This window comes from Staurois parvus, unplaced genomic scaffold, assembly GCF_062004578.1.
Source record: "Staurois parvus isolate SC_StPar_1 unplaced genomic scaffold, SC_StPar_1.0 ptg000165l, whole genome shotgun sequence".
Lineage (NCBI taxonomy): Eukaryota > Metazoa > Chordata > Amphibia > Anura > Ranidae > Staurois > Staurois parvus.
In genome coordinates, this window is record NW_028317961.1 from 13,220,822 (window position 1) to 13,365,000 (window position 144,179).

Consider the following 144,179-nt stretch of genomic DNA (forward strand, 5'->3'; position numbering starts at 1 on the left):
TTAAACAAAGCGGGAAAAGTAATTTAACCAATAGGTCCACATAAGAGTTTTACCAATAACAAAAATATATTATTAAACTTTAGTAACACTTTTACAGGGAAAACAAAAATCCTTGGGTGTGAACCTTGTAATGAACCAATTTGAAACTTCAGCCTAAAATGATTAAATGTCTTTAAATTTTTGCATACAACAGTCAAAACTAGTATTCTTTGGCCTACCTTTTGGATATATATCGACACTTGCAAAATGGGCCACTTAGAAAATAAAAATTGTCAGGAGGTAGAGCTTTTGGCAGAAGAAACTTTGCATGACTGGAAAAAAATACACTCTCCTAGCAATTTTTTGTTGTGTGTTCACTACCTGTGATACATGCGTAGTGCACACCCCTAATTCTCAGCATCTATTAGCTAGTGCGACTCCAGCGTGCAGGCTATGAAGAGGTATCATGATTGGCCTCCCAAAGAGTGAAGAGAGAAGATGCTAGACCCAGAAGATGTATTAGAGAAGATGCAGAGGTGGCAAGGGGAATGTGTTGACAGTGATCATGGACCAGCCAGCTATAAAGAAAAGTAGACTAGTATGTACATCTTCCATAATGTGCAAGTATGCTGTACATAACTGCACATCAAGGCAAGAGCCACTGTATAGTGGCTGGTAGTACTGTTCTGTTTTAAAAAGCTAATTCACAATAATGTGTTTTATTTAAGTGTCATTACTTTTGTGGCTTATTGTTTTATACAGAGGTATTGAAAACTAATATAACTCACAGACAAAAAATGTGTCCATCATCACTGTTAAGTAGCAAGGTTTCTCTAACAATTAGTGTGTTTATCTCCTATACCCAAACTGCAACATTCATCTCCAATAAATATCTGCTTAGATATCATTTGCATATCTCCTGTCACTCATCCCTCAGTAAATTGATGTTTAGCTATATCATACAGTACATGTTATTAATATTGCTTTGCAATGGAGAGCACAGTGCTTTTAGCTACATCATAAACAGATTGTATAGCTATCTTTGCTGTTACCTTTGTATCTACATATGGTTTCTACTGTCACAACTGGCAGTGGGGTGAGTTTTAAATAAGAGGATATTTATATGACTTATTGGTTGTTTATTGTAACTTTGAGAATGGTGGGTTGCACCGAAATGGTTTTAAAAAAAACACAAATGATATATATATATATATTTTTTTTTTTAGCCAGCAAAAATCTGCAAGTTCCTCATTTATTTTGTCTGTTTCACATATTTACAGTAATATACATATTGATACATATACAGTATGTACACACACATGCCGATACAGAAAATCTCCTATTTGTCAGATGTTAAGATAATGGCTGATCTTTAACTGTATCTTTTTCTTTTGTTTCTGGCTTTATAACAGTTTACTACAGAAACCCAAAATATCATTAGAAGGTGCTTCATTTTAAACAAAACTCATAGTGGCTCATTATATAAACCAGTGAAAAAGTGCAATAATGTCTACCTTTGCAATTACATCTGGTATAGGCTATAAAGTATATACCTGTGTGGTTCTAGCTCTTTGGACAAGAATGAAATGTCACCAGCAAATTGTATATTCCCATAAAAAAGTAACAATTCAGAACCACGCAGGGACACACCACAGGAGTAACAGCACATCACCGAAAAAATCAATGATCTGCATTGTAAATGTAAAAAGCAATGTGGTTATTGATACTGTGGGATGTTTTCCCACAGTAGTGGATAACACCACCTCCCAAAACTCCTTTAGTCCTGTGAGATGGAAAGAAATGAACACTCATTTGTACTTGACTAGTGTTTAATGACGCATATAGGAGATGGCACCAGTATAGCAGGTGGCCTACACTCTTTCAGCACTGTTGACTTAGGGTTACAACTATCTATGCAATGTATGCTAGGAAGCTAACTTTAAACTGTATGTTTGTGGCCATGTTTTTTCCCCTACTCAAAAAAAAAAAAAAAAGTAAAAAAACTGCCTTGAAATCATGAACATAAACTATACACATTGTAGTTTATTACACATTTTTATTTTTTTATATGTTGTATGATATAGGATTATTATCCTTTTACATCATGATATTTGGCTGTTTTTAGTATAATATTATTAATTTATTTTTGGTCCTTGATTATGAGGGCCCTTACGGTGTTTACAACGCAGCATACACTTTCTAGCCCATGGTGACCTGGGTTTAATTTTACTTCCTATTTGGGGTGGTGGTTCCTGTTAGTGGAGCGCATCCCAATGAAAGGAAGTGTCCTGTCTGAGCCCTATTTTAAAGTATGCGATGTGTTGCGCTGGCCACACCCCTGACAATGTCTTTTTGTTCACGAAACATGCAGGGTGGAGTCACAACGTCATCGCGCTCCGGAAGAACAACGGCCATCTTACGGTTTGAAACAACCCATTTTGACATGCTGTTTTTAATGATACTTGTGTAAGTGCAGTGAAATTTCTTGGTTGCGCTTTTTTACAATACGAGTTGGCATTTTTTCTCTATATGTTTTATCACCAAATGGGAGGCTTGCTGCTGGAGAAGTGTCTGTTATAACACCAGTCCTTTGGACGGTCAAATTTTCTTGTAAGAGGCTATCTTTTTGGGTGAAAGGTGACAGTCTTCTCTTTGGATCAGGCTTTTTCTTTCAAGCACCAGCTTCTGTCTGTTTATGTGGATCCCATATGGACTTTGTTGCCACCTGTGTGCGTTTTTGTATTGCTTTTTGTGATATAATTACGATTTATGTACTGATAGCGCTGCTAATTTTGTGTTATTATACACATTGTAGCCCAATCTCAATTAATTTATCCTTATATGACATTCCACAGAAACATTTAAGAAGCTTATTGTGTTATCTGCAATATGCCTACAATGCAAACGTTTCTTCAACACAATAAGTGCAATGATATCATCCTAAATGTAAGGAGAGATGTATATTACCCAAGAGTTTTTTTTTTTTTCAATAAGTATTCCTGCTTGGTCCTCTCAAATCCTGTAATGCTTTAGAGGCAACAGAAGAGCTAAAAGTCTTTTCATACAATAATTTACTCTCTTCAGTAACTACACTGATATTGGTTCACACTGGCAAGGGTCAACTGATTTGAATTCAGAACATTTGCCTAAATATGTCACAATACAGACAGCTGATAGAAGGAAGTGCTTCGAAATGCTAATGTATATATTAACAATTTCAGATTAATTCTTTTGGAAAATGTGGCTTGTCATATCCAAAGGAATTAGTTAATGGCCTAGGTGGTTCTGGTGCATGTTCAGAGATTTTCTGATCTTTCTCTGACAGAGCAGTGTCTCTAAAATCATTACCACTCGTGCCACTGTCTGTATGGAAATAACTGCTGTTGTTGGACTGTTCATCTCCTCTTTCGTATGTTTTCTCTTCATTTTCAGTGAGCGAACTTTGGTATCCAGGGTCAGTACTTTCTTTGGAAACAGAATCAGTTGATACATCAGTGTCTATCTTGACCTTTTCCTCCATGTAAGGTATTTCTTCAACAGTTGGTTCAATGGGAGAAGTGGAGACATTGTCATATCTGGATGTTTTCTGCATCTGAGCATATGCAACTATGTTGCTGACAACAGAACTCTAAAAAATTAACAAAAAAAACATATAATGGTGTAAGATTGCTTATATTGTGCTTTACAAAGATGCAAGCTTTAGAATTATGATCAATGTTTCTGCAAATTAAAATTTTTGGTAGTGTTATTACTTTAGATGTGTCTTGTCAGTTGTGTTTGGTGGGAGCAAATGTCTGTATTAGTTGGCCCTATTCAGCCAACTGTAGCAGTAAGTAATACAAAAATAAATAAATAAAATTACTGGAGCTAAAAATTTGTAAAGGTTGTCTGCTGTTGAGTATACAATACCATTTCTCATAACATACCAATGACTGTGGCATCAAACTCCTGGCTTTTGTCCATCTTACAATAATAAAGAGAAAAATGGCAAGAATGGCAAGCAAACCAACAGTAACTCCAATTATGATTGCAGTAGTCTGGATAGATATTTCTAAAAGAAAAAAAAAGAAAAGAAAGCATAATCAAATCAAATTTTACAGCTATTTTTTTGAAAACTAAACATTATCTGCTTTTGTAGTTTGCAAAAATACAGACTTGTAGGCAAGAAATATTTGTCACTTTGTGTCTGAGCCTACAGCGTTTACTTGTTCCTACTAGTAATGTTTACTGTGGTTTCAACCATAATAAACTGTGTTCATTAGGCTATCAACCGTAGAACCTGATGAACTTAAGTCATATTCCAGACTTTAAGTTATGTGCCAGACCCTCACACAATAAATATTTTACAGCTGGTGGATGTTACCCCATAACTGTAAGTGCTGAATAAGGACTTTCAAAAGAGGATCACCAGGCATTACATTAACTGCTTTCCTGCCGCCCTATAGCAGAAGTGCTGCTACAGGGCAGCATGAATTGGGCATAAAATGTGCTCTGAAAGTCATCTAAGTCACAATAGAAGAACACAGTCTGCTGAACATAATACTACACAAACATTAGATGTTGCCATGCAGATCAGACCTGCACAACGATCTGGAGTAATTTTGGACCACTCCTCTTCACAAAACTGTTTCAGTGTAGCAATATTCTTGGGATGTCTGGTGTGAATCGCTCTCTTAAGGTCATGCCACAGCATTTCAATCGGGTTGAGGTCAGGACTCTGACTAGGCCACTCCAGAAGGCGTATTCTGTGCTGTTGCAGCCATTGTTTTGTTGAATTACTTGTATGCTTTGGGTCATTGTCCTGTTGCATCACCCATCCTCTGCGGAGCTTCAGTTGGCGGACAGATGGTCGTACGTTTTCCTGCAAAATGTCTTGATAAACTCTGGAATTCATTTTCCCATCAATGACAACAATCCGTCCAGGCCCTGAGGCAGCAAAGCAGCCCCAAACCATGATGCTCCCTCCGCCATGTTTTACAGTGGGGATGAGGTTTTGATGTTGGTGTGCTGTGCCTTTTTTTCTCCACACATAGTGTTGTGTGTTCTTCACAAACAACTCAATCTTGGTTTCATCTGTCCACAGTATATTTTGCCAGTAGTGCTGTGGAACATCCAGGTGCTCTTTTGCAAACTTCAAACGTGCTGCAATATTCTTTTTGGACAGCAATGGCTTCCTCCGTGGTGTCCTCCCATGTACTCCATTCTTGTTTAATGTTTTCCTTATTGTAGATGTGTCAACAAAAATGTTAGCATGTGCCAGAGATTTCTGTAGGTCTTTAGCTGACACTCTGGGATTCTTCTTTACCTCGTGCAGCATTCTGCACTGTGCTCTTGCAGTGATTTTTACAGGATGACCACGCCTAGGGAGAGTAGCAACAGTGCTAAACTTTCTCCATTTGTAGACAGTCTGTCTTACCGTGGACACATGAACATCAAGGCTTTTGGAGATACTTTTGCAACCCTTTCCAGCTTCATGCAAGTCAATAATTCTTGATTGTAGGTCTTCTGAGAGCTCTTTTCTGCGAGGCAAGGTTCACATCAGACAGTGCTTCTTGAAACCAGTAAACCCAAAACAGGTCTGTGTTTTTTAAGGGCAGGACAGCTGTCAGCAAAACATCCAATATCATCACACTGATTGGAGTCAAGGTTGGCTCACTCCTGGCTCCAATTAGCTCTGGGAGAAGTCATTAAGCTAGGGCCTCACATACTTTTTCCTCCCTGCACTGTGAATGTTTACATGTTATGTGCAATTAAACCATGGCAACATCTAATGTTTGTGTAGTATTATGTTCAGCAGACTGTGTTCTTCTATTGTTGTGACTTAGATGCATTCGGCAATTGCTGGGTAAAGTTGACAGGGGAGAGACCTGTGTGTAAACATCACAGGTCTCTCCCCTGTCAGCATGGACATGCGGTTTTGTATCTCTCTGCACAGCAGAGAGGTACAAAACAGTATGCCTCCCTAGTAAAGCACAGCACACTGTTAATCTTTTGATGGCCCAAAAGTTAACCCCTTCCTGCCCAGTGTCATCAGTACAGTGTCAGGGCTTTTTATTAGCACTGATCACTGTATTAATGTCACTGGGGATGTCAGGGGCAGTTTGTCAGTTCCCACTCAGAATGCCTACCGCAATCCTGCAGTATCAGTATTAGTCGCTGATTACCGCCATTACTAGTATAAATTAAGAAAAAATTCCAGTATATATACCGCCATTTGTAGACTCTATAACTTTTACGTAAACTAATTAATTTACACATATTGGGATTTTTTGCTTTAGCAAATACATGCAGCAGAATACATTGAACCCATAGACAACTGAGACATTAAAAAGCAATAGAACTGAAGGGTGGGCAATACAGCAAATAAATGCCAACAGACCCACAGAAGATAGAGGAGAACCTAAACTTAAACAGTAGCAGCTTGAAGGCCTGTACATGTAGAATGCAGCAAACAAATGAACAAAAAACCAGGTGACGGCCTTACAAATCTGAGAAACAGACACTTGATGCTGAAAGACCAAAAAGACACCAATGGACCTAGTGGAGTGCGACTTAACAGGAAATGGATGCATCATGTCCTTCAAGAAAAAGGCGTAGCAATGAACTGCCTTATCCACCTAGCAATGGAAGAATGAGAGGATCGTAGCTCCTTGCGAGAGCCTCCCAGAAGGACAAAAAGGCAAACAGATTGCTTCAGTGAGGCCATACCTAAAAGAAAAACCCACAGAACAGGAACCACACCCAGACAGTGGAAAAACACATCCATGGGAAGTTTTGGAGCACGGAAGAAGGAGGGTAGGATGATGTCCTGTTAAGGTGAAAGGCGAAAGACCTTGGAGAAAAAGGAGGCAGGGGTTTCAAGATGACCTAAAATAATAACATAATAGCCCCCCTCTGATGATGTGTACTCACACGATACGCGTTAGGGAAGTGCCAAGCTATTTATATCCTGTGTACATGTACCTCTGGTCTGGCCGTTTATGAGCAGCTGAACCGTTGTTAGTAAGTTCTTTTCTGATTATTTACCTACTTTAATAAACGATATCACACTATTTGAGACCTTTTTCCACGGGCTCTTTATTTCTGGGGAGCCTGTAACTCTGTAGGTCCTGGGGCTGTGCTGAGCAAAGGACACATCTGCAAGTGACATCCCTGGATCCATGACACAGCTCCTCCTGGAACGGATGACATCTAGTGGTCGCCCTATAGATGACATCCGCCTGATCCTCTAATACAGTGGCTGGACTCAGCTTCCATCCGGATAGATGACATCTAGTGGTCACCCTATAGATGACATCTCCTGGCTCCAGTGATACAGTGGCTGAGCACCAGGGGCAGGTCTTAAATGCTCCATGCGCTTTAATATGCGCTATCTGGTTAGTGCATTATTTGGCTATTATCATTTCTGAAAGTCACTACTTTTGGTTTTTTACATACTGGAGACTGTATGCATTTTCAGCACATCTGATGAACTTACACTGACATTTTACTGATCCACTATCATATGTGGTCTATCATATGTTTAATCGCTATTTGGGTTAGCGCTGCACTCTCATTCTTTATCAATTACTTTGGAGGTTCCCGAGGTGCCTTTTTGTGCAAGCAGCTACCGTACTTACACCTATACACTGCGCTCGATTTTATATATAGATTTTATATATAAGTTTATTTTATTCGTTAAAATAATAACAGGCAACACTCCAAACAGTTAACTTTAGAAATGTTAGGTATTTATGAAAGAAAGCATCCTGTAAAAAATAAATTGTGGTACATGGGCTAGATCTCCCCACAGTTCCCCAATCTAAACAAAAGTAGATGCTCAGCTACTAGCACCATATACATTTTTATTAAAACCGGGAGGAGATCCAGGCAGAAATAGTACAGCAACAAACACACAACAATATTGACAACACAACCTTATTATTCAGTACCAGAAAGGGTTTCTTGCACAACAAGGCCATCAACTCTGAAACATACCTGACGGAGGTAATAATGACAAAGAAGACAACCTTGCAAGTAAGAACCTCAAAAGGAATGTCCCTAATAGGTTTGAAGGCAGACCTTCGAAGGGACAACAAGACCAGATTAAAATCCCACAGCGATATTGAAGGGTATCTGGAAGAGGGAGTGAGAGGCCAGAGCTTACTGAAAGAACAGCCTAGGTCGAAAAACGCCCCTTAAGGGTGCTCAAGGCAAATCGCTGATCCAGACCAGACTAAAGAAAAGCCAGAATATGTCTCATGCTTCCTCTGCTCAAACCATGCAAAACCGGCCTTCCAAGTGCTATGATAGACTTTGCAATAAGTTGACTTACTACCATACAGAAGCAAGGGATCATCAAGTTCAACAAACCTCTGTCTCTCAGCACCTGCGCATCAACAGCAGGCTGTCAAAGCCAGCACCTGAGAAGCAGGATGGTGGACCAGCCTCTGTGAAAAAATATCCTGATAGTTCAGAAGGCCCTGCAAGCCTGCCAGAAGTTAGAACAGGTCTTCATACTATGTTCTTCTGGGTCAGTTTGAGGCAGTGGAGGTGGACATAGATCAGGTGGAACTGATGCCACAAAATCACCAGGGCATCCACTGCAAAGGTCTGAGGATCTCTGGACCTGGCAATGAACTTGCCCACTTGAAAAAAAAGAGGGATCCCCGTCTTTTAACAATTCCAAAGTGCAATTGTGCATAGAATATCAAACCATATTATTATAGAGAAAATAGATAATGTGAGCTCAATATATGCAATAATCTAAATAAATATAAGGATAACATCACAAATGAGGTAGTGCCAAAACACCATACTCAACAAAAAAAAAATATAAATAAATAAATAAACCTAGAAGAGTATATATCTGTACAGATGGACAAATGTGTGTATGGATAATAATAAGCTGGATATGTCAAAAACACAAACTTATGTGTATGTGATATCACCCAGTACTCCACTCTCAAAATAGAAAAAACATTATAAAAGTGTATATGTGTACAGATGGACAAATGTACATATGGACAAAAGTTAAATAAACAAGCACAGATATTGCAAACAAAGTTGAAGATGAATAAAGCAACCAAATGTGCAAAATGTCTGTACAGATGAATAAATATCAACAGTCCAAAATCAAGATGGAAAATTCCAAAGGAAAAAAAGACACACTTCAAAGTGTAAGATGGAGAGCATTCAGTGCTGCAGGAACAGAGGGTGCCAGGAAATCACACCACCCACATGTAAGGTGAACTCCTTACCAGAGACACTGATCCCACATAGAGATCATGAAGCGCCTTGCTGTCCCACAGCACAAAATATTCAGACACATCACTCCATCTGGATACGATCTTCTATAAGTGTGCTCAGCAAAGAGGAGTTAAAAAACAAGAAGGGACCACCATAGTGCAGTAGGTTAAAACCAAGGGCTTTTAATATGGTAATGTACTTACAATAAAAGGACAATCACAAGCATATAACAAATGATGAGCAAGCCATATTCCGCCAGCATTCATAATAGCGTCACGTGTTTGGCCCTGCCCTAACGCATTTCACTGAAAACAGCATCTGAGGAGGATGGAGGCATAACACAGGACATCCACTGCGCTCTTAAATATAGTCCAGGAAGGGGAAACTGCAGGCTAACCAATCAAAAAATATCTAAAAAAATATATCTGCAAAAAAAAAAAAAAACACCCAAAACTTAAAAAGATCACCTAAAAAAAGTGATTATGAGGATTAAGAGCAAAACAAATTTCACTAAATTAACAAAAGAAGATAGACATCCATAGATATCAATGACAGCCCAAAAAAAGGGTGACATCTTGTGGTCAAAAACAAATTATACATCCTCACATCCTCATATTACCATGTGCCCCAGGATCTCCAAACTGAGACTGCATTTATTTTCACACACTAATTCTGAACATAAAACCAGTCCAAATCTTTAAAAATACCAATAAAACAGTCAATAGAATAAATAAAATAAACGTAAGAGATAGGAAAAGGGAAAAAAATAAGAATTTTAAAGTGGAAGGATCTTTTATTATATTATATTTATTATATTTTATCTGGCATACTGCTTAGACGGACTATGTCCAGTAAAGCCTTTTTCGATATTTGCCAGATGTTCCCCAGTTCTAACACCCAGTGCCCACGTGGTCTGTCCCACATATTGCATACTGCATGAGCACTGGAGCAAATAAACAACAAACCTAGTAGAACAAGTAATAAAAACTTTACTTTGATATGATCTCTGAATGACAGTAGAGCTAAAACTCTGCGCTGAGAAATACAACTCCTACATACCGTACATTACATGTTCTACATGGAAAAAAAACCTACTAAAATTTCCAAACACGGTTATCTTAGGGGGTCTGTCAACCATATTGGGGGAGATCTTACCTCGCAAAGTCAGGGCTTTTCTAAAAATCATATTCGGTCTCTCAGGTATCACTTGCTTTAGCACCCTGTCATTTCTTAGTATCCCCAAGTGTTTCTGTAGTAGCTTTTTTAACATGTTGTGTTGAGTAGAAAAAGTGGTGAAAAAGGACCACTCAAATTTACTGTTCTCATGAGTATTTTTAGTTTTGGATACTAAAAGGGAAATTCGATCTATATCAAACTTTTTGGATTTCTTCTTCCTAGGCTATATCTGAATAACCTTTATGGATAAACCTATCTTTTAATAAGGCAGCTTGTGAGAGATAGTCATCCCCATAGGAACAGTTCCTCTGCATCCTCTGTAACTGTCTCTTGGGGATAGCACCCAGCCATGATGGATGATGGCAATTATCAATCGAAATATAACCATTTTGATTAGTTTGTTTGAAATAGGTCTTAGTAAATAACTTACCACCTTCTTTAATATCTCAAGATCAAGAAAATGAATACAATTTGAACTATATTCATAAGTAAATTTAATACCCCAATCATTAGAATTAGGATGTTCGATGAACGACTGTAAGGAGTATTCGTCCCCTTGCCAGAGAAAAAAGGCATCATCTATATAGCAACGCCAGAACTTGCCCACCTTGTTGTTGAATCTAGATGCCAGGAGGTTCATTTCCAGCAAATCCCACCTGAGGTCCAGAACCACTTTAGGGTGGAGGGACCAGTCTCCTAGATTCAGTTGCTGATAACTGAGAAGATCTGCCTTTCTTTAGTTGCTGATCACTGAAAAACGCCTGTCTCTAACTCTATCGTGCACAGCCATCCAAAGCAGTGTGCACGAGCTGACAGGGAGGAGTACTGATGAATCCTCAGCAATAATCGGGTGTCGGCAAGTAATCACTGGACGGACCCGGTGATTGACAGCCGCGGCCAAGAATGGCTGCGCGGGAAGGGCGTGTGCGCACCCCCTACCCGCAATGCAAACTCACGTATATATATATATATATATATATGTGTGTGATTCTGCGCACCCCTGTGCCGCCCTGTAGCAGTGTTTCTGCTATAGGGCGGTTGGGAAGCGGTTAATAATGCATTTCAGAATGCTATAGTAAATAAAACAAAAGTCAGTTGACCACAGGGATCTCATCAATACAACACAAACATAACCTACCTTTTTCTTCCTGAATACAAATCTCCTTGGATTTCTCCATTATCATCCCAAGAAAGTAATCGGATGTACCTTGTGCAGAAAAACAGTAAGTCTTTTGATCCGAAATAGAAAATGTAACTTTACATGCTGACATGTCACAATCTGTTGCCTTCTGCAAAAAAGAAAAATGTATAATGAGAAACACTTACTGAGTATGCAGCTTTGCCATCTTTAAATCCATGCCTATATTCCTGTTTAAGCTGGTGCTATCAATGCTGTCCCAGGTTTTGTGAAGTATGGAGCCACACTTACATGCAGGGGCTAGAACTGTGTCTCCCTATGCTGTTTGCATCAATAAAACCACACAGCCCCATAAGCCTTGGAAGACCGTCCCCTTCTCCTACCCCCAAGACTGACTTGACTGCACTGTCCACTATTAACTCTTCTCTGTGAAGATCAAAAGTTCAGGGATGCAGCACTGAGAAGGCAAGAGCCAGTAGTATTGAAAATTGTAGACTACAAGTGCTGTGGTAGAAATTGTAACAAACAGTTGGGAATACTGGGGAATGTTTATTTTATTTTGCCCAGTGTGCTAACCTAAAAATGTTGAGGGCTTATTACTACTTTAAAACAAAACTTCTGCAGTACGCAATGTTTTTTCACATTTACTCTAATGTATATAAAATGAAATCATGGATACCTGCCATAGATTAAAAAATATACAATTTCTTAGTAATTTATACTGTTAGTAAATTGTTAAAAGCATGGTCAGAAAAAGCTTTAAAGACATTACTTGTCCTCACATTGTACTTCTTTGTCTGAATCACAAAACAACCTCAAAGCTCTATTGTAGTTATTATATTATTATATTGTAGGCTGATAACCAGACGTTTTAGTGAAAATATCCTCTTCCTGAATGTCTTTGTTCTACATGATTTTTCTTCAGGTGGACAGCAGGGGCAATCTGTACCTGCTGCAAGGAAAGGTATAGCACCGAAGGCTAAGTAAGCTGCATAAGGACAACATTTTCATAACAAGCATTACAGATCAGTTTTACATTTCCTATGCATCTTTTATACCTAACAATTACAACTTTCTTTTTGTTTAAGCTTACATCTACTACAAAGCTTTGGTCAACTTAGAAACATGGCTAAATATAGCTACCAGGATTACTGCTGTTACTTTTTTTCAATACAAAATAGTTGAAATTAGTAATAGGTTTGTTCAAGTTATTCTCAGAAATAAAGCATTTTGTGTATGTATCATAAAATACAAACTACAACATAAAATATGTAACATGATTTATTATGATTGTTAAAAATATTGGCCTACCACCAACCAATCCTTTTCCTCCTAAATTACACTTTATATTTACTCAGCCAAGGCTTTTCCCAATTCTCTAATTGCTAGATAATAGACTGACTGCCATCCATCCAACATGTATTATTTAATGCTCAACCCTAGACCCAGTACTGCTAGTCTAACCTCAAACTATAATAAAATTAAAAGTGTGCATGTGAGCAGTGCCAGGAGACATGTTCTGACTGCATTACGCACATCCTTGACCTTTCTAAGCTACAATTAGCCATTTGGGGTGCAGGAGGAAGCCCAGTAAAGGTGCTCGCAGTTGGGGGAGGTCAGGATGCACCGGAGGACAATGAGAGCGGCTAAAAAGAAGCCTCCACAGCTGCCACAGCAGACTCCTTCCCATCCACAGCAATCTCCAGCAGCCAAGATGGCGCCAGTTCAGAAGCCTACTGCATGAGGCAGCCCGCCAGCACAATCACATAAGCTCTCCCCAGAGCCGACAACCCCAAAGGAGAACACAATGTGGGACCTCTTCTCTTCACAGTCCCAGGACGAGCAACAGCTGCCATCCCCAGCTGAGACCCAACAATTCTCTCCTTCCCCTGCATCCCTTGGTGGGGAAATTGACTGTGCAATATCTTCTTCTGCTTCCTCCGTGGGCAAAAACATGGCTGAACCAGCCTAGAGTCAGGCCAGCTCTGTTGCAGACCAAGCACCTATACTTCCTGTTGCTTACTCTGGAGATGCAGTATTTATTGCAAGATTTCCTGCTCTCCTACAACAAAAACTATATAACGCCTGTGCCGTTATTACAACAGACCTCAAGAATGACTTTCAAATCATAAGTGAACGCTTAGATTCTATTGAGTCCAAGGTGGATGGAACAGTGAAAGGGGTAAACTAAAATACCAACATGATCTTCTCCCTGCAGGAGCAGCTTGACCAAGCAAATGCAAAAAATGAAGATTTAGAGAATAGGCCCAGTCACTAAAATTTTAAAATTCAGGGTCTGCCTGAGACTATCACGGACCTGGAACCAGCTATACATACATTAATACAACCAACTTCCAAGATGGAGAAGAAGTGATGCTGGGACTTGGTTTGATATCTTGAAGTTCCCCTTCCAGAAAGACCTTGGCCTTACCACCTAGACTGGTTCACCACTATGGAACCAACCTAAGCAATCAGCTACAAGAAAACCTCTTGGTTGCGAGACCAACCTTGTAGCCTTTGGCACCCTTACCCTTTTTTGAATCGAACACTTGAATGCGTACTACCAACCCTTTTTTTTTACTTTATTTTTTACACTTGGCTAATGAGCCCTGGCCGTTTTCTTGAAGGGACATCTCCTACTTTCTTCCCCTCCCCCCCTCCCACTTCTTCCCTTCCCCTAACTCCCCCCATCACTATAGGTTTGCAGATTGCATTAGCCGACTATGGTCTCGGATACTCTGGGCTGTAGGATGCATACAGTGCCTTGAAAAACTATTCATACCCCTTGAAATTTTCCACATTTTGTCATGTTACAACCAAAAATGTAAATGTATTTTATTGGGATTTTATGTGATAGACCAACACGAAGTGGCACATAATTATGAAATGGAAGGAAAATGATAAATGGTTTTGCGTGCTGTGCATTTGTATTCAGCCTCCCTGTATCAATACTATGCAAAACAACCTTTCGCTGCAATTACAGCTGCAGGTCTTTTTGGTTATATCTATCAGCTTTGCACATCTAGAGAGTGAAATTTTTGCCCATTTTTCTTTGCAAAATAGCTCAAGCTTTGTCAGATTGGATGAAGAGTGCCTGTGAACAGCAATTTTCAAGTCTGGACTATGACTGGGCCATTTTAACACATGAATATGCTTTGATGTAAACCATTCCACTGTAGCTCTGGCTGTATGTTTAGGGTCTTTGTCCTGCTGGAAGGTGAACCTCCACCCCAGTCTCAAGTCTTTTGCAGACTCTTAACAGGTTTTCTTCTAAGATCGCTCTGTATTAGGCTCCATCCATCTTCCCATTAACTCTGATAGCTTCCCTGTCTCTACTGAAGAAAATCATCCTCAACATGATGCTGCCACCACCATGTTTTACGGTGGGGATGGTGTGTTCAGGGTAATGTGCAGTTTTAGTTTTCTGCCACACATAGCGTTTTGCTTTTATGTCAAAAAGTTAAATATTGGACTCATCTGACCAGAGCACCTTCTTCCACGTTTGCTTTGTCCCCCACATGGCTTCTCGCAAACTGCAAACGGGACTTCTTATGGCTTTCTTTCAACAATGGCTTTCTACTTCCCACTCTTTCATATAGGCCAGATTTGTGTAGTGCATGACTAATAAATGTCCTGTGGACAGATTCTCCCACCTGAGCTGTGGATTTCTGCACTCCTCCAGAGTTATCATAGGCCTCTTTGCTGCTTCTCTGATTAATGCTCTCCTTGCCCGGTCTGTCAGTTTAGGTGGACAGCCATGTCTTGGTAGGTTTGCAGTTGTGCCATACTCTTTCCATTTTTGGATGCTGGATTGAATAGTGAGATGTTCAAAGCTTGGAATATTTTTAATACCCTAACCCTGCTTTAAACATCTCCACAACTTTATCCCTGATCTGTCTGGTGTGCGCCTTAGCCTTCATGATGCTGTTTGTTCACTAATGTTCTCTAACAAACTTCTGAGGGCTTCACAGAACAGTTGTATTTATCCTGAGATTACACACAGGTGGACTCTATTTAATATTTAGGTGACTTCTGAAGGCAATCGATTCCACTAGATTTTAGTTAGGGGTATCAGAGTAAAGGGGTCTGACTAGAAATGCACGCCACACTTTTCAGATATTTATTTGTAAAAAATTTTGAAAAACATTTATCACTTTCTTTCCACTTCACAATTATGTGCCACTTTGTGTTGGTCTATCATATAAAATCCTGATAAAATACATTTACGTTTTTGGTTGTAACTTGACAAAATGTGGAAAATTTCAAGGGGTATGAATACTTTTTCAAGGCACTGTAACTACTACACTGCATATTGCCTAAAATTGTAGATAAATTGTGCGATATGAGTTTTTTTTGGGGGGTTCATGGGGCTAACCCCCCTCATCCCAACCTTTTTTAGTTGGACCCTCTCATAAAAGGAAGGTTCTGGGTGAACCACATTCTATTCTAGGTGTTCTTGCCTCACTTTCGTGGGAGGGTGGCCCCAACCGATTACAGTTTTTTTAAAAATTGTTATGCACCGTTATACTTCCATTTGTTGCGCCTGTGCACAAGTGGGCATTAACTACAATGATGTTCTCTTACTCCAAAAGACACATTTCTCGCAGGCTCCCCCCCAGATATCTCAATGCTAAATATCCCACTTTCTACTTGTCAAACAGTCCTGACAAAAAGAGAGGTGTGACCATATGCTTAGCTAAAAGAGTACTGTTTACTCCCATTATGGTTATACGGGAAAAGGAAGGGAGGTACATTATGGTGAGAGGGAAATTAATGAACATGTGGTTACTTTCATCTCTTATTATGCTCCCAATACTAGTCAGTTTGACTTTTTTCAAGATATGCTTGCAGTCTTGATGCCTCATCTAGCGGGTAATGTCATCATAGGAGGAGATGGCAACATTCCCCTGAACCAAATTTTGGGTAAATATAATTCCCTTAATACAATACTAAAATATACTCCCAGGGAAAGCACTAAATTAGTTCACTTATTACATACCTATGACTTGGTTGATGTCTGGAGAGATACTCACGCCACAACCAGGGAATATACCTTTTGTCCACATGTCCACAAAAGCTATTCCAGAATTCACCATCTATTCATTTTGTACCCATTACTCCCATTTGTCATGTCCTCACAAACATTGACTACTTCTTCGTAGTCAATTGATCATTCTCTAGTTCAAATTACCGTAGATGATTTGTGGACTAAGCCTAGACCCACTACATGGCGCCTTAATGCCTCCTTACTTAAAGATCCCACTGTCTTTCATGGAGTCGAAACCACACCTCACCAATATTTTAGTGAAAATGTATCCACTGATACTTCCCCGTCCACAAATTGGGTAGCTCACACAGCTACCATTTGTGGCAAACTAATCCAAATTGCACCCTGAACCAAGTGGAATCGTGAGCTAACCATTAGTAAACAAGAGGCTAATCTTAACCCTTTGGCGTCAGCTCCTCCCGGCCATTTAAGGGTTTCGGAAACCAGGAGGCGGGGCGGGGTTTTAGGGTCATGTGACCACCATGATTTGCCGTCAAAATCCTCAGCTAATTTTTTTTGCTTTTATTCGAAACTTTATGCTTCCCCAACGCAACAGCCTACTTCTCAGACAAACGGCTTTTTTCATGATCTTCCCCTTCCACAAGTAACTCAAGACCATATGGAACTAATGGAAGAGGAATTCGCTGAGGCTGAAGTGACTAAAGCGATAAAATCTCTCAACCTTCAAAGGTCCCAGGTCTAGACGGTTTTTCAGGCCACTATTATTGGAAATTTGCGGAGATCCCGAACCCCCACTTACGTTCGTTTTTTAACAGGGTAATCCCCTACCTAGATTTGAAAACGATGCCTTCATACATGTAATACCCAAACCAGGCAAAGATCACAGTGATTGAGCAAATTATCACATGAATGCGCTTAAAAAAGTAGATCTCAAAATACTGACTAAAATATTGGAGAAGCGGTTGAACACTTTTCTATTTCAATACATCCACCCTGACCAGGTAGGATTTATTCCCAATAGGCAGGCTCCGGACCAGACAAGATTCCTTATAGATATCATTCAGCCTTGCAATCTAATTAGGACAATAAAAGGTATGCTATTATCCCTTGATTTGTATAAGGTTTTTGACTCCTTATCATGGGAATATCTTTTTAAAGTTTTACAATACTACGGTTTTAACCTTAAAGAACTCCACACCTTATACAGTGAACCTCTGGCTCATCTGTCAGTCAAGGGATATCGTTCAGAATACATCGCTATGCGCAGGAGAACCCGACAGGGATGTCACCTATTGCCTATTCTGTTTATATTAGCTCTTGAACCACTAGCCATTAAGCTCCTAAATAATCCTAATATTTAGGGCATCCCCTGTGGAGACAGGATACATACGGTAAATACGCTTTATTTGCGGACAACCTCTTACTGTTACTCACTTAGCCCATTAAATTAATCCTCCATTTGTACGTGGATTTGCAGACCCTCATCTTAATTTCAGGCCTTAAAGTCATTTATGCAAAGTCATCAGCACTCAACCTAACCCTTGATGCCCGCACTTTGGATACTTTACAACAGACCTTTGCTTTCAAATGGCAATCTGACACTCTCCCCTACTTGGGCATTGTACTGACACTCTGCCCTACTTGGGCATTGTATTGACCCCCTCATTACACACCCTGTACAAGAAAAATTATCCCCCTCTGTATAGAAAATTAACAGGAGACCTTGATAGATGTGCATTCAACCCCCTCTTTTGGTTTGACAGATTGCATTCCATTAAAATTAATAATTTACCCAGGATTCAGTACCTGTTTAGAGCCCTACCTATTGCGATTAACCTGTCTGACCTCACTCTTTTTAACCTCCTCCGCGGTATGATTTTTTTCCGATTTTTTGTGCTGAAAGCAGTACCATTTTTTTGCGTGGAAATATGTAGTTTTTTATTGTAGGCTGTAATTTTTAGGAATAACTCACTGAAATCTGTCTGAACAAGAGTCTAGTAAACATTCCGGATATGATAAAACTTGACACACGAAATCATAAATTATAATTTAATAAATAATCATAAAAAATAATAATATAATAATAATAAATTTAATTCAATAATATAATCAAACACTGAAATATGAAATACAGAGGCAAATTCACACATCGCTGAGCAAAGTCGCAAAATCGTTTTCAGTGTCTGATGACGAATTTCCCCACAAATCATTATCACTCAATTCTGCAAGTGGTTCTGATTTACTATCGCTGTTCTAAAACCGCTTTTGACGTAAAAAGGCGCTTTTTGGACGCCATGGACTTTTCTAAGTTTCGAGGCAGAAAGAACAGTCAAAATGCAGGCAGGGCACAGGACAAAGCAGTAGGGACAAAATATATGTGAAATGCATTGAAACAGCAATGAGAGCAAAAATGACATTTTTAAAAAATGACGTCACAGGGACCGGAACATGGAAGCCGGATGCCGGCATCAGGCGGAGGAGATGGCCGGGGACGCTGCAGGGGACACATCGTGGGAGCGAAGGACAAGGTAAGTGCTGCAGGGACCCCCTGAGCAACGCCGCATGGTAAGCCCGAGTGTAGCTCGGGGTTACCGCTCTTGGTATTGAAATTTTACCCCGAGCTACACTCGGGAAAACCGCTAAGGAGATTAAAAGGAAATTGCTGAAGTTTGTGTGGGAAGACAAAAAAAATGAGGGTAAATAAACGCACACTATATACTCCTAAAATCAAAGGTGGTTTGGGAATGCCAGACCTGGCTAAATATTTTTATGCAGCCCAAGTGGCACAACTTATCCACCATCACTCACGGCTATCCCATCCATAACTGATGAAGCTGGAGGCCTCTCTTCTCCCCACGAAGCAGACTGGCCACCTGATGTGGTTGAGAAAAGGGACAGACCAGCTATACTATGTCCGACGTTGTCATTTACTCTCAGCCTCTGGGATAGACTGACAATCCAACATGGTTTTAAATCTCCTCACACACCTATGGCACATTTGCTGGGAAATCCCTCGTTCGCCCAGGGACGCAACTTGCACAATGGTGGACCAAGGGCTTCCTCCAAATTGCAGATTTATGTGACCATAAAGGGGCAGTGTAGAAGCAATTTTATTAGGCCAACATCAGCTCCCATCAACAGAAATATATCAATATACTTAAATAGCACACTTCTTGGCGACCTTTAAGCGAGCGTAGGTTTGACCACTTCCACCCCAATGGAACACTTATGCAAGAACTACGAAAAGCATAATAGATTATTTCTAAAATCTATACCCTGCTACACTCTGATTCTTCCAAATTGCCTTGGGAACAAGACCTAGGTGAGCCAATGAACATTACAGAATGGGGAAAAGTAGCTCAATATGCCTCTAAGTCTTTTATCAATACCTCATTAATAGAGGCAAACTATAAAAGTGTTTTTAGATGGTATATGGTACCTGTGAAAATGGCGTTCTATGTTCCAGATACCTCTCCCCTTTGCTTTAGGGGCTGTGGTCAAGAAGGAACAGTGCTTCAAATCTGGTGGACATGCCCAAAAGTGAGGCAGTTCTGGGTTTGCACATAAAACTTTGTTCATTCCCTCACCCAGGTGAATCTCACTAAAAATCTGCAACAGGCTCTATTTGGAAGTTCATCGGAGGGGGCACCGAGACACATAAGGCGGTTGATAACCTTTATATTTACAGCAGCTAGAATCTCAATTGCGAGATCTTGAAATGGGACCGTAGGAAACTTCTATCTTCTGAAGGCCAAGTTGACATGGATCATGACAACGCCTGTCAGCGATCCTAGATGACAAAATGGCCCTCTTTGAGAAAACGTGGGGCCCATGGATCAGATACCTCACGGACTCCTAGCGACCCAGAGAGTTCCCTTATTCCTGACCTTGGATGAGAGTGAACCTTTTTTCTTCTCTCTTCTCCTCCTCCTCTCCTTTCTCTTTTCATTTTCTTCAGTTCTTTTTTTTTTTGGTTTAATTTAGTTTTTCCCCTTTTCTTTTCTCTACACCATCTGCTGTATTAGGCACACTATTATGTGGCTCCATGGTGAGCAACAGGCGATATAGTAGCGGTGTCCAGGAGGAAGACCTGTTGCATGTCATCAGAACTGTGGGGAGGAACTAGAACAAACTAGCCTTTCCTTGGGCATGGCAGAGAAGCACCGAGTTTGTTTGTTTATTCTCCTCATATACTCAATTTGTTTTATTAAGCATGATGGAGATATGCTCCAATATATTGGATTTGTTTGTAATACTCAGGAATTTTATGGTTGTGTTTTTCTGTCTATTGCAGTGCAATGTTGGAATTATGTTTTCTTAATTTTATTTATTACAGGTACTTATGTGGCGCCGTCAATTTACGCAGCATTTTACATATACATTGTACATTCACATTCAGTCCCTGCCCTCAAGGGGTGTACAATCTAAAGTGCCTTACATTCATACATACACATACTAGGGCCAATTTAGACAGGATCCAATTAACCTGCCAGCATGCTTTGGAGTGTGGGAGGAAACCGAGGTACCTGGAGGAAACCAACACAGGCAAAACATGCAAACTCCAGGCAGGAGGTGCCATGGTTGAGATTCGAACCAGTACTGCCAGGGGGAAGTGCTAACCATTTAGCCACTGTTCTGCCCCATATGTTCTCAGGATATTTTTGTACTTTCTTGGAAAACAATAAAAACCACTGGAAATTAAAATGAATACTGTAATTTTTGCATTGTTCTGTTGGCCAAATGTTGCAGCCATCCTTCTTGCCAATAGCAATCTCACATAAAAAAAAATTAAAATCAAAATGATAGCCTACCTTAGTATCATTTCCATAGTATACTATGTAATTAAGCTCTCCAAGTTCTATTTCATACACAGAGGGCACTTCTGGGTGAAAAATATCAATCACAATGATCTTCTCTTCAGTGTGCACTTTTAACTCTGGAGGACCAATAGTTCCTAAAAAAAGACAAATATTATGGTTACCTTATTTAAAGAAGAGATCATATGTTGTATATATGGGGTTCCTACCAACTAAAAGCAGCATGTGCACCTTAACCACATTGCACAAGTTATACTAAAGTCATGCTGTTACCTTTGATCATTTCCATAGCTGAAAGCAATAACCCATGTAGCCCTATTTTTACAGCCTCTGCAGTCTATTGGTGTATTTTGTTGCCACCTTTGTGGTATTAAGCAGCAGAGGCTTCACTTTATCTGTGAGAATATGACAGAATCTCTAGTAGGTGCTTCCACTTAATTAGGTCTTATAAACAAGTGCAGTCTCAATAGAGAAAATCCGTCAATTAAAATAGACAATAATTCACAAAGTTATTTTATTTGAAAGTCCATATATTGAAAAGTAGAAACATATAACCTCTAGTGAACCATCAAACTTTACGTATTCACCAGACAGAAACATTAATACATTGAATAGTCCTCATAACATATCTCAGTGAGAGGATGCTGCATTAACTTACAATTTCAGTCCTTTTCCTGTTCACACATTCAATACCTCTGCCTGTGCCCTGTAACATCCACCCCCCTCTATCTCTCCATAATTACAAATTGGCAACAAAAACGCACTGCATCACAGCATCAAAGATCAGTAGATACACTTGGTATGTCAACAGGCAGAGTAATCACCACGTTACTATATACATGTCATAATTATCCTGAATGTTTGAGGTTTCTCAGATGATGCATTCTGTATTATAAATGTGCAAAGGTTTAAGTGCATTGCATCAGATTTTAACATGTAAATGCTAACTCCACCTAAAACTTAAAAATTTCAGCTTCATGTAGGAACTGGTAGACTGAATCATGATCTTGATTCTTATATTTCTCAGATACTCCAATGGCAAGAATTCAATGTAGCCTTTTCCAGCAACCAAAAGTGAGGGTACATTTTTCAGCTGACTTTTCCAGCTATAAGGGTCTGACATGGGAGGGATGTTTTGGGCCACTATCTTGTAGGATGAACCCCTGACCAATTAGGCTTAGACCAAAGAGTATAAATCAAAAAAAGGTAGCGCTTATTAAATCAACTCAGTTCAATAATATGTAAATTAACTTTCCTCAATTTCAATTGTCTTCTCTTTATAATCAATTGCTGTAATTCCAACATTCTTTTTTTGTTGTAACTCTTTTATACCAATTTCAATTTCACAAGGAAAAATGCCTTTATTCCTAAATTGGATGTTCTTTATATCATTCTCCACCGTATTTTTAAATACTTCAAGAAAAAGAAGAATAGGTGCAGGAATTTTTAATTTAAGTAATGTAATTTTATCAGAGAAAGAAATGAAGGCACTTGATCTGGGTTTGAAATATGTTCCATGGGCCAATATTAATAAATTTGATACATTCATAGATGTGTAGAAGTTTGTGAGAAAACTAAATATAAAAACATTTTTTGAGATAAATAAAAAGTCAGTGAATAATGAAAAAGTGCATCTTGAGAATACATTTCAACATAGTAATTTAAAAAATGCATCTACGTTTAATCCTAAAAATAAGGGAAATTAATTTCTTGAAATATTTAAAAATATGGTGGAGAATGATATAAAGAACATCCAATTTAGGAATAAATAGAATAATAAGGCAATTCTGATCGACTTCAACAAATAAGGAATATAAGATTAAATCACTGATATCTTGAGGCTCTACACATGTGGTTTATTTTAGAATGTTTGTGCCATTTTCAGTACGTGAGAAGAACAGTGAAGGCACTGAAAACTAGAATAGGAGAACATATCAATAATATTAAAAAAGGATTTGACAAACAATGTCTCCAGACACTTCAAGTTGCATCATAATTGTGATCCGAATTTACTGACTTTTTGGGGTATTGATAAAATTGATCAACATTGGAGAGGAATAGATATGCTAAAGGAGGTTTCCAAAAAGGGAAACTTATTGGATTTATAATTTAGATACCCTCAGGGGTTCAATATTGACATCAATCTTAATTGTTTTCTCACAGACTTCTAGATAGAAATAATATGGATATATAAAAAAACTGTGTGATGTTAAATGTAATGTCGACCAATTTTGTTGTATACCCCGATTAATATCTGTGGGGTAGATAGTTGACATTGATGTCTATCATACAGTCAGGTCCATAAATATTGGGACATCGACACAATTCTAACATTTTTGGCTCTATACACCACCACAATGGATTTGAAATGAAACGAACAAGCCGTGCTTTAACTGCAGACTGTCAGCTTTAATTTGAGGGTATTTACATCCAAATCAGGTGAACGGTGTAGGAATTACAACAGTTTGCATATGTGCCTCTCACTTGTTAAGGGACCAAAAGTAATGGGACACTTGGCTTCTCAGCTGTTCCATGGCCAGGTGTGTGTTATTCCCTCATTATCCCAATTACAATGAGAAGATAAAAGGTCCAGAGTTCATTTCAAGTGTGCTATTTGCATTTAGAATCTGTTGCTGTCAACTCTCAAGATGAGATCCAAAGAGCTGTCACTATAGGTGAAGCAAGCCATCATTAGGCTGAAAAAACAAACCCATCAGAGAGATAGCAAAAACATTAGGCGTGGCCTAAACAACCGTTTGAAACATTCTTAAAAAGACGGAACGCACCAGCGAGCTCAGCAGCACCAAAAAAACCCGGAAGACCACGGAAAACTGTGGTGGATGACCGAAGAATTCTTTCCCTGGTGAAGAAAACACCCTTCACAACAGTTGGCTAGATCAAGAACACTCTCCAGGAGGTAGGTGTATGTGTGTCAAAGTCAACAATCAAGAGAAGACATCACCAGAGTGAATACAGAGGGTTCACCACAAGATGTAAACCATTGGTGAGCCTCAAAAACAGGATGGCCAGATTAGAGTTTGCCAAACGACATCTAAAAAAGCCTTCACAGTTCTGGAACAACATCCTATGGACAGATGAGACCAAGATCAACTTGTACCAGAGTGATGGGAAGAGAAGAGTATGGAGAAGGAAATGAACTGCTCATGATCCTAAGCATACCACCTCATCAGTGAAGCATGGTGGTGGTAGTGTCATGGCCTGGGCATGTATGGCTGCCAATGGAACTGGTTCTCTTGTATTTATTGATGATGTGACTGCTGACAAAAGCAGCAGGATGAATTCTGAAGTGTTTCGGGCAATATTATCTGCTCATATTAAGCCAAATGCTTCAGAACTCATTGGACGCCGCTTCACAGTGCAGATGGACAATGACCCAAAGCATACTGCAAAAGCAACCAAAAAGTTTTTTAAGGGAAAGAAGTGGAATGTTATGCAATGGCCAAGTCAATCACCTGACCTGAATCTGATTGAGCATGCATTTCACTTGCTGAAGACAAAACTGAAGGGAAAATGCCCCAAGAACAAGCAGGAACTGAAGACAGTTGCAGTAGAGGCCTGGCAGAGCATCACCAGGGATGAAACCCAGCGTCTGGTGATGTCTATGTGTTCCAGACTTCAGGCTGTAATTGACTGCAAAGGATTTGCAACCAAGTATTAAAAAGTGAAAGTTTGATTTACGATTATTCTGTCCCATTACTTTTGGTCCCTTAACAAGTGGGAGGCACATATGCAAACTGTTGTTATTCCTACACCGTTCACCTGATTTGGATGTAAATATCCTCAAATTAGAGCTGACAGTCTGCAGTTAAAGCACATGGATTAGATGCCTGATGTATTAGAGGGTATTGCAAGTTGTTTTTCCCTCTTTTTTTCATAATTTTATTTAATACATATTGTGAATCGGAATGTAGAGTTCCGCTTTAATGATACTGGCCCTTTAAAAGATGATTGTATGAGATATTGCCCATATCAAGTATTTCTGTGGTATTTTATAATTGTATTTGACAGTATATTATTGGGGCTTTAGGTTGCCTCGTTATCACATTTGTATAAAGATGATTTGTCCTGACGGTAGCCAGCGGGGTATAAATTGCTGGCATGTAGCATCCTTCTGCTCCATGAAGACGTCAAGTGACGAAACGCGTAGGTGGAGCCTCAGACTGACATCACTACGTTCGGATAGCTGCTGGCGTCTCTGGCTTCTAAAACAGCTTTTGTGTTTGTGCGGTTCATGCTAGTATTGGCTTATGGCACTTTACCATGCGAGTGGTTTGGATATGATTTTAAATGAAATAGCTGCTATACAGTATTACACTATTGCCTGCTTTGTTCTCTTCCCTTTTAGCCTATATACTATATGAAGAGTCGGATAATATTGGAGAGTCTTTTTGCCGTGGTTACCAGTCTGCAGACCTTTGCTCCCAGAGAAAATGCGCAATTTGCTAGTTTATAATATTACTAGCAATTTGCTCTGGTGAGTTTATTTATTTCTATTGGTGAAGGATTGTTGCACATTGGTGATGGATTTCTTTACATCGTATTATTTGAATTGAAAGACATTAGAGACATTTTTTTGAAGCACATTTATTGTATTTTATGAAATTTATATATATATTTGTATAAAATTTTTTATTTATTTATTTTTGTCACCATCACAAATAAGTGTTGATATATTTGTTATAAGATTATTACTGAATTGAGGTGATTTAATAAGCACTACCTTTTTTTGATTTATACTGTTACCTTTATTAGAGGGTGAGATTTAGCAGCTTACCACAATAATATAATTTATGATTTTTTGGCACTGTATTCACTTATATGTTATTTTATTAGACCAAAGAGTAGTGTGTGTGCTGCTGCAAAATGCTGTGGTAGGTCTTTTGGTTTAGAGTGCCAGTGACTCTGTCACTGGTAGTTGACTCCAGATCCAATAAAAGAGCCCCAAACCATGACACTGCCACCTCAATGTTTGACAGCGGATGTCACACTTTGGAATCATTCTTCTCATCAGCAGTATCTGTGACTACTATCGGTGTCCGGCCAAGCACTTGTTAAAGCTTGTAGGAGTTTTCATTCTGCTCTGACTGTCCTATAAGGCTGCATAACCCCTGGCCCTCTGTCCGGACAGTGCTGATTGGCCCTGTGCTGATCACCTGCACCCTCCCAAAAGAAAAAAAAAAAAAAACCTACTGCCATACACACTAAACTGAGCATGTGCAAAGTGACTCCTAGAGGTCTATACTATTAGCAGATGGATTGGGGACAGTAGAAGGGAAGGATCCAAAGACAGGCTCAAACTGTCTTTTTATACAGTACATTACGAAGAATTAACCCCTTAGGTTGCACAGTGAGTATAGCAAACATGCTTTACTGCATATACAGACTGATTTTACTGTTGTGGCTTTAGTAACTCATTAAGATTTTGATAATTTGTCTATTGGTACTTGTGTTTGGCCCCACAAAGTCTCTTTATTACTATTACTGCCACTTGACTTGCTAAACCTACAGTTTAACATTACTCTTCACAATTGTAAGTGTTTCTTGCTAACTTAGACCACAGTTAAAGCAATACTAAACGCTTCCATTTTTTTTCTAAAAATAACAAACATGTCTATACGTATCTACTGTGTGCAGTGGATTTGCACATGGCAGCCCAGATCCTCCTTTTCTTGGGTCCCCCACAGGCTCTCCTCGCCCCTCCCTCCAGTCAGGTGCCCCCACAGCAAGCAGCTTGCTATGGGGGCACCCATTGCTCCGTGTGTCCATTCACACATTGAACCATGGCTCGGCCCCACTCCCTCTCTCTTCTCATTGGTTCACTGGCTGCAATTGACAGCTCCTTTCTCTGCCAATGAGGAGAGGGGTCCCCGAATAGGCGAAACTCCAATGCACATTGCTGGATCGAGGGGGGGTAGGTGAGTATTAGTGGGGCTGGGGTGGATGCTGCACAGAGAAGGTTTTTTACCTTCATGAATAGAATGCATGAAGGTACAAAACCTTGAGCCTTTACAACCACTTTAAGTTGTTCTGTGAGATGCCTCTCAGGCAAGCTGCCAATTCATAGAAACTTGGTTTTGATTTTGTTGTTTTTTGTTTGCCTGACCTGTCCCTCTCAGAGCTTTCACATGTTTCCAGGTTTATTTTGATAATTTAAAAAACTGTATTTACTGACACACTGAGTTTCATGCAAACATTCTTAATGTTCTGTCTGTGTTTCTTTATAATCTGCTTTTATATAGACTGAGGGTATTTAGGCACTCATCAAGTATTGGGGCACCTGTAGGATTTGTGTACATCAACTTTTAAGGCTTAATTTACTTCCATTGCTGCAGAAAAATTGTTAACCCATTAACTGTTGTCTAATGCATCATTTTAAATTTTACAATAACTTTCTGTTTTTGGTAATCTAAACGTTTATGTTTTATTCTCTAATAGTTTACTGCTTACCTGTGTTCTAAAACGACTGAGCAGTAGTATACAATTTAAAAATTAAATATATGGGCAGGGTTTTTGGAACATTAACCTCTCGGAAAGGTCCTGATCTCTTCTTTAGATCAGAACCTTTCCCGATCATGTGACCGCTGTGACGGTGTGTCATGGTAGTCACAAGACCCTAAACCCAGCCCCGCCTCCTGAAACCATTAAAGGGCCGGGAGGCGTCGGCGCGAAGGGGTTAACATACACAGATAGGATTATTTACATGAAGCTTATTTAATTAACCATTTGCCCTCCAGAGGATTTACCCCCCTTCCTGACCACGCCATTTTTTGAGATACGGCCCTGCATTATTTTAACTGACAATTGCACGGTCATTCAATGCTGCACCCAAATGAAATTTACATCCTTTTTCCCCCACAAACAGAGCTTTCTTATGGTATTTGATCACCTGTGCGTTTTTAATTTTTTGCGCTATATAAAAAAAAAATTCTACAATTTTGAAAAAAAAAACCTATATTTTTTACTTTTTGCTATTAAAAATGTCCAGTAAAAAAATGTAAAAAATTTAATTTTGTCATAAATTTAGACCAAAATGTAATCTGCTACATGTCTTTGCTAAAAAAAAATCTCAAAACGTAAATTAATTGGTTTACGTGAAAGTTATAGCGTTTATAAATGGCGATATATATACACTGGAATTTTTTTTTTTTTTTACTAGTAATGGCAGCAATCAGCGACTGCGAAAGGCATTTTGACACTGGGGGGAACTGACTTGGTGTCACTGACATTCCCAGTGACACCAATACAGTGATCAGTGCTAATAAAAAGCACTGACATTGTACTAATGACACTGGGCAGAAAGGGGTTAACATGTGTGCTGTTTTACTATGTGGGCTGTGTGTTTATTTCACTATAAGCACACTGCATTGTATGGCTCAACTATGCAGAACTATACAAAGCAGTGTGCAGGAGCTGACAGGGGAGAGATCTGTATTGTTTACAGATTGCAGGTGCCGGCTGGAAATCACTGGCAGGGACCCGGTGACTGACAGCCGAGGCTGCAAATGGCAGCATGGGTAGGGTGTATATATATATATACACATGATTTTGCATACCCATTCCGCCCTGTAGCAGTATTTCTGCTATGGGGTGGCGCGGTTAACATACATATTCAAAATAAACTAACAAAAACCAAAGTTACTGAAAAAGACTAAATGCCCTTTATGTTTGATTAATCTTTCAGCCTAACTCATGTGTGTGTGTCTATCTATCATAAATAAATACACACACTGTACAGTATATATGTATGGAATTTTGACTTACCTGTAAATTCCATATCTTGGAGTACAGTACAGGATGCAGGCTTCATTAATCCTGGATTATAGGCTCGTACCTCCAGGTGACTGGACACGGACAAAGCTGTCAAGGACACACCCTCTGGGCTCTTCTTCACTAACACTAACTCACTCTGTGAGTTTTGTTGCAAGCAATGCAGAGTAACCATAGAATAGAAGGGAGGATACCCAGTGTCCTGTTCTGTACTCCAAAATAAGAAATTACAGGCAAGTCAAATTCCTCTTATCTTAATCGTACGGTACATAACACAGGCTGAGTATTTATAGTACCTGGGATGTCCCCGAGCAATAAATGAAAAGGGTGGGCACAACCAGGCAAACAGAATTGTGCCAACAGGCCCAACAACAAGGGTCAACAGACCCAACTTAAGTAGAACTATAAGTTCGCTGCAAGAACCTTGAGACTGGATATCCACCTGGTAGGCCTTTAAAAATGTATGATCAGAGCATCAGGTTGTGGCCTTACAGATGTTTGGTGCTCAAATGCCCAGGAAACCCCTACTGACCTGGTGGAGTGGGCACATCAAGAGATGTGTAAACTCTGGTGATCCATTGTCTTGTCCATCGAGCCATGATAGACCTGGAAGCAGGATAACCCTTGACAGCATAGGAAAAATAGGAAGTCCATCTTCCTGACAGAAGCAATGCTCTGAGCTACTCTCATGGCTCGGACTATGTCCAGACAATGAAGAGTAATTTCTTGTTTTTTATTATTTGTAGCAGGAATATGGATGACAGGACTAGGTCTTCATTAAGGTGGAAAGACTGATAGCACCTTGGGAAGAAAGGATGATCTTGGGCATAGGACTCAGGGCCGGGACAAGAGGTGGATAGTAGGGACGGCTGCCCTGGGCACTGTGGTATCATGAAGTGGGGGGAGGCACCACAAGGAGATTGGGGAAAGGGATTGGTGTTGAGAAGGGGAGTTTAAGGGGCATCAGAGGATAAGAACTGTTCTAGAGAGGGAAATTTGGGGAGGTGTACTAGGAGTGGTGATTTGGGGGAGATTTGTGTTGGGAGCGGGGTGGGATTTGTGCTATAAAGGTAATATGGTGTGTGTGGGGGGTTTGTGCTAGGGAGGGATTTGGTTTTTTTTTGGGGAGGGGGGGAGATTATTAGGGGGTATTTGTGCTAGGGAGGATTGGTTGTCCAGGTTGTGCTTGGAGGGTAAATTTTAGGGGTAGAATATCTGTGATAGGATGTCAGGGAGCGAGCCAGACACACAAGGAGGTGCAATTAAAGGTAGGTTTATTAATATAAAATATGACAAGAGTCTATGCAAGTCCAACAGCGGAAATCGTAGCCAAAGCCGGGGTCAAGAGCCAGGAAGAATCATCGCCAGAGCCGGGATCAGGAGCAAGGAAGAATCGTCGCCAGAGCCGGGGTCAGAAGCCAGGAAGAATGGTCGCCAGAGCCGGGGTCAGAAGCCAGGAGGAGTCCTAGCCAAAGCTGAGTCGATATCCAGGAAAGCAATGAGCAGCTAAACAGGAGCTTGCTGTTGTGCAAGAGACAGGATTGAATTCAATGGACAGCCACAAACAGCAGACTTATATGTGATAAGCCGCCACCTCCTGGGGGAGGAGCCGCAGAGGGCTGAAAGCATAAAGGATCCCACAATGCTTTGCAGACACCTAAGATGGATGCCAGCACATGGAGCAGCACAAGATCTGAGGAAAGGTAGGACATTGACAGTACCTCCTCCTCAAGGGCCCCTCCCCCTCTGCGGCTCAACATAAGGCTTCTGTGAAAAGCGGGCGTGAAAAGCGCAGAGGAGGGCAGGAGCATGAACATCCGCGGAAGGAACCCAGGAACGCTCCTCGGGACCATAACCACGCCAATGGACCAGGAACTGCACCCGACCGCGGACCAGCCGAGAGTCCAGGATGCGGCTCACCTCATACTCCTCATTACTGTCGACCCGGATAGGACGAGGCCGAGAGGCAGTAAAGCGATTACCGACCAGAGGCTTTAACAGGGATACGTGGAAGACATTGGAGATATGCATCCCAGGTGGAAGAGCAAGGGCATAGGCAACCGGGTTCACCCTGCGGAGGATGCGGAAAGGACCAGCAAAACGGGGAGCCAGTTTCGGTGCGGGCACCTGAAGATTGAGGTTACGAGTGGACAACCACACCCGATCTCAGACCTGGTATGAAGGAGTGGGCAACCGTCTACGATCAGCCTGGAGCTTCTGGCGCTGAGCTGAGTCCTTCAAGGACCTCTGGATCTGCCCCCACGAGGAACGCAGGGCAGCAAGATGGTTATCCACAGCTGGAATGTCCTGTGGCGAGAACAACTCAGGCAATGCAGCGGGTTGGAATCCATAGTTGGCCATGAAGGGAGACATCCCGGAGGAGGAGTTGACAGCCGAGTTGCTCGCAAACTCTGCCCATGGCAGGAGATTGACCCAATTGTCTTTATGGTCAGAGATATAGCAGCAAAGGAATTGTTCCAGGGCCTGGTTGGAACGCTCCGCAGCCCCATTGGACTACGGGTGGTAGGCCAAAGAGAAGGAGAGCTTGATACCCAACTGGGAGCAGAAGGCACGCCGGAACCTGGACACAAACTGGCTCCCACGGTCCGAGACAATCACCTTACGCAACCCATGCAAGTGAAAGATCTCCCTGGCGAAAACCGTAGCCAGTTCTTGCGCAGTCGGCAATTTTTTGAACGGAACACAATGGCACATCTTGTAGAAACAATCAATGACCAGAAGAATGACCGTATGGCCTCGAGACGCAGGGAGGTCTACAATAAAATCCATGCCCAGGTGTGACCAGGGACGCTCCCCATTGGTAATGGGTTGCAGGGGCCTGCCATTTATCGCCTCGAAGACCAATGGAGTAACTCAAGCCTGCAGAGGAATGGAGTACTGGGCAGCAAACGAACTGTCCATAAACAACCCGTCAGCACCAGAGTCTACCAATGCCTGGGCCGTCACCGAGCCTTTCACCCAAGAGAGGACAATGGTGATTAGCGGTTTATCTTTGCGGGAAACCGGGGGCGAGGAAACTCCACCCAAGATCTGCCCCCGACAGGATCTCAGGTGCGAGCGTTTCCCGGATGGACTGGACAGGACTGCTGAAAATGCCCACCGAGACCACAGTACAGGCAGCGACCCTCCGGACCCTGAGAAGCCCGCTCCCCCTCGGAAAGGCGAGCAAGCCCCTTTGGTATATTAGGGTTGAGCGCAGTAGGTTTCCCCTTTACATATAGCTATCTTGGATTTTAAAGATGCCAGATGTTCACCTTGTCTCTGTGAGACAATAACTGACCTTGCTTATTCCATGAGAAGTTTTCAAATCTGAACGTATCTGTTGAGGGCTTTTAGCTTTAAATTAGGATAAAATACCACCAATGGGGTTTGGGGGTATTAAATCCTTTGGACCTGTCTTGTGGGAGTATTGGAACAAATACTCCCCGGGACAAGAGATGGTTCAGTAAATTCTGCAAATCTTACTGTCCCTTGGCAGATTTTGGTTGATTTGAAAGAAAAAAAGGGCTTTCAGGAATATTTGCTGGGCTTTGTGGTCCAAGGCTTACATCAAAAGGAAGGGTTGAACTTAAGTTTAGAAGTTGAAGCCTGGGTAGAGCGACTGAGTTTTGAAAGGGTAGAAGCTCTTGATAAGGGACCTTTTTGAATCTCCCACTGTGGAAATAGCACCTTAATCTGTGATCTCTTCAATGAATTTGTCAATTGCCTCACCAGAAAGATGGGTTTAAAATCTCCAATCTGCAAAATCTTTGAATGAAGGAACATATTCAGTTGGTACAGTGAGATGTTTAAGACTAAAACGGCAGGATCGTTAATGAACTCTTTTTCCACTTGATAGAGTTTGGCAAAGATTTTCTGAATACATTTTTTTCTGGTTTGACCCTGTCGCTACATATTGACTATTTAATTGTTCATTAATGGTGAAAGTCTTCATAGATTTTGCAGGTCTCTTCTAAGTAAAAGGACATTGAGATTGAGGAAAATCAAGTTTGACAACGCTGAGACTTTTTCACACACACATGGGTTGCAACTTCAGATGTATAGGAGTCTGGGGGGATGAGAAATCTTATGCAGCCTCCTATAACACTGCCTTTGGGTCCTTTTCACTTTCACCTCTTCTAGGCCAGGGATATCAGGATCCACCTCAGGTACAGGAGGAGGAGCTGGGAAAGGTGCTTGGTGTTTTGTAGACCTAGACAGAGATAGCTTTATTAAAGTCATTCATTGTCCATGAAATTGTGACATAGTTGCAGAAAACTCCCTTTGTCAGGTAGGCCACCTGTTGCATGCCTGAGACAACTGGAATCGGATGCAAAGACTATTAAAGTGGTTGCAAACTCTGGTTTTTAACTTGTACCTACAGGTAAGTCTATAATAAGGCTTACCTGTAGGTACGGTGCACGTTTAGGAGATATTTACCTGTGCAGAGTACCGGTGCATGCATTCTGAATAAATGGCATTATCGTGCTGTTCCTTTAGAGGTGATTGCTGCAAAAAGTGGTGCACGCGCAGCAGTACCGTCATCGCAGCTCGGCCATTCAAGCCGTCAGAGCCCCTGAACCCAGGAGAAGGAGCAGGTGAAGATGGAAGCCCTGTCAAAGGTGACAGTACGCTGCTGGAGGGCTTTGTTTAAAGGTAAGTTTCACATAATGTACTAGTATGCAATGCCTACTAGCACAATATGACATTGCCTTGCAGGGGAAAACTTTTTTTTTTTTTGGATAGTTTACTACCGCTTTAAAATCGGGTCCTGCTCTGATGGAAGGGAAGCATTGTCACTCTGAGGCTGCAAGTTTTGTGGGCCTTCAGCAGAGTGAATATTCACCTGGTGTCAAGCACATGTAGTAGTGAGCCCTTGTAGATTGCCAACTTGGGGTTCACCAGTGCACGGAGTCTAAGCCCCAGCCTGCTTCTTCACCAGAGCCCCTGATGGTGGGGATGGACTTGCAGCAAGCTGGAATCAGGTCACGGCCCCCAAGTACACCAGCTGAGGATGCAGACACCACAGTAAATCCGATAAACAAGCCGAGGTCAGGACGTGCAGAAAACAAGCCGGGGTCGGTACACATGTAGTCAGGTGCAGGCTACAGGAGTTTGGAACAAACAGGAGCTCAGAGAACTAGGAAGTTGCTCAAGCAAAGTGGGCTAGACTGAGCGTGTCTTATATAGACAAGCAAACTTGGAGGTGGGCCAGGAAGTGATGGAAGGGAAGGAAATAAAACCCAAAGAATAGCAGACGACGCCCATAGGTGAGCACAGACAAACTACACATGTGAAAGGAACCAGGAACAGCACCGCAGCAAGGAGGTAAGAATACACAACCAAGAAACTGCAGGTTAACTAGTGACACCTAGGCTTTTCCTTGGCTCCCTTTCACCTGGTTTCTGCCATAGACATGGGTGAGAGTACTTTCCTGTGGGGTACTCATAGAGTGGGGTACAGAATATAAGGTAACTGTGTCCAGAAGAAATATGTAGAAACTTAGGTGCAGACCTTCCAGCAGCAAAGTTCTTGCGATAAAAGGTGGGGAGGGAGTGTCTGAGTACCTTATAAAGATTTCAGAAGGAAGTGGCAATAAAGTGTGCAACCAGTAGTGTGATAAAACACCTGGTCATCTACCCGAGAGCTCTGAGTGGTTCAGTTTCACAGTCAAGTTTGAAAATTTTACACTATCAAAGTAAATATGTTCCAAACACAGCGTTGATTACACTGTTCAACAAATTTTTATTTTTTGCCAGTTTTGGAAACAAAAGGATCCATTTCTTAATGAATTTCACATTCTGAGTTCAAATATAACAATGAAATTTGTCAATTGGCTCTAGTTTTTCTGTAAACGGAAAGTTTTCTACTATAGGCGTAATGACTACATAATGCACAATAATTATATAGATAGATGTCTTTCCACAAATATAAAGCAAGTGATATTGACTACATAACAAAGCCTAAATGGCATAATATATTGCATAGGATTACCAAGAAAAATTATAGCCATAAGCTAAGTTGAATCATTTTAATACTTAGGATTCTCACTAGTTTTGTCTTCAGTTTGTGTCGGTTTTGCTTCTCTTGGCTTTTCTCTTGTATTCGAGGAAAGGGCTATCTCTTACAACTGCACGTGACTACACGCTTCAGGTTCTTCCTCACTTGACTCAACCACGAAGGATTCTGGTGCTTTAGGAATTGGTAGCCCCTCTCCATGAGGAACTGGACGTATTGCCGGGAATATTTGGATAGTGCACAGATAACTTTTTCTTCTTATTTAGCCCTTTTACAATTGGAGGCACCATACAAAAGTAACAATTACTAACATGATCTGTTGGCTCTCTCCAAATCATTGGCACAGCGAAAGGCATAGATGCCTTTTTTCCATTCAACCATTGCTCCAGTGCCGTCCCACAAGAATTGCAGCATATATGTGGTGCCCAGCTCTTGTCCTGGTCTCCTATCTTGCAGCCAAAATACAAGTTGTAGGCTTTCTTAATCATTCCGGTTATCCTCCTTTTTTGTGAGATAAAAGTTATTTCACCGCAGATATAGCAGAAATTATCTGCTTTATTCACACAAGTTCGAGGCATTACTGAGTAGCCTATATAAGCATAAAACGAAATGTAAAGACGCTGTCAAACTACAATCAGCTACAGATACTGCAGCATTTATGCAGTGAAGTGATGCAATTAAAGGCTAATATTGCATCATCTCAGTATACATGCAATTTTCTATTGGTCACCAGTATCAATTGCGCAATATGCAGCTGAAGTTGCATCATAATTTTGAATGGCTTACGTCATTAGATGGGTGAATATATCATGGAAACTAGAGCCAATCAACATTTTTTAGGGTCATTTTCGTTTTCAGCACCCCAAAATTATGTAAGATTAGCTAATTTTATACCCAAAACTTTTTACCTGTTGAACAGTGTTATTACAGTAACAGTGGGAGATACAGGGTGATCCTGTCTTACCTGTCCATAATGCTGGACCATAAATAGAGTTCTGGCTTTGCTTGTCGCAGGGGGCATACCACCGAAGGTTTCTTCAGGATCTGGGTTCCACTGGAACGGACAGCATCCCTGGACCTGTATTGAACTCTGAGGCTGACTAGAAGTGTTGCACAAAGTGCCGAGGTGAGAGTCCGTGCAGGATCTAATCCCAGCAGCAACATTATAGGCTGTCCCTGCAGAGGACAGTCCAGACACAGCTGCCAAGGTTTTACTGAGGTTGCAGTAATCCAGATGCATTGCTTTTGTTGTGATATTAGAAGACAGGGAAGAGCTAAATGAACAGCCTTAAGATAAAATAATAAACTAGTTAAGATAAGAGTGATTTCTCAGTAAGGGAGAAGGGATTAATCACTTTAGGACACTAGCAAAAACTGAGGACTCAAAGAAGGGGGTAGAGTTTTCGGGGAAGCACCCAAGGGACGTGTCCTCAACTGCTATACCAGTGTCCAATCACCTGCAGGTACCAGCATATAACCCAAGAATCTATGAATACTCAGCCTGTGTTATGTACTATACGAGTAAGATATATCTCACACACACACACACACACACACACACACACACACACACACACACACACACAAAAGGATTTATATTTCAGTCCATCAGTCTAGAAATTTACACAGCCCAAATACACAGCCCAGCAAGCCTCATGATTTGACTTCTGAATTAGGCAGCACAGTCAGGTCACCTCCCTGAACCCAGCCTGTGGCTGGAAAGTAAAGGAGCAGCAGTAAACTGTTAAAATCGTCAGCAAAACAGTCATAAAACCTCTTGCACTTTGTTGTTGATGAAATCATCTCTCTGATCTCCTATTGGCATGTTTCTTCATAACTGTATGTAGGTCACCAGACTGGCCCCAAATGCTGCCATTTCCTCTCCCTATTGGGATGCTGCTATACAGGGATACACAGGCTAAAATCAAGTCCAATTTAGGCATTTCTAGTAATTCCATTTAAAATGTATTAAAATTTCTATTACTAAATGCATAAATACTTCAACTGATGTTTTTCTAAAATCTGCCTGGAGTTTAGCTTAGTTATCCCAGATATTGAAGTATATAGAATACAGATATAGAACTGACCACACAATCTTATTATTATGATTCATTTAGTTAGATAATACCAGGCTGTCTAAATTCCATGGTTTAAATCTAAAACTGAACTAATGGAATAAGAAAAGATGAGAGTATAAAAACACATTTACTTACCTACACTGCTTAAACTGAACTCCATAGTTGCAGCACTACTTATATTAGATCCAACTAAAGCTTTAACTCGAAATTTATAATAGACTACAGGATCTAAATTTATCTCATGAAGGCCACAGTAGCGATGTGAAATATTCTGGCAAGTCTCAATAACCTTCCACTTCCATTCTCTGAAAAATAATTTCAAAATAAAACAGAAAATTAAAAAGCAGTAATGGTTATCGTAATTATCATTTCTTTCTGAATCCATATTTTCTAAAGTGCCCCACTTATACACAGTACTAAAAATAACAAGGTCTAGCAAAGAGGTAAAGCAAAAGTCACTTTTTTGGATTTGTTTAGTTACCATTAGCTATTATTTAAAAGAGAAGGAAGAACCATCAGACCCATGTCACCTAAAATCATGAAGATCTGGGTGTATGGCAGTAGAGACAAATGCTTTTGCCACTATGGCCCAAAAGAGAGCATAAACACAAGTTACATATAGTTTTACCTTTCAGTAAGGATCGTATGACTAAGGGACTAGGCCTTTAGACATATGATCAGCACGGAATGGCACATTTAGCAGCAGGTAACTACTGCAGTAGTTGCAATCAACTGGAAAAATTCAACCAAGCCAACCAAAGTTTAAGCTGGTCACCCAGTGATGTCTGCTCATTTTTATGGGTGAAATTATAATAGGTCTCCTAGGGTCTTTGGACATCTTTATTGTTCAGTTAAAACACCATTTTATAATGGATAGTTAAAATGGTTGTAAAGCCTAAACAGTGTTACCCTAATGCATTCTGTGCATTATGGTAAAAAAAACAGTAAAGCAGTTCACATATAGTTGGGTTGGCGCAGCGCTCTCAACAAAAACATGTACTAAACTGAAATATACAAAAAAATTCTTAAACTTGCTTCAGGTGGTCACCAGTTATTACTTTGTTAAATTGTGAACTATCTGGTGTTACCAGCTATCACCTTTTAAAACTCAAATTCCAACATTATATATGTATCCACCTCTCCCTTTAACAAACCACTTACCAGATCTTTATGACCTGTTATATAAACAGGTCCAAAGTGCTTTAACACCCTTTATTTCCTCCATTTTGGCTCCATATGGCACATTCTCCAGCTCTGCCTTCAAATATATACTAAGGAATTATCAGGACAGAGACCGCAATAGTGTAGTACTTTTTATTTTACCACACACTAAAATGATCCTGAAGACGTCACACGGACAAAATTAGCTGGGCAGAGCCACACTGACATCACATATGGTTGTGTCATTTCCGGCTGCTGAATCACACAGCATTTTTCCTGGGACCTGGAGGTGCGATTGATTCTCAATGCTACTCGAATTTGACAGCCTGTAAGTGCATTTTAATCTGGAGAAGATGTCATATGGCGCCAAACTGGAGGAAATAAAGGGTGTTAATAAAGCGCTGTGGACCTGCTCAAAAAAATTAAAGGAACACTTTTTAATCAGAGTATAGCATCAAGTCAATTAAACTCCTGAGATATTGATCTGTACAGTTAATTAGCAGAGGGGGTTGTTAATCAGTTTCTTTGGTGCTAACAAAATAAACAACAGGTGCACTAAATGGGCAACAATGAGATGACCCCCAAAACAAGAATGGTTTTACAGGTGGAGGCCACTGACATTTTTTTTCCTACTCATCTTTTCTGATTGTTTTTCACTAGTTTTGCATTGGGCTAGGGTCAGTGTCACTACTGGTAGCATGAAGACATACCTGGACCCTAAAAAGGTTGCACAGGCAGTCCAAATCCTCCAGGATAGCACATCAATACATGCCATTGCCAGATGGATTGCTGTGTCTCCCAGCACGGTCTCAAGAGCATGGAGGAGATTCCGGGAGACAGGCAGTTACTCTAGGAGAGCTGGACAAGGTCCTTAACCCATCAGCAAGACCGGTATCTGCTCCTTTGTCCAAGGAGGAACAGGATGAGCACTGCCAGAGCCCTACAAAATGACCTCCAGCAGGCCACTGGTGTGAATGTCTCTGACGAAACAATCAGAAATAGATTTCATGAGGGTGGTCTGAGGGCCCTACATCCTCTAGTGGGCCCTGTGCTCACTGCCTGGCACCACAGTGCTCGATTGGCATTTGCCATTGAACAGCAGAATTGGCAGGTCCACCACTGGTGCCCTGTGCTTTTCACATATGAGAGCAGGTTCATCCTGAGCACATGTGATAGATGTGAAAATGTTTGGAGAAGCCGTGGAGAATGTTATGTTGCCTGTAATATTGTTCAGCATGACCGTTTTGGTGGTGAGTTAGTAATGATCTGGAGAGGCATTTCCATAGAGTTACGCACAGACCTCTACAGGTTAGACAATGGCATCCTGACTGCCATTAGGTATCAGGATGCAATCCTTGGACCCATTGTCAGACCCTACACTGGTGCAGTGGGTTCCTCCTGGTCCACGACAATGCCTGGCCTCACGTTGCGAGAGTATGCAGGCAGTTCCTGGAGAATGAAGGAATTGATACCATTGAATGGCCCCCATGTTCGCCTGAACTAAATCTAACAGAACACCTCTGGGATATCATGTTTCAGTCCATCTGACAATGCCAGGTTGCACCTCAGACTGTCCAGGAGCTCAGTGATGCCCTGGTCCAGATCTGGGAGGAAAAAACCCCAGGACACCATCTGTCGTCTCATTAGGAGCATGCCCCCAATGTTGTTGTATGGCCCCCACGTGCATACAAGCACATGGGGGCCATACAAACTACTGAGTACCATTTTGAGTTGCTGCAATGACATTTCAGCAAAATGGACTAACCTGCTGCATAATTTTTTCACTTTGATTTTCGGGGTGTCTTTGAATTCAGTCCTCTGTATGTTGATAATTTTTATTTCCATCAAACAATGGGGTATCCTTACATTTCTAACACATTACACAGTCTATTTCAGTATACATATCCAGCATGATATGTTTCCCCTTTGAGATATGATATGTTTTCAAAGTGTTCCTTTAACTTTTTTGAGCAGCGTATAACAGGTCATAAGGATCTGGTGAGTGGCTTTTCTCTAAAGGGAGAGGTGGAGAGCACTTTTTGGCACGATGGAAAAACACTATTAATGGAAGCACTTCATTTGGATTGGTTATATATTGGACATTGAGAAGTTTTACACAGCACTAGCACTTTACAATACAGGACTGGTGGAAGAGGATTTATAGTTGATGTATAAACACTGCACCCATTTATATGTATATTGTAATTTAAAGCTAATCTAAATGGATGGTTAATGTTGGAATTTTAGCTTTACAAGGTAATAGCTGGTAACAGTATATCACTAATTTGACATGCAGCCTGTATTCATGGCTGGAGCTGGCGGCTTTACTTGTCTATGTGAATACCTCCTTAGTGTCGGGCATGACACATGGCAATGTGAGTGCATCTATGATGGTTTTTATTAATAAATAATAGATTGTTTTACGCTATGAAGTCTTCCTTTCTGTTTTTGACATGTTGGCAAATGGTCTGGAACTGTGAGAACCTTGCATTGATGAAGAGAGTGGATCTATTAACGCATCGTTGGCTGTTGCATAGTGCCCCAACAGGATTGGAAGTGGATTGCACTGTATATGATATCTTTTAAAAGAACAAATTTTTACTTCGTATTTTAAGTCGTGTTGAGGTGAGCCATTTACTTGAAAAGGGGAAGGACACTGGGTGCTTTGACATCACACCTTTATGCAAAGAAAAAAATTTATTTCACTATATTTTTATTTTCTGTACATATTTCACTTGATGGTGGACATTAACCGACCGCCCTATAGCAGAAACACTGCTACAGGGTGGCACGGGTGCGCAAAATCACATGTTGCATTTCCGGGTGATTTTGCATCTCCGTCATTTGCGGCCGCGTCTGTCCTGGCCGATGATTACCAAGCATCTCCGACGGGGAGAACTGTCTGGTTTGTCAGCTCGTGCACACTGTTTTGGATGGCTGTGTACAGCACCGCAATGCAAAGCAGTGTGCTTACAGTGAAGTACACAGACACAAGTGAAACAGCACACAGTTAACCCTTTGATCGCCCCTCATGTTTACCCCTTGCTGCCCAGTGCCATTAGTACAGTGTCAGTGCTTTTTTTTAGCACTGATCACTGTATTGGTGTCACTGGGGATGTCAGTGACACCAAGTCAGTTCTCCCCAGTGTCAGAATGCCCGTCGTAGTCCCGCAATAAATCACGGATCACCGCCATTACTAGTAAAAATAAAAAAATAAATCCCAGTATATATATCATTTGTAAATGCTATAACTTTCACGTAAACCAATTAATTTACATGTATTGGGACTTTTGTTAGCAAAGACATGTAGCAGAATACATTTTGGCCTAAATTTATGACGAAATTTGATTTCTTAAATTTGTTTACTGGGTATGTTTAATAACAAGTCAAAAATATAGTTTTTTTCTCAAAATTGTTGGGTTTTTTTATAGCACAAAAAATAAAAACACATAGGCGATCAAATACCACCAAAAGAAAGTCATATGAAAAAAAGGACGTAAATTTAATTTGGGTGCAGCGTTGCATGACCGTGCGATTGTCAGCTCAAGTAACGCAGCATCGTAACACAAAAAATGGCCTGGTCAGGAAGGGGGGTAACTCCTGAGGAGGGCAAGTGGTTAAGGACTTTGTTTTTGTTAATTTGCTTTTAGGGATAATTATTATAAACACATTGTTTGTGAACTGAGCTGCACAATATTTTGAAAGTGAATATTTTGTTACATGTTGATACATTTTACTCAGTATTATGTTAATACTTTTTCTTGTTTTAGATAGTTTAACACTTGATATTTTGGGAGCAGTCATACACCTATTTGTATGCAAACAGTACCAACAGCAGATAATGAATTGTATACAAATAGCACCAGCAAGGTTTCCACTATATTTTTTAGGTTTTGTTTCACACTTTGCACTAAAGTTAAACTTGCTTCATGTGGTTACCAGCTATTACTTTGTAAATTGTGAACTATTAAGAATTTTTTTTAAATTCAGTATATTTGTTTAGTATATGTTTTTGTTGAGAGCACTGCACCAACCCAACTATATTTGAACTGCTTTAATTTTTTCCATTTGGAAATAGGAGGTGTACAGAAGCTTACAACACTCACAACACATTTTACACATTATTGCCAGAGGCTCATTGTTTTATATTTAAGGTAAAAAATGTTTAGGCTAAAGTATCACCCCCCCACACTTACCCAAGCCCTCACTTGAACCAGCACAGTGCCCAGTGGCTCTCCTCTTCTCCACTCTCAAAGGCTTGGCTGAGAGCAGCAGTAGCCATTGGTTCCCAATGCTATCAGTCGAATCCTGTGACGAAAGAGTAGGGGGCGGGGCCGATCGAGCATGCAGGTGTGCCACCATAGAAAACTGCTGCCTATGGTAGCACACCAAGAACAGGAAGAGACTTTAAAATCACTTCAACAATACTTACAATTCTTCTAATCTTTCCACACAGAAATAAGGTTTAAGTTCCATTCTACTGTAGTTCCAGTGCAAAGTTGTGTTAAGATTATATGAATAAACCATCAAGTTGAAAGGTTCTGGAACTGTAAAGAGAAAAAAAGAAACATAACAAATTCATATTAGTATGTCTGTGTTTACATTTAAAGCATCATTCTTTATATGGTTTTGGAAGTGTTTAAAATAAGTGTTTGAAACAAGTTACATGTTCCACCTGTTTTAAGGGTGGAATGTGTAACATGTTCCCATAGCCGCAGCGGCGCCCGCAGCCCCCCCTCCGTCTGACACATAGTTCGAGGAGAAGTCTGCCCGTACTATCTATCAAATTTGAAAACAGCATGGCCATGCGGGGCTCTGCCCACTCAGCCGCATCATTCATTCACGGACTTCCATGAATGAATGAACTGCAAGTCCTGACAACCTTAGCGGCTGTTGGCTTGTAGTTTGCAATGCCGTGGTAGATCATTGAAGCTTCCTGTCAGAATATCTCCTTGACCATATATCCCGTACGGCAAGCAGATATTTTGACAGGTCTGCAGGAGACCTGTGTGGTATCAGCGAGCTACTGATCACGGGTGAAATGTTTTCTAGGCTCCTGTAGACAAAAATAATAAATGCACATTTTGTTACCTGCAAAAATGTGCATTTATTATTTTTGTCAAAAAGGTGAACTTATCCTTTAACTGGTTTCCTGTAAGATACAGTAACAAGATAGCAAACATCAGACAATAATGTGTTCTCTTGTTTCCATAGAGAATTCATATGACTACTGAAATAGATTCAAATTGTTTGTCAAACTAGAAGAAATGTTATAAATAGCCTCATGCTAAATAATTATTTGTGATTGCAGATGTCTGTCCTTATCTTTTGAATTGTGCACAGCACACTACATTTGTGTAAAAATTAAACTGCTACTCCCCACTAGGTCTCACACATACAGGGAATCACCTCACCTGCAAAACTCAATACCTCACATGCAAAAAGAATGTAAGTGCTAAAATAAATCCAGAACTAGTACCATGCAGATCTAGCAATGCTTATTAACCGCTCTACCGCCACCCTATAGCAGATATACTGCTACAGGGTGGCAGGGGTGCGCAAAATCCCGTATATATACGTGATTTTGCATTTCCGGTTAGGGGGCGTGCATAGCAGAGCCATACAAAGCAGTGTGCTTACAGTTGAAAGCGCACACACACAACTTACAGTAAAACAGCACACAGTTAACCCATTGATTGCCCCACATGTTAACCCCTTCCTGCCCAGTGCCAATAGTACAATAGCAGTGCTTTTCATCAGCACTGATCACTGTATTGATGTCACTGGGGATGTCAGTGACACCAAGTCAGTTCCCCCTATTGTCAGAATGCCCACTGCAGTCCCGCAATAAGTCACTGGTCGCCGCCATTACTAGTGAAAAAAAAAATTACAGTATATATACCTCCATTTGTAAACGCTATAACTTTCCCGTAAACCAATTAATTTACACATATTTGGATTTTTTTTTAGCAAAGACATGTAGCAGAATATATTTTGACCAAAATTTATGACGAAATTAGATATTTACATTTCTTTATTGAACATGTTTAACAGCAAAAAGTCAAAAATATTGTTGTTTTTTTTACTTAAAATTGTTGGTCTTTTTTTTTTTCATAGCGCATGTTACGGAGATAAGAAATATTTTATTTTTGTGTTTTGTTGAAATCCATAAGTATGTCAGCAGTCAGCTTGTCTGCTTAAATTTTGGAGTTCCTCTGCCCCGCAGGGGGTGGGAGATGAGGTTGATCTCAGCAGGGAGCGCAGACAGCATGTTGTCCTGTGGCTGTGAAAAGCCAGACATGTCGGAACTGGGGGATAGCTGCTTGCTGTCCCTATGGGGGGGAAGAATGGGCAGAGCTTGAGTCAAGATGGACAGAGCAGCTCACGGCTGCAGGCCTTGCTAGATGCATTGAACTAGGCTTTTTGCACTGCTGGGACATGTGGTTCTACACTGCCTGTGTGGTCTTGAAGCTGCGGCCAGGACACACAGCCCTCCAAAGATCCGTGCGGACCTGGTGCCTACTTGCCTAGACGTTCTCTGCTGAGGCCACTGCTGGCTAGGGAGTCCCTGAATTGCTACCTTGTGCCAAGGACTTAACCCTCTCTACTCTCGTCTCCCTGTTGTGTGTCCATCTGTACTTAACCCATTGCCTGCCTGAGCCTACCTTCCTGTTGTGTGCTCACCTGGACTTAACCCATCGCCTGCCAGAGCCTACCTTCCAGTCGTGTGCTCACCTGGACTTAACCCACTGCCTGCCAGAGCCTGCCTTCCTGTTGTGTGCTCACCTGGACTTAACCCATTGCCTGCCAGAGCCTGCCTCCCTGTTGTGTGCCCACCTGGACTTAACCCGTTGCCTGCCAGTCTGCCACCCCGCTGTGTCCCACTCAGACTTAACCCATTGTCTGCCAGTCTGCCACCCTGTTGTGTGCTACTCGGACTTAGCCTATTGCCTGCCAGAGTCTGCCTCCCTGTTGTGGGCCCAGACGGTGCTACGGACTAATTCCCCTTTGTTGCCTACCAGAACTTGGTGATCCTTGTCGTGTGTCCCACCCTGTGGTACGAACGCAACTTTTGTTTTGCCAGAACCTTGCTATACTCATCGTATGCCCTCCAAATCACTCAATAAAAGCCTTGTGTGCCCCACTGCTCTCCGCGTGTGTTGTGTCCCACCTACACCTCCGTCACAGCGCAAAAAATAAAACTGCACAGGTGATCAAATACCACCAAAAAAAGCTCTATTTGTGGGAAAAAAAGGACGTAAATTCAATTTGGGTGAAGCGTTGCATGACCACGCAATTGTCAGTTAAAGTGACGCACTGCCGCAAGGCAAAAAAATGGCCTGGTCTAGAAGGCGGGGGGGGGGGGGGGGGGGTAAATCCTCTTAAGGGCAAGTGGTTATTAATTCATTATTATTATTACTAATAATAATAATATAAGCATTAGGCCTCTTTCACATAGGAGTACTTAACCATACACTTGTGCGAGGGTCATGTTTGTTTGCGCAGGAGTCCTGTACATCCAACTGTGGAGAATCCCATTCATGTCAATTGGAATGGAGTGGCTGCACAGACACAGCCACTTGCAATTTGACAGCCGTATGGATGTGGATGCGAGTCCCCGAATGCAGATAGTTTGCGTTTAGTACCATACACCTGTGTGTATGTTGAATTGGGAGCAGCCGCTGTGTCTGTGGAGCCACTGTGTCCCAACTGCCATGCATGCGGCTGACTAAATGGGACACCTGTGAATCCCCATACGGGCAAACACAACCCTCGCACAGGTGTACTCTTAAGTATACCTGTGTGAATGAGACCTTGTTGTAAATTATCTGAGAGCTCAGACTAATCTGTCTTGTGTGCATACACCAGGTATGCTTGTCCCAAGTACTGTTACCAAAATTGCAAGTTGTGTTTCTGTGTGGGAATGCTCTAAGTGCTCCATCCCTGTGTTCCAAGGTGATGCATGCTTTGTTTCTGTGATCTCTGACTACATTTGCTGAGTAAGTGTGCCCTGTCTGTGCTCACATTGTGCAAGCTGTGTGTGCTCTAACTGTGCATGTTTTGCAAGTGCTCTGGGTGTGCAATCGCTCAAAAAAGTATGTACTCCCATGGGAGCACAGAATGATTATGAAAAGGAAGGGCAGCAGCACAGGAGACTGAAACACTACAAAGAGAATAGGGGATGCAGGGGAAAGGGAGGGGGGTGCAAAACTGGGTACCTAACCAGAGAGGAATGAGGAGCAAGAGCACTGAAGGTGTTAAGATGATTATGTAACCCTTCAGTACAGGTGATAAGGCACAGAATGTGTTCTATAAAGGTAAGCAAGGAGGGGGACTTGCACACTGAGGAGAATACAAAAAAAGAAGGAATATGTTTGGAATGATGCCAATCCACAGATGCTCCAGATTCTGCCTGCTCCAGTTTTGTTAATGCCCCCCCATCCCAGTGTATATTTTTCTTTTTCAAGTACAGGGGATAGTTTACAGAGTGATCACTGGGATAGGCAATCACAAACTATCACAGCTAGGCAGTACCGAATTTATAAGGGGCAACTTCCCTGGTCCCCCCGGGCAAAGGGGCCTCCCCCTATACCAGCCTTTCAACCAGGGTGCCTTCAGGTTTCATCAGGGGTGCCTTGGCAAAATACCTAAAAATTGCCAAAAAATTTTTATACAGACCAGCAAGGGTTTTTATTGTGCACCATTACAACCTTTCAGCTGCCTGGGTACTAACAACCAATGGCATCATCGGTTGATAAGGAGAGTGTCAGGCCCCTGCACAGCATCCTTGTTTGTCCCTCCCTTGCCAATCTCAATTAGCACTAGGTTTAAATTTGCTGAGTGAGAAGACAAAATGAGGAAGTAGAGAAACATTGGAATAGTAGTCAGTGCCATCGTGCAAAAGTGTATTCTCTGTAAAAATAAAACACCTCTTAATTTGGGTGTCCTATGTGTGTGGATGTTGCTGCATTATGTAAAACTATTAGTTTAGTTTTTTACATTTTAGAATGGGGTGCCTTGAGATTGTGCAAAATTATTAAGTGTGCCTTGCCTATAAAAAAGGTTTATAAACACTTCTCTATACAAAAAATATATGAAATATTAAAAAAAAAAGATAAAAATAGAAAATAAAATGATGTAAAATTTATAATAAAGACAAAAATTACTTCTTTTATTAAACGTTTCTTGGTGAGGAATATTTTACTGGCCATCATTTGTAAAAGTTTTTACCCTGGACTGGCATATTGTAGTTTTTAAAAAGTAATTTTAGTGGCTCAAGCGCACCACACAAAAAGCACTATGACTGCGTGTCCTCAGAATGACGTTGTTTTTTGCATTTTAAAAATGTGTGACTGTCGTTGAGAACATAAACTAACTATGTATACGGAGAACCCTGAACCTGAAGTTCCCCGCCCCCCATGTCTAAATTTGGCTCTACCTTCGGGCTCCCGATCATTAGAACTGGTTGTAGATCAGTGATCTGCCTGCCCAAAGAGAGTCAATTACACCTGTTTGCAGAGGAAAGGATGCCTGATTGAATTTCCTGAGAAGCCCGTCAGTTCTTATGGATGTTCGTCAGCAACAGAAAAAGCAATTAGGTCCTGTTCGCAGATCGGATAGTTTGCGGCTCCAACTGTTAGCCTGTTGGGGATTTTGCTCTACCATGGAATCAGTTTCTATTACTGGGGAGCACTAGACTACCTGTGTGGTAAAATACAACCTATAATTGGCGAGACATGGCCAGTGTAGACAAGGACTTTATTTTGCAAGGATTGAGGTGCCTGGGCCCAGCAGTAGGTTCCTCCAGGTCTGCTGGCCAGATAATTTGTTCGTAAGTCACCAAGTTGCAAGGTTATTTTCCGGTTTTATTTCTTTTGTTTTTCTGTTTTGACTCATATACATCATAGTGTATACAGTCTTTGTAAATATATTGCACATTCAAATATCCTAATAAAAGAAAAAACATTAGAAAAAAAGAGTTGACGGAGCATCCCAAATTCATCTACGAGAAAGCCAAAGCTTTAAGAAATATGATAGTGAAAAATGTCATAAATCCATCCTCTAGAGGTAGCAATTTGTGAATTTAAAGGGGTTTTATAGATGTAAAAAGTGCATAGCATGCAGAACTAGCAAACAAAGATAGAAAAAGAACCAGCTTTCAGTCCAATGTCAATAATAGAAGGTTCCAAAATAATTAATTGATATCGTGCAAAAGTACCCATGTTACTTATGTATTGGAGTGTCCATGCCACTTCCAATACGTGGATAGAACAACTACAGAGCTAAGGAGAAGAGTGGGAGAGCATATGAATAACATTAGGAAAGGATATACCCAGCATAGAGTATCCAGACATTTTAAAGAATGCCATGGGAAAGATGCAAGTCATTGGAGAGGACAAAATAAAAAACAAATAATATCCCAAAATGATACTTTTTTTTTAAAGTATGTTTTAGATGCGCTTAGTAAACTTATTTCACCTTTGTTTAATATCATATACCAATCGATGTAAATCGTTTGGGGAATTGGAAGGTGGAATATTAATATAGAGGTTAACAACAAACTGGTAGATGGTTGTGGATGGTAACAACCTTGTTGCCTTATGAACAGTAGTATAAAAAGCTGTATAAATAATTAGCAGCACACATGGAAGATAATTGGTATGTAAACAGTTAATCAAGTGAGAGCTTCCTGTAACACCTCCTGATGATATCAGCATGACAACAGGTATGTCGAGGCGGAGCTACAGGAAGTTAAGATCTGGTGACCCGGAAGTGGTGAGATACGCTTGTAGTGTGGAGCGGTCTGAGCGTTGTTAGGCAGGGCGAGCCCGGCATAACATTGAGTGTTTAAACCCAAGTGCAGGGCGTAATGCACTATGAAATATGAGCAGATTTACTGATGGTTTTATATTTCTGATGTGAAATTTTAATAAAGCGTATTTTACACTATTGGAGTCTCCTTCTCCCCTTTTAATACATGATACCTCTAGCGAAGTTACAAATGAGGAGCATGGTGGATTGACATACTGGAGTGGGGGAATCTATATATACAAACAAGCGCATATAGACCAACTCTTAATTGAGAAGGTCATGGCTGTCTGGTAAGTTGTCAGTGGTGGTGGTGGTACAAGAAGGTCCAGTGGAACACAAGGAGCATGAAGTGGTGGGTTTGCATGAAGCACTTTATTTCACAGAAGTTATACATTATAGTACTTTGTTGTGCAAGAACTGTTGCACTTTATGGATAATGGTCTAATTTACAGGATATATATGAAGTAGTCATAAATTCAATTAGTCACAAGTTTATACAAATATGAATCACATGTGGATATATGTTGTTTCGCACTTTATTTACTTTGCACTTTATATCATGCTTTATAAGCGCCGTATATTGTGGTTTATATTTGTCTTTGCAAATCATTGTGTATATTACAGCAGATATTGTGCACAGGGGGAGTTAATAGAGCGCAGGTGTTTTGGTTATATGTAAAGTTATCACAATAGTTAGCTAGGGTGTGTCCATTCTGTTTTCTTGCAGGAGATCTGCATTCTACAATTTATCCCCCCCCCCCCCATCATAACCTTTTTTTTTCTGTGAATGGGTACCTACTTCTGACAGCAACCTCCCCGCCCACAACCTCCAAGGACACATCACATGTCCCAGGAGACTGCGGGACCATTGAGAATGTGCAGCACATCTTGCACTTGCGAAGTGGCAATACAGCTGTGCACCACCAGGAATTCACAGCCTGCTTCCCACAAGCAAGATGGCATCACCAGGGACCCAAAGACTAGCCTAGAATCAGCCCATTTGATGATAGTGCTGGATCCTTGGGCTGCTAAGTGTCTGTATCTTCAAAGTCAGCAGCTACAGTATTTGTAGCTGCTGACTGTTATTTTATTTTATTGTATAAATGACCAAAGGTCCTCTTTAAATATCTCTGAACTTTAAGCACTTGCCCTCTAGAGGATTTAACCTCCTTCCTGACCATTTTTGCATTACGACGCTGCGTTACTTTACTGACAATTGCGCGGTCATGCAACACTGCACCCAAATGAAATTTAAGTCCTTTTTTCCCACAAATACAGTTTTCTTTGGTGGCATTTTATTGCCTTTGCTAATTTTATTTTTTGCGCTATAAACAAAAAAAGACAGACAACTGTGAAAAAAAAAAACTATATTTTTTACTTTTTGCTATCAAACATGTCCAATAAAAAAATTTTTAAAAATCAAATTTTGTCATAAATTTAGGACAAAATGTATTCTGCTACATGTCTTTGATAAAAAAAAAATCCCAATATGTGTAAATTAATTGGTTTATGTTAAAGTTATAGCGTTTACAAATGGCGGTATAGATACTGGAATTTGTTTTTGTACTAGTAAAGGCAGCGATCAGCGACTTATAGCGGGACTGCGGTGGGCATTCTGATACTGGGGGAAACTGACTTGGTGTCACTGACATACCCAGTGACACCAATACAGTGATTCAGTGCTAGTAAAATGCACTGACACTGTACTAATGGCACTGGGCAGGAAGGGGTTAACATCTGGAGCGATCAAAGGGTTAACTGTGTGTGTTTTACTATGAGGCTGTGTCTGTGCTTTCCACTGTAAGCCCACTGCTTTGTATGGCTCTGCTATACAAAGAGGTGTGCAGGAGCTGACAGGGGAAAAAGCAAGTAATCACCAGCCAGGACCTGGTGATTGACAACTGAGACCACAAATGGTGGTGTGGCCAGGACTTGTGCACGCCCCCTACTCGCAAATGCAAAATCACACACATATATACAGTGGGGATCGAAAGTTTGGGCACCCCAGCTAAAAATTTGTATTAATGTGCATAAAGAAGCCATGGAAAGATGGACAAATCTCCAAAAGGCATCAAATTACAGATTAGACATTCTTATAATATGTCAACAAAAGTTAGATTTTATTTCCATCATTTACACTTTCAAAATAACAGAAAACAAAAAAATGGCGTCTGCAAAAGTTTGGGCACCCTGCAGAATTTATAGCATGCACTGCCCCCTTTGCCAAGCTGAGACCTGCCAGTGTCATGGATTGTTCTCAATCATCGTCTGGGAAGACCAGGTGATGTCAATCTCAAAGGTTTTAAATGCCCAGACTCATCTGACCTTGCCCCAACAATCAGCACCATGGGTTCTTCTAAGCAGTTGTCTAGAAAACTGAAACTGAAAATAGTTGACGCTCACAAAGGTGGAAAAGGCTATAAGAAGATAGCAAAGCGTTTTCAGATGTCAATATCCTCTGTTCGGAATGTAATTAAGAAATGGCAGTCATCAGGAACAGTGGAAGTTAAAGCAAGATCTGGAAGACCAAGAAAAATATCAGACAGAACAGCTCGCAGGATTGTGAGAAAAACAATTCAAAACCCACGTTTGACTGCACGATCCCTCCAGAAAGATCTGGCAGACACTGGAGTTGTGGTACACTATTCCACTATAAAGAGATACTTGTACAAATATGGTCTTCATGGAAGAGTCATCAGAAGAAAACCTCTTCTACGTCCTCACCACAAAAATCATCGTTTGAACTTTGCAAATGAACATATAGACAAGCCTGATGCATTTTGGAAACAAGTTCTGTGGACCGATGAGGTTAAAATTGAACTTTTTGGCAGGAATTAGCAAAGGTACGTTTGGAGTAGAAGGGGCACAGAATTTAATGAAAAGAACCTCTGTCCAACTGTTAAGCATGGGGTTGGATCAATCATGCGTTGGGGTTGTGTTGCAGCCAGTGGCACAGGGAACATCTCACGAGTAGAAGGAAAAACGGATTCAATAAAATTTCAGCAAATTTTGGATGGTAACTTGATGCCATCTGTGAAAAAGCTGAAGTTAAAGTGAGGATGGCTTCTACAAATGGATAATGATCCTAAACACACCTCGAAATCCACGGGGGATTACATCAAGAGGCGTAAACTGAAGGTTTTGCCATGGCCTTCACAATCTCCTGACCTCAACATAATTGAAAATCTATGGATAGACCTTAAAAGAGCAGTGCGTGACAGACAGCCCAGAAATCTCAAAGAACTGGAAGACTTTTGTAAGGAAGAATGGGCAAAGATACCTCAAACAAGAATTGAAAGACTCTTGGCTGGCTACAAAAAGCATTTACAAGCTGTGATACTTGCCAAAGGGGGCAGTACAAGATATTAACTCTGCAGGGTGCCCAAACTTTTGCAGACGCCATTTTTTTGTTTTCTGTTATTTTGAAAGTGTAAATGATGGAAATAAAATCTAACTTTTGTTGACATATTATAAGAATGTCTAATCTGTAATTTGATGCCTTTTAGAGATTTTTCCATCTTTCCTTGGCTTCTTTATGCACATTAATACAAATTTTTAGCTGGGGTGCCCAAACTTTCGATCCCCACTGTGTGTGTGTGTGTATATATATATATATATATATATATATATATATATATATATATATATATATATACACACATACATACATACACACACACACACACGTGATTTTGCGCACCCCTGCTGCCCTGTAGCAGTATTTCTGCTATAGGGCAGTGGGATAGCGGTTAATGGACATTTGGAATTATGCCACTAGGTGGCAGTTCTGAGTATGATTCTAAGAATCGAAATTACAACTGCTATTGCCTTATTTATGTTATCAGAAAGGACATAATCTAGGGCAGGGGTGGGCAACTGTGGCCCTCCAGCTGTTGGTGAACTACAAGTCCCATCATGCCTCTGCCTTTGGGAGTCATGCTTGTAACTCTCAGTTTTGCAATGCCTCATGGGACTTGTAGTTCTGCAACAGCTGGAGGGCCACAGTTGCCCACCCCTGATCTAGGACAATATCTCCAAACCATGGCCTGGGGGGCAGAATGCGGCCCTCTGCTTGCCTTAGCTGGCCCTCAGGGCACTATTCCTCTCATTGACACGAACAATGGGGCTTTATTACTTCCCATAATACCAAAGATGGGGCACGGTTTACTACCACCAATGCCAGGACAATTTCTACTCTCACTGGCCATAGTCTGGCCCTCCTAATGCCTGAAGAACAGTAAAATTGGCCTTTGTTTAAAATGTTTGGTACCACTCTGCTCTAGGGGGTTCAGCTCTGCTGTGTCATTGTGACGTTAGAGTGTTCTTTAACAAACATTTGAAGAGCTACTGCAATTTGTTTGCATTTTGAGAAATGTACTGTAATGTGATATGATGCCTATTTTATCCAGGGATTGATAAAAATAGGGGATGTGGCAGTATGGGATTTTGTCACTTGAGTACTAGTACTTTTGTACTTTAAAAGATAATGTTACATTTCTTTAATTTTACAGCTGCAGCTTGTAATACGCCTCTTATCCTTCTCTATCCCACAGGATGCCGGGCTCTTGGCTGAGAGCATACTAATTGTTTAGTGAGAAGTTCCCTGAGCAGGAGGAGAATGTACGGATGTAGTATTTTTCCATATCTTTTTTTGTATTTTGTGATATTTAGAGTTTTCTAGGCAAGAAAATACAGAGGATGCAGCAGTACAAACGTTAAAAGTCATATGTAGGAGAAAAAGATGCCCACTCACATGAATGACTGGTAAAGTGTCAGGGAATGCACATATCTCTCTGCGCAGGCACAGAACCCTTGCAAGCCTTGCTCATGGCTGATTAGCAAATGCGCATGTTTGATACCCAGTGAGCCATACCCAATGCCCTACTTCCACTTCCTCCCCGGTTGCATCAACATCACTTCCGGAGCGCCGTGATCCCTGGCTGGTGTAGGACCACACTGAAGACATCATCTTTTCCCAGCCTGGGGACGCAGGTGAGTGGACATGCCATCTTCACAGCCTGGGGTCTTATCGTTGCCGTGGATGTTGTTTGGACATATTTATGAAGTTTTTGCACAATAAAGACACACCTCCATTTGAGGTTTATACTCATTCAAAGCCACAGTCTCCTCAGCACTGGTCTTTGGCATTTATCTATCACTTCCTTCATTGTGAAATTAGCAGCTGTGGACAAGCTGCCCCCATATTTAGGCCTAGCGACTGGACTTCTCGTTTCACTATATTAACATGAGACTTCCCAAAATAAGCAAGTTAATGAAAATGACTCTTGTAAATACAACTGAAACAAAACAAAATATTGGAAAACAAGCCACTATAGCAGAGGGCACACTCATGTATTATTTATTTATATTACGAATATATCTCAGGGCCGAATAGTGGTATTGGAGCTCCAAACTGTGTGTACCAGCAGAACTAAATGCTAATGGATTAAAAAGAAATCAGTTGACAAAAAATGTAATTAAAAAATTATGAAATAAACAAACCGTCTCGCACACTAAGGCAACCATAGGCGAGTTTTTGTTTTTTTTTTTCATTCAGCAGCACATACGATGTGGATGGGAGAATGCTCCCCACTGAGGTTTTGTATTCTGACAGCGGGGAGATCTTAGAACACACTGATCAGCACTGCTGGCTACAGCCAGCAGTGCTGATTGACCAGGGAAATTTTGACAGGGCAGTTTTACAGAAGATCGACGTCTGTACAATCTCCCTGTCCATACATAAACTGAAATTCTGTTGGATCAGACCAATTTCACAGCTTGGGATCTTCTAATAACATGTCCCAGTGTCTTAAGAATATTCTTCATCTGCTTGTGTTTGGCCTGGTTTACATTAGTGAGATTTCAGATGCAACTTGAGTTGAAAATCACATTACAATGGAATCATTGTTTTCAATGGTGTCCGTTCATATCGATGTGACTCAGCGTGGAACAATTTTTGGAAAAGGTTCCAGTACTATGTTGGTGCAATTCTTCCCCATAGAACATGCAGACCTTATCCAAGTAATACTATACAACCACACTAAAAGTCAGATAAAAAGCAGATCGTCGCAGTATGAACCGAGCCTTACTGTGGAACTGGGTGACACATTTGAACTCAGTAGGACATATTTATGCTTTTTCTTGTTAGGGTCACTTGCAGAGAGCATGGAGAGACCGCTTGCAGAGCATGGAGAGTCACTTGCAGAGAGCATGGAGAGAGAGGGTAGATTCTATATGTTACTTCTCATTTCTCTTATCCAAAAACCTGTCAATGTTTTCCTTAAACAGCACAACTACATTTCCAGATGTTCTGAATCCAGTTAGGATGGTGACAAATTATCTAATACAGTCAAGAATTCTTTGATGACGATGAGTGATGGAGTTTTTGAAATTATTCTATCCTCTTGGCTCAGTTCTAGTGTATTATCTCAGTCACGTGCTATGTTAAGCTTGCTTCAGCAGGGTGTGCTAGAGATGAGATTCTGTTTCCAGGATGTTTAACCCTATTACCAGAAAATATCTTTTACAAGGCACTTAAGGGTGTGTGGAAGAAATCCAGATATATGTGTAAAAACCCCTGCCGTCACTGCTGTACGGCATGTGTCATTCGTGATGCCATTGACCAATCAGAATTGCTCTGGTCCATAGTTTTTCTGTGAAGGTGAACTAACACTTTAGGTGTACCATGGCAGTTCATTGTGGCTTATAGTGCTAAAACAAAAGGACATTATCTGAACCATTGAATCTACTCTACTCTTTATCCAAAGCTGAAATTGAATCACCCTTGGGTTTCCGCAAGCTGGGTATACACTAGTAGACTTTTGAATGAAAATTTATACGATAATTCTCAGTTCATTCAAATGTCGTTCAAAGTAGTTCAAGATAATCATTCCTTTTAACATTCAATTTTTTAAATAAATAGACTACCAAATGAAAACCAAATACACTGTTGAAAATGTATACATTCGAGAAAAATTTTCCTTCCTGTTTCTTTAAAATGGTCTTATCACCACGGTCAAAAACAAGTATGGGCAGAGCTGGATCTAGCCTATCTAATCTGCAGGTGCAGTAAAATAAATCAGGGGGCATAATGTCAATAGTGGGAGAGAGATGCAGGATTATCTGTTTACTCAGCATGCTTTTTTACCAGAAGTCAAAACCCAGAGGTAATGTCTGGCAGGTAGTGCAGAGGCAGTGAACAGGGAACGCTAGTATGTATTAGTCTCTCATTAGACTTGGATGAATAAACAGAACCTGTGCCTCCTTATATCCCTCCTTACATTAGGAATCCTCATCAGAGTCTTCCCTTACATCAGATGTTCTCATCAGAGTGTCCCTTTACATCAACTGTCCTCATCAAAGTGCCCTCTTACATAAACTGCCCCATCAGAGTGCCCCCTTACATCAACTGCCCTCATCAAAGTGCCCCCTTACATGAACTGCCCCATCAGAGTGCCCCCTTACATCAACTGCCCTCATCAAAGTGCCCTCTTACATAAACTGACCCCCTCTGAGTGCTCCCTTATATCAATTGCTGCATTAGAGTGCCCCCTTATATCAAGTGCCCCAACAGAGTGCCCCCTTACATCAACTGTCTCCATCAAAGCACCCCCTTATATCAACTGTCCCCATCAGAGCGCCCCCTTACATCAACTGTCCCCATCAGAGCGCCCCCTTACATCAACTGTCCCCATCAGAGCGCCCCCTTACATCAACTGTCCCCATCAGAGCGCCCCCTTACATCAACTGTCCCAATCAGAGCGCCCCCTTACATCAACTGTCCTCATCAAAGCGCCCTCTTACATAAACTGACCCCCTCTGAGTGCCCCCTTATATCAATTGCTGCATTAGAGTGCCCCCTTACATCAACTGCCCCAACAGAGCGCCCTCTTACATCAACTGTCCCCATCAGAGCGCCCCCTTACATCAACTGCCCCCATCAGAGCGCCCCCTTACATCAACTGCCCCCATCAAAGCACCCCCTTACATCAACTGCCCCCATCAAAGCACCCCCTTACATCAACTGTCCCCATCAGAGCCCCCCTTACATCAACTGTCCCCATCAGAGCGCCCCCTTACATCAACTGCCCTCATCAAAGTGCCCTCTTACATAAACTGACCCCCTCTGAGTGCTCCCTTATATCAATTGCTGCATTAGAGTGCCCCCTTATATCAAGTGCCCCAACAGAGTGCCCCCTTACATCAACTGTCTCCATCAAAGCACCCCCTTACATCAACTGCCCCCATCAGAGTGCCCCCATACATCAACTGTCCCCATCAGAGCGCCCCCTTACATCAACTGTCCTCATCAAAGCGCCCTCTTACATAAACTGACCCCCTCTGAGTGCCCCCTTATATCAATTGCTGCATTAGAGTGCCCCCTTACATCAACTGCCCCAACAGAGCGCCCCCTTACATCAACTGTCCCCATCAGAGCGCCCCCTTACATCAACTGCCCCCATCAGAGCGCCCCCTTACATCAACTGCCCCCATCAAAGCACCCCCTTACATCAATTGTCCCCATCAGAGCCCCCCTTACATCAACTGTCCCCATCAGAGCGCCCCCTTACATCAACTGCCCCCATAAGAGTGCCCCCATACAACAAATAATGAGAAAAAAAATGTAATAGGCTTTAAAGCTGAACTCCAGGAAGTCAGCCACTTTATTATAAGTCCTGTCTTATTATGCGTTAAGTCCAATGAGGTGCATGTAACCGTGTGGACCTCTCTCTTATTTACAACAAAAAAGAGGTATGTCCAAGAAGTGGCAAGCACTTAGTTGGACTTAAACCCTAGTATGCCTGCACATAATACAAATTTGATGAATCCCTGAAGTTCAGCTTTAAAGTCTATGTAAACATTTCATTTCAGAATGAGCAGCATTATCACCCTGTTAAAGTGGTTCTAAAGACTTAATACTTTTTACCTTAATTTATTCTCTGTGGTAGGGTAAAAAAAAAACAGCTCTCCAAATACTAGTGTCCCCCCTCTCTCTGCAGCATGGCTCTCCCCTCTTCCTTGTTTCACAGGAGATTCTGAGATCAGCAGTTGCCATAGGCTGCTGTCAGTTAAATCCTGTGAGGAGGGACAGGGTGGGATGCATGGCTGAGCCACACTGTGTGTGCCTGTGGACACATACAGCCCGGTTCAGGTGTGTGCCCACACAGGTGCCCCCTCAGTATCTGGCTTGCTGAATGGGCATGCGCATGAAGGGGCGGAGAGTGCCAGCAGGGAACTCCAGAAGAGGAGGTAAGGGACCGCTCTGTGCTATACCACTGAACAGAGCAGGTAAGTATAACATCCTTTTTATCTTAATGAAAAAAAAAGAGGCTATGATATGTTATGCTATGGGGGGCCTCAAAAAGACCAAATCAGGTGTGTTAATGCTGAAGACAGACTGCAAAAAAAAAATTTTTTATTAACTCAGTAATCTATAACACAAATATCTAAAAATTACAGGTACAAGATTGTACATAAAAGACCAGACTGGGCCTTGTATTTTATGTCCAGTCTTATGTCTGTAGTTTTTAGATACTTTTTGTTTTGGGAGTTTTGGTATATATTACTGATTAAAGTGTTACTAAACCCACAACAGTAAAATCAGTCTGTATATGTAGTAAAGCATGCTTGTTCTACTCACTGTGGAACCTAAGGGGTCAATCCTCTGCATTGTGCAAAATGACTGTTTGATCCTTTCTTCCCTGCCCCTCCTCTTGTTGAAATGACTACCTGATACAGACTAAATCTGTAGTCACATCCACATGCTCAGTTTGGTGTGTATTGCTAGGGAGGGTTTTTTTTTCTTGGGAGAGTGCATGTGATCAGCACAGAGCCAATCAGCACTGTCCAGACAGATCAGAAGTTTCACATCCTCCTAGAGCAGAAAGAAAACTCCTCCAACAAGCTTTAACCAGTGCTCTGCTGAAGTCACAAGACTGATCTAACTGCTGATGACAAAAAGTATTTAGCAGTTTATATTTACTAAAATTGCATTTCCATGTTGTGTACTGTGGGAGACCAGATATAGTGCATGCAGGCTCTTGGGTTTGGTATCACTTTAAGAACTAGTTTTTTTGTATTTATTTACTGTGCTCAGGGATTTTTTTTCTATACTTCAATGCTGCAATTTCTGATTTGGCACACTGTATCTTTATTTTCTGTAATATGTTGTTGTAACATAAAATGGGTCACAACATCCCACAGTGCTGTTGCTGCACTTTTATTTGCACATACTGTAGTGCTGAAGCCCAAAAATGAGAACAAAGACTCGTATTTTAAGGTCCAAGAAACTATGGGCCCTGTTCACATCTTACGTAACGTAGCGTGATTTACACAGTATCCCATGCATGTTTGTGGAGGCAAAGACACAGGGGAGGGGGGGTTAGAGCTTGAAAAATTTGCTTTGTGTCTAGGAGCCAGCTAAAAAAAAGTTAGGAGCCAGTTTTTGTTTAACCACCTGCCTACTGGTTACTTTCGCCCCCTTCCTGCAGAAACCAATTTTTAACTTTCAGCGCTGTCACAATTTAAAGAAAATTCAGCGGTCATGCAATACTGTACCCAAATTTAATTTTTATCTTTTTTTGAGACAGATAGAGCTTACTTTTAGTCATATATAATCACCACTAGGCTTTTTATTTGTTACTAAATACACAAAGAAAAGACCGAAAATTAAAAAAAAAAAATCCTTCAAACTTCACTGGTGAGGCTGCACTGCTGGGGCCACTGACGAGGCTGCACTGCTGGGGCCACTGACGAGGCTGCACTGCTGGGGCCACTGACGAGGCTGCACTGCTGGGGCCACTGACGAGGCTGCACTGCTGGGGCCACTGACGAGGCTGCACTGCTGGGGCCACTGACGAGGCTGCACTGCTGGGGCCACTGACGAGGCTGCACTGCTGGGGCCACTGACGAGGCTGCACTGCTGGGGCCACTGACGAGGCTGCACTGCTGGGACCCTGACGAGGCTGCACTGCTGGGGCCACTGACGAGGCTGCACTGCTGGGGCCACTGACGAGGCTGCACTGCTGGGGCCACTGACGAGGCTGCACTGCTGGGACCCCGACGAGGCTGCACTGCTGGGACCCCGACGAGGCTGCACTGCTGGGGCCCTGACGAGGCTGCACTGTTGAGGCCCTGACGAGGCTGCACTGATGTGGTCACTGATGAGGCTGCACTGATAGAGCCACTGATGGGGCACTGATGGGGCTACACTGATAGAGCACTGATGACGCTGCACTGATGGGGCACTGATGACGCTGCACTGATGGGGCACTGATGACGCTGCACTTTTGGGGCCGCTGATGAGACTGCACTCATGAGGCTCTGATGAGGTTCCACTTATGTGGACACTGATGAGGATGCACTAATGAGGTACTGATAGGTGGCCACACTGGCTGTCACGAGGGTAGCAGGCTTCTTCGCTGCTCAGACCCGGCTCTGAGCTGCAGTCTGAGCTCATCCAGGGTGGGAGCTAGACCGCCTGGGGCGTCCCTTGCGAGAGGGTGTCCAGCTCGGGGCCATTGCAGAACCTGCTCAGAGATGCCGGTTTCTGCTCCAAAGTGTCCCCGAGAGCCCGACAGGGGACACTTCCTGCCAGCTCCACTTCTCCTCTGACCCGCCCTTCCTACTACTCTACAGCCCCGCATGTCCCCTAACCCGCCCTTCACATTCCCACAGCTCTCCTCCTTTAACCCGTCTTCACAGTGCAGCTCCTCCCTACTCCCAGTCTCACACACGTGACACTTGCAGGCTGCCCGGCAATGCTGCGCCTGGTTGTGCTTCTCAATGCTACATCACTGGGGCTGACAATAGCCCGCGCACCAAGCCGCATTTTCTAGTCGCCATGGCGACCTGGCGTGCAGGATTCGTGGAGCCCTATAGTAGATATTTTTTGCCGTAACACAAGTTAACACTCATATTCATGGTGTAACATGTAATGAAAGGTCCGGCTCCTGCTCCTCCCTGATCCCCAATTGAGACAGCTAGTGGGGGGATCTTCTCCTCCTGCTAGCTGTCATAATTAACAAAAAAAAGTCTGTCCGCCTGACCATGTCACTCATTTATAGTATTCTGTGAATGGGAAAACTACAAGTTCCAACAGCCTTTACGGCTGTTGGCTTCTAGTTCTCAATTAACTACCAATGCGCAGTTGAGCCCTGTGGTAGTTTATTTATTCTTCCTAGCAGTGTGTATCTGCTTGCCTATACAAGGTATGAACACACAGATACACTGTCAGGTCTGCAGAAGTCCTGCATAGAACCAGCGATCTGCTGATAGCAGGATCAATGCTTTCCAGGCTCTCAAAACAAAAAATAGTAAATGCACATTTGTTTACCTGCAAAAAGTGAATATATCCTTTAACTTTAGATCCACTTTAAATACACTCTTAAATACCCCCATAAAGGGTTAAGTAGAAAGATTTCAGTATTTATAACTCTGAAATGTTCACATACTTAACCATGGGAATACATATTTTAATCTGGTAATAAAATGTATGCTGACACAGTTCCAAGAAACAGCATAAAAAACAGATGAGGAAGTAACTAGTAAAAAGATTTTCATGTAGCTATAATGTTTGGACAACAAAACAAGAATCAGAAATATTGAAAACATGACCTGGAAATATTTTTGTTCAAGGTTAACCATCTGCTGACCGCTTACAGTAATTACACTGCAAGTGGGCAACAGATATAGGCACAGTCATGTACATCGGCTGTGCATTGGCGAGCTATAAGTGGTCAGGGTATCATGGTCATAGCAATCACATGATTACAATGTAAACAAAACAGTCATAAATGGTTTCCATTCATGACTGCTTGCTTAGTGTTGTGAAGCTGTGATTGGCTCACAGTTATCACATGGTACCTGGTTACCTGTACATGTGATTAGCTGCAGTCAATCACAGCATGTCAAAAGTAAGCTGTCATGATTGTTTACCCATTTGTGACAGCTAAAACTATTGCCTGTAACAGTGAACTTCACTGTTATAAACAATAACATTGTAAAAAAAAAAAAAAAATGTCCCCCAAAGTTGCAGTCAGTGTCACCGGACTACTCTGAAGAGGATATTAAAAAAAAAAAAGGAACTTTTATATTTTTTGAGTTTATTTATTTTTTACATACTGTCACCAGTCAGTATCTGTGCTCACCACCACACCAGTCATATGACGACACTGGACTGCACTGGTGACGGTGTTAAAAAAAAAAAAAAAAGAAAGAAAGAAACGAAAATTGTGACAATACCCAAATTAAACCAATTAATATATACTTATTGGGATTTTTGTTTTTAGCAAAGTCATGTAGCAGAATACTTGAAAAGAGGGGGATGAGCTGTCTCTTAAAAATGCCAAAGTGAAATTGTGCATACAATATTAAACCATATTATTATAGATAAAATAGATAATGTGAGCCCAATATATGCAATAATCTAAATACATATAAAGATAACATCACAAATAAGGTTGTGCCAAAACACCATACTCAACTTTCAAAAAAATTTAAATAAATAAAAAAATAAACCTAGAAAAGTATACAAGTGAAACTCGAAAAATTAGAATATCGTGTAAAAGTTCATTTATTTCAGTAATGCAACTTAAAAGGTGAAACTAATACATGAGATAGACTCATTACATGTAAAGTAAGATAGTTCAAGCCGTGATTTGTCATAATTGTGATGATTATGGCTTACAGCTCATGAAAACCCCAAATCCACAATCTCAGAAAATTAGAATATTGTGAAAAGGTGCAATATTCTAGGCTGAAAGTGTCCCACTCTAATCAGCTAATTAAGCCATAACACCTGCAAAGGGTTCCTGAGCCTTTAAATGGTCTCTCAGTCTGGTTCAGTAGGAATCACAATCATGGGAAAGACTGCTGACCTGACAGTTGTGCAGAAAACCATCATTGACACCCTCCATATGTAGGGAAAGCCTCAAAAGGTAATTGCAAAAGAAGTTGGATGTTCTCAAAGTGCTGTATCAAAGCACATTAATAGAAAGTTATGTGGAAGGGAAAAGTGTGGAAGAAAAAGGTGCACAAGCAGCAGGGATGACCACAGCCTGGAGAGGATTGTCAGGAAAAGCCATTCAAAAGTGTTGGTGGCTTTCACAAGGAGTGGACTGAGGCTGGAGTCAGTGCATCAAGAGCCACCACACACAGACGGATCCTGGACATGGGCTTCAAATGTCGTATTCCTCTTGTCAAGCCGCTCCTGAACAACAAACAACATCAGAAGCGTCTTTCCTGGGCTAAAGAAAAATAGATCTGGTCTGCTGCTCAGTGGTCCAAAGTCCTCTTTTCTGATGAGAGCAACTTTTGCATCTCATTTGGAAACCAAGGACCCAGAGTATGGAGGAAGAATGGAGAGGCACACACTGCAAGATGCTTGAAGTCCAGGGTGAAGTTTCCACAGCCTGGAGAGGATTGTCAGGAAAAGCCATTCAAAAGTGTTGGTGGCTTTCACAAGGAGTGGACTGAGGCTGGAGTCAGTGCATCAAGAGCCACCACACACAGACGGATCCTGGACATGGGCTTCAAATGTCGTATTCCTCTTGTCAAGCCGCTCCTGAACAACAAACAACATCAGAAGCGTCTTTCCTGGGCTAAAGAAAAATAGATCTGGTCTGCTGCTCAGTGGTCCAAAGTCCTCTTTTCTGATGAGAGCAACTTTTGCATCTCATTTGGAAACCAAGGACCCAGAGTATGGAGGAAGAATGGAGAGGCACACACTGCAAGATGCTTGAAGTCCAGGGTGAAGTTTCCACAGTCTGTATTGATTTGGGGAGCCATGTCATCTGCTGGTGTTGGTCCACTGTGCTTCATTAAGTCCAAGATCAACGCAGCCGTCTACCAGGAGATTTTGGAGCATTTCATGCTTCCTTCCGCAGACGAGCTTTATGGGGATGCTGACTTCATTTCCCACTTCCTGCCCACACTGCCAAAAGCACCAAAACCTGGTTCAATGACCATGGGATTACTGTGCTTGACTGGCCAGCAAACTCGCCTGACCTGAACCCCATAGAGAATCTATGGGGCACTGCCAAGAGAAAGATGAGAGACATGAGACCGAACAACGCAGAAGAGCTGAAGGCCGCTATTGAAGCATCCTGGTCTTCCATAACACCTCAGCAGTGCCACAGGTTGATAGCTTCCATGCCACGTCGCATTGAGGCAGTAATTGCTGCAAAAGGGGCCCAAACCAAGTACTGAGTACATATGCATGCTTATACTTTTCAGAGGTCCGATATTGTTCTATGTCCAATCCTTGTTTTATTGATTGCATGTAATATTCTAATTTTCTGAGATTGTGGATTTGGGGTTTTCATGAGCTGTAAGCCATAATCATCACAATTATGACAAATCACGGCTTGAACTATCTTGCTTTGCATGTAATGAGTCTATCTCATATTAGTTTCACCTATTAAGTTGCATTACTGAAATAAATTAACTTTTGCACGATATTCTAACTTTTCGAGTTTCACCTGTATATCCATACAGATCAGCGGTTCTCAACCTGGGGGTCGAACGACCATTTCCCAGGGGTCGCCTAAGACCATCGGAAAACACGTATTTCCGATGGTCTTAGGAACCGAGACACCGCTCCTCTGACTCAGTCGATGTGTGGGCGGGATGACACGCTGCCCTGTCACCTGGCCACACCTCCGGGATCCCTCAACAACTCCGCCTCCTCGCCGCTGATTGGCCACCGGAACTGTAGCTCAGGAGAGGCACACAGGCGGCCAATCACCGGCGAGGAGGTGGAGCTTGGAGAGGAGGAGCCGAGCGGCAGCGCGCGTAGATCTAAGAAGATCGAGGGAACTGCCGGAGTAAATGAAGAGGAGAGCGGCCAGAGAAGGAAGACAGCTGACAGGTAAGTGAGAGAGTGAGCCCAGGCTGGAGCAGGGGTCAGCAAGGTAAGTATCATTGGTGTCAGTGGGAGGAATAGTGCCCCATCATTTGTGTGACTAATACCAACAATGGGGCACTATTTCTCCCACTGACACCAATGATGGGGCACTATTTCCTCCCCCCCCGCACTGACACCAATGATGGGGCACTATTCCTCCCCCCCACTGACACCAACGATGGGGCACTATTCCTCTTCCCCACTGACACCAACGATGGGGCACTATTCCTCCCCCCCACTGACACCAACGATGGGGCACTATTCCTCCCCCCCACTGACACAAACGATGGGGCACTATTCCTCCCCCCACTGACACCAAGAATGGGGCACTATTCCTCCCCCCACCGACACCAACGATGGGGCACTATTTCCCCCTCCACCACACTGACATCAATGATGGGGCACTATTCCTCCCACTGACACCAATGATGGGGCACTATTCCTCCCACTGACACCAATGATGGGGCACTATTCCCCCCACTGACACCAATGATGGGGCACTATTCCCCCCACTGACACCAATGATGGGGCACTATTCCCCCCACTGACACCAATGATGGGGCACTATTCCCCCCACTGACACCAATGATGGGGCACTATTCCCCCCACTGACACCAATGATGGGGCACTATTCCCCCCACTGACACCAATGATGGGGCTCTATTCCCCCCACTGACACCAATGATGGGGCTCTATTCCCCCCACTGACACCAATGATGGGGCACTATTCCCCCCACTGACACCAATGATGGGGCACTATTCCCCCCACTGACACCAATGATGGGGCACTATTCCCCCCACTGACACCAATGATGGGGCACTATTCCCCCCACTGACACCAATGATGGGGCACTATTCCCCCCACTGACACCAATGATGGGGCACTATTCCCCCCACTGACACCAATGATGGGGCACTATTCCCCCCACTGACACCAATGATGGGGCACTATTCCCCCCACTGACACCAATGATGGGGCACTATTCCCCCCACTGACACCAATGATGGGGCACTATTCCCCCCACTGACACCAATGATGGGGCACTATTCCTCCCACTGACACCAATGATGGGGCACTATTCCTCCCACTGACACCAATGATGGGGCACTATTCCTCCCACTGACACCAATGATGGGGCACTATTCCTCCCACTGACACCAATGATGGGGCACTATTCCTCCCACTGACACCAATGATGGGGCACTATTCCTCCCACTGACACCAATGATGGGGCACTATTCCTCCCACTGACACCAATGATGGGGCACTATTCCTCCCACTGACACCAATGATGGGGCACTATTCCCCCCACTGACACCAATGATGGGGCACTATTCCCCCCACTGACACCAATGATGGGGCACTATTCCCCCACTGACACCAATGATGGGGCACTATTCCCCCCACTGACACCAATGTTGGGGCACTATTCCCCCCACTGACACCAATGTTGGGGCTCTATTCCCCCCACTGACACCAACGATGGGGCACTATTCCCCCCACTGACACCAATGATGGGGCACTATTCCCCCCACTGACACCAATGATGGGGCTCTATTCCCCCCACTGACACCAATGATGGGGCTCTATTCCCCCCACTGACACCAATGATGGGGCACTATTCCCCCCACTGACACCAATGATGGGGCACTATTCCCCCCACTGACACCAATGATGGGGCACTATTCCCCCCACTGACACCAATGATGGGGCACTATTCCCCCCACTGACACCAATGATGGGGCACTATTCCCCCCACTGACACCAATGATGGGGCACTATTCCCCCCACTGACACCAATGATGGGGCACTATTCCCCCCACTGACACCAATGATGGGGCACTATTCCCCCCACTGACACCAATGATGGGGCACTATTCCTCCCACTGACACCAATGATGGGGCACTATTCCTCCCACTGACACCAATGATGGGGCACTATTCCTCCCACTGACACCAATGATGGGGCACTATTCCTCCCACTGACACCAATGATGGGGCACTATTCCTCCCACTGACACCAATGATGGGGCACTATTCCTCCCACTGACACCAATGATGGGGCACTATTCCTCCCACTGACACCAATGATGGGGCACTATTCCTCCCACTGACACCAATGATGGGGCACTATTCCTCCCACTGACACCAATGATGGGGCACTATTCCCCCCACTGACACCAATGATGGGGCACTATTCCCCCCACTGACACCAATGATGGGGCACTATTCCCCCACTGACACCAATGATGGGGCACTATTCCCCCCACTGACACCAATGTTGGGGCACTATTCCCCCCACTGACACCAATGTTGGGGCTCTATTCCCCCCACTGACACCAACGATGGGGCACTATTCCCCCCACTGACACCAACGATGGGGCACTATTCCTCCCAATGACACCAACGATGGGGCACTATTCCTCCCAATGACACCAACGATGGGGCACTATTCCCCCCACTGACACCAACGATGGGGCACTATTCCCCCCCACTGACACCAACGATGGGGCACTATTCCCCCCACTGACACCAACGATGGGGCACTATTCCCCCCACTGACACCAACGATGGGGCACTATTCCCCCCACTGACACCAACGATGGGGCACTATTCCCCCCACTGACACCAACGATGGGGCACTATTCCCCCCACTGACACCAACGATGGGGCACTATTCCCCCCACTGACACCAACGATGGGGCACTATTCCCCCCACTGACACCAACGATGGGGCACTATTCCCCCCACTGACACCAACGATGGGGCACTATTCCCCCCACTGACACCAACGATGGGGCACTATTCCCACCACTGACACCAACGATGGGGCACTATTCCCACCACTGACACCAACGATGGGGCACTATTCCCCCCACTGACACCAACGATGGGGCACTATTCCTCCCACTGACACCAACGATGGGGCACTATTCCTCCCACTGACACCAACGATGGGGCACTATTCCTCCCACTGACACCAACGATGGGGCACTATTCCTCCCACTGACACCAACGATGGGGCACTATTCATCCCACTGACATCAGTGATGGGGCACTACTCCTTCCACTGACACCAATGATGTGGCACTAGTCCTCCCACTGCAAAATTACAGTTATGAAGTAGCAACGAAAATAATTTTATGGTTGGGGGTCACCACAACATGAGGAACTGTATTAAGGGGTCGCGGCATTAGAAAGGTTGAGAACCACTGATACAGATGGACAAATGTATAGGCAATAATAAGCTAGATGCCTAAATATATCAAAAACACACAAACTTAAAAGGTGTATGTGATATAACCCAGTACTCCACTCTCAAAATAGAAAAAAACATTATCAAAGTGTATATGCCTGCAGATGGTCAAATGTACATATGGACAAAAGGTAAATGAGCAAACAAATATTGCAAGCAAAGCTGAAGATGAATAAAGCAACCAAAGGTGCAAAATGTCCGTACAGATGAATAAATATCCTGGTGAACAGTCCAAAATCAAGATGGAAAATCCCAAAGGAAAAGAAAACACACTTCAAAGTGTAAGATGGAGCGCATTCAGTGCTGCAGGAACAGAGGGTGCCAGGAAATCACACCACCCACATGTAAGGTGAACTGCTTACCAGAGACACTGATCCCACATAGAGATCATGCAGCGCATTGCTGTCCCACAGCACAAAATATTCAGACACATCACTCCATCTGGATATGATCCTGTATAAGTGTGCTCAGCAAAGAGGAGTTAAAAAACAAGAAGGGCCCACCACAGTGCAGTAGGTTAAAACCAAGAGCATTTCTATGGGGATGTCAGTGACACCAAGTCAGTTCCCCCCAGTGTCAGAATGACCGCCGCAGTCCCGCTATAAGTCGCTTACTAATGAAAAAAAAAAATTGAGTATATATACCGTCATTTGTAAACACTATAAAACTTTCATGTAAACCAATTAATTTATATGCATTGGGATTTTTTAGCAAAGATATGTAGCAGAATACATTTTGGCCTAAATTTATGATGAGATTTGATTTTTAAAATTTTTTACTGGACATGTTTGATAGCAAAAAGTCAAAAATATAGTTTTTTCTCAAACTTGTCGGTCTTTTTTTTTTTTTTTATAGCGCAAAAAAATTAAAACCGCATAGGTAATCAAATACCACTGAAAGCTCAATTCGTGGGAAAAAAAGGACATAAATGTCATTTGGGTGCAGAGTTGCATGACTGCGCAATTCTCAGTTAAAGTAACACAGCACCGTAACACAAAATATGGCCTGGTCAGGAAGGGGAGTAAATCCTCGGGAGGGCAAGTGGTTAAAAATATGACAGCTTCATGTGAAAATAAGAATGCTTTGAGAAATTTTAAAACTGACAAACCTTCTATAAGGAAACAAATTAAAGAACAAAAACTCCCAACTGAGAAGACCAGGAAGTTACATGATGACAAGATATTTTAATTTCCTTTTCCAATGACACTGTCAGGAATGACTCACCAATACACTGCTCAGATTAGAATAACAGGTTTGGTTATTTTTGCAATCACGGTAAACACGGTAGGACTACTGAGTTTGTGTCACATACAACAGGCAAGACATACATTATCAACAATTTTATTTCCTGTTACAGTAAATATGTAGTCTATTTACTGCAATGCCCCTGTCTAAAGCAGTATGTGGGACGCATCACAAGACGGTTAAGGGACCGCTTGAGAGAACACGTGGCAAACATCAGAAAGGGATATAGGGAACATTCCCTTTCAAACCATTACAGGATACATCATAATATGGATCCCACTTCCCTCAAATTTACCGCTATTGATGTTGTCACTCCCCACTGGAGAGGCGGGAATAAAACACGTGTGGTGTCCCAGGCGGAGACAAGATGGGTATACGAACTTGGTACCTTACACCCATTGGGGCTTAATATTGAAATCGACGTAAATTGCTTTATTGCTAATAGTTAATATTATTAATATTTTTTTGGCCTGGGTAGATATTTTCTTGGTCTAGGTTTGCTCTTATAAATCCCCCCTATTTTTAATTTCTATTTTTAATTTTTAATTTTAATTTTATTTGACAATGACTATTGTCATTACAAATCGATCCATCACAACCATATTTGGTGGTCTCTCAGTGTTAGATATGATCATAGACCTATTGATATGTGTATGGACATTATATATCATATACTGGTTACTTACCTGTTTATTTGTAAATACTGTCGAGAATTTTATAATATGAATGACAGTTTGTGATATATTTTATATCTTTACATTTTTATATCTGTATACTGTTACATGGTTATTATAATGAAATATGACACACATTAGGATGCTATTGTTGATCAAATTCAGCACCACTGTCCGTTTTTTTAGTTGGGCTGCTGAATCCAATGATTATGTGCAATCATTTGTGTACTTGATCTTTGGTAAAATGGCGCCCGAAAAATCGCGCATGCGCACTTCCGCGTGGCGTTAATAATATTAATATATGGAAGATATTGTATCCCATGTATTATTCCTGAGTATGTCCAAATTACCGAGCCCAATATAATGATTTCCCAACACACCGTGGTTATGTTATTAGCCAGAGGTGAGATTGATGCCTTACGAATCGAGACCTATGACAAAATGGCGCCCGCGGAGTCGCGCATGCGCACTTTTTCGTGGTCTTTGGAAAAATGGCGGCGCCGGTATGCGCACGCGCGACTGCCGCATAATGCTATATAGGGGTTTGAGGTCTGTCATGCTACTGTTGGCCTCCCCTCTGATGATGTGCACTGGCACGAAAGGCCTTAGGAGGAGCCAACAGAGCGTGACGTCTTAGCCGCCCGGAGCCACGAGGAGGCCCGGCGGCCATCTTACTTTTGGGTCAGTCACTCTTTTATTCCCTGAGTGTTTCCACCCTGTTTTTATGCTGTATATACACAATAAATTTTTCGTTTTTAAAACAATACTACACTATGAGGCACTTTTTTGGCTCCTTTTGGAGCTAATTCCAGGATACCCTATTGCCTACTATTGCCACCGGAGGGAGTTCCATACCTATAAGGAAAGGTTTAATCAGCCCTGAGTGGACTCCTGGATCTGGAAACTGCTTACCACACACCAATTAGAGGGAGCATCAGGATTATCTGTGCCCAGATGGATATCTACTCTCCCCACTAGATGAGGGATTTCCGGTGGTCTGTTTGTCATATGCGCATATCCTTAGCGCGTCCGGTGAGTGCGCAATTCTACCATTTGATCCTGATATATCCAGCTTTTTACACACAGGATCCTGCGACATTTTGTCTGGACATTGTTATGTTTTTTCACTTGATGTATTAGTCACCTTATTTATCATAGTTTGTGTCCCATACCTTACTGTGCTTTTCAGATCATCTGAATATTTATTTTATTATTTTATTCATTAAGCGCCACACTTTATTTATGTATATTTTCTGAAGGTTTGCTGAGATTACCTTATGTGCTTTGGCTGCTGATTGGAGAGCGCTCACTTTTTTTCTTTTTTCCATTTATGTTAGAATATTGGATGTGCATTGTACCATAATATCAAATATTGATATGACAAGGCACAGATTTAAAAAAAAAAAAAAAAAGGACTGCTGTTCACTAAATTCCCATCATGCATATAACAAAATTCATTATGAAGGGCATAAAGGGCCTATTTGTACAAATTAGCATGCACATACTATCGCCAAGTATGGTTCTTTACAAAGTAAGTGCTTCCCAATCCAACTATTTTATAAAGAAGCCATGACCTTTTGGTATCGTATGGGTCTCTACTAGGGATGCAAAGATATATCGGCAGTCGAAATGTATCGGCTGAAAAAAACGTTTTTGATGCATTTTCAATGCATTTCAGGACAGGTTCACACCAAAGCAGTTTCTGTTTTATCCATTTTGCAGTGTGTTTTGCATTTTTGCAAGCATGTTTTTGATGAGTTTGCGGTTTTTAAATTTTTTTTTCCAACTTAAGATTAAAAATGCAAAACACATAAAAAACTGCAACACATGTGCGTATTTGATGCATTTTCAATGCATTTTAGGCCTGGTCCACACTAATGCAGTTTGCGTTTTGTCCGTTTTGCAGTGCATTTATGCTTTTGACATGTCTTTTGCTGCGCTTTGATTTTTGAATTTTTTTTGGCCAACTCTTTGCTGGGCAGATTAAAAATGCAAAAAGCATCAAAACCGTGGCAAACATGTGGTGTCAAAAGCACACTGCATGTGTTTTCTGCAGTGTCTCCATTGAAGTCTATTGAACCAAAAACACAACGTTTTGCGTTTAAAAAAGTGCCTGACTCTTTCAAAAAATGCAGAAGCTCAAAATAGCATAGATGTGAATGTGTCCCATAGGAAACCATGTTAAAATGGACTGTAATGCGTTTCTGCAAAAAGCCCTAAGAAAATGCATTGGTGTGAACCAGACCTCAATGGGGAGTCACATTTTTGGTGCATTTTTTTTTAACTCACCAAATATGCACCAAAAATGTGGCAAGCCGGGTTTTTAACACAACAAGGGAAGCGTAACATGTCAGTGTGAAGACATACATTTAATTTAAAGGGATGCATTTTTCTTGAGCTTTTCTTGTGCCTTTTTTTTTTTTTTTTTAACACATAAGCGCAAAAACTGCTCAGTGGGAAAGAAGCCTATTTGACGAAAAGGTGCTGAAAACAATTTCATATTCATTTAAATTCATGATATTAATTTAAAAAGTTGGATATAATACAATTAAATTTTAGAAAAATATATATATATATATTTTTAAACCTGTCCATTTTGGTTCCGCTTTTCGGCCAAATGTATCCTGAATATTCAGTTTTGGTCCAAAAATTTCATTTTCACTACATACTGTATACTTTTAGTGCAATTTGACTATAGTAGTGGATTGCACAGTCAAATGTAATATGAATGGACACATTAGTAGTGGGCTTAAGTCCTCAAAGTGGAACGTTCTCCTCTCCCCCTCCCTTCCCGCAGTCTTCTGGGACACGTCACAGGTCCCAGAAGACTGAGGGGCCATTCACACAGCACAGCGCGGCTCGCACATGCACAGCCAGCTGTGAAACTGCAAACAGCACATCCAGCTGCCCACACTTATGATGTCGGTGATAGGAACCTGAACGCTAGTAAAGAACTAGCCCAGGTGAGGAAGGCGCTGGATCCCTGGACAGGTACCGTATATACTCGAGTATAAGCCAACCCGAATATAAGCCGAGGTACCTAATTTTACCACAAAAAACTGGGAAAAACTATTGACTCGAGTATAAGCCGAGGGTGGGAACACCAGTGGGAAGAATCGTGCCTCATCATTGGTGTCAGTGGGAGGAATAGTGCCCCATCATTGGTGTCAGTGGGAGGAATAGTGCCCCATCATTGGTGTCAGTGGGAGGAATAGTGCCCCATCATTGGTATCAGTGGGAGGAATAGTGCCCCATCATTGGTATCAGTGGGAGGAATAGTGCCCCATCATTGGTGTCAGTGGGAGGAATAGTGCCCCATCATTGGTGTGAGTAGGAGGAATAGCGCCCCATCATTGGTGTCAGTGGGAGGAATAGTGCCCCATCATTGGTATCAGTGGCAGGAATAGTGCCCCATCATTAGTATCAGTGGGGGGAATAGCACCCCATTATTGGTGTCAGTTGAATAGTGTCCCATCTTTGGTGTCAGTGGGAGGAATAGTGTCCCATCATTGGTGTCAGTGGGAGGAATAGTGTCCCAACATTGGTGTCAGTGGGAGGAATAGTATCCCATCATTGGTGTCAGTGGGGGGGTGGAGGAATAGTGCCCCATCGTTGGTGTCAGTGGGGGGGAGGCAAAGGGCCCCATCGTTGGTGTCAGTGGGGGGGAGGAATAGTATCCCATGATTGGTGTCAGTGGGGGGTGGAATAGTGCTCCATGATTGGTGTCAGTGGGGGGTGGAATAGTGCTCCATCATTGGTGTCAGTGGGGGGTGGAATAGTGCTCCATCATTGGTGTCAGTGGGGGGGGGGGGGGGGGAGGAATAGTGCCCAATCGTTGGTGTCAGTGGGGGGGAGGAAAAGTGCCCCATCGTTGGTGTCAGTGGGAGGAATAGTGCCCCATCATTGGTATCAGTGACACCAATGATGGGGCACTATTCCTCCCACTGACACTTGCTGACCCCTGTTCCAGTATGGTGCTGCTGCAGCCAGCATATGTGGTTGCAGCAGCACCTAAGCACGGCACACTTACCTGTATCTCCTTCACTCAATTTTCGCGGGGCCGCTCAGCTCCGCCTCCTCGCAGGTGATTGGCCGCCTGTGTGCCGTTCCTGAGCTACAATTCTGGCGGCCAATCACCGGTGAGAAGGCGGAGCCGAGCAGCCGCGCGAACATCCAGTGGACGAACCGAATGAAGGAGCAGCCGTGCTTCCTGGACCGGATCGTCGTGGGACCGGAGCCAGGTAAGAGACAGCAGCCCCTGCCCACCCCTGTACTTACCGTAGTTTCCCTTCTGTTGGAAGGGGGGGGGGAGCCATCTGCAGACGTTGACTCGAGTATAAGCCGAGGGGGCCGTTTTTCAGCACAAAAAAATGTGCTGAAAAACTCGGCTTATACTCAAGTATATACAGTAAGTGTCCTTTTATTAAAAGTCGGCAGCTACAGGATTTGCAGCTGTTGACTTTTAATTTTTTTTTCCCCAGAGTAAACATCCTCTTAAAAGCTGATCTCTAGGCTTTAGTGAAGTTTAAATAGTTCATTTGGACCAAGATGGTCCAAAAGATTTATCTACTTTCTACACCCAGGCAGAACATTGCCTGAAATCAGACAGTTCAGCAGGAGTTATCTGACTTTTGGGCCGCATGTACAGCAGTATGTTCTACAGAAGCAGGTCTCACAACTGTCTTCTGTTGAATGAGCATGCTGCAGAACCAGCATTTGACCCGCATCTGATAAGTGCTTGGAGCACTGATCCTGCGCTATGATGTGACTCCCCAAAGTAGGGGTTTAAATATTTGATATAAAAAAAATATATATATACATATATACACACACGCATACTGTATATACATATACTATTAGTTTATACACTTAAAAAAATAGAGTTTAATAACATATATTATAGAATGTATTAAATCTGCAATACTACACTTCAATGGCTGCCATTAATGGGACTGATGGAATTGGATTTTGGGTGTTTGTTTCCCCAACATTTCATATTCCTGATATGTGCCTGCTGTGTCATGTACTTGTATGAAGTAATATCTTCTTCTCTTTGTATTGCTTCCTTTTGTGCCAGTCCCAAGCTTCCCATACAGTTAAAGAAAAAAAAAACATTTATAGATATATACACACATATTTGACCCTGCATTTCTATTTTAAACTGAATGGGTTGTTTTACAAGGTGAGGGTTCACATATACTTTAAAGGAAAAACTATATCCCCACCCCTCTAAAGCATGCACACATCACTCCCATACTTAAAAAACCCTCCCTGGACCCCACCAACCTGAACAACCTAAGACCCATCACCCTGCTCCTGTTTACCTTGAAATTCTTAGAACGCTTAGTCTACAAATCGCCTGAGCTCCTACCTCACTGACAACAACCTTCTTGACCCTCTACAGTCTGGCTTTCGCTCATTACACTCCACTGAAACTGCCCTACTAAAACTCACTAATGATCTACTAACAGCTAAAACCAATGGCCACTACTCCATACTCTTACTACTTGACCTCTTTGCGGCTTTTGATATGGTTGACCATCCCCTCCTCCTCAAAAAACTCCACTCTCTTGGCCTCTGAGACTCTGCTCTCTCCTGGTTCTCCTCCTACCTATCGCAGCGCTCCTTCAGTGTTACCTATAACTCTGTTTCCTCCTCTTTACTTCCTCTTTCTGTTGGGGTCCCTCAAGGTTCTGTCCTTGGACCCCTTCTCTTCTCCATCTACACCTCCTCTCTTGGTCACTTGATAAACTCCCATGGCTTTAAGTACCATCTCTATGCTGATGACACACAAATCTATCTTTCTACCCCTCACCTCACCCCTTCAGTCTCCTCTCGCATTACTAACCTACTAAGCGACATATCGGCATGGATGTCACTCCACTTCCTCAAACTCAATCTTTCTAAAACGGAGCTCTTAGTATTCCCCCCCGCTCGTGCCCCCTCCCCTGACTTCTCCATCAAGATCAATAACACAATCATCATTCCCTCCCCTCATGCCAGGGTATTAGGTGTAATCCTAAACTCCCATCTGTCCTTTCAGTCCCAAATCCAATCGCTGTCCAAATCTTGTAGATTTCACCTCCACAACATCTCCAAGATACACCCGTTCTTAACCTCTGAAACTACTAAGCAACTTATTTACACCCTTGTTATCTCTCGCCTTGACTATTGTAACTCCCTCCTCATTGGCCTACCTCATCGCAGGCTATCCCCTCTTCAGTCAATCATGAATGCTGCTGCCAGACTCATCTACCTTACTAACCGTTCTGTATCAGCCACCCCTCTCTGCCAGTTCCTCCACTGGCTTCCTATTGCCCAAAGAATAAAATTCAAAACATTAACAATAACATTTAAAACCATTTATAACTCTGCCCAAAATTACATCACCAATCTTGTCTCTAAATATCACCCAAACTGTACTCTCCGCTCCTCTCACAACGTCCTGCTCTCTAGCTCCCTTGTCTCCTCCTCCCATGCTCATATCCAGGACTTCTTCAGAGCCTCCCCCATCCTCTGGAACTCTCTACCCCAATCTATCCGACTATCGCCTACTCTGCCCACATTTAGGCAATCTCTGAAAATCTCTCTCTTCAGGGAAGCCTATCCTGCCTTCAGCTAATAACGAAATCTTCTATTCCTTCTACCAGTCCACCCCCCACAGTTATTACCTTTTGTACCACCAGACCCTTCCTCTTAGATTGTAAGCTCCAAGGAGCAGGGCCCTCCTAACCTTCTTGTATTGAACTGTATTGTTGCTGTATTGTCTCCCTTTATTTTGTAAAGCACTGAGCAAACTGCTGGTGCTATATAAATCCTGTATAATAATAATATCAAGTCTGCAGAGTTGGATTCTGGGAATTGTAGCAGTATAGTAAAAAAACATTTCTATCTAATTTAGGAAAAGAGCAAGTAAGGAATCTCCCATCTGAGCAGTTTTTCACTTATGTCACTATTGCTAATCATAGTTTCAAGAGACTTTAAAAGTATTGTGATTTCTCTCTGTATATTATAACATTGTCATTCATTACTACAGAACAATAATGTTTCAAAGGAAGTGTTAGACTAATGTGGTCAAAGTGTTAGCCTCACTTTGAACAGACTGATAGAAGTGAGAAAATTCATATTACTATACTACACTATATTGCCAAAAGTATTGGGCCAGCCCTCCAAATCTTTGGATTCAGGTGTTCCAATCACCTCCATGGCCACAGGTGTATAAAATCAAGTACCTAGGCATGCAGACTGCTTCTACAAACATTTGTGAAAGAATGGGTCCAAACCTTACATTACCAAGTGCAATGCAGGAGTTAGGTTTGGCCCCTTACACGCCAGTCTTATCAGGTATGACTTGGCATGCATTTTGCATCCCATGCGACTTGCAAAGCCAAGTCGCACCCTATTGTCCGCTATTAGAGCAGTCATATCGGTGCGGTTCCCACTTGGTCGGAGCTGCACCGATTTCTAAAGTAGTGCACGCACTACTTTTGTTGCAATTTGCATAGACATCTGCGTCAGATCTCTTGCAAATCGCACCTCAAAGCGGCAAGTCACCTGACTTTCAAATCATGCGACTTGAAAATCGGCTTTGATGTGACCAGGGTGCTAGTTCTAGTGAAGGGAACTCTGGGCATTTTAATAACGCTGGTAACGTTAGCTGTGTAAGGTCGTTTTTAGTGTTTTTGCATTAGCTTTTTGCCAGATTTGTGGTTTTTAGCTTTTTTTTTTTAACCAAAAAAAAAACAGATTTTTTGCTAAAAAAAAAATGTCCAAAATGCCAGTTTGCCACATTTTTCAGCGCTAGAGCATTTTTACAGCTAGTTCTGGGTTTTTTTTTCCAGCCCCTGCTAAAAAATGTTGATTACAGTCTATGTGTGCATGGACACATAGGATAACATGCTGGGGGGTTTACTGACTGTAGAAAAAATGCCAAAAGCCAAAAACAGCCGCTGTAAAAATGTCCAGTGTGCCTGAGGACTTAAGACAGGGATCGATAAATCCTAGGCATGAGGTCACCATGGCGACTGGAAATTGTGTCCTGGCGCCTGGGCTACACTGTAGCAGTGGTCTGGATTCGGTCCCCCCCATGTGGTGGCCAATCCCCCGCCCCCGAGGGTGTAGCGATCGAGCTGTCTGGTTATTGAGGCCGCAGCTTTGCGGCCTGCTGGAGCAGGATACAGTGCTCGTTTGTGGGAACCGGCGCCCTCCTCTGCTGGGTGGGGCTGCGATGAGCGTGGAGTGCCTGCCATTCTGACTGAGGACTTCCCCTTGCTTGCTCTCACTACCTGCCCACCTAAGACATCTTCTTCCCAGTTTGACAGCTGGGTGCTGGGACTGCAGTTGCAGGTGGCAGATTCCACCAGTGAATGGACAGGGAGAAGCTGGCTATAGATGAAGGTCATTTTATCCACCCCCTCCACATCAAGAGAGAAACACAAGTTTAAGTTACGTAACAGAACATTATCAGTGCCTCCCCATCAGTGCCCCCCATCAGGGCCATATATAAGTGTCCATCAGGGCCGCCTAGAGTTGCCACCTCATCCCTTTAAAACCAAACACATTAATTCCACAGGTTCTGTTGCTGACTAAACTAGTGGTACACCGAAATGAAAATTCTGGTGCTGAAACCGAAAATTCAGGATGTACTTGGGCAAAAACCGAAACCGAAATGAACAGTTAATTTTTAAATTAATATATATTTTTTGGAAAAAAATACACTTTAAAAAAAAAAAAACACAATATATACCCCAATTTGTTTGTAAAATATGAAAGATAATGTTATACCGAGTAAATAGATACCCAACATGTCATGCTTTAAAATTGTGCACCCTCGTCAAACTGCAGTACTTACAAATCTCCATGAGGGAAAATTTTAAATTTCTACAGGTTACCAGTGTAAAGTTTCAGAGGAGGTCTAGTGCGAGAATTATTGCTCTTGCTCTGACATTCGTGGCGATACCTCACATGTGAAGGTTTGAACACAGTTTACTTATGTGGGCGTGGCATACATATGCATTCACTACTACGTGCGAGCATGGGGGGACGGGTGCACTTTAAACTTTTTATTTATTTTTTTTTTTTTACACTGTCCCTTTACAAAAAAAAGTTAATCACTTTTATTCCTATCACAAGGAATGCATGCATCCCTTGTGATAGAAATATGTAGTGACAGGTCCTCTTTATGGAGAGATATGACTGCACATCTTTCCACTACAATGTAAAGCATTAGATCAAAAAAAGCATTGATTCAGTGCTTAAAAAAAAAAAAAAGGCCTTGTTTACAAGGTGCCAAAACAGGAAGTGACATCGCTCCAGTCCTCTCCAAGGGCATAGAGATGGGGGAAGGCTATCTTTCCTCCACTTATCTCTATGAGCAGCACCGGGATCATTTGGTGGTTTCTCAGGTAAGGCTGAGAACTACCGAGCGGTGGCGGCAGCGAGGGGCCAGGGTTATTTTCAGCACCTGAATCGGTGCTTATTTTCATATCGGCCAACAGGGGTGATTTCGGACAAAACGTTTCAGTCTCAGAAATCTTGGTGCATCCCTTGATTAAATTTACCTTGTGCCTTATCTGCATTAAATTAAGAATTTTCGTTTGAATTTCGCACCATTACTGGGTCACAAAAATGGCTGATTTTCATGAGACCATTGAATTTGAGTGATCGGGCATGTTGGAAATTTTTGGAAAAACTATCGAATTTCGAATCAATGATGGGAGAATCGTGCGAGAAATATAAACAGAAAAGAAATAAGCATGAGCTGTGACCTCTAAAGAAAAGAAAATTCTTGGCCACGAAAATTCTTTGATGTAGCAACAGGAGGTGAAATTGAAGGCTTGGTTGGTTGAATTTCGAAATCAATGGTGGCACCAGTGGGTTGCAACATGCACTAAAATTCTCATTTTATAAGGAAAATTTGTTTGGAATTTGACCCATGTATGGCATTCATTAAAGGGATGAGATGGCAACCCTATGTCCACCTGACAGTGCAACCTCATCAGCCATCTATTAGTGCCAATCAGTGCAGCCTCATCAGTGCATATCAGTGAAGGAGAAAAAAATACATATTTACTAAATTTTAAACAGAACCTAAAAAAAAACCTTCCTATTGCCCAATGCCCTGGACATGCAGTTCTGGGTGCCAGAAAAAAACTGGCTCCTAAATTTGTTATCTGGCTCCTAGCTTTAAAGCAGATTTGTCAAGCCCTGTCTTAAGGTGTCAGCATACCAAGACATTTTGAACAATTTCATGCTCCTAACTTTGTGGGAACAGTTTGGGGATGGCCCCTTCCAGTTCCAACATGACTGCACACCAGTGCACAAAGCAAGGTCCATAAAGATGGCGGCGGCCATCTTGGAGAGGGGAATATTGACTGTCATAGGCGGTTTGGACTCTCTTGGATCTGTGATGGCAAAAAGGTTTTTTTCTATGTATTTCATGCGATAACAAGATTTTAACATTGTAAGCAGTACCATTAAAATTTCTGGATTTTAGTGTGTGGCAGTATTACACTATTTTCTGTTTCATATATGGGTATCTGGACAGCGGATATGGTGGAAATTGGCCTGAAACACCAGTGTGGATGGATCCATATGGTGCTATGAGTTCAGAGTGAATTTTGAGGATACTGGCAGAAAGATTCATCCCATCATACAGTCTTCTTGGTGATTGTTATTAAGGCAAAAGTTATTTTGAATATTGGTAAGGGTATTCACTCCTTACTTCAGTAGAAGTGCACACTGAGGCGTGTGATTTTGAGCACAAAAAGAGTGATTCACATACATGGTTTTTTTCACTTCACATTGTGTTTGTATATATTTTTATTTTATGTATACACTTTTTTCACTTGGGTGAAATATCACTGGATGGTTTTTATGCATTAATTTATTTTATTAAGGATAATGCACTGTGGTTTTTATGTTTTTGTTTTTGAGGTAAATCAAGTTGTTACAAGAGGCTGAGGATTTGAATCAAACTTTGGACACATGGATTTATTTATTTATTCATTTTTTTTTCAAAAGGGACTATTGATTTTTGAAAAAAAAATTTTTTTTTCTTTTTCTGATTTTTGATTTATTTTGGGACTTTATTATATTCACAGATTTGAGGAAAGGTTTTATGCTATTTATTTATCACTGAGCATATTATTGTTTATATTTGTACACCTCTAAGGGTAAGGGTGAAGTAATAGAAATTGGGGATCAATAGTGATTATTTATTATTATTATGGATGAGCCAGTTTGGGGTGGAGGAACTTGACTGGCCTGCACAAACTTCTGACCTCACTTTTCTAATCTAGAACAGAGTGACAGATTATCTTGATAGGCCACCTCTACTAATACTTACCTTCCCTACGCTCCTTCGTTATTCCATTTGTCAGAGCCCTGAGTCCCTTTGTAGGCTGACGAGGCTGTTCAATTCGCAAGTAAAATTTCACTTTGCAAGGGAATTTTCACCAGAGCTTAGTGCATAAGACAATTCCCCTACAAAGTAAACAGCCTGTTTGCCCTTCGTAAATCAACTACTCAGTGTCAGAGCTCACACAGGGTTAATGACTTTTTCCTTTTCTCCCATGTGGTAATGTTTGAGCCTGAAAATTGGCCAATCAGACCTGATCTCTGAATTCTTGGAATAAAGCCTGGTACACACATTTAGAATATTGGACGAATGGGAGTCCGTTTTTTTTTTCTTTGCATGCTAGTCTCATATTGAAAATGAAGAAGTTACGAAAAAACTTGAATTTGTATTGTATTTTTAGACGAAAGCTGTACCGATTATACGAAAATCGTACAACTAGTATCGTACGAGAAAAATGCTCATGCTTGTTCCATAGGATAATTTTGCACAACCTGTCCTGATCAGCTTTCGGAAGATGTGTACCAATGATCAGATTATCATACGATCATTTCAAAAGTGGTATTTTTCGTATGATTTTCTGATCGTGTGTATGGGCTTTAAGGGAAAAAGTCACATGCTCTGCTTGTACCTGTAAGTATTTCTGAGGTCTCTGATGGAGGAATGGAGGAAAGAAGTGGCAGACAGAGTGCAAAAGATGATATAGGTTTTGTGATATGGGGGAGAATGGGACCATCTCCCATGATTCAGTGTTCAGACCCTGTGGGGGATGACAATAAGGTGGGTCAGGGGGATGAGCTTCAAGGGACTGTCACTCTAGGTTCACACCTAGGTGTTTTGTGGTGCATTTTGCATCTTGTAGAGATGCACTACAGTCCATTTAACAGTATTTCCTATGAGACACTTTCACATCTCCGCGTTTTCACCCGGTGCATTTTATGGAAAAAGTCAGGGACTTTTTAAACTCAAAACATTGCGTTTTGGTTCAATAGACTTCAATGGAGATGCTGCATAATTGAATGTAGTGCATTTTTGATGCGGTTTGATCTGCCCAGCAACAAGTTGGAAAAAAAACGCATCAAAAACGCAAACCGCAACGCAAAAAGAACTGCAGAAACGGATCAAAACACAAACTGCATAGGTGTGAACCTAGTTTCATTTTCTTGACAACAGATTACACAACTGTTCCGGGTAGTATACCATAACTACCAACATTTCCAGTAAGTCACTACAACACAAACATCTATCAAACCAGGGACACATTTCTGCCTTGCGTACAAGACTAAAAATAAACATGAGTTTTTCTTGGATGGACGAGATTACTGCATTCAACACATACTATTGGCATTGTGGTGTCAGCTTTCACAAATATACAGTATACCAGCATTGGTCCAATAAGAATTTACTAAAACCAGGAGGGATTGTCAAGCAAAAAGGTATCATGCCTAAAAAAAATGTCTAAGCTCTTGCTCCCAAGGCCTCCTTCAGATATTTACCAGCCCATATGGTGTATTAGAACACACAGGTTTACCACTTCAGCTCTGGAAGGTTTTACCTCCTTCATAACCAAACCATTTTTTGCCATTTAGCACTGTGCTACATTAACTGGTAATTGTGCAACCATACAATCTTGTACAAAAACAAAATTTTATATATATATATATATATTTTTTTTTTTTATTTTTTTTTTTTCACAGCAACAGAACTTTCTTTTTTAGAGTTTTTCATTTTTTGTTTTATAAACAAAATAGACCGAAAATAAAAAAAAAACCACTTCTTTACTTTCGGTTATAAAACATATCCACTAAATAAATAAAAAAAAAACAAATGTCTTCATAGATTTATACCAAAATGTATTCTGTTATATTTCTTTGATTTTAAAAAATCCCAATACGTGTATATTGGTTGGTTTACATGAAAGCTATAAATGTCTACAAACTATGGTGGTGATCAACGACTTCTATGGGGAAAGGTGGTGGGCAATCTGACACTAACACTGGGCAGGAACTGACTAAGGCTACTTTCACACTGATCCGCCGCAAAAACGCATAGGCTTAACGTACTTTTGCCACGCTTTCTGAGCGTTTTTAAAGGACACGTTAATTAAAAACTGCACCAAAAACGCTTCTCATAAGCGTTTTTCAGGCGCTTCCCATTTATTTCAATAGGAAGAGGCATTTTTGGGGCATTTTTTTTTTAACTCGCCAAACATGCCCCAAAGATACTGCAAGCAGGACTTTTTACGCCACACTGTAAGCACAACGCCTCAGTGAGAAAACATACATAGATATACATTCACATACATAGGAAAACGTTTTTCTTGAGCTTTTCAGGCGCTTTTTTAATGCAAAAACACTTCAAAAACTCCTCAGTGTGAAAATAGCCGAACTGCAACTGTCGTAGTCAGTGACATTAAAACAGTGATCAGTGATAATACTATACACTGTCACTGTACTAGTGGCACTGGCTAGGAAAGGGTTAACATCTAGATGTAATCAAGGGGATAAATGTGTGCCTAACAAGTATTAATTTGTATAATGTGTGCTGCTTTTTGCTAAATATCTCAAAGATCATTCCATGCTCACAAACTCCCACTGTGTACAATCACAACAGTAGTTAGAGGCAAGCACACTGTACCAGGAAGAGGCCAGCGACATACAGGTCCGCAGTACATTGTTGGCGGTCTGCAAGTGGCTAATGTGCATTGCATTAAGGCAGCCTACTAATTTTCCATGGGCTGCCAACACATGTCAATGGCCCTCAAAAATATATACCTTGCCCTTTTTTTCTAATACAGTGCACAACAAACAATGCCATGTGCACTGTGGTGAACTGCAGCAAAGGTATTTTGCCCACTACTAGGGTCATGCACTGAGCTGTCAACCCTCCGTGTCTAGCCCCCTAAAGTAAGTAAAAAAAAAAAAAGGGAGATAAATAGACAGGATTTTTAAAAAAAGAAACACACAATGGGGTTGATTTGATAGAGGCAATTATACTGTGTACTGCAAGTGCACCTGCTTTAAATTTGAGGAGAAGCTCTGAAATTAGGCAAAGCTCTGCTGATTTCTTTCATGCAATCATGTGGAAGCAAAAACGCAGTTTTTTTATTTTATGTGCCCCTCAGATCTAGAGCAAGTGCACAGCCTATTTGCCTTTAGTAAATCAACCCCACAGGATAACATGGAGGGGCATTTGGAAGCAGTAAAAAAAAAACAAATCGCCTGACGCCCCTATATGTAGCTGCAAAAAATGCCCTGGGTGCAGAAGGCCTAAATGTGAAAAAAGATTTTAACTGTTATATTTTATGTCACAAATTTAGAGAAAGATAATAGGAATGAGTACAATGTCTAAGCTGAAAATGTATATGGAATATAAGATTTTTTTTTGTTTAAATAATGAATAGCACATTTCCATTGCAATATGTCAGGGGTCAGCAACCTTTTCCAAATAAAAGAGAAGTTTAGGTTTTTTTAATTATTCTTACCGAAGTGGATTCTTACCCCTGCCAGCTCTAAGGATGAAAACTAAGCGATCAAACACTGCTGATCCCTCAGTTCTCCCTGCTGCTCTGAGCAGAGAGCTGGAGACTATCAGTCACCTCTACCTCTATCTCTCCCCTTCATTCACTGGAGCGCTGGGCTGTGAGGGGGCATGTGCGGCTGGCTTAAGCTCTCAGCGCCTTGCTGAGAGGCTGAGCCAGATATTGGTCCAGGCTTTTGGATGGATCCCAACCATATGGTCAGGATCTTTCACCAGCCTGGACCAGCTGAGTGACATCAGCCCACAGTAGAATTTAGCCCACTGTCAGCTGAAAATGGGTCACGAGTGCAGAACGAACTGCACTCCTGTGATCCACAGAAGTACAGTTTTGCTTTCAATTTTCAACTCGCGTACCTCAAATCAGCCTCAATTTATGCACCGAACTGAGCTCAGATCAGCCCCAACTGCTGTACCTAAAGATCTCAGATCAGTTCTATTTCTTGCACCTTCACACCTCATATCAGTCCCAATTTCTACATCTTCACACTTCAGATCAGCCCCAATTCCTGCACCTTCACACTGCAGATCAGCCCCAATTCCTGCACCTTCACACTGCAGATCAGCCCCAATTCCTGCACCTTCACACTGCAGATCAGCCCCAATTCCTGCACCTTCACACTGCAGATCAGCCCCAATTCCTGCACCTTCACACTGCAGATCAGCCCCAATTCCTGCACCTTCACACCTCTGATCAGCCCCAATTCCTGCACCTTCACACTTCAGATCAGCCCCAATTCCTGCACCTTCACACTGCAGATCAGCCCCAATTCCTGCACCTTCACACTGCAGATCAGCCCCAATTCCTGCACCTTCACACTGCAGATCAGCCCCAATTCCTGCACCTTCACACTGCAGATCAGCCCCAATTCCTGCACCTTCACACCTCTGATCAGCCCCAATTCCTGCACCTTCACACCTCTGATCAGCCCCAATTCCTGCACCATCACAACTCTGATCAGCCCCAATTCCTGCACCTTCACACCTCTGATCAGCCCCAATTCCTGCACTTTCAGATTTTGGATCAGCCCCATTCCTGCACCTTCACCCCTCAGATCAGCATCAATTTCTGCACCTTCGGACTTTGGATCACCCCTCAGCTCAGCCTCAATTTCTGCACCTTTACACCTCAGATCAGCTCCAATTTCTGCACCTAAACCCTTGCACATTCACACTTCAGATCAGCTCCAATTCTTGCACATTCACTAGGGGTACAGCGAAATTTCAGTGGGCGAAACGTTTAGGCCAAAAACACCCCTATCAGCCGAAATGAAAAAAAAAGCACCAATACAGGTGCAGAAAAAACCCCGCCCCTTCGCCGCTGCCACCACTGCCCGCAGCTTGGTAGTTCTCAGCCTTACCTGAGAAACCATCAAGCAATCCCAGCGCTGGGCATAGAGATTAGTGAAGGAAAGATGGCCCCCACTCATCTCTATGCCCTTGGAGGACCAGAGCGATGTCACTTCCGGACATTTTTTTTTAAAGCACTAGATCACCATACAGTGAAGAACAGAAGTAATTGAACACCCTGCAATTTTGCAAGTTCTCCCACTTAGAAATCATGGAGGGGTCTGAAATTCACATTGTAGGTGCATTCCCACTCTGAGAGACAGAATTTTAAAAAAAATTCAGGAAATCACATTGTATGATTTTTAAAGAATGTATTTGTCTTGCACTGCTGAACATAAGTATTTGAACACCTGAGAAAATCAGTGTTAATATTTGGTACAGAAGCCTTTGTTTGCAATTACAGAGGTCAAACATTTCCTGTAGTTCTTGACCAGGTTTGCACACACTGCAGCAGGGATTTTGGCCCACTCCTCCACAGAGATCTCCTCTAGATCTGTCAGGTTTCGGGGCTGTCGCTGAGCAACACGGAGGTTCAGCTCCCTCCAAAGATGTTCTATTGGATTTAGGTCTGGAGACTGGCTAGGCCACTCCAGAACCTTGATATGCTTCTTACGGAGCCACTCCTTGGTTATCCTGACTGTATGCTTCGGGTCGTTGTCATGTTGGAAGACCCAGCCACGACCCATCTTCAATGCTCTGACTGAGGGAAGGAGGTTGTTGCTCAAAATCTCACAATAAATGGCCCCATTCATCCTCTCCTTAATACAGTGCAGTCAACCTGTCCCCTTCGCAGAAAAGCACCCCCAAAGCATGATGTTACCACCCCCATGCTTCACAGTAGGGATGGTGTTCTTGGGATGCAACTCATCCTTCTTTTTCCTCCAAACACGACGTCTCATCTGACCACATGACTTTCTCCCATGCCTCCTCTGGATCATCCAGATGGTCATTGGCAAACTTCAGACGGGCCTGGACATGTGATGACTTGAGCAGGGGAGCTTTCCGTGCAATGCATGATTAGAAACCATGACAGCGTAGTGCTTTACCGACAGTGACCTTTGAAACTGTGGTCCCAGCTCTCTTCATGTCATTGACCAGCTCCTCCCTTGTAGTTCTGGGCTGATTCCTCACCTTTCTTATCATCAGTGATAACCCACGAGGTGAGATCTTGCATGGAGCCCCAGTCCGAGGGAGACTGACAGTCGTCTTTAGCCTCTTCTATTTTCTAACAATTGCTCCAACAGTTGATCTATTTTCACCAAGCTGCTTGGCATTTGCCCACTAGCCCTTTCCAGCCTTGTGGAGGTCCACAGTTTTGTCTCTGGTGTCTTTTGACAGTTCTTTCATCTTGCCCATGGTAGTAGTTGGCGTCTGACTGACTGTGGGCTGGACAGGTGTCTTTAAAGAGCTCAGACAGGTGCTACTAAGTTAGATTGAGTGGAGTAGAGGTGGACTTTTTAAATGCACAGTAACAGGTCTTTGAGAGCCAGAATTCTTGCTGTTTCTTAGGTGTTCAAATACTTCTGTTCATCAGTGCAAGAAATATAAATTCTTTAAAAATCATACAATGTCATTTCTTAAATTTTTTTTTTAATTCTGTCTCTCAGAGTGGGAATGCACCTACAATGTGAATTTCAGACCCCTCCATGATTTCTAAGTGGGAGAACTTGCAAAATCACAGGGTGTTCAAATACTTCTGTTCCTCACTGTATCTCTCCATAAAGAGGACATGTCACTAATTATTTCTATCACAGGGGATGAACGCATTCCTTGTGATAGGAATAAAAGTGATTAAATTTTTTTTTTAATGGGACAGTGCATAAAAAAAAAAAAACCCCATTAAATCATTAAATAATAATAAAAAAAAAAGTTTAAAGTGCCCCGTCCCCCCATGCTCACACGTAGTGGTGAACACATATGTAGGCCATGCCCACATAAGTAAACGGTGTTCAAACCACACACGTGAGGTATCGCCACAAACAAGAACAAAAATTCTAGAACTAGTTCTCCTCTGTAACGTTACACTGCTAATCTGTAGAAATTTTTAAAGCGTCACCCGTGGAGATTTTTAAGTACTGCAGTTTGACGCCATTCCACAAGCGTGCGCAATTTTAAAGTATGACATGCTGGGTATCTATTTACTCGACGTAACATCCTCTTTCATATTTTACAAAACAATTGAGGTATATATTGTGTTTTTGTTGGGTTTTTTTAATCAAAGTGTATTTTTTTCAAATTTATATATTCATTTTTGAAAACTGCGCGTTTCAGTTTTGGTTTTTGCTCAAGTGCATTTTGAATTTTCATTTTCAACAGCAGAATTTTCATTTTGGTGCACTATTAACATTCACATTTCAGATCAGCCCCAATTCTTGCACATTCACAGTTCAGATCAGCCCCAATTCTTGCACCTTCACACCTCAGATCACCCCAATTTCTTACATCTTCACACCTGAGATCACCCCAGTTTCTTGCAACTTCACACCTCAGATCACCCTAATTTCTGCACCTTCACACCTCAGATCACCCTACAGGTGAAACTCGAAAAATTAGAATATCGTGCAAAAGTTCTTTTATTTCAGTAATGCAACTTAAAAAAGGTGAAACTAATATATGAGATAGACTCATTACATGCAAAGAAAGATAGTTGAAGCCGTGATTTGTCATAATTGAGATGATTATGGCTTACAGCTCATGAAAACCCCAAATCCACAATCTCAGAAAATTAGAATATTGTGAAAAGGTGCAATATTCTAGGCTCAAAGTGTCCCACTCTAATCAGCTAATTAAGCCATAACACCTGCAAAGGGTTCCCGAGCCTTTAATGTTCTCTAAGTCTGGATCAGTAGGAATCACAATCATGGGAAAGACTGCTGACCTGACAGTTGTACAGAAAACCATCATTGACTCCCTCCATAAGGAGGGAAAGCCTCAAAAGGTAATTGCAAAAGAAGTTGGATGTTCCCAAAGTGCTGTATCAAAGCACATTAATAGAAAGTTATGTGGAAGAAAAAGGTGCACAAGCAGTAGGGATGACCGCAGCCTGGAGAGAATTGTCAGGAAAAGGCCATTCAAAAGCGTTGGGTACTTTCACAAAGAGTGGACTGAGGCTGGAGTCAGTGCATCAAGAGCCAACACACACAGACGGATCCTGGACATGGGCTTCAAATGTCGTATTCCTCTTGTCAAGCCGCTCCTGAACAATAAACAACGGTAGAAGCATCTTACCTGGGCTAAAGAAAAACAGACCTGGTCTGTTGCTCAGTGGTCCAAAGTCCTCTTTTCTGATGAGAGCAACTTTTGCATCTCATTTGGAAACCAAGGACCCAGAGTATGGAGGAAGAATGGAGAGGCACACACTGCAAGATGCTTGAAGTCCAGTGTGAAGTTTCCACAGTCTGTGTTGAATTGGGGAGCCATGTCATCTGCTGGTGTTGGTCCACTGTGCTTCATTAAGTCCAGGGTCAACGCAGCCATCTACCAGGAGATTTTGGAGCACTTCATGCTTCCTTCCGCAGATGAGCTTTATGGGGATGCTGACTTCATTTTCCAGCAGGACTTGGCACCTGCCCACACTGCCAAAAGCACCAAAACCTGGTTCAATGACCATGGGATTACTGTGCTTGATTGGCCAGCAAACTCACCTGACCTGAAACCCATAGAAAATCTATGGGGCATTGCCAAGAGAAAGATGAGAGACATGAGACCGAACAATGCAGAAGAGCTGAAGGCCGCTATTGAAGCATCCTGGTCTTCCATAACACCTCAGCAGTGCCACAGGCTGATAGCTTCCATGCCACACCGCATTGAGGCAGTAATTGCTGCAAAAGGGGCCCAAACCAAGTACTGAGTACATATGCATGCTTATACTTTTCAGAGGTCTGATATTGTTCTATGTCCAATCCTTGTTTTATTGATTGCATGTAATATTCTAATTTTCTGAGATTGTGGATTTGGGGTTTTCATGAGCTGTAAGCCATAATCATCACAATTATGACAAATCACGGCTTGAACTATCTTGCTTTGCATGTAATGAGTCTATCTCATATATTAGTTTCACCTTTTAAATTGCATTACTGAAATAAATGATCTTTTGCACGATATTCTAATTTTTCGAGCTTCACCTGTAATTTCTGCACCTTCACACCTTAGACCAGCTGCAATTCCTGCACCTTCACACCTCAAATCAGCCCAAAATCATGACGTGATGGACTGATGCGAATGTACAAAGTGGTCAGTGCTATTTAAATATTTGTAATAATAAATAATACATTTATTAGCTGTCAGCTACAGCCTAAAGCAATAGATCTTTCGGGTGCCAGTAAAAAGACATGTGCCGTAGATTGCTGACCCCTTTTACACATCTTAAATGTAGTTACAGAGGACAATGTCTGATGTCCACATAGTAACTGGAAAGGAGCAGGATTACAAAAAATGTGAATTTGTTACCAGCGAAATGTGTTCAGCTGCAGTTGCCCTGCTTGTACAAATCAATGACAGACCGGCTGCCTCCGATGACATGGAGCGATCGACTGCAGTTAGGAACAGATGAGTGACCCTGGGCACAAATAGTCTGCATACATCTCCTAGAGTGTAAGCTCCAAGGATCAGGCCCTCCTATCCCTCTTGTATTGAACTGTATTGTTGCTGTATTGTCTCCCTTTATATTGTAAAGCTCTGAGCAAACTGTTGGCGCCATATAAATCCTGTATAATAATAACATCTGTCCCTGGCCACATATAATTGTATCAGCCTGCCATTGATCTGTACAGGCTTCCTGTCCATTAACACTTGGCTGTACCTGCCACAGAAATTGGCTAATGTGGGTGGGTATGGCAGTGTGAATGAGCCCCGAAGACTCAATAATGGCTCCCGGCCAAAACCTCTCCACAATCAGATGTCTGCCGTATTATTCTTTTTGTTTTATTTACATTGTGTACTTTGGTGTGGGCAGTATGATCCCAGGATCTGCATTGACAACGCAGTGTTATGAGCCCTGAATACATTCCTAGATATGACAGCCATGTTTGTTTATCCTCCCCTCCCTGTGAACTCCACATTTCTGGGAAGTACCAAACACCAGTCACAACACGGGGGACAAGACACGTACACGGAGTATGGGCAAAGTTCCCTGTGTTGTGAGTCCTGCACCCCCCAACACACAGCACAGGGAGGACAAGTGTTTACCTTTCTCGGCTTCACTGGCTGGACTGGGCCTTCCAATAGAGACACACAGCAGAAGGAGAGGCCAAAACAGCTGGAGAACTGTGACCGATGCCATGACTCTTCATAGGGAGTGTGCGACCTGAGAGGTGCTCATGGGAGGAAATGGAATGTCCCTTTCTGTGTGCAGTAAAAGAAACGCTCTTCTCTCTGGGACGGACTCCTGACACGCCTGACTCTAGGAAGATCCTCCCATCATCCCGTACCACAGTCACCGCAGGGAGGAGGAGGAGGAGCTAATGAGTACTGTACGCACAACCAGCCTAGGGCCGCTCTTCTCTCTGGGACGGACTCCTGACACGCCTGACTCTAGGAAGATCCTCCCATCATCCCGTACCACAGTCACCGCAGGGAGGAGGAGGAGCTAATGACTACTGTACGTACAACCAGCCTGGGGCTGCTGGGACACTCACTTCCCCTTCTCTGACTGGGCCTGCTTCTATACACTCTGCATAACAAAGCCTGGGACCTGTAGTTCTCCAAACACTGAATGACAAAGCTGGGACTTGTAGTTCTCCAAACACTGAATGACAAAGCTGGGACTTGTAGTTCTCCAGACACTGAATGACAAAGCTGGGACTTGTAGTTCTCCAAACACTGAATGACAAAGCTGGGAATTGTAGTTCTCCAAACACTGAATGACAAAGCTGGGACTTGTAGTTCTCCAGACACTGAATAACAAAGCTGGGACTTGTAGTTCTCCAAACACTGAATGACAAAGCTGGGACTTGTTCTCCAAACACTGAATAAAAGACCTGGGACTTGTAGTTCTCCAGACACTGAATAACAAAGCTGGGACTTCTAGTTCTGCAGACACTGAATAACAGCTGGGACTTGTAGTTCTCCAGCCACTGAACAGCTGGGACTTGTAGTTCTGCAGACACTGAATAACAAAGCTGGGACTTGTAGTTCTGCAGACACTGAATAACAAAGCTGGGACTTGTAGTTCTCCAGACACTGAATAGAGCTGGGACTTGTAGTTCTCCAGACACTGAATAAAAGCTGGGACTTGTAGTTCTCCAGACACTGAATAGAGCTGGGACTTGTAGTTCTGCAAACACTGAATAACAGATCTGGGACTTGTAGTTCTGCAGACACTGAATACCAAAGCTGGGACTTGTAGTTCTCCAGACACTGAATAACAAAGCTGGGACTTGTAGTTCTCCAGACATTGAATAACAGGGCTAGGACTTGTAGTCCTAGAGACACTGAATAGAGCTGGGATTTGTAGTTCCCCAGGCACTGAATAACCGAGCTGGGACTTGTAGTTCTCCAGACACTGAATAACCGAGCTGGGACTTGTAGTTCTCCAGACACTGAATAACAGAGCTGGGACTTGTAGTTCTCCAGACACTGAATAACAGAGCTGGGAATTGTAGTTCTCCAGACACTGAATAACAAAGCTGGGACTTGTAGTTCTACAGACACTGAAAAAAACCTGGGACTTGTAATCCTACAGACAACAATTTACAGAGCTGGAACTTGTAGTTCTACAGACACTGACTAAGAGATCTGGGACTTGTAGTCCTACAAGCAATAACAAAGCTAGGAATTGTATTCCTACAGACATCAAATAACAGAGCTGGGACTTGTAGTCCTTACAGACACTAAATAACAGAGCTGGGACTTGTAGTCCTTACAGACACTAAATAACAGAGCTGGGACTTGTAGTCCTTACAGACACTAAATAACAGAGCTGGGACTTGTGGTCCTACAGACGCAAAATAAAAGAGCTGCGACTTGTGGTCCTACAGACACGAAATAACAGAGCTGGGACTTGTGGTCCTACAGACACGGAATAACAAAGTTGGGACTGGTAGTTCTACAGACATGGATTAACAGAGCTGGGACTTTTAGTCCTACAGACACGAAATAGCAAAGCTGGGACTTGAGTCCAAATCCACCCGAGCTATCCCACCAAGAAGCAGTGAAAGCTGACAGCCAATCATAGGCGGCAGAGATCTTGCTGCCCTGCAGTCGCATGTATACCTGCCCCTGTGCTACTGTGGGGTGTTGCATGCCTCCGCTGCCTATGACTGGCTGCTTGCTTTGACCAGCCTGGTACAGTAGCTCAGGAGGGTTCAGGCTTGTGTCCGCACACCTCTGAGCTCATCCCTAACTGGGACTTCTAGTTCTGCAGACACTGGGTAATAATGCTGAGGCTTGAAGTCTTACAATCGCTGAATAACAATGTTGGAGGTTTTAGATCTTAGACACTGAATAGCAATGCTGGAACTTATGATCTGATAGACGCTGTGTAGTAATTCTGGGACTTGTAGTCCTACAGATACAGAATATCCATGTTGGAACCTGTAGTCCTCCAAACACTGGACAACTGTGCTGGCACATGTGGCCCTGCAGGCATGAACAATGCTGATTGTGAGTTGTCCATTAGGGCTCGTTTACAGTTATGGTAAGAACTGCCATGTGAGGGAATGCGGCTTCTGACCCCAGCCCTTCTCACCAACTCGTGACCGAAGGACCAGCCTATCTCGAACCGTGCTGTCACTTGCTTAACAATGCCACTCTCAATGCCACTCTCAGCTGTGCCCTGCACAAAAGATTTTCCAGCTTGCGGGACTACAATCTATGTGACAGCAGCCTGAGAGCGATTGTTACTGGGTTAGGTTAATTACGCAATTAACCGTTCACACTGCCACCACCACTTTTTTACAGAGAAGGAGGAAACTCACTAATCCTAGCAATAACACTATGATATTAGTATAAGCATCTGTAACACACACTGTCACCACAGACAGATATATTCAGAGGATTAATACACACAGTAGCACTCTTCAAGAGACAGGGATTCTTTAGTTTGCATTAAAAGCTTTAGAGACCGTTTCAACACTTTTCAGAAAATAGGATTTATTACTAAAAGGTCAAAATGGTGCAATTAAAATATTTACAGAAAAGATGTACCAAAGATATAAAGAGAGCAATAAAACAACAGAGAGATAAAAGAAAGGAATTCAGAAGGCAGAATACTTGCAAAAGTCCTTGGTTTGAGCAGAGTCCAATTGTCCAAACAAAAAGTTGCCTTGGCTCTCAAGTCTCTTAGATGGTTCCTGATCAATGATAACCACATGCCGACCGCAGATAGCCGAATGACGGCTACACTGCGGCCGGCCAGTTCTGGGAGGGCGTCATATGACGTCCTCCCAGAACGCGCTCTTCTGCACGTCCTCGGGGGGCACGCACCCGGCGATCTCCGTGATCGCTGTGTCCTACGGACACAGCTGATCACGTGATGTGGTAAAAGGCCAATCACAGCGGCCTTTTGCCACGTGATCAGCCGTGTCCAATGACACGCTGATCACCGGGAAATGCAATTGCCGGTTCTCGGCTGCACTTTCCTCACGCTGTCAGAGCGTGAGGAAAGTACTGCAGAGAACTGGGAGTTGTCAGAGCAGGGATCGGCACCGATAAGGGCACTGATCATCAGTGCCCTGATGATCAGTGCCCAGGAGTGCCACCCACCAGTTCAGCCCACCTGTGCCCAGCAGTGCACCCTCCTGTGCCAGCAGTGCACCCACCTGTGCCACCCAGCAGTGCCAAGCATCTGTGCTCAGAAGTGCCACCTACCTGTGCCCAGCAGTGCCACCTACATGTGCCCACCAGTGCCACACACCTGTGCCCACCAGTGCAGCCCAGCAGTGCTGTCAGTCAGTGCACAGTGGTTGTGCCAGTCAGTGCTCAGCAGTTGTGCCAGTCAATGCCTAGCCGTGCCGCCAGTCAGTGCCCAGCAGTGATGCCAGTCATGCCACCTATCAGTGCCATCTATCAGTGCCACCTCATTAGTGCTGCCTATCAGTGCCGCCTATCCGTGCCACCTCATTAGTGCTGCCTTGGTTACCGCCTTACACCCATCCCCAAAGTGCCCATCAGTGCCGCCTATTAGTGCCCATCAGTGCTGCCTCATCAACGCACATTAGTGAAGGAGAAAAATTACCTGTTTGAAAAATTTTATAATAGAAACAAACGTTTTTTTTCAAATTTTTTGCAATTTTTTTGTTTATAGCACAAAAAGTAAAGTGCCCAGCAGCGATTAAATACCCCCAAAAGAAAGCTCTATTTGTGAGAAAAAAATGATAAAAATTTCATATGGGTACAATCTTGCATTACCGCGCAATTGTCATTCAAAGTGCGACAGCGCTGAAAGCTGAAAATGGGCCTGGTAAGAAGGGGGTATAAGTGCCCGGTAGGCAAGTGGTTAAAGGAGAGCTTTCTTTCTCCAGGCTGTCAGTCTTTTTCTATCATATTAAAGGGGTGTCTCCTGAGAACAAATGACCAATCGTCCAGTTTGGGGATGGGTGTAAGGCGGTAACCAAGGTTATGACCAAATCCCTTACAATTTCATACTAAGGTAAATAACCTTCAATAGGTACAGGTAGCATCCTAGCAACTGGCAGATTAATATTTAGAATTATATTTCAAACACAAAGATACCAAACATAGCATATCCTTGTCACCCAGGATAAAAGAGACTGCTTTCTTCTCTCTTCTAGGTACTAATATAGTTATGTAAGGTCTTGTGTGATTCATATTAAAATTATCTATCCAAATATATACTTCATATTAATGTGCCCAGTTCCTGCTGAAGTTTATGAATATGCATGAAAAATGACTCATGTAGAATGGATGTTTTATGGCACACTCTAGCTCTAATGGCCTAACAGGTCATGACTGCCTGAGTTATTGTTTTACAATCGGTCAGAGGAAAGTGGTTTTCAAGCAGACCCCCTGGAACCAGACCAATTAGCGGTTTACAGCCCTAAAGCTTATCTATCTGTGTTTTATTTAGGATAAGAGATCCTTTTGACCTCCGTTCATTTACAGCCTCACATTCCATTCAAAAGGGAGGAGGGAGGACAGGAGAGAACATGGATGAGACCTAACAAGATGGCTGTCATGTACAGCGTCCATGCCTCCATTGCGCACAATCGTCACATGCCACTTCTCTGAAAAACTAATCTATGCTCTGGTCACTTTTCAGAAGCATTTGACAGTCAGTGAGGAGGCTATATGTGGCCACCTTTTCACCTGTTTGAACCCTCTTAACGCCACACTGCCACTTTGCATGTGGTTGTAGTACGGACCCATGCATTTGACTTGGCACTACCACCTGCTATACATGATGGGGGTATAATTCCTGCCAAAGTGTCGCGACTGCTGCATATGTACACTCCCAGCCACTGCCTTTGTAACTAAAGGGGAAACAATTGAGAGTGGTAAAACATGTCTGAAGTGCATATTTTTACCACCACGCCCAATCACAAGTGTAAACGAGCTTTTGCATAATTCAGTTTGCAGCTTTAATTTTTTCTCTATAACACAATGGGCCCATTTAAATTATTTTCTGAAAGACCAAACTAAAAATTAATCATGGCATGACAACATGTGCTGAAACAATTGAAGTGGGCACCCACTGTTACTACACAATAAGTTGTTTATTCAAGGAGACAATTAACGGAAGGAATAGTTGACCTAACTAAAGGGTAAGTATGTAAAACCTTCAGTAAGGACATCTTTTATTTTTTATAATTATGTCTTTTATTAAATTTTCTTTTAAAAATACATTACAAAACCGCCATAAATTCTTATTACATTATACACATACACTTTATCACTATCCCCCCCCCTTCCTCCTGATACAAAAAAAAAAAAACCCTGTCCAATTTTGTCTTATCCTCTCTTTCCCCTCCTATTGATCTAGTCATGCATATAAATCTCTTTAACCCTTTAAAATCTCCGATTCTACTACAGGGGGAACTTTCATTTTTAAATATTTTTCGAATGTTTTAAACTCATACCATCTACTCCAAATCTTTCTAAATTTTTCCATTTCATCTTTCTCCATGTAACAAGTTCCTCCATCCTGTTAACATATTCTATTCTGTCTATCCAATCCCTCATTGTTGGATAATCCTGGGCTTTCCAAAACTTAGTGATTATACCCTAAACTGCACTAATCAGATGGTATAATAAAGTTTTTATATTTTTTTACTGGCATCTCTGTTTTATAGAAAAGACATACCCATGGATCCTTCTGGATAGATGTCCCCCAAATCTCCTGTATATGATGAATAATCTCCTGCCAAAATAACTGAATTTTTGGGCATTCCCACCATATATGAGCCATTGTCCCTATTGCCTCACACCCTCTCCAACATAGGGGTGATACTTCTCGCTGTTTATGTGCCACACTCGGTGTACAATACCATCTAGATAGACATTTATAGTTCATCTCAACTATATTCGTGTTCATCACCCCGTGCATTAACTTAAACATTTTCCTCTTATTATTTATTTATTATTGTTACTTATATAGCGCCGTCAATTTACGCAGTGCTTTACATATATATTGTACATTCATATCAGTCTCTAACCCTCAAGGGGTGTACAATCTAAGGTCCCTAACTCACATTCATACATACACATACTAGGGCCAATTTAGACAGGATCCAATGAACCTACCAGCATGTCTTTGAAGTGTGGGAGGAAACCAGAGTACCTGGAGGAAAGCCACGCAGACACAGGGAGACCATGCAAACTCCAGGTAGGTGGTGTCTCTTCTGGTGCTTTCATTTTTGTTCCCAGTTCTCTTTCCCAACACTCCTAGAATGATGGGGATCCAGCTCCCCCCAATTCAACCAGGATCTAATAAATCCTAGATAGCATATGTCCACAGCCAGTCTTAGAACTCAGCAGTTTTTCAAATGAGAGCATGTCCCCTCCCGTCCTCAGAGGCTGAGGGAGCGTTGAGACAAAATGTCTCAATTGGCAATATCTCAATTCGTCTATAGCAAAAAGCAAATCCCTTTTATTCTTTAATTCTTGAAAAGTGCATAACTTCCCTTCAGTAAGGACATTTAGATTCATGTTTTTAAGAGTTAAAATCAATTTGCGTGTGTGTATATATATACACAGTATCTCAGAGAAGTGAGTACACCCCTCACAGTTTTGTTAATACTTTGTCATTTCTTTAGTGTTGTCACATGAAAAGATATAATACTTTGCTACAATGTAAAGTAGTGAGTGTACAGCTTGTATAACAGTGTAAATTTGCTGTCCCCACACAGCCATTAATGTCTAAACCACTGACAACAAAAGTGAGTACACCCCTAAATGAAAATGTCCAAATTGAGCCCAAAGTGTCAATATTTTGTGTGGTCACCATTATTTTCCAGCACTGCCTTAACCTTCTTGGGCATGGAGTTCACCAGAGCTTCACAGGTTGCCACTGGAGTCCTCTTCCACTCCTCCATGACGACATTATGGAGCTGGTGGATGTTAGAGACCTTGCGCTCCTCCACATTCCATTTGAGGATGCTCCACAGATGATCAATAGGGTTTAGGTCTGGAGACATGCTTGGCCAGTCCATCACCTTTACCCTCAGCTTCTTTAGCAAGGCAGTGGGTCGTCTTGGAGGTCCGTTTGGGGTCGTTATCATGTTGGAATACTGCCCTGCAGCCCAAGTCTCCGAAGGGAGGGGATCATGTTCTGCTTCAGTATATCACAGTACATGTTGGCATTCATGGTTCTCTCAATGGACTGTAGTTCCTCAGTGCCAGCAGCACTCATGCAGTCCCAGACCATGACAGTCCCACCACCATGCTTGACTGTAGGCAAGACAAACTTGTCTTTGTACTCCTCACCTGGTTGCCGTCACACACGCTTGACACTATGTGATCTAAATCAGTTTATCTTGGTCTCATAAGATCACAGGACATGGTTTCAGTAATCCATGTCCTTAGTCTGCTTGTCTTCAGCAAACGGTTTGCGGGCTTTCTTGTGCATCATCTTTAGAAGAGGCTTCCTTCTGGGATGACAACCATGCAGACCAATTTGATGCAGTGTGCGGCGTATGGTCTGAGCACTGACAGGCTGACCCCCCCACCCCTTCAACCTCTGCAGCAATGGGGGCAGCACTCACACATCTATTTCCCAAAGACAACCTCTGGATATGATGCTGAGCACGTGCACTCAACTTCTTTGGTGGACCATGGCGAGGCCTGTTCTGAGTGGAACCTGTCCTGTTAAACCGCTGTACGGTCTTGGCCTCCGTGCTGCAGCTCAGTTTCAGGGTCTTGGCAATCTTCTTATAGCCTAGGCCATCTTTATGTAGAGCAACAATTCTTTTTTTCAGATCCTCAGAGTGTTCTTTGCCATGAAGTGCCATGTTGAACTTCCAGTGACCAGTATGAGAGAGTGAGAGCGATAACACCAAATTTAACACACCTGCTCCCCATTCACACCTGAGACCTTGTAACACTAACGAGTCACATGACACTGGGGAGGGAAAATGGCTAATTGGACCCAATTTGGACATTGTCACTTAGGGGTGTACTCACTTTTCTTGCCAGCAATTTAGACATTAATGGCTGTGTGTTGTTATTTTGAGGGGACAGCAAATTTACACTGTTATACAAGCTGTACACTCACTACTTTACATTGTAGCAAAGTGTCATTTCTTCAGTGTTGTCACATGAAAAGATATAATAAAATATTTACAAAAATGTGAGGGGTGTACTCACTTCTGTGAGATACTGTATATAAATATATATATATATATATATATAATCAATATCTTTAAGTTTTTTTTTTTTTTACTGCAATGACAAACTAATTTAGCATAGGCATTCTATTAGGTGAGTGCGTACGGAATATTACAATCAAATAAGGTGACACAGATTGTTATATATTTGTAAAAGCGAGCCAGTATCTGGAGTACATGCTCACAAAAATTAAATAAGGAACAGCCATTAGGCTTGGTTCACACCTGTACAGTTTGCTTTTGATCCATTTTATAATGCTTTTTGCATTGCGGTTTGCGTTTTCACTCACGCATTTGTTGCTGTTTTTATTTCGTTTTGTGTTTTTTTTTGTTAAAGGGGAAATCTTTTTGTTGCTGGGCAGGGAAAAAAATGCCAAACGCAGTAAAAATGCGGCAAAAATGCACCAAATTTGTTTCAGCAGCTTCTCCATTGAACTCTATTATAGCAAGAATGCTGCTTTTTGCGATTTAAAAGGTCCCTGACCCTTTCCAAAAACGCAGCAGCTCAAAAAATCATTTATGTGAACATGTCCCATAGGAAACCATGTTAAATGGACTGTAGTGTGTTTCTGCAAAAAACACTAAACATGCATTGGTGTGAACCAGGCCTTAATGATGAACTCATGACTTGAGGGAACTTGCATGATCATTATACAGTTACACATAAAGGAAACACTGTCCCATCTTGCATTTCATATGTTATTTCCATACTGAAAGAAGAAAAATACTAAAGTAAATAAATTAACTAAGCAGTGTTTTTCCAGAACCCAAAAAACTAATGTAAAGAAATAACATGTCAATAAGGACACAGACCTATCACTGAGCTGTGGGGTTTTAAATTAGTAGTATCATGCGTTTCCCAGCAGGATATCACTGTAAGCAACACAGAACCTCTTTGTCTAGTAGTGGCTATGGAGTAAAGGGCACTTTTAAAGATACAGTAATTGCACCTGGGGCAGAGGAAATGCAATGGACCCAGGTGCCCCATATAGGGTAGAACTTTTTGTATCTTCCTTTGCACATAGCCATCCATTCCTCAGCTACCATTATATCTGCTACCTTCTTAATCCAGTCTGCTCTGCTAGGCACTTGAGGTCTTTTCCAATAGATCAGAATTACTCGTCAAGCAACATTTAGATGTGGCAGCATGTATTTTTAATAATGGCTGATGGGGATGGTAGGCAAATGGAGTAAAAAGTGTATCAGATATGTCTATATATAGATTTAATCTGGGTCCTAATGTTTGACCAGAATGGACAAATCCTGGGATAGTCCCACCAATATGTAGGAGAGTACCACGATGTCCACAACCCCTCCAGCAAAGGTTAGACTGCGAGGTATAAATGGTTGCAAGCTTGGAAGGGACTCAATGGGTAAGTAATTTGTAATTGTTCTGTTGCATCTTCTGCATGTCTACAGAACTGGAATGCATGCAGATGGTATAAGTGATCCAGCTGAGACTCTGAAAATTCATGGCTCAAATCTCTTTCGCTTTTTCATATATAGACTGGTTTTCCCTGAGGGTGTACCGATGACAGTAACTTGTTTGAGACCGAGATAGACTGTATGATAGGGACTTTTTGAACTTAGAGCTTTTCAAAGGGCATAAGCGTGGATACTGGGCGAGTATTAGAAAATTGATGAGTAGAAATGATGGCATTGTCTATAACGCCAGGCATCCATTGGAAATCTCCCATATTGCTCTCTTAGAGTTTCCGGTGGTAGTAATCCATCATTCAGGAGGAATCGGCTGCAGCACATCTTCCTGTCCCCAGCCCATGTCCTGAATAAGGAGAGACGTTTACCTGGTAAAAACCAGGGGAAGCTTTCAAGTAGTCCCAAGGGGAGATGAGTGGAACTAGGACACTAGCCCAGTTTATCCTATCCCAGGGGCACAGGATATGTACCCAGTGGCAGAGACATGCTTACCTAGTCCCCTAAATTCACTATTGAGCCACGGGGCATGTGACAGATTCCTTCCGACCATAAATTTCTCTATGGTGACCCAAAGTTTATCAGTGGACATGATTATGCCAATCATGGATCCTCTGAAGCGCAATGGCCTTAAAATAACGATGTATATCAGGTATACCCAATCTAGAATCCCTTGCTCAAAGCTGTAGTACAATTGGATCTATAGGATCTAGTGGCTGAGCCCCCTTTTGTATCTGAGATAGTAGAGCTCTACTTGCAGCTTCAGCTTCCATTTCACCCTTAATTATGGTTTGAGGAAGAGTTTGGTTTAGCCGGTGACATAGTCTGATAGCTTCTCATTCTCCTTTTGATAAGTGTATTTGAAGAGATTAGCTCTGTTTTCTCAGTTCTCAGTTTTCATAGATCTCTCTAAGCACTTCTAAGCACTTAGAAACAGTGCAGCTGTTCAGATTCCGAATTACGTCAAGAGGATGGTGCCACATACTTTCAATCACCCTCTGCCTCTTTACTGTATCGGCCACTTCCCACGACTCAACCGCTTGGATTGCTTGATCAATCCAGGTATCGTATTTTACATCCCCTGAAGGTGTGGGAACTTTCCCAGAGAAAAAATATAGCTTGTGATAACCGTAATTGGTTGGTATTACTGGATTTTTTAATCCTTCTACAAGCTTCCCAAACTCTAGGGAGGAAAATACATTTTCATGGAACATAGTTGACATTTAGGCGGTGGCCTCTGAATCTGAATGTCCTAAGCTTTTTTGGTTAGAGTTTAGTCTATTCAGATGAATTAGTAAAGCGTTGATCTACAGGTTTAGTTGAAGCGGTTTCCTTGTAGAACATTAGGCACTCTTTTGGCCTAGCTCTAAAGCAATCAGTGCCTAACAGACCTGGTTTTCAGTCCATTTACCTTCAGGGACATCGATCACTACACACAGCTCCACTTGGTCGTTCTCTTCTCGGCACCATTCTACGACAGCAGTGAGTTCCATGGCTACTAATTCTGGCTCATTGACTAGGCCTTCAGCACTCAGAACAAAGGAATCCTGGACAAGCCCACACCTGTAGTGCTACCCATGCAGGAGCTGATGGTTGTATTGGGACCTCTGTTCTTACCTTGACCTCTGCAAAGACCTCTGCACCTCTGACACCTTAAGTATACACGCCAATAGACACAGACTGATAACCTTTGGCTAGTGCCTCATGGTCACCCTGGAAGGAGACTCGAGTACAATGACAATATGAGAATATGAGTACGCAAAAATAAAGATTACAATGCAGAACACTGTTTGAAATATACAGTTTTGCATATCAAACAATGTAATAGAAGGTTCTGGTAAGGTCAGCATAAACTGTAGCTTTCCCCACTGGAAATGAGCAACATAAGGTGACAGTGAACTTGGTATCAATAGAATAATGGCTAAGTTACCTAGAGTCACTTATGGTTAGAAGGCTAGGGCCTAGGCTATATTGCATTAACTGCAAGATAACTGTACATTCATGAATATGCAGGATAACAGTCCTTAAAATAAGTCTTCGACCTGCCACATTGGAGCTCTTGAAGATGTTGGCACGCTAGTGGAGATAGTTTCTGCAACAAAGGAATGGGTTGTAGAACACTAGTTTCCTAAGAGCACTGAATCCATCAAGGGATTAGTTATCAGAGATATAATATTGGATATCTCTCAGATGTCCAAGGATACAGTTCTGAGCAGCAGGACAGTTGCAGAAAGTTAATGGGTAATAGGAGATGCCTTTAACCTCTTCCTGTCCGCTCATTGCACATAGACGGTGGATGGGAAGCTTTGCCAATGTGGCCTAACATACCTGTATGTCAGCCCGCATCAATGGCTTCTGTGTGGCTCGCAGAGACCGCACCCCGGAGCCCAGTGATCAGTTCACATTACCGCTGTGTCCAGGCGATCACATGGCGTTTTACCATGTGACTGCTGTTACCAATCACAGCACTCAAATAGTAAACAATGGAAGGTGAAAGTAAAAATCAGTTCTCTCGTTTCAGTGTGAGAGCAGAGAGAAGTGATTCTGCAGGCTGTGAGTGTACAGCAGCGTGTCAGGCTGCTTGTACACTCACAGACTGCTGTTCCAGCCACTTCAGTGTCTCTGATCAGTGCCCCTGATCACTGCCCCAGTATATACACAATAATACACACAGCCAACCCCTGTTACCTGTCCTAGTGTGCACAAAAACACCCCCATACACCATACCAACATCCTGATCACTGCCATACCCTAACCAACACCCTGATCACCGCCATATGCCATACAAGCACCCTGATCACCGTCATATGCCATACCAGTGCTCTTATCAACACCATGCTCCATACTAACATCCTGATCACCAGCATACCCCATACCAGTGTTCTTATCGCTGCCATACCCCATACCAGTCTTCCGATCACTGTCATACCCTATATCAGTGTCCTGATCACCATCATACCCCATACCAGCATCCTGATTACCCCCATACCAGCGTCCTGATCACTGCCGTTCCCCATGCCAGCATCCGGCATTTTAGGGTCTCAACTGATCAATTTTCAATTATATCCATAGTTTGTAGATTCTATTGTCACACAGACTAAATAATATACACTGTTTCAGGTTATTTTTACCCAAATAATTTAGCAGAATACATTTTTAGGCTAAATTTATGAAGAAAAATTATTTCTTTCTAAAATTTTATAACAAAAACTAAGCAAAAAGATTTTTTTCTCAAAATTTTAAGTATTTTTTCATTTATATAGCAAAAAAACAAAAACACAGTTGCGATCAAATACCACCAAAAGAAAGCTCTCTCTGTCTCAAAAAAATGACAAAAATGTCATATGGGTACAGTGTTGCATGACTGAGTAATTGTCGCTCAAATTGTGATGAAATCTGAAAATTGGACTGGACTGGAAGGGGGCGAAAATGTCTGGACTTGAAGTGGTTAAGAGGGATAGAGCAGCATGGCCTTCCAATAAATTTCACTACAGGGTCAGTCAATATGTCACAAAGGGTTACTATCCACTCACCGACTCCACGATACTAGTAGTAGAAAGTCTCCTGTAGTGATGAACAGGTACCCTCTTAAGCTCTGGTTCACACTGACGCGGGGCGGAATTTCCAGCATCTTCAGTGCGAATTCCGCACCGCATCAGAATTGCACCCCGTTCATGCGAACTGCTGCAGGTGTGTATGTTAAGTTAACCCCCCGAAAGCGGTCCGTAAAACGTGGTGCGATGTGCAGAATCGGATCGCATAGGTGTTCACACCTATGCGATTTGATTCTAGTGTGGACCCAAAAAAGGGTCCTGCATGTTTTTGGTGCGGGTGTGGTGCGATTAGAGCCATACAAAATGTATGGCTCCAATTGCACCGCACACGAATCACATGTGATTTGCAGAGGAATGCGGTGTGGTTCCTGTGCGAAACACATGCGATATACCGCAACGCATATATGTGAACCCAGGCTTAAGCTGAAAATGATTCCAGATGAGCTTTTGCAGTGATAGCTCTGCAATGCAGCTGCAACCTTTATCCAGGCCTGGCAGCATCAAGACAGGAATCAGCAGGTCTGGGTGTCTGGTGGCTCCGATACTAGGCCTCATGGTGATTCCCCAGCTCCATCGGATAGTAGCACGGACACAGACTGGACTTGGCAGGTTGCAGCAGCTTTCTCAGTTCTCTGGAACTGACAGTCACTATGGAGAGGATTTACTAAAACTGGAGCACTCAGAATCTGGTGAAGCTATGCATAGTAGCCAATCAGCTGCTAACTTCCACTTGTTCAATTAAGCTTTGACAATGAAACCTGGAAGCTGATTGATTTCTACACAGAGCTGCACCAGATTTTGCACCATGCAGGTTTTAGTAAATAACCCCCAGTCTCTCATGTAATACACAGTCTTTAAAGTGTCACTAAACCTACAACTGTAAAATCTGTATATGTAGTAAAGCATGCTTGTTATACTCACTGTGGAACCTAAAAGGTTAATCCTCTGCATTGAGTAAAAACACTGTTTGATCCTTACTTCTCTGATCCTACCCTTCTTCCAGTGCCCCCCTCTTATCTCCCAATAAGACATATCGTGTGGAGTCACTCTGCACATGCTCAGTTTGGTGTGTATTGCTAGAGAGGTTTTTCTTTTTCCTCGGGAGAGTGCATGTGATCAGCACAGGGCCAATTAGCACTGTCCAGACAGAGGCCAGGGGTCCTGCATCATTCTAGAGCAGATTGAAAACTCCTCCTACAAGCTTTAACGTGCTCAGCTGGACACTGATAGAAGTCCCAAGACTGCTCTTACTGCTGATGAGAAAAGGTATTTAGCAGTTTATATTTACTAAAATAATTGCACGTCCATGTTCTCAGTACTGTGGGAGACCAGATATAGTGAATGCAGGGTCCTGGGTTTAGTAACACTTAAAGCTTGTAGTTTTCATTCTGCTCTAGGAGGATGCAGAACCCCTGACCTCTGTCTGGACAGTGCTGATTGGTCCTGTGCTGATCATATGCACCCTTTCCTTTCCCCCCCAAAAAAAGCCTTTCTAGCAATACACACCAAACTGAGCATGTTCAGCTTGCCCCCAAGGCTCTGTTCTATCAGCAGATGAAATGGGGACAGTAGAAGAAGGGGAGGATCAGGGAAGACAGGATCAAACAGTATTTTTACACAATGCAGGGGATTAAACCCTTATGTTCCACAGTGAGTATAACAAGCATGCTTTGTTGCATTTACAGACTGATTTTACAGTTGTAGGTTTAGTAACACTTTAAATATATCTCCCAGACAGGATCTTCTCTTCTACACAAAGTGGGTCCCTTTCTCCACTGACTGCTGGTTTCCCAGGCTTTTAATTTATATGACCCCTCCTGCTGGATTTTGAAGTGTCCTGTGTTTGTTGTGATAGTGGAGTTCCTGCTGGCTGGGAATACATTTTCCATCATGCGGTACTCTAAATAAAAAATTAGTCCACAAAGCTTCTTGCAAGAATGTTTATTACGACAATGCATTAAATGTGATCTTTCCCTTCCCTGAGCATAACATGTCCCATTAGTGCACAAGGAATATGTGTGCCTGTGGTTTAGGAGTTAAAATAGGCACAAATAAGGGAAGAAAGTATCGGTAGAAACTTCTTGTAGTATGTGTTAGTGTAGCTGTATGGGTTTAAGCTTTTGCCGTTAGGAAGCTCCTTGATGGCAACTGCAAGTTTGACAGGAGTTATGGGGGCATCTAGCTTGTTTTTAATTGTAGTGGCAAGCATCGGAACGTCAACTTCTTCTAGGTAGCTAAGAATATGATTTTTTTTTTGTTCTGGGGGGAGCCCAGGCATATTATCAGGCAAGGTATAAAGTTGAGCATAATAATCGTATAGGTATGTAAACCCGTAAAGCCTAAGAAAGATTGCAATTTATAGATATGCATAGATTCTCTTTGCTGTCTTAGAGCCCTTGCCAGCATCCAATTACATTTATTTCCAGACTCAGAATTTGTTTGGAACTTATCTCAATTGTACATAGACGTGTGTGTCAAGCAAGAGGGACAGCTGTGTGTGGAGTGAGGTCTGGGCAGCAGCATTTGGGTCACTGAGATCCTTATGGTGCAACACCGCTATACGGATCTTCTCCAGAAGCTTAGCAAGGTTGACCGTGCTTCCCTTCTTTAATTTAGATCACTGTGAGATTTGCGCACCTCCCACTACCACCTTGTGCCCCTCATAGATAGAGTTCAGGCCCACTTCACCCTCTACATTTATAGTGAACGTGTCATGCTCAGGGGGTGAGACCACCTGGGACTGTAACTCAAGAACTAGTGGGCCAGTGGCAACAACTAAACAGGTGTACCCGGGTACTGGTCCTCACAGATGCAGAAGCAGTGTGACCCCACACAAATGGTGGTGTATCAGAGTCACAGGATCTAAGGAGCAACCCGGCCTTCACTAGAGCCACTTGGAGGTGCAGATGTTGTGCTGCATGGCAGACCCCAGGTTGTTGCTCTTTTACACACCCCTGCAGGCACAGTGCAACCAAAAGCATCCTGGAAGGATAGAAGGTGTGCAGAGGATAATACGAAGCAAGGCAACCTACTGCAGCAAGCTGGAAAGGACTAAAGGCAAACAAACAACAAGAAACAATGCTGAGAAGGACACACACAATAGGGGATGAAGGAATCCACAGACAGAAACCAAAGGAAATACCAGCCAGAGGGAACACACTGAGAACAACGGCAGGATCAAATGACACATAGCATATGAGAGTACTCAAACGGTGGCGAACACCACAGGGATCAGAGGGGTCCAACTTCTACATGGAGTCATGTTGCATTAACACACAAGTTCAAAGGCTTAATAATACCAAGGTTCAGGGCGGATAGGTAGGAACCTGAGCGACAGGAGGCAAAACCTAGTGCCAGATTGATGTGCACAGAAGCGTAACATTACCACACCTTTTATGGGACTTCCCTGGCCTGGGTTTCAATGGAAAGTGAAGGTGGAATATTTTTACCAGGCGAGGAACAGAAACATAAGAAGCAGGAACCCAGGTTCTTTTTTCAGGGCCAAAGTCCTTCCAATCAATCAGGTATTAGAGTTTACCACGGGAAATTTTAGAATCCAAGATTTCTTTAACTTTATATTCTTTAGAAAGATTAGTAGGAAGAATGAGAAAACTTATTCAAAACCAATGGCTTGAGTTGCGATACATGAAAGGAATTGAGAATTTGAGGATGAGAGGGTAAATGGAGTTTATAGCAAACTAGCAGACATGACATAGGGTCCAATATAGGGGCAAACTCCATGGATGGAACTTTTAGGTGGATATTCTTAGTAGCCAACCAAACCCTGTCCCCAGGTTGAAATAGAGGAACGCTTCGGTGGTGTCGATCAGCAAATATTTTGTGTCTGTCTGCTGCCCACCAAAGTAGGGTCTGGACTTGGGGCCATATCTTATTCATAATCTTCTGCATAGCAAGGGAGGCAGCGATTGCAGGAGTTCAGGATATTGGCAAAGAAAGGCGTGGGTGTTTACAGAAAACTATGAAAAACTGAGAATCCTGGGTGCTGCCATTATGATGATTATTGTGAGCGAATTATGCCCAAGGCAGAAGGGCACCCCGAACATCTTGGTGGGCTGAGACAAAAGCCCGAAGGAACTTCTCCAAGGTCTGGTTGATTCTTTCAGACTGCCCACTGGACTGTGGACGGTAGGCCAAAGAAAAATGCATTGATATTTCCATGGATTTACAAAGAGCCCTCCAGAATCTGGAAGTAAATTGAACCCCATGTTCAGAAACTATACTTAAAGGCATCCTGTTGAGTCTAAAAATCTCATGAATTAAGACCATTACCAATTCTGCTGCAGATGGTAGTGAAGAAAGAGGTACAAAGTGTGCCATTTTTTAAAATCAGTCTACCACAACCATGTATATACAAAAGAAATGGTGCAGCGCTAAATGATAATACACGATTATTACACACAATATATGCTATTTCACACTTATGCGAATACGTGATGTCACTCTGAAGGTGATCATTGAGTATTTAAAGTAGTTCAATGTGATGATGTGGATCATATAGAGATCACAATTCCAGGTGAGTGGACGTCCTGATCCGGGAGTGATAATTGGTGCAAACCACACAAATGGGTGAAAAACGCACTCACCAGATGTGCATTTAAGATACGCAATATATAATCCTGCATCCCCAGGCCATAGATCGGTCATCAGATCTCGGATCGGGTTACCCACGGATCACCATCCAGGTTCCACAGAAACAAGGTCACCAGAAACTGCTACCAGGTATCACCTCCAGGGTCATGATTCCTCCAGATGGGCACTGCGAATGATAGGTGTCCAAAGGTGTCCACCTGCGGTGGTTGCTGCAAGCCCTTATCCCTATGACTACGTGCATCGCACGAAAAGCGTCAGGGGGGCTGCAGCAACAGGACATCTAATCACCGCAGGTGGACACCTTTGAAATTTATGGTCAGTAACTTTTGGAATTCTTTTTGTTATGTACTATACACCCACCATCCTTGAATAAAGGTACCTTAAGCAGTATCACGCTATGTGGTCTCTTATTGGGCACTCTGTGTGAGTGCTATCATTCGCAGTGCCCATCTGGAGGAATCATGACCCTGGTGGTGATACCTGGTAGCGGTTTCTGGTGACCTTGTTTCTGTGGAACCTGGATGGTGATCCGTGGGTAACCCGATCCGAGATCTGATGACCGATCTATGGCCTGGTGACGCAGGATTATATATTGCGTATCTTAAACGCACATCTGGTGAATGCGTTTTTCACCCATTTGTGTGGTTTGCACCAATTATCACTCCCGGATCAGGACGTCCACTCACCTGGAATTGTGATCTCTATATGATCCACATCATCACATTGAACTACTTTAAATACTCAATGATCACCTTCAGAGTGACATCACGTATTCGCATAAGTTTGAAATAGCATATATTGTGTGTAATAATCGTGTATTATCATTTAGCGCTGCACCATTTCTTTTGTATATACATGTATTATTGGAGGTTTTTCTTGGTTACCTTTTTTGGTGTATCAGCAGCTTATTAACATTGTTGTGTATATATACATATATATATATATATACTTTCATTTTTTGTTTTAAGGTAGCGCTCACTAAATATCCTTTACTACAGTCTACCACAACCCACACTACAGTACAGCCCTCGGACGAGGGAAGTTCAGTTATAAAATCCATAGCAATGTGGCACCACGGCTCCTTGGGGATGGGCAATGCGAGAAGAGGTCCAGCCACAGTTTGGTTAGTAAACTTGATACGGGCACAGACCAGACAGTCTTTCACAAAGTCCTTGACATCCTTTCGGAGGTTTGCCCACCAGTATAGACAAGAGAGGAATGTTAGGGTCCTATGGATAGCTGGATGGCCAGAGAACTTGGAGTCATGAGCTCAACGTAACAGCTTCATCCTAGCATTTGCTGGCACAAACGTTTTCCCTTGTGGGATAGAGTCCTGAACCGAGGTGAGAGCAAGAACTCGGGTGGGAGGAATTGTAAACACTGGTTCCGTAGAAGTCTCAGAATCCTGTGAGATGTTAGCGCATCTGCACAGGAGTTGGTCTTCCCCAGTTTGAAGGTGATGATAAAATCAAAATGAGATGAACAGCGACTAGCGAGCCTGTTGGGGATTCAAGGGGTTTGGCAGAATGGAGGTACTGTAAATTTATTTGGATCTGTGTATATAGTGATCTGGTGAGGCAAACTCTCCAGAAGGTACTGCCATTCTTCCAGGGTTAATTTTACATAGAGAAGTTTGCAATCTCTTATGCAGTAATTTCTCTCTGCTGGGGAGAACTTCTTTATAAAAAGGCACACGAACGTTTAGCCTCACTAGGTGATTGGAAAAGAATGGCCCTAACTCCTACAGAGGAGGAATCTACTTCGATGGAGAAGGACTTGGAGACATCAGGTCTCAAGAGAGCAGGGCCAGAGAGGAAAGTCTGCTTTAAGGCATGGAAGTCCTCCACTGTGTTGGGCGGCCAGTTCTTAGGGTCAGCATCCTTCCAGGTCAGGGCTGTGATGGGTGCAACTAGAACAAAATAGTTGTGAATGAATTGCTGGTAGTAGTTCGTGAAGCCCAGAAAGCATTGGATAGCCTTCAGACCAACAGGCCAGGACCAATTGGAGATAGTGGCAACCTTTTCAGGGTCCATGGAGAAACCATCTGTGGAGATAATGTAGCCCAGAAAAGGTACCTGAGGTTGTTCAAAGAGGCATTTCTCAGCCTTAGCATAAAGCATATTCTCACGAAGGCATTGGAGGAATGTTTGGACATGAAGACTATGCCTGTGCCTGTGAAGATTTGGGAAAAAATAAGAATGTCATCCAGATAGACTAGTGCACAGACATAGAGGAGGTCGTGGAAGATCTCATTGACAAAGTGCTGAAAAACCACTGGGGCATTACAGAGGCCAAATGGCATCACTAGATATTCATAGTGGCCATCCCTGGTGTTAAAAGCAGTTTTCCACACATCTTCCTCTTTGAAACGAATTAGATTGTATGCTTCTCTTAAATCAAGTTTCATGAAAACGTGCACCCCATGAAGTCGATCAAACAACTCAGTAATAAGTGGCAGCGGGTAATGTTTTTTAACTGTAATAGCATTTAATCCCTGGTAGTCAATACAAGGACAAAGGGAACCACCTTTCTTCTTGACCAAGAAGAACCCTGCTCTGGCGGGAGAGGAGGATTTCCAGATAAATCTTTTTTGAAGATTCTCTGCAATATACTAGGATGTGGCCGTGCCCCTAGGAACACTGGAACATGGGACTAGGTCTATAGCACAATCGTAAGGTGTAGCAATTGTACGTACAGAGATGGGTGCGGTCATCCATTTTGCTACAGATCCTCCATCTTGTATCATTCTCTCTCCCTCCAATCCATCTCCCTCATGAATGTGGTCTGTATGTATGCTGAGATCACAGGCATCAGGCACAGCGGGATAGCTTCATGGTTATAAACCCCAATTAGCCTGGGCCCAGTATATCTGTGAGACTCTTGCTTGGAGGTGATCGTAAAGCTATAAACCAGTCCTTCACTGAACATGAAAGACATTCTGACATAGCCGTAAAACAGACATCACATTTAAAACCCACTTTTCCATATAATTTCATATAATACGAAAGGAAATAATTACAATGAAACAAAGCATATATTCGGATAGCTCAGTTTAATGTGAGTCGCCTGATATCTTACACCCCTAGGTAAAGTCTACAAGAGAGCAGAAAGCCATATAGTTCTAGCTGAAATAGTAAGGTATGGCATATTTGATGTCTGGACGTTCAGGATATCATTCTGCATATTATTCTGCTAGTGGCTAGGTTGCTACATGTACCTAAGGAAGGTTATTGACCATGGTATAACTTGCGAGGGATTTGGTCATAGCCTGAGTTCCCCGCCTAAGACACCCCTCCCCAAATGAGGCGATTGGTTCTCTTCTTTAAGGAGACTCCCTGCTGAGTTCCTTGAAAAGAGGCTATTATACTTGGAGCAGTAAGATGAAGAGATCTCCTTTTTAACATCAGGAACCAACTTTGGGAGAAAAGGCACCCTTTTGCTCAGGACCCTTGAAGCTGCTTAAAATAAGGCTGACGGCAAGTATTCTACCTCTCTAAATTTATTTCTGTTATCTCCCTGTTGTGGTATTGCTCTCTGTATATATATATATATATATATATATATATATTGGCTACATCTTTTTCTGTAAATACTTTTATTGCACCATTTTGACCTTTTTAGTAATAAATTTTATTTTCTGAAAAAGTGTTGAACTGTTTCTAAAGCTCTTTAATGCAAACTAAGAATCCCTGTCTCTGAGGAGCACTACTGTGTGTTTTAAAACCTCTAGATACATCTGCCTGCGGTGACATTGTGTATCCAGATTCTGATTCAAACATTATAGTGCTACTGCTAATATTGGCGAGTTTCCTCCTTCTCCGTACAAAAAGGAGGTGGTGGCAATGTGAAGGGTTAATTGCGTAATTAACCTGACCCAGTAACAATTGCTCTTAGGCTGCAGTACAAAGATTGTGGTCCATTAGCTGGAAAATCTTTGTGCAGGGTGCAGCTGAGCGTAGTATTGTTACGCACATGACAGCGCGGTTTTAGATTGGTTAGTCCTTCGGTCACAAGGTAAGAAGGGCTGGGGGTCTGATGCCACGACCGTCACATAAGGGTCTGTGGGGAGGAAGTTGGTCTGCCTTGCATTTGGAAAATACAACTAGAAAGTCAGTGGATGCAACCGGAAGGGTTTTGACTGGAATCACCTTGCCTAGACATCTGGTGTGACAGGTGGGCCCCCATGATAACAAATAAGGGCCAAACCAGTCGATTACTTGGGAATGTTGCTGAAGCCAAGGAAGACCCAGGACTAACTTAGAGGTGGCCAATGGTAACACCAAAAAGGAGATGGATTTCTGGTGAAACACTCCTACCGACATCTTGATAGGGGTGGTGCAGGAACAAATAGGATCCAAGGCCAGAATGGTTCCATCAATTGCCAAAGGATCTGTGGAAAAGGTCCTGTGGTGTCTGTGGCGAGTCACCAAATGCTTCCATTGAGACAGTGGAAGTGGAAAAGTGCAACTGGACAGTAATAGTTGGACGTGAACTTGAGGGCAAGCATTATGGTCTAGTATACCTCCCTCTAGGTATACTAGGCTTGGAAATTTTCCCAGCCACTGTGGGCAATGTTTTAGAAAATGTCCCTTTTGTCCGCAATAGATGCATTGTCCCTGAGTCAGACGACAGTTCCTTTCCTCAGTGGATAGCAGTCAATTGCCCAGTTGCATAGGCTCTTCTTGAGAGGAGAGAGAGGAGTCGTTGGGAGGTGCTAAGGGATGCTGGAAGGTTGGAGCTAGATGAGGTGCCGACAATTTACACTGCCAAGCCCGCTCCTGGAAATGGGCTTCAATCAGGACGGCCAAAGAAATGTGATTTTCCAGGAATTTCTCTGCCCGCTAACTCATCTTTGATATGTCCCACTAAACCTTGCCAGAAGGCTTCCTTAAGTGCCTATATTGTTCCAGGAAAGTTCAGCTGCTAGGGTATGGAAGTGAATGGTGTACTTTTCAACAGTGAGGTTGCCTTGACGGAGGCAAAGAAGTGCGCCTGCAGTGGAGAATGCACGGCCTGTATCATCAAAAATATTTTTAAAAAGTGAAAATGCTTTGATATCATTGGTCAGCCTCTCCAGAAAGCAGAGAAATCACGTATGCGACCTTGGTCCGACCAGAAGGAAATTTCTGCAGCTGTAACTCAATGTGAATGTTACATTAGTTAACAAACCCATGGCAGTCCTTAGGATCGCCAGAGAATCGCTGAGCTGGAAGATGAAGCATAGACATTGCCATCGAAGTGGCTTGATGCACAGGGGCAGGCTGAGGTAAATCTGAAGACGCCAAAAGCAAAGCTTGGAGTTGATCCAAAGCATTGGTCAATAAATAGCAGAGGAATGGATTACTCTCCAACAGCAGACAAGGTGATATTATTGTAGAATCTTGCTAAAATTTTTAAGAAAGGCAAATGAGTGGGCAGAGTGGCTAGACGAGATATCTAGGTGGGAATCAGGGCTGAGCTGTTCCAGCATTGCAAAAGAGCAATTTTTGTGGCTAGCAATCACTTCACCCCCTGGATTTAGTTGAGGGCGAATTGCTTAGGTACCATTGTTTATATATGTGGGTGGGAAGTTTAGGTACAGAAGTTTGGCGGAAAAGTGTGTCCTGTAACAGATAATGTGTGCCCTGATTATTTTCAGTTTGAGCCATAAACATACACTCACCAGCCACATTATTAGGTATACATTGCTAGTGCCAAGAAAATATCCCCTACACCATTACACCACCATTACACCACCAGCCTGAACTGTTGATACAACGCAGGATGGATTCATGCTGTCATGTTGTTTATGCTGAATTCTGACCCTACCATCTCGATGTCGCAGCAACCAGTCTGCCTATTCTCCTCTGACCTATGACAAGGCATTTTGGCCCACACAACTTCCGCTCACTAGATATTTTCTCTTTTTCAGAACATTCTCTGTAAACCCAAGAGATAGTTGTGTGTGAAAATTCCAGTAGAGCAGCAGTTTTTAAAATACTCAGACCAGTCTGTCTGGCACCAACAACCATGCCACTATCAAAGTCACTTAAATCCCCTTTCTTCCCCATTCTGATGCTTGGTTTGAACTTCAGCAAGTCGTCGTCACCATGTCTAGATGCCTAAATGCATTGAGTTGCTGCCATGTTATTGGCTGATTAGCAATTTGTGTTACCTAACAATTGAACAGGTGTACCTAATAAAGTGGCTGGTGATTGTATAAACTTCTCTCAGGCGCTTTAGGCTCGCATCACCGTACTGCACAATCTCTTCCTTTGCCACATTTCCCCCCTCCCACTGTAGTGCTGCAATCACTGGTTATCTTTTGCTCCTCAATCTTGCAGTCATCCCATTTTGACTCATTTCCTCTGACCTATTCTCTATTCACTGGCATCCGATATCTATTTATCCTCACTTGCCACATGCTTCCTCTTACATTGTACCATTTACACATGTTCTTCCCTAATTTTACTCTACCTACTTTTTGTTCCTCAATCCTTTGCTGTCTGTTTTTCAACTCCTCCCACCTATCACACTCCTCCCCTCTCACTCGCCATCCATTTTTACATGACCTGTTGCCCATCTCCAGCGCCCCCTCTCATTGGGTGTTATCTGCTATCTCTCCATCCGCTGCCATCAGTCACAATCATTTCTATTATATTATAATAGTGGCATGCTTGTGAGGAACACAGATGTCAAACCCCTGTCCTTCTCACCAACCCGTGACAAAGGACTGGACAATCTCAAATCGCGCTGTCACTTACGTAACAATGCCACTCTCAGCTGCATCCTGCAGAAAGATTTTCCAGCTCATGGGACCACAATCTAGGTGCCAGCAGCCTGAGAGCAATTGTCACTAAGTTAAATTAAGCAATTAACCAATGCACTGTCATCATAGACAGGTATGTTCTGAGATTTATACTACAGTAGCACTTCTTCAAGAGACAGGGATTCTTTTAGTTTGCATTAAAAATTTTAGAGACAATTTCAACACTTTTATAAATATGATTTAATAATGAAAAAGGTCAAAATGGTGCAAGTAGAATATTTACAGAAAAAAGAGGTGTTACAGGGAAACAAAGAGACATTAAAGCAACAGAGAAATAAAAAGTAGTTGAAAATGAAGAATACTTATAATACCCTTGGTTGTAGCAGTTGATCGAGCAAAGATGGTACAGTGGCTCTCAAGTCTGGTTAGGTGTTCCTTGATTGATGTTAAAACGAGAGCTGTCAAAAGGTCCTGACATTCCCTTTTTCTGTGGTATCAAAGGGATGTTGACAGAGACCATCTAAACAATCATCTGGTTTAAGAGGTGGGTGCAGGGAGGTCACCACGTTTTTGACCAAGTCCCAAATACAGTTTTTTATAAGTATTCACATTTCTGAAAACCTACCGTTTACAGTCTGCTACCATTCAGATTATTGTCCAGCATGAAATTAGCTTAAAAATGGATATAGATATGACAGGTCTCTGATATTTATTTATCATAGGAGGGGTACCTCCTGAATAGGGGTGTTTGGGTTCAAAATGCTACCAAATAACTGATGAAGGTGAATATGTCTATATTCTGGCTGTGCTGCCATTTTCATGTTATTTCATGAGTTCTGAAATATGCTGAAGTTTTAGAGTCTTGCCTGATAACAAGTTCATTAGGGATGTGTATTCTCTAAACTTCCAACTAAGGTATTTATGACCCAATGTCTGGTTAGCTCCACACTGGAAAAACCATATACAGTGGGGATCGAAAGTTTGGGCACCCCAGATAAAAATTTGTATTAATGTGCATAAAGAAGCCAAGGAAAGATGGAAAGATCTACAAAAGGCATCACATTACAGATTAGACATTCTTATAATATGTCAACAAAAGTCAGATTTTATTTCCATCATTTACACTTTCAAAATAACAGAAAACAAAAAAATGGCGTCTGCAAAAGTTTGGGCACCCTGCAGAATTTATAGCATGCACTGCCCCCTTTGCCAAGCTGAGACCTGCCAGTGTCATGGATTGTTCTCAATCATCGTCTGGGAAGACCAGGTGATGTCAATCTCAAAGGTTTTAAATACCCAGACTCATCTGACCTTGCCCCAACAATCAGCACCATGGGTTCTTCTAAGCAGTTGTCTAGAAAACTGAAACTGAAAATAGTTGATGCTCACAAAGCTGGAGAAGGCAATAAGAAGATAGCAAAGCGTTTTCAGATGTCAATATCCTCTGTTCGGAATGTAATTAAGAAATGGCAGTCATCAGGAACAGTGGAAGTTAAAGCAAGATCTGGAAGACCAAGAAAAATATCAGACAGAACAGCTCGCAGGATTGTGAGAAAAACAATTCAAAACCCACGTTTGACTGCACGATCCCTCCAGAAAGATCTGGCAGACACTGGAGTTGTGGTACACTATTCCACTATAAAGAGATACTTGTACAAATATGGTCTTCATGGAAGAGGCATCAGAAGAAAACCTCTTCTACGTCCTCACCACAAAAATCATCGTTTAAACTTTGCAAATGAACATATAGACAAGCCTGATGCATTTTGGAAACAAGTTCTGTGGACCGATGAGGTTAAAATTAAACTTTTTGGCTGGAATGAGCAAAGGTACGTTTGGAGAAGAAGGGGCACAGAATTTAATGAAAAGAACCTCTGTCCAACTATTAAGCATGGGGTTGGATCAATCATGCTTTGGGGTTGTGTTGCAGCTAGTGGCACAGGGAACATCTCACGAGTAGAAGGAAAAATGGATTCAATAAAATTTCAGCAAATTTTGGATGGTAACTTGATGCCATCTGTGAAAAAGCTGAAGTTAAAGTGAGGATGGCTTCCACAAATGGATAATGATCCTAAACACACCTCGAAATCCACGGGGGATTACTTCAAGAGGCGTAAACTGAAGGTTTTGCCATGGCCTTCACAATCTCCTGACCTCAACATAATTGAAAATCTATGGATAGACCTTAAAAGAGCAGTGCGTGACAGACAGCCCAGAAATTTCAGAGAACTGGAAGACTTTTGTAAGGAAGAATGGGCAAAGATACCTCAAACAAGAATTGAAAGACTCTTGGCTGGCTACAAAAAGCGTTTACAAGCTGTGATACTTGCCAAAGGGGGCAGTACAAGATATTAACTCTGCAGGGTACCCAAACTTTTGCAGACGCCATTTTTTTGTTTTCTGTTATTTTGAAAGTGTAAATGATGGAAATAAAATCTAACTTTTGTTGACATATTATAAGAATGTCTAATCTGTAATTTGATGCCTTTTGGAGATTTTTCCATCTTTCCTTGGCTTCTTTATGCACATTAATACAAATTTTTAGCTGGGGTGCCCAAACTTTCGATCCCCACTGTAGATGTATTGTAAGTGGTCTTAATAATATTGTTTTGCAATTTGTTTGCCATTATTTATCCTAACCATTAATTTCATACATACTTTCAAAAAATGTTTTTTTAATTTTATACAGCCTCCAGATCAGTTATTATTGAAAAATTCAATCAAGTATAGCCATATTTAAGGTCATATAAGACACAAGGTACTTTTTTATCTCTTTTTCTCTACCTTGTTCTGGTATTGTACTGCTTGTAATCTGTAATAATAAGTATTTACCCTTTTGTGACGGCTAGGTAGAAACTCCTTGCACAGATCAAAAGGGCTGCAAGGGCTGGGACAGTGATAATAACGGGGCATTTTAACTACTCGGAAATTGACTGGAGTAATGGCACTGCAGAAACAGTTAAAGGGCAAGCATTTATAAACCTACTACAGGACAATTTTATGGTACAGTTCATAAAGGCCCCAACTAGGTATGATGCTCTTCTGGACCTGGTAATCTCAAACCATGCAGAGCTTATTACTAATGTCTATATAAAAGAACATCTGGGTAGAAGTGACCTTAACATGATTTCATTTCTCGTTAGCTGTAAACAACAAGCACATACGGGAAAAATAAAAACACTTAACTTTAAGAGAGCTAATTTTACAAGGCTGAGAACTGGTCTCCAAGACTTATACTGGGAGGGAATATTGGCATAGATAAATACAAAACAGGAATGGGAGTTCTTCAAAAAGACTGTATGTGAACATACTGCAAAATATATTCTCATGGGCAACAAGTTTAAAAGGCTAAAAATGAAACCTATGCGGCTTACGGTCAAAGTTAAAAAAGGTATAAATAATAAGAAAAGAGCTTTTTTAAAATATAAAAATGAAGGAATGTTATCATCGTTTAAACATAAAAAAGAATATAACAGATTATGTGAAAAGGAAATCAAGGCCGCAAGAAATGAAAATGAACAACAGGTTGCAAAAGATAACAGGACAAACTCCATCAAATTCTATCAAATATATTAATAGTAAAAAGGTCCGGTCCAAGCATATAGGACCTTTACAAAATAATCTAGAGTGGGTGACTGGGGACAAAGAGAAGGCAAATTTATTAAATACCTTCTTCAGCTCTGTGTATAAAAAGGAGCATGGGGGAGCTCTTGACCATAATGGGCATGGTATTGACACAGCTCCAGATGATCCACATTCTCTCACAATTGATATGATCCAGAAATATTTAGACAGAATAAAGCACCTGGACTGGATGACATACACCCACGGGTCCTTAAAGAATTCAGCTCTGTCATTTCAAAGCCATTGTTTCTAATTTTTAGGGACTCTTGAATGACTGGCATAGTACCACTGGATTGGTGTAAGGCCAATGTGGTGCCAATATTTAAAAAGGGATCAAAATCTTTGCCAAGTATTATAGACCTGTTAGTTTAACTTCTATAGTTGGGAATATACTTGAGAGTTTAATAAAAGACCACATGGATGATTCTTGATTGAAAAAAAATATTTTAAGCAACAGACAGCATGGTTTCATGAAAGACAGAAGTTGTCAAACAAATCTGATTTCTTTTTATGAGGGGGTGAGCAAAACCTTAGACAGAGGGGTGGCGGTGGACGTGGTATACTTGGATTTTGCAAAAGCGTTTTACACAGTTCCCCACACACGACTAATGTGTAAGGTAAAGTCTACAGGCTTAGAAAAATCTGTATGTAAATGGATAGAAAACTGGCTAAAAGTCTGATTTCAGAGAGTAGTGGTTAATGATTCATACTCTGAATGGTCTAGGGTTGTTAGTGGTGTACCCCAAGGTTCAGTGTTGGGACCGTTACCTTTTAATATATTTATAAATGATAGAGGGTCTGGGATTAAAAATACAGTTTCAGTCTTTGCAGATGACACCAAGCTATGCAGTGGAATAACATCCTTACAGGATGTCTCCAATTTACAAGCCGACCTCAATGCACTGTTTAATTGGGCAACTACACTGCTCAAAAAATTTAAAGGAACACTTTTTAATCAGAGTATAGCTTCAAGTCAATTACACTCCTGGGATATTGATCTAGTCAGTTAAGTAGCAGAGGGGGTTCTTAATCAGTTTCAGCTGCTTTGGTGTTAATGAAATTGACAATAGGTGCACTAGATGGACAACAATGAGACAACCCCCAAAACAGGAATAGTTTTACAGGTGGAGGCCCCTGACATTTTTTTTTGCTACTCATCTTTTCTGACTGTTTTTCACTAGTTTTGAATTTGGCTAGGATCAGTGTCACTACTGGTAGTATGAAGCGATACCTGGACCCTACAGAGGTTGCACAGACAGTCCAAATCCTCCAGGATGGCACATCAATACATGCCATTGCTAGAAGGTTTGCTATGTCTCCTAGCACAGTCTCAAGAGCATGAAGGAGATTCCAGGAAACAGGCAATTACTCTAGGAGAGCTGGACAATACCGGTATCTGCTCCTTTGTGCAATTAGGAACAGGATGAGCATTGCCAGAGCCCTCCAAAATGACCTCCAGCAGACCACTGGTGTGAATGGCTCTGACCAAACCATCAGAAACAGATTTCATGAGGGTGACCTGAGGGCCCAACATCCTCTAGTGGGCCCTGTGCTCACTACCCGGCACCATAGAGCTTGATTGGCATTTGCCATTGAACACCAGAATTGGCAGATTCTCCACTGGCACCCTGTGCTTTTCATAGATGAGAGCAGGTTCACCCTGAGCACATGTGACAGATGTGAAAGGGTCTGGAAAAGCCGTGGAGAACATTATGCTGTCTGTAACATAGTTCAGCATGACCGTTTTGGTGGTGGGTCAGTGATGGTCTGGGGAGGCATATCCATGGAGGGATGCATAGACCTTTACAAGCTAGGCAATGGCACCCTGACTGCCATTAGGTATCAGGATGAAATCCTTGGACCCACTGTCAGACCCTAAGCTGGTGCGGTGGGCCCCCACGTTCACCTGACCTAAATCCAAAAGAACACCTCTGGGATATCATGTTTTTATCCATCTGACTCCGCACGGTTGCACCTCAGACTGTCAAGGAGCTCAGTGATACCCTGATCCAGATCTGGGAGGCAATACCCCAGGACACCATCCGTCGTCTCATTAGGAGCATGCCCTTACATTGTCAGACATGCATACAAGCAGCATGAGGAGCCATGCAAACTACTGAGTACCATTTTGAGCAGCTGCAATGAAATTTCAGCAAAATGATCTAGCCTGCTGCATCATTTTTTCACTTTGTTTTCTGGGGTGTCTTTGAATTCAGTCCTCTGTAGGTTAATAATTTTAATTTCTATCAAACAATGGGGCATTCTTAGGTTCCTAACACATTACCCAGTCCATATCAGTATAGATATCCAGCATGATATTTTTCCCATTGAGATCTGATGTGTTTTCAAAGTGTTCCTTTAATTTTTTTGAGCATTGTATTTAAAAAAAAGGGGGGTGTACATAACCAGTTGAAAGAACAGAATGTTCCTTAATACACAATGTCAGAAGTAAGCGTATAGACAATCAAGACACATAAGCATGAACAGGACAAAACAATGTACAAAAAAAGAGAGTCATCGATGCAGCATGTTCCATAGTTTGTACTGAACACTTAAATGTAGCACCCTCCTAGGTAGCTAGGGGGAGCTAAGTTAAATATTTTAATGACAGTAAAAGCTGGAGAGATAGTCATAGGAGTTAAATTTGGGTCAGGGTCAGGGCTGAGAAGCTCTGCAGATCAGCTCTGTGGTACCTTCCCCTGATCTGGAGACTTGGAGAAGTCTGTGGAACTCAGTGGTGAGTGGGTGAGAAGTGGCTGATCAGTATGGTTAAGGGACCCTGACCAATACCCAAGCAGGAGGTTAGGCTAGAGCAGTGTTTCTCAACTCCAGTCCTCATGGACCCCCAACAGGTCATGTTTTCAGGATTTCCATTATTTTGCACAGGTGATTTGATCAGTTTCACTGCCTTAGTAATTACCACAGCTGTTTCATCTGAGGGAAATCCTGAAAACATGACCTGTTGGGGGTCCATGAGGACTGGAGTTGAGAAACACTGGGCTAGAGGTTGGGATAGCCTTTAAGCATAGCTGAGCCTGCTCACAAAGGGAGTTGGAGTTCGGGTGGAAGATGTGAGAGCAGGAGGCGAGATTGGAGCCTGGAAGGGGAGCCAGTGGGAAGGGGCCTGCCTCCAGGTGGGATCTGGACAGGAGGAAAGCTGAACTGCACCAGTCCCCTGCAAGAGGACCATCTGTGGAGCTAGGGAAGCAGCCAGCCCAGCAGGTGGCCTGAATGCAGCTACCAACTTACAGCTTGCAGGAGAGGAACAGAGAGTACTTCTACACCCCCTGGACTGGGGAGAAGGAAGAGGGGATTTGGGTGGAAAACCTGAATAGCCCCAGCTGGACTGTGCTTTTAAGGCAGCTTTCTCCAGAGAAAGCCCTAAGATTGTTGCATAGGGAAGGACTATCTGGAGGGAAGCTGGAGAGCTCTACAAGAGGAGAAAACAAAGAACCCTTCTGTGGAATTGTACATAGGTTCCAGGAAGTTGTCCTCAGTTAACAATTCTTTGGGCATCCCATGTGTTCCTAATTCCCACCCAGGTTCAATACCCTTAATAAAACATAAAAACAAGTTCAAGGACTGTTTTACTGTCTCTGCAATGCAAGTCTGTGGATGGTGCATGTTGTCTGGCTGTGCAGGACTGTAGGGGGATCCAGGGCTTCGGCAACTCCTAAGGGGGTGGTGCTACATAAACTAAAACTTAACTCAAACTTAGGGCCCTATGACACACAAGAAAAAAAATAGGGGGGGGGAGGGAAAAGGAAGAAGTGAAGAAAGGGGGTGAGGTAAAGAAGGGGGGGCGGGAAAAGGATGGAGGATTAAAATAGCAAGTTAAAGAAGGGAGTGGGGTCCAGCACGCTCCTCACCTGACAACACAGACACTTCTGAATGCTCTAGGATGAATTTGCATTCATCAGAATATGTGAATTTGAGCCAGTAAATCCATTTTTTCAAAAACTTGTCTCGGGCGTCCCTGGCAGCCAAAACTAAATCTTCCATTATGTTGATTTCTTCTACCTTGGCCAACCACATAGTCACAGAGAGGGGCTGTGACTGCTTCTAAAGTGCAGGGAGAACCAAGTTTTTGTAGGTCTTCCGCGGTATGGTATGATGGTGTAGAAGAAACCAGGCAGGATCAAGGGAGAGTGGGAAGTCTGTGAATTTTTGAGTATTGCGCCTGACCTCCAACCATAAGTGCTGGGGGTGATCACAGAACCAAAAGATAGGTAAGCGGTTGTTCACCTCCTTTCCACATCACCAACAACGATCTGAGGATCGAGGGAAACTTTTGTAAAGTTTGTGAGGGGTAATGTACCACCTTGTCAATATTTTATAATTCAGTTTCTGGATCGAGGTACAAATAGAGATCCTAAGAGAAAAAAAAGTTAGCAGTCAATCGAATTGGTCGTCCGATAATGTCGTTTGGAGATCCCATTCCCATTTCATGACAAACGACTGGCGGCAGTCTCCCAGGGGAGTAGTAAGGAAATTATACATTAAGGAAACAAAATGTCTAAGAGGCTGTACATTCCAATTTAAAAAGGGTAAGATCTCTCCTAAAACCTGACGCCTATGGGAGACAGGATAAAAAATGGGATAGCTGGACCAAAAATTCAAAGAGCCAAGATGAGGGTGCACGGCCATGTCGGTCACGGTTGGCCACAGGCTTCCCACAAGAAAGTGGATGGAAGGTATGTTTTGGTATTCACATAACTCTAAAGGTCCCTTAGATGCCATATATTAGACATGTGCGTTTCATTTTGTTACAATTTGTTTTTTATTTTCAGAGCTTCAGATGTAAACAAATCGCCGAATGGACATAGTAACGAATGTAAACAAATCCAAAAAAAGTTCTAACAAACTTAAATTCATGCTTCATGACATGATTTGGGCCCATAGGGAAATTAATAAAATTTTTGAATTTATTTGATGGTTCGGATAATGAATGGATCCGAATTTCATTCCATGCGTTAATTCTGGGGAGGCATATCCATGGAGGAACGCACAGACCTCTGGAGGCTAGAGAATGGCATCCTAACTGCCATCAGGTATCAGGATGAAATCCTTGGACCCATTGTCAGACCCTAAGCTGGTGCAGTGGGTCCTGGGTGCCTCCTGGTACACGACAATGCCCGGCCTCATGTGATGAGAGTATGCAGGCAGTTCCTGAAGAATGAAGGATATTGATACCATTGAATGGCCCCCACACTCGCATGACCTAAATCCAATAAAACACCTCTGGGATATCATGTTTTGGTCCATTCGACGCCACCAGGTTGCACCTCAGCCTGTCCAGGAGCTCAGTGGTGCCCTGATCCAGATCTGGGAGGAAATACCTCCGTCATCTCATTAGGAGCATGCCCCGACGTTGGCAGGCATGTATACAAGCACGTGGGGGCCATACAAACTACTGAGTACCATTTTTAGTTGCTGCAATGAAATTTCAGCAAAATGGACTAGTCTGCTGCATAATTTTTTCACTTTGATTTTAGGCTTGAATCCAGTCCTCTGTAGGTTGATCATTTTCATTTCCATCAAACGATCGGGCATCCTTACATTCCTAACTCATTACCTAGTCAATATCAGTATAGATATCCAGCATGATTTTTTTCTCTATTGAGATCTAATATGTTTTCAAAGTGTTTCTTTTATTTTTTTGAGCAGTGTATATTTACAACCTATAGTCTCCTCCACAGAGTATTTGAGAGACACAAAGCACTTGTTACAGATATTGGATGAGACATCTAACCTTAATGTATATTTTCTGGTTACAGCAGACATCAGCTCGTTGTATACCATAATTAAGCACAAAGATGCCATGGAGTCAGTAAAATGGGTATTGTCTTTGTCTAATCTATCAAGGATAGATCTCTATCTTAGAGAGTCTGAGTTATAGTCTCTAACATAACTAATTCTGGTATGACAAGCAGTACTTCTATCAGATAAGCAGTGTGGTGATGGGAGCTAGTTTTGCATCCAGTGTGGCCAACATATTTATGGCCCAACAGGAACCAGAAGTAGTTTTCAATAATAGGCCAAGCCAATTGGTATGCTATAAGAGATATATCATGTGATATCATGATCTGTTCATGATCTGGGAGAGTGATAAGGGGAGCCTCTGGGAATTCATGAACAGATTAGATAGAAATAATAGGAATATTTCTTTGTTATGGCACTATAAGAGTACAGTAGTGTTGTCAGGAAAGGCTTGCCCATAGTGCAGGTGAAGGTTCACGGTGCATAAGTATGTGCATGTACAGAACAGTAATGCACCAGAGAGATGTGCGTGGACTTGGGCATAGGCGCATGCAGATGCATGCACGCATGCGCACTCGCACATTCAGGCGTGCCTGTCGCTAATGCCGGCACCAAAAGGGCTATTTAAACAGGCTGCAGTTTTGTCTCATTGCTGTTTGGTCTGCAGCTTCTGAGTGTGTTCCTGATTCTTGTGCCTGACTTCTGATACTAACCTGGCTTGTTCCTGATTACAGATCTCTGCTTGTCTGCTACCTGCCCTGACCCCGGCTTGTCTTTGGATTACTCTTCTGCCTCCTGTTCCTGTCTATGCTTGATCTGCCCGAATGTTACCGATCCGACTTGTCTGACCCTGCATCTTCAGTCCTGTTCGCTGAAGCTCATCAGTTTGCAAATCCGCATCTAGATCCTGCTTCCTGCTGCAATTCTACACTATGCTGACAGCTGAGATCCATGCCAGGTTATCTGCTGTCAGCCTGTCCTGCTGCTTTACCTGCCTGCTGACTGCCGCAGACACACATACTACTGGACTGGTCACAGGCACTCATACCTCGCTGTGCTCCTGTGGCTTCTGTTCCACTTCCAGTAGTCCTCAAGCCGGAGCTGTACGGGAGGCCTCTTCAAGTCAGGCTCACTATCCAGGTACGTAAGCATTTTTGAATTTGGAAATTTCAATTAATAATGGTCAGTTAGTTGCAAACAATTTTTTACTACAGAGTTTTAAACAATAGTTGTATACCTCTGGATAGCTGCCACTATAAATCGTGGTTGTTTAACATTCCGAGAGGGTAGTTTGTTCATTTGTGGAGAAATTGTGCTATGGAAATGATTATTTACAACAGTCTGAAATTTCAACAAAGGAGTTTATACAGAAAGCATATTGTCAAGAAGATTATACGGAGAGATGTAGAGGAGGTAAGATGTCTTAACAAGAATTATTTCATTAAAGATAAGGATAAGATAATAGATAAGGAAGGTGAAATAAGGATAGTGTTGGATTATAATGTCCAAAGTAAAAAGATTGAGAACATCATAAAGAGACATTTGGGTATATTGCAGAGAGATAGGGTGGGGGGGCGATTCTATCTCCCCAGCCTAATTGTATGTATAGGAAAGCGCCAACATTAACCACTTGCCCTCCAGAGGATATACCCCCCTTCCAGACCATATGGTGCTGCGTTACTTTAACTGACAATTGTGTGGTCATGCAACACTGCACCCAAATTAAATTTATGTCCTTTTTTCCCACAAATGGAGCTTTCTTTTGGTGGTATTTGATCGCCTGTGCATTTTTTATTCTTGCGCTATAAACTAAAAAAGACCGACAAAAAACCCCCAATATTTTTCACTTTCTGCTGTTAAACATGTCCAGTACAAAAATTGAATAAATCAAATTTCATCATAAATTTAGTCCAAAATGTATTCTGCGACATGTCTTTGCTAAAAAAAATCCCAATACGTGTACATTAATTGGTTTACGTGAAAGTTATAGTGTCTACAAATGGTGGTATAGATACTGGAATTTTTTTTATACAAGTAATGGCAGCGATCAGCGACTTATAGCGGGACTGCGGTGGGCATTCTGACACTGAGAGGGAACTGACTAACTGTCACTGACATCCCCAGTGACACTAATACAGTGATCAGTGCTAATAAAAAGCACTGACAGTGTTCTAATGAAACTGGGCAGGAAGGTGTTAACATCTGGGGCGATCAAGGTTAACTGTGTGCTGAATGCTGTTTTACTGTGTGTGTCTTTCACTGTGTCTGCACATTGTTTTGCAGAGCAATACAAAGCAATGTGCAGGAGCTGACAGGAGAGGTCTGTGTTGTTTACATACAGGTCTCTCCGCCATTGGTGATACTCGGTGATCGCAAGGTGCAGGCAGGGAATCAATGGCTGGGACCCAGTGATCGACAGCTAAGGCCGCCAATGGAAGTGATGTAATTTCTGGAGGTAGAGAGAAGGGATACATGGGTTATTTAAGGGCTCCACATTTGCTGGCTCCCTGCCTACTGAGGAAGCCCGAATCTGGGGCGTAACGTGTATAGGTGGAAGGAGCTGAGCCCTAGACATTTTGAATTGATGACCACCCAGGAGAGCAGGGTAGTGAGCTATGTATCGAAATTATACATTATATGCTAGCTTGTTTCTTACATTTTGTAAGTGTTTTTCATTTGTGTGTTAAGAAATCGTTTTATAAATCGAGAGCACTATGGTTCCACTTTTCTTTTTTCCATAATATATATTAAATGAGAGCATCAGCTGGAGGAGTGTATACTGTAGTGGTGCTGGGAGAGGAGCCGGAGGAAGACCACAGAGGGTCTATCCATAAGTTGAGTGCATAATGACCTATTGATGAGGTCATAAAGTAAGGTGAGCAGGTTTTTCACCTAATGGTGGTGGCACGGTTGGCACTGAAGAAGAGAGAAGATTTATCTTATACACATTCCACAGTGGTGTTATGAGAGACTTTTTCATGGGACTTTAATTATTGTTTTTTATTGATTTTTATATGAGATATTAGTTTGCGCTAGACTATTTTGTTATTCAAATTGCAATTATAGCATTCAGTATATGAGTTATTTTTATTTCACATTCCTTAATTAAAATATTTTTATTTATATTTCCCTTCACATTTATATGCAAATTAAAAATGACAGAGAGAGGGTTTGGGGCCAACCATAACACTGCCAGGGGTGCTTGCAATAATTACACTTTATCCATGGTTCAAATCTTAATTTCATAAAACAGAAAGAATAAAGCCATGTGAAAGTATTGTGGTTATATTACATTTTACATAACAAAGCAGCACTTCTCCTTTTCTTCTCAGCTCCTTTCCTGTTCTGTTATCTGCTGACTCTTGTCTCCAGTAAACCAGTATTGCTTACAGACATAGAATAAACTGTTCCTAATTTTGTAATACATCTGAAAAAGACTGTTAAAGGTTTTTGAATGGATAAGAGGTGTCCCTGTTAATCTAAACGAAAAAAAAAACAACTGTATATATATATGTAGCACTACCCCCTTAGGATTGGTCGAGATTTGGGTCCCCTTAAAGCTCTGCACAACCAGACAACATGCATTTTTTTCAACACGTTGCATTCAGAGTCAGCAAACAGTTCTTGAGCTTGGTGTTGTGATTTGCATGGCCAGCAAACAGTTCTTGAGCTTGGTTTTGTGATTTTATTAAGGGGTTTAAAACTTGGATGGGGTTGAGGGGTGTGTGAGATGCCCAAGGAACTGCAAACTTGAGGACAAACGCCTTAGCAACTATGTACAGATGTGGACAAATAGTATCTCCTTTGAGAGCATCCCAGCTCTCTGGTGTACCTCCTCAGACCCAAGATGAATCCTCCTCTTCATCCAGCTACACTGAGGGTATTCCCTGGGCAGGGAAGCCCAAAAATTGCCAATTTAGCACAGAAGCCCCAGATGAGAAGCTAATTGGGTATTGCATCTGACTGCCCTCTCCCGTTATCCAGCCCAGGGGGTGTATGAGTATTCACACTGTCCTCTCCTGATAGCTTAATTTGTTGGTGGCTGCCTTCAGGCCTTTCGCTTGGCTGGCTCCTTCCCTGCTGTTTATGATTGTCCTCCCTTGCAGATGGTGGTACAGTGGAGATCCTCTTCTCCAGCACCTCAGGCTCCACACTCCAGCCTCTCACTCCATCTTCCACCCGACACTGCCCTACCACTCCCAGGCTCTGTGATTCTTAATGGTTGTCTTGGTCACCATGCCCAGCCTCCTTCCAGGTGATTGGCCAAGGTCCCTTAAGTATGCAGTTCTTAGGTATCAAGTATGAAGCTCTTAGGTTTCTGGAGAGGTGGGAGGGCTTCAGAAGCTCTGACCTTCAGAACCTCCCTAGCCTGTCTTGAAGTGAACTCCTGCCTCAGTCCCAGGCTGACTCACCCCCAGGCTACTGTTCAGCCTCTGTCTAAAAAAATAAAACAACAAACTGCTATCTAACTAACCTGGAGGACATTACATCTATTATATAATGTGTATTTCCACTTTTGCAGCCAAATTGAGATAACACCTACTGTTTATTTGTTACGAGTTCTCACAAGACATAAACTTAAAAAAAAAAATGCAGTTCTTTTTTAGATGTTCTGTTCTGGACCCTACAACAAGGAAAAATGCTATATAGTTCTTTTTGAGGGGAATGGGCAGCTGTGGTTGTCATAATTAAATTAATACTAAAGCTTAATTTTTTTAATAAAATAACAAATATGTCATACTTAACTGCTCTGTGCAGTGGTTTTGCACACAGCTGCTGCAATCTTCTTTGTGACGGTTGCAGCATCAGACCCCCAGCCCTTCTCACCAACTTGTGACCGAAGGACTAGCAATCTAAAACCACGCTGTCACGTGCGTAAAAATGCCATGCTCAGCTGCACCCCGCACAAAGATTTTTCAGCTCACTGGACCACAATCTATTTGCCGCAGCCTGAGAGCGATTGTTACTGGGTCAGGTTAATTACGCAATTAACCCTTCACACTGCCACCACCGCCTTTTTGAACAGAGAAGGAGGAAACTCACCAATCTTAGCAATAACACTATGATGTTTGAATAAGCGTCTGTATACATTCTGTCACCGCAGACAGATGTATGCAGAAGTTTAAAACACACAGTAGCGCTCTTCAGAGACAGGGATTCTTAGTTTGCATTAAAGAGCTTTAGAAACAGTTCAACACCTTTCAGAAAATAGGATTTATTACTAAAAAGGTCAAAAAGGTGCAATAAAAATATTTACAGAAAAAGATGTTGCCAATATATATATATAAATACAGAGAGCAATAACACAACAGGGAGATAACAGAAAGAAGTTTAGAGGGGTAGCGTACTTGCCAAAATCCTTGGTTAAGCAGATTCAAGTGTCCTGAACAAAAGGATACCATTTCTCCCAAAGTTGGTTCCTAATGTTAAAAGGGAGAATTCTTCATCTTACTTCTCCAGGCCTGACAGCCTATATTGTAGATCCTCAGCAGGGGGTGTCTCTGAAGCCAAGAGCCAATCGCCTCATTTGGGGAGGGGGGTTTAGGAGGAGACCCAAAATCCCTCCCAAGTTATACCATGGTCAATAACCTTCCATAGGTACATGTAGTATCCTATCCACTAGCAGGATAATATGCAGAATGATATTCTGAACGTCCAGACATCACATATGACATATCTGGCTGTGACGGTTAAGGAGATATCGCTTTCTGCTCTTGGGTAGACGTAATCTAGGGGTGTAAGGTATCAGGTGACTTGTATTAAAATGACCTCTCTGAATATATGTTTTGTTTTATTGTACGTATTTATTACGAAAAGTTATGAAAGTGTATAAAAAAGTGGTTTCCCAAATGAGATATATGTTTTACTGCTATTTCGGAATGCTTTCAAGTCCAGTGACTGGCGGGTTTATAGCTTTACGAGCAGCTCAGAGCAAGAGTGGGACACACACCATGGCATCAGCTAATTGGGTTTACAACCATGAAGGGTATCCAGTTGTGCCCTGTGCACTCTTGAACTCAGCACACACAAGACCACCTCCCACTCAACAGAAAGGGAGGGGGGCTGATTTGGAGTGAGAATGACACAAGATGGAAGATCTTTAGCAAAATGGAAGATCTTTAGCAAAATGGATGTTCGCGTCCATATTTGTACGTACAATTGCTACACTCTTCTTTTCGGGTCCCCTTCGGAACTCCTGTCTCCTCCTCCTCGAGTAGTGCCCCCAGAAAAAGCTGCTTGCCTTGGGGGGCACCGCTGTGTGCTCAATCCCGAGCTGTTGCACTATGCATCCAAAGGACACATAGAGCCATGGTTCGGCCCTGCTCCTCATTGGCTCACTGGCTGTGATTGACAGCAGCGAGAGCCAATGAGGAGGGAAAGTCCCCATACAGCCAAGGCTATTGTAAATATCGCTGGATCAGAGGAGACTCAGGTATGGATTGGGGAGGGGGAGGGGCTGGGGGGCCACACACAGAAGGTTTTTTAGCTTCATGAATAGACTGCATGAAGGTAAAAAACCTTGAGCCCTAATGTAATGCCCTCCAGGGTAGTTAGACAGGCTGTTTTGCTGGCTGAGTAGCAGCCTGGGATGAGTCAGCCTGTGAGTGAGGCAGGAGTTCAACTGAGAACAGGCTGGGAGGCTCTACCAGGTCAGGGCTTCTGGAACCCTTCCACCTCTCCAGAAACCTGGAGGTGAGGAGGCCCAGTCCTGCATATTTGAGGGACCCTGGCAGGAGGCTTGGCATGGTGACCAGGGCGACCCTCAAATGTGGCAGAGCCTGGGGGGCAGTGTGCAGTATCAGGTGGAAAATGGACTGAGAGGAAGCCTGGAGTTAGGCGCCTCGGAGAGGGCCCTGGGGAGGGAGCCTACTTGCAGGCAGGATTCTGGAAGGGAGGATCTCCTTTGCCCCATTGTCTCTTTGGGAGTACAGCCTGTGAAGCAGGGAAGGAGCCAGCCCAGCATAAGCCCACTAAGCAAGCAGGAAAGGACAGAGTGAGTACTCCAACACCTCCTGGGGCAGATAAATGGAGAGGGTGGTCAGGCGCAATACCCAACTAGTCTTCAACCGGGACTGCTTACTTGCAAGTTCTTGGGTCCCCTTGCTCAGGGATACCCTCAGGCAGGTGGGTGAAGAGGAGGAATCATCCGGGGTCTGAGGAGGTACAACAAAGAGCCTTTAATACACTTAAAGGAGAGACTGCTGTTATCCGCATATTTTTGGTACATATTTGCTCAGAAATTCAGAAACTTCTCAAGTTTTCAGTTCCTTGGGCATCCCATATATCCCTAGACCCAGGGGCGGACTGACAACTCATGGGGCCCCCGGGCAATAGGGGATCATGGGGCCCCTGTGTCCTTGCCCAAACTAAAAAAAGCCTATGAAAAAGGTACCAGGGGCATCTCATGGGGCCCCCTACTGACCCCGGGCCCTCGGGCAGTGCCCGAGTTACCAAATGGTCAGTCCGCCCCTGCCTAGACCCCATCCAAGTTTAACCCCTTAATAAAAACCTTAACACCAAGCTCAAGGACTGTTTACTGCTTCAGAGTGCAAATGTGGAAAAATGCATGTTGCCTGGCCATGCAGAGATAAGTGGGATCCAATTCAAACTCAGCAGGCCCTTACAAGGGTAGTGCTACATTTAGAACCACTTTAGTCCTGTTTGCACTGTGCAGGCAAACCATTATCATTTGTAACTAGATTTGAACACTATGTCCTAACAAAGGGTTAGAGGTTTAGAGGCTAAGTTTCATGAATTGTATGTTAAGGAGGACACACTTGGGACAGACTCTCTCTAATATTGTTCAAAAAACCTTGCAGTCAACCATGACACCTTGTCTTTTGAAACATCTAAAAGATAAGACATATTTTAAAACTGTTTTAGGCATGCTGTATAAATGGAAACACATAACAATTTTCTCAAATTTGACTCCAAAAGTGGAAATACATTTTAACAGTTCTTGGATGTGGTGGCTGCAATACTTTCCATTTTTCAGGCAAGTACAGAAAATACATGTTGATCTGGCCAGGAATGCATTATCCTTGTCACTTTCCATGAACTGAAAAGACATCCAAATCAATGTTATGTTTCTTTTGTAAACTACTAATCCCCTTACCTACCATATAATGAAGATGAACAAAGGCAGCTATGTTTGAAGTCCAGCCTGTGTGACAACTATGGCTTCCCCCATAAATATAGTAGAGTGAGTGAGCATACCCACAAAGGGACAAGAAGTGTGGTATTTGCAGTATTATGTATTTATGTACAGTTGCAAGAAAAAGTATGTGAACCCCTTGGGATTACGTGGAGTTTTGCATGAATTGGGCATAAAATGTGCTCTGAACGTCATATAAGTCACAACAATAGAAGAACACAGTCTGCTGAACATAATACTACACAAACATTAGATGTTGCCATGGTTTAATTGCACATAACGTGTAAACATTCACAGAGCAGGGAGGAAAAAGTATGTGATGCCCTAGCTTAATGACTTCTCCCAGAGCTAATTGGAGCCAGGAGTGAGCCAACCTTGACTCCAATCAGTGTGATGATATTGGATGTGATGCTGACAGCTGTCCTGCCCTTAAAAAACACACACCTGTTTTGGGTTTACTGGTTTCAAGAAGCACTGTCTGATGTGAACCATGCCTCGCAGAAAAGAGCTCTCAGAAGACCTACGATCAAGAATTGTTGACTTGCATGAAGCTGGAAAGGGTTACAAAAGTATCTCCAAAAGCCTTGATGTTCATGTGTCCACGGTAAGACAGACTGTCTACAAATGGAGAAAGTTTAGCACTGTTGCTACTCTCCCTAGGCGGGGTCGAACTGTAAAAATGACTGCAAGAGCACAGCGCAGAATGCTGCATGAGGTAAAGAAGAATCCCAGAGTGTCAGCTAAAGACCTACAGAAATCTCTGGCACATGCTAACATTTTTGTTGACACATCTAAAATATGGAAAACATTAAACAAGAATGGAGTACATGGGAGGACACCACGGAGGAAGCCATTGCTGTCCAAAAAGAATATTGCAGCACGTTTGAAGTTTACAAAAGAGCACCTGGATGTTCCACAGCACTACTGGCAAAATATACTGTGGACAGATGAAACCAAGATTGAGTTGTTTGGGAAGAACACACAACACTATGTGTGGAGAAAAAAAGGCACAGCACACCAACATCAAAACCTCATCCCCACTGTGAAACATGGCGGAGGGAGCATCATAGTTTGGGGCTGCTTTGCTGCCTCAGGGCCTGGACGGATTGTTGTCATTGATGGGAAAATGAATTCCAGAGTTTATCAAGACATTTTGCAGGAAAACGTACGACCATCTGTCCGCCAACTGAAGCTCCGCAGAGGATGGGTGATGCAACAGGACAATGACCCAAAGCATACAAGTAATTCAACAAAACAATGGCTGCAACAGCACAGAATACGCCTTCTGGAGTGGCCCAGTCAGAGTCCTGACCTCAACCTGATTGAAATGCTGTGGCATGACCTTAAGAGAGCGATTCACACCAGGCATCCCAAGAATATTGCTACACTGAAACAGTTTTGTGAAGAGGAGTGGTTCAAAATGACTCCAGATCGTTGTGCAGGTCTGATCTGCAACTACAGGAAACGTTTGGTTGAGGTTATTGCTGCCAAAGGAGGGTCAACCAGTTATTAAGTCCAAAGGTTCACATACTTTTTCCTCCATGCACTGTGAATGTTTACATGTTATGTGCAATTAAACCATGGCAACATCTAATGTTTGTGTAGTATTATGTTCAGCAGACTGTGTTCTTCTATTGTTGTGACTTAGATGACGTTCAGAGCACATTTTATGCCCAATTCATGCAAAACTCCACGTAATCCCAAGGGGTTCACATACTTTTTCTTGCAACTGTATGTATTACAGGTACATATATAGCACCATCAATTTAAGCAGTGCTTTACATATATATTGTGCATTCACATCAGTCCCTCCCATCAAGGGGCTACAATCTAAGTTCCCTAACTTACATTCATACATACACATACTAGGGCCGTTTTAGACAGGATCGAATTAACCTACCATCATGTCTGTGGATTACCAGGTAAAAATCTAAGAGGAAAAGCCTGAAAAACCCCCCCCCAAAACTAATCTAGCCATCACATCTAAGGACCGGTAAGCTACATTATATATAAACCAAAACCAATGCTGCGCTACATTCAAACTAATTTATGTGAATGTGGAATCCAACATCTCAAATCAAAATTGTGACAATAATAATGACTATATAAATCTATACGTGCTTACTGATAATCAAAATATCAAATAAATCACCCAAAAAGATGAAAGACACAAAACTGAATTAAATCACACGTGCATATTGTGAAGTGAAAAAATATAAATAACCATAATAATGGTACACACAAAAAACAAAAGTCCAAAAATAGAATGTTGTAGGTGAACAAAACAGTAAACGGTGTTTCCAAATGATACTGTAAGTGACCACAGGTGAAACAAATCGTGCAGGTATCTGGGTGTATATAGATCTTATGAATCCAACCACCTTCTGGATTAGCCTCTCACCTCATCCCTTCGACCCTTGCGGGTCAAAGAGCAGTAATGGATCCCTCTCACAGATCCTCCAGGCACCAAAGCACTCCAAAACCGCTTTTCAGGATTTAATATTCCCACTCAGGCTCTTCTCCAGGAAAAGTTGAAATATCAATCTCTCAGAATGAGACAAAGGAATCCTCCCATAGTGTAGTATATTTATTATACCATAGGAACATATAATCTCTTATAAAAACGAACTTACGTAGCAGCCAGTCCACATTAGAACCTCATGCTTTCAGATGAGGATATATCTGTTGGGTGTACAGCTGGATACACAGGTGTACCAAGATGGCCGCCACGCCGGAAATACGTCACCGCGCTACGCCAACGCGTTACGTCACAATGTCACGTGACTTCATCAGGGCTGTCAATCACAGTGACGATCACTCTTTATATACCCGGCCAGATAGAGAGAACCACCCACATAGGAGGTGTTTTCTTCAGCCTAATCTCATCAATCCTTCCTGCGGCCATTACACTGAAGACCACTGGGGACTACTATGCAAAAATTGCATAAGCTGATATCTGCAGTGGGCACATCTACACAGAAAAAAGTCCGAGGAGTGTATAATAATGCACCGACTGCAATTGATATACCTAATGGTTAAAAACAGCAAAATAACCTTATACCCATTCCCATTTAAATTAAATGTATTATTTATTAGATAAAAATATAAAATATACATTAAAATGGACCATATCTCACCTAATTACACGCTAAAACGCTTGAAATCTCTAGTTATATATACCAAAATTTGAGCAAAAATACAGCCAATAATTTTATATATATATACCATTACCCAGGAATATATATATACCTCTGCATATAAGGACGCATACGTATACATACAATCCAAACCTCAATCTAATCCTAAATGATATATAGGTGTTAAAAACACTAAATAATTTAAAATAATTTAAAAAAAGACTTTATTAAAAAATTAATATTTATTAATGAGAATATTTTATCATTTTATAAGAAAAAATAACTACACCCTTCACCAGCACATAAAGGACCTACTCCGAATGAACTCACACACATATATTCTATCCGAAAGCATGAGTTTACATAATCAATGTATAAAATGTATATATCTATAGCACCATCTCAAACTACCTCAAAAATCAGAAATAAAGCAATTTAAATCAAACTCAATGTTCAAACCATTGGGGAAATAAGTGTGCATACTATAAATCCACTTTGACTCTAATTGGCTCAAAGTACGCACCTTATGGCTGCCTCGCCAATGTCTCTTATATTTCGTGATACCCCAAAATTTTAATTCACTAGGGTCTTTGTTATGACATTTGGCGAAATGCTTAGAGACGCTATGCTTCGGGAACCCCTTCTTTATATTTTGTACATGTTCCCGGAGCCTGACCCAAAGAGGTCGTTTAGTTCTCCCTATATATTGCATTCCGCAACTGCATTGCAGCGCGTACACAACTCCCTCTGTCCTACAAGTAATACATTCTTCAATTTTAAATTCTTTCTTACTCACAGATGAAGAAAAAGTCATCAATTTCTTATTCCTGCCTTTTGTGGATTTGCACGCATAACATGTCCTGCATGGAAAAAACCCATTTATATCCAAAAAGGTGACATTCTTTTTAATGGGTGGATCAAGAACATTTTTAACAATTTTATCTCTTAATGATGGGGCTTTTCTATATCTAAAACTGGGGAATTCTGATATAATCTCTTTCAGGGCCGGATCAGCTTTCAATAGTGGCCAATTTCTTCTAAAAATAGTTTCCACTTTTTTATAATGGACATTGAAATCTAAGCATATTACAAGTTGGTCTTTCTGTTCCTCATTTTTCTCTCGATCTACCAACAGCAAATCTCTATTTGTATTCCCAACTTCCTGGATCGTTTTACTAATCGAGTCTTGCTGATAACCTTTGGCTTCAAACCTCCGGCCTATATTTTTTGCTTGACTTAAAAAATCCTCCTGCATCGTACAATTCCTTCTGAGTCTAATCATTTGACCTTTTGGTATATTTAATAACCATGGCGGGAAGTGGCAGCTGTCTTGAGGAATGTATCCATTCCTGTCAACACTCTTAAAGAATGTCTTCGTAATAATTTTATTTTGTATGATGTTAATATCTAAATCCAGGAAACTAATCCGCTCCCGACTATGTTCCCACGTAAGAACAATGTTTTTACTATTCCTATTTAAATTCTCACAGAAACATAATAAATCCTCTTCTCTTCCCTTCCATAATACTATAATATCATCTATTAAAAATATCTTATATACCTTGTAGGACAGAGGGAGTTGTGTACGCGCTGCAATGCAGTTGCGGAATGCAATATATAGGGAGAACTAAACGACCTCTTTGGGTCAGGCTCCGGGAACATGTACAAAATATAAAGAAGGGGTTCCCGAAGCATAGCGTCTCTAAGCATTTCGCCAAATGTCATAACAAAGACCGTAGTGAATTAAAATTTTGGGGTATCACGAAATATAAGAGACATTGGCGAGGCAGCCATAAGGTGCGTACTTTGAGCCAATTAGAGTCAAAGTGGATTTATAGTATGCACACTTATTTCCCCAATGGTTTGAACATTGAGTTTGATTTAAATTGCTTTATTTCTGATTTTTGAGGTAGTTTGAGATGGTGCTATAGATATATACATTTTATACATTGATTATGTAAACTCATGCTTTCGGATAGAATATATGTGTGTGAGTTCATTCGGAGTAGGTCCTTTATGTGCTGGTGAAGGGTGTAGTTATTTTTTCTTATAAAATGATAAAATATTCTCATTAATAAATATTAATTTTTTAATAAAGTCTTTTTTTAAATTATTTTAAATTATTTAGTGTTTTTAACACCTATATATCATTTAGGATTAGATTGAGGTTTGGATTGTATGTATACGTATGCGTCCTTATATGCAGAGGTATATATATATTCCTGGGTAATGGTATATATATATAAAATTATTGGCTGTATTTTTGCTCAAATTTTGGTATATATAACTAGAGATTTCAAGCGTTTTAGCGTGTAATTAGGTGAGATATGGTCCATTTTAATGTTAATTTTATATTTTTATCTAATAAATAATACATTTAATTTAAATGGGAATGGGTATAAGGTTATTTTGCTGTTTTTAACCATTAGGTATATCAATTGCAGTCGGTGCATTATTATACACTCTTCGGACTTTTTTCTGTGTAGATGTGCCCACTGCAGATATCAGCTTATGCAATTTTTGCATAGTAGTCCCCAGTGGTCTTCAGTGTAATGGCCGCAGGAAGGATTGATGAGATTAGGCTGAAGAAAACACCTCCTATGTGGGTGGTTCTCTCTATCTGGCCGGGTATATAAAGAGTGATCGTCACTGTGATTGACAGCCCTGATGAAGTCACGTGACATTGTGACGTAACGCGTTGGCGTAGCGCGGTGACGTATTTCCGGCGTGGCGGCCATCTTGGTACACCTGTGTATCCAGCTGTACACCCAACAGATATATCCTCATCTGAAAGCATGAGGTTCTAATGTGGACTGGCTGCTACGTAAGTTCGTTTTTATAAGAGATTATATGTTCCTATGGTATAATAAATATACTACACTATGGGAGGATTCCTTTGTCTCATTCTGAGAGATTGATATTTCAACTTTTCCTGGAGAAGAGCCTGAGTGGGAATATTAAATCCTGAAAAGCGGTTTTGGAGTGCTTTGGTGCCTGGAGGATCTGTGAGAGGGATCCATTACTGCTCTTTGACCCGCAAGGGTCGAAGGGATGAGGTGAGAGGCTAATCCAGAAGGTGGTTGGATTCATAAGATCTATATACACCCAGATACCTGCACGATTTGTTTCACCTGTGGTCACTTACAGTATCATTTGGAAACACCGTTTACTGTTTTGTTCACCTACAACATTCTATTTTTGGACTTTTGTTTTTTGTGTGTACCATTATTATGGTTATTTATATTTTTTCACTTCACAATATGCACGTGTGATTTAATTCAGTTTTGTGTCTTTCATCTTTTTGGGTGATTTATTTGATATTTTGATTATCAGTAAGCATGTATAATTTTATATAGTCATTATTATTGTCACAATTTTGATTTGAGATGTTGGATTCCACATTCACATAAATTAGTTTGAATGTAGCGCAGCATTGGTTTTGGTTTATATTCACTTGATCACTGGTATATGATTTAATGCTAGCAGCTTCTTTGGGGTTTATACATTTATTTATTTTGGTTTAATTATTTTAAACACACATTTGGAGCGCAGGAGGGTCACACCACTAAGCTACATTATATATTTTTGATTTTAGATATACTGTACTTCAAAACTGTGCACTATACTAGAAACATGCATTTTGTTTTGTAACGAATCAATTTTCAGACGAAAATGTGATTTTCGGAGATTTGGATGTATACGAATCTCCGAATTGACATAGTAACATATGTCAACAAATCTGAAAAAAGCTATAACTAATGCAATTGTTTCATTCAGATGACATCACATTATTCAATAGTAGTTCAGTCCCATAGGAGAATTAATAAAATTTTCAAATTTGTTCGATAATTTGGATTCCAGTAAATTTGTAATTTAGGTGTCCGTTTGTGAACCAGCGGTAATAGATCGCTGCTCAGTTCTCCGGCATTCTCGGAGAACACAGTTCTCCTGTGAATGCAGTTTATGAAGCAGTTCTCCGAACGAAGGGAGAACGGTCTCCAAACGCTGGAGAACGGTCTACAAACTCTGAAAAACGGCTCATTTTACTATAATCTCTCCAGATTATAGTAAAAGATCAGTTTACTAAACAGAGGTAAACTATCTCTGCTTAGTTTTCAGTCCCTCTGATTCTCCAGCTCTGGGCTGGAGAATCTGGAGGGAGAACACAGATCTCCAGTGAAGGGCTGACATGATCTCCTGAGTGTCATAAACTGTGAATGACCAGAGAATAGCTGAGATCTGTTGAATCGCAGCTATTCTCTGTGTCATAAACGGACACCTTAAATTGAATTTGTAATTGTCACAGTCAGTTCACTTTCGAAGTCTAAAGCAATTCTTAGGTGTTAAAAATTATGGGGCCGCCGAATCTTGCATTATTTATTTTGTGCCAGAAAATATTACATATAACTAACGAATCCAACCAAAATATCGAATTTGAAAAATAATATATAGCAATCTTCCGAAAAAAACTGCAAATGTTTTGAATCCACCTGTACCAAGAAATATACGAAATGAATGCCAAATATATGTAAATGAATCCCAGAAATGAATCAGTTCAACATAACAAATATGAGGAAATGAAATTCTTCCATGAACAAGTGCATGTGAAACGAAACAAACATTTCTGGTGTGCACATAGCTACACTACACAATAGAGTGACACCTCTGCCAGCAGACAGGAAGCGACTTTCGTTTTTTTTTTCTGTAGCTGTTATAAGGGGAAAACTCAATTTTTTTACTGGGATCTGCTTAAAGTGGAACTCCGCCCAAAAGGGGAAGTTCCGCTTTAAGTCTTTGTCCCCCGCTCCCCGCTAAGAATTGGCACCTTTGGGGAGCAGGGGGAGGGGGGGAGTGGGTACCCAAATTTGACAGGTACCCACTCCCACTTATGGTGCAATCACCTAAGGCGCTCGGAAGCGGAAGTTGTCCTGCCCCCTCCCTCCCCGTAGTCTTCTGGGACACGTGACAGGTCCCAGAAGACTACGGGACCATTCACAAAGTCAGCGCTACTTGTGCATGCGCAGTGGGCACCTGGCTGTGAAGCCGCAAGCTGTCACAGCCGGGTGCCCACACTGAAGATGCTGGCGTCGGGAAGAGAATACGGCCTGTGAAACCAGCCATGGTGAGGACACCGCTAGATCATGAGACAGGTAAGTATCTGTATTTTAAAAGTCAGCAGCTACAGTTTTTGTAGCTGATGACTTTTATTTTTTTTAATTGAACTGGAACTCCGCTTTAAGACTATTAGTGATTGTTTTTAATTACATTCATTATTTCTTAGAGGACTTGGTACAAGATATAAAACATTTCCCTGTATGTTTTTTCACTGTAAAACCACTTAAACTACATACTCTGCTATGAGACCCTCCTTTGCAGTACTATTAGGTAAATGAGCCAATGTCAGCAGAATTTTCTGATTTAAATGAGAAAAGTACACCAAACTTAAAGTGGTTGTAAATCCTTACTAGTGTTGGGATTGATGTTCGAGTTAAATTCAAATTCGACTCGAACATCGGCTGTTCATGTGTTTGGAAAACCCGCGAACTGTAAGGGTGTTCGATGGGCTGTTGAACCCCACAATGCACTGCGCTCTGACACCACAGGTCAGGTGCAATTCTTTGGCCAATTGCAGCACACAATGATATCACAAAGTGGTGGGGTCATCCGGTTGATGTCACTGGGTGGCCCCACCCCTTACATTTTTAAGAACTGTCAGGCCGGCGCAGCTGTCAGATGGGCAGGAGCCAGCCTCGAGTGTGGAGCCTTGTGTTTGCTTTTTTTTTTCGGGTTGGCAGTTGTGGTGGTCATCGTGATTGACATTGGATCTTCTTTGGGGGACTTGTCAAAGACTGTCTTCTGTCATTTTTTACACTACACTTTTTTTTGTAAATGAATGTCAGTACCATGTACCCCATACTCATTCACATAGGGGGCCAGGATGGGGGCTTCCAGATTCCAATAAGCCCCCCACCCGCAGACCCCCACAACCACTGGCCACAGCTCCCCCTGCACCAAAGCAACCCTCCCATGTTGAGGGCATGTGGACTGGTATGGTTCAGGAGCGAGGGGGGCATTTGTTCCCTCCCTTTCCTGACCTGCCGGGCTGCATGCTCAGATAAGGGTCTGGTATGGATTTTGGGGGGCACCCACATTTCTTTTTTATAATTTTGGCGTGAGGATTTTCCTCAAAATCCATACCAGACCTGAAGGGCTTGGTATTGATGGGGGGAACCTCACACTGTTTTTTTTGCAAAATTTGTATTTGCCGGCTGTCACGGAGTGCCAGTGCCTCTCCCATCCCCTGCCATAACCCTCCACCCCTCCCTTCCCCCTTGCACATTCCGATGTCCTGTAGCTTCCATGAACATTGCTGGGCGGGCCGTTGCTGAGGCAACCTAGCAGCGTCCCACATGGATTTTAAAAGACTCGCACAGGAAGCAGCCCCTCTCTCTTTCTTCCTGTGCACACTGCTGGAATCATCTTGCTCCCTCCGCTGAATGTCTCAGGGTGGGAGTCTCCGCAGCTCTGCATGAGCCGCTCTTCCAAGGTCAGACCCCGCGGCCATGCTACCCCCGCTGCTGTTCCTGGCTGCTGTGAGGGCCCCTGCCTGCTGGTCACTGGGCCCTGGAGAAGCCGGCCGCTGTGAGGGCCCCTGCCTTCAGATCGCTGGTCTCCTGGAGAAGCTGGCCACTGTGAGGGTTCTGCTTCTGATCGCTGGGTCCCTGGAGAAGATGGCCGCTGTGAGGGCCCCTGCCTGCTGGTCGCTAGGCCCCTGGAGAAGCCGGCCACTGTGAGGGACATGCCTTCTGATCGCTAGGCCCCTGGAGGAGCCGGCTGCTGTGAGGGTC

At 42.3% G+C, this 144,179-nt stretch overlaps 1 protein-coding gene across 1 annotated transcript; it reads right to left on the reverse strand.

Annotated features, from left to right (window-relative positions):
* Positions 1-1,217: 1,217 nt before the first annotated feature.
* IFNGR1 (interferon gamma receptor 1) lies at positions 1,218-92,096 on the reverse strand. The gene is made up of 7 exons (XM_089676229.1): positions 91,715-92,096; positions 42,825-42,939; positions 37,366-37,535; positions 21,341-21,483; positions 11,522-11,672; positions 3,906-4,030; positions 1,218-3,607 (listed from the first exon to the last, which is right to left on the reverse strand). Exons 1-7 carry the CDS (start codon positions 91,806-91,808, stop codon positions 3,197-3,199), a joined length of 1,209 nt encoding a protein of 402 aa, XP_089532355.1. The 5' UTR covers positions 91,809-92,096; the 3' UTR covers positions 1,218-3,196.
* Between the last annotated feature and the right edge of the window lie 52,083 nt (positions 92,097-144,179).

Excerpts from the sequence above, each read along its gene's own strand:
- IFNGR1 (XM_089676229.1), bottom strand. The coding sequence starts at position 91,808 with ATGGCATCGGTCACAGTTCTCCAGCTGTTTTGGCCTCTCCTTCTGCTG. Across the intron at positions 37,536-42,824 it reads GTGGAAAGATTAGAAGAATT|AGAATGGAAGTGGAAGGTTA; the intron begins GTAAGTATTGTT and ends ATTATTTTTCAG. Across the intron at positions 4,031-11,521 it reads TTGTATTCAGGAAGAAAAAG|AAATATCTATCCAGACTACT; the intron begins GTAGGTTATGTT and ends TTTTTCTTTTAG.